Raw genomic sequence first — 144,179 nt, 5'->3', positions numbered from 1 at the left:
TTACGTTTTACACTCTAAGGCAGTTTTTACATGAAGAGGGACAAATTGAAAATTTAATCGCGGTCTTCAGCTTAGTCTAAATGCTATTTCAGTTTGCCTTCAAATTGTTCATGTAAAAATTTAGTTTGCACAATCCCTGGATGAAAACCTTTATGTAAACACAACGATATTGTAAGTAGTGCTGAGTTAAATAACATTTCAGGTCTTCGTATCAGACCCGACGGAGCAATTTTGAAAGTGAAGGGGCTAAATTATTCAGTGTCAAAGGAGGGGCTCCGCTCCGCCGGGCCTGCGTATAGCAAACCTTAAACAATGAATATATTGAAAATTGTTGTAAAGTAAATGACTAGATGAGTGCGTTAAGCAAAATGTGTACTGAAATGTCAATAGAAACGTGTCCAGTTTAACGCGTGATTCAACCTTTAGAAGTTTAATGGCTGGTCAGATCAGATAAAAAAAGTAATCCTGAAATTAAGCCCAAGAGGTCGTAGGTAACTCCTTCACAACAGCGAGTTATACTGTGTTTTAAAAAATATATATATTTAATTCGCCTGCTTTCAGTTTCAATTCATGGAATATTTCGTCCAACAAAATAATATTAGGTATGGTAATAATTGTCATCAACATACTGTGGTAAGCAAAGTAAATGGAGAATTTCATTTCAGAATCCTTTTCACTACTTCTTCAACATCTGAGCATATGAAAACCATGGTTTATGATGCATTTAGTGATGGGAAATTTATTTCCTCTCGCTTTCATTGTCAAATAAAATATTCAAGCAAATTCAAAGTAAAATATTCTTACTTTGGGTTAATTTTCGAAGTAATCTTACCCGATACAAAGACTTTAAGGGAACGTTGAAAAAACAGGTGAAAAGGACATAACTTACAGACAGACGTGTTCATGTTATGCAAGTTAATTTTATCTCCAAATATTTTGATACCGGAAAAAAAGTTGAAGGCTTCATTACATTGCTACCTGAATTTTGCCACAAAAAGTTTTTTCTGTAACAAAAAAATCAACGTTGTGACGTCACTAACATCTTTGGCATACCTCTGTTGTTCGCTGTGCCAAATTTTGTTGAAAACCGAATCCTTCCTCAGCAATCAGAATTAAGAAACACCAACAATCCTTGACTAAATATATTGGAATTTCTCATATATTGCGTTTTGCCACACGCTCTTCCTTAAATATCAATGATGCACTGTACCGTATAACCAGACGAGACGCTGCTATTAAGTACGATTTAAATAAAATTGTGAAATTTGACGAAGAAAAATATAGTACAGAAGAAAATGATAGCAAGTCAGACCGCCCTTAAAGTTTGGCTATAGGCAGCAGCACATAATACCAGAAAGGAGCGTGCGTCTAAGAAGAACGTGTTACTTTAAAAAGAAATATTTTTTGTTGATCTTGATGTTTAAAGCTTGCATTGCTTTATAAAGTTTACTTTGGCTCCAGTATTGGTAAAAACACGTAAGAAAAATCAGAAAACGAACTAGAACCAGAACTGGTAATCATAGTAACCAGTAACCATAACTACGCTGATTAAAGAACTTCTTAACATAAGTATAACGGGTTTCAGCAAGAAAAGGATTTTTGCGGCCTTTACTTGCCGACGAAGAAACGTGTAAAGCAGAGCCACAAAGGCTATTTTGATTTTAGAAGTGGCCGTGTTTAGTGTTAGGTTTGTAGGTCTATGTTGAACTTTTTTGCCTTCTAAAAGTTTTTTATTTATGTAATATTTGCTTTCTGTATGTTTTCACATGTTAAGGTAAACATATTGTTACGGATGTAAATTTTGAAGGAGCACCCTGAAGCCAGGTAACTAGCTATCCTTATTTATTCCCTTTCATTGAAGGGTGTTATTAAGATAAGTACTAGAGCTTTTTACCTCAGCCAATATTATTTTTTTTGTTATCTTCACGAAACTGATTTCTACTCAGCTGCGCCTTGGGTTGTGGCTGCTGTTAGCTAGTTAACTAGCTAGCTGCCTTTGGCTGGAAAGTTAAAGTAGCCAAATACAGTGGTTGCAACAAAATTTTTAAATAGTCTTCTTATGCTAAATGCGCCAGTAATAGGTAGCTAAAGATAGGTAGCTAGCTACACCTTTTGCTCTAATATAATACAGGCTTTTACACGTGTTATTTTTAAACTGACGATGAGTTTCGCCAAGTTATTCTAGTAAATAAAATCGTATTAGGTGGCAGGTGTAAGAACAGGCGGTAACTGAAGTTGCGATAAACTTTTTTTTGAAAAAGGTATTAGCTAGTATGTGTGACACTGTTTATCTGTACTAAGGGCTCAGTTCGGTGTTAACGACAGGCTATTTCTTTTGTTTTTACTTAAATCAAAGTTGCAATGAAGTTTTTTTGGACAATATTGGTACACCTAAACTGATGTGCGACATGGTTTACCTGTACTATGCGCTCAGTCCGGTGTCACGATTAATTTGTTAACTTTCACGGTAACATATTCCGCAAAGTGAAAAAAATGTTGGCTGACTCTTTTTGCTATGACTAGGTAACAAGAGATTGTAAAACCGTGTTTTTATTTTATCTTAAGTTGCGGGAATTTTTTTTAAATACCTTTTAAAATAAAATTCTTGAAGCATTATAATGCTGTATGCGCTATTCTAAATGTATGCATTCATGATATGCGAAATTTTGCGAGTATTTTGCTAAGTATTCCAACCTCCGAAATTTGCGAAAGTTTTTTCCGCGAAACTGCGTAAGAATTGTCTACCTGACAAGTTTCAACTTTAGCGGTTACTAATTTTTGCGAATAAAGCCATATTTTACATTTACTAGCGTTCCATTGGACCAAGCGTACGCGTGAGTTGACAGAGATAATGCTTTTTTATGGAGTTAATTATCTCCGTCATTCTTCGCCACTCATTTCAAAAATGGTAGACGTTTGCAGCGAGTCGAGATTTCAGTCCCTTCACCGCTGATGGGACCGACTTCAGGCGGTCGATTATTGGAAAAATGCATATTTTTGTACTCACACTACTTTTCTATTCTGATAACAAGTCTTCTAAACAACATGTGTTTACTCGCTAGATACTTGCAGCCATTAACTTTACAACGGTTTTTTAGACTTTTATCGTCCGGCCCACAACCACCTTCAAACTGGAGCAAATTTTCTTTGCCACAGTCATTATGACAAATATTTTGGATATTAAGTACTCAATTTGGCTCTCATCAACAGTCGATGTGGCTATTTTTCAGGTCCTTTTTGTCCTCCATTTTGTTTTGCAAATGTAAATGGTTTACTACGCATTTGTTTTGCGGTAGAAGAGTTGGATGTTTGTTTTTTGTTTGTAAAAAAATATATGCTCGTATCAAACATGTATTACCTTGTCTGGAGGACGGAAAAGAAGTAGCAAATGACCATAAAACACATTGGGAGAACCTAAATATGGTCGTCTTAAACAGGTGGCCATCTTATGCAGGTGTTCGTTTCAGCAGGTTTGACTGTAGGAAACTCTAGAGCATCTTCATCCATCAATTTGGGTCAGATTTCTTTTTGTTGCTAGGTGTTTCGTTGCTTCGAAAAAGAAACGATGGCAGTAATAATTGTACATTCCTGTTGAGTTCTTTCTTACTTATCAATTTCACACTCATACAAGTAATTTCCACGCAAGTCTCCGTTCTCTGTATGTCTTGACCCACTTCCTTATATCTGACTGCATATTCTTCCTTGGCCACATTTCTGCTTCTTTGCTTTGGTAGCATTTTAATCACGGAAATGAAGCAACCACATTGGTTTTGATTGTTGCTTCTCTACGATGTTTCTTTTCTACAGACAAATGAAAATTGACTCTGCGTCACTTTGATCTTGTTTGCATAAACCTTTTCCATAAAGGACACCAATATTTTTCATGTTGTCAAATGCATGTAAAAAATAGGCGTAATGTTCTTTATAATTCTTTGTTTTGCTGTTTTGAATTTTTTTAAAATATAGTTTATATATTTTATATAGTTTAAGTTTTCCTCTACAAAAATATTAGTCAACAAATCACAGCTAGTTGAAATATAATTATAAAAATAATGTATAAAACTGTTCTGTATCAAGAAAGTAGGGCAAATATGATTTTATTGGCTCAACACTGCTAAAACCTCTCGCCATCTGCACGTGCTAATTTCTATTTTAAGGAACGTCCCTCATATTTGTATAGAAACAAACTTATGATCGAAGTGTTCCAGTGTAGAGAAAGTATCAACAACACTATTGCGAACATGAGAAATACACACCCCACGCAAGGATAAAAACAAACAACGCATGGCTATGTTACAAAACCAAATCTATTTTAATCACAAGAAAATCTCGGGCAGATAGACTGTTGTGTAACGTTAATTAATATCCGTTTATCTAACGAGTTTTTTATAGATTTATTTAAATTATAAAAGAGTGTTAACCCAGTCTAAGTAAGAACCAAGTGTGAAGGAATATAATTACAAGAAAAATGGTAAGAACTAATTTGTGATTTTCGCGCCATTTCTTTTTTGTTTTGCTGGAAATGTAAGATAAAAAAAAATTGTATGTATTGCTTGTAGACGTGTATTAAAATTTCATGGGAAGACATGTAGAGGTTGCCTAACTGTATTTTAAAATTATGCGCACGAAAATGTACGGGCCTTAGGTGCTAACGATATGTAGCATTTTTCCTTAGAGTAGTTCTATTCAATCTGGAAATTAAAAAAATTATTTATTTATACAGCCATTTTTCATGCAGCATCTCTACCATTAAAAAGTTTGGATTGTAACATAAAATATGACAAACTTAACCTTAACTCCTTGAAACACTTACCTATATTGCTATCGCTTATCAGGGTAATATTAAAGACTAGTTGTTAGCCCGTGGAAAAATCCCCTGATTCGGCGTTCCTTACATTTTTCTCCTGTCGTGCATATTTATTATTTCTAAATAAAGCTTTGGAGGACTATTATGAACACAAAGACAAAATACGGCTATTCTTTCAAACCGAACCACTGTTGCTTTCTTAGCAAGAGATATTAAGGTGATTAAAGTGATTTACACAGGAATTATTTTATTAAATAATAAATATCTGAAAACAAAAATTCTTTATTTAGTATAACAGGCATTATAAATGCGACGAAGTCGTAAATATAATTTGCTGGCAAGCTAAACGACAAACAAAAGTGCAACCCTTAATTAAAACTTTCAATGATGTAATAATTTGGCAAACTTTTTTATTTAAACAAATTCCCTGCCTTTCACATTATGAATGCCAATCTTTTTTTTTTCCTTGTATAGTGAGTGATTTACGAATACGTCGAGGGCTAAAAACATCTAACTAACTATCTTTCTTTTCCTCCATTTTTCTTTTTCGTTTTGTTTCTATGTCATCCCGAGACACAAGAAAGTGCTTCGAACAGAATTTCATGATGGGATGCACATACAATCAATGGTGTTGCTAGTTAAAAAATGTTAATTGCTTAATTAAGTTATTTACAAACAAAGTTTTATTTTGATCGTAACATTGGATTGAAAATAAAATAGCTGAAATTACAAGCAATCCTAACGAATGAGGAATCATAACAAGACGAAAGCTTGATTCAATCCACTCAGTAATTGACTCCTATAAGAAAAAAAGTTATAGGAAACCACAAAACGTTAGCGGCATGGCAAATGCTGTTTCTTTATTAATGACAGTAAAACTGTCCGTTATAATCTGATGTTAATGTTTAATTCTTACTTCTGCGGTTAAGTAGATTATACACATGGTACACCATCATCACAGGCGGACCGATGCATGCTTTTTCTACCACCCTATAATTAAGAAAAACGTTTTTCAAAGCAAATTCCGCTAGTGGCCTTTGGCGGTGTCGGGCGTGCTTTTTATGAAGCTAATTATAAATTTTAATAATGGTGTTTCTAGGCGCAATAAACATAAGATTCTTACTCCGTTCAACACACGTTGCAATTCACTGGCTTAGTACACGTTATTATATAAGAAATGTTTGCTAGTTGCTTAGTACTTAGAAGTGGCAGTGAGTATATTTAGATACTTTCTAAACGGTTAACGTGAGTAATAAGATAAATAATAAAAAGCAAGAAAAATAATAATACCGGAATTCCGTGTTCAAAATGGTCGTCGCGCAGCTTTATTTCAGCCTTATTTCGGTACTCCTGCAAAGTAGTACATTATGATGACGGGCAAACCCGTGAATTATACCACGGATTGACGACTAGTCTATCGTAGGAGAATATAAATAGAGAACCTATGTGTATATAATCAACGGTATAAAAATAGCCGTATTTTTTAAATGGCTGCGCTCAAAAGGTTATACAATTATTCGTTCTACCCGAAATGACTCTACTGATGCTTTAAGCAAGAACCAAAATGCTCCTGTTATTGCTATTCTTTAAAGCTTTGACAACGCAATTGTAGACAGGCAAGCTAATGTGTAATAAACCAGCTAACATTTAGCTATCCCACTTATCTTCTATTTCACCTTTCTTTTAGTATTTTAAACTAATTTTACTGACGCTATTTTCTGCTGTTCTACACGTGGCAACAATTCCAACTGAAGAACCGATTAAAGTCTTGGAAGAAACTCAGCATTGTTTGGAAAATTTAATCAAAAATGCTAGTGAGGCCATTTATGAAAAAACAACAAAATATGAAGCATGCGGGCGAAATAAAACAAATATTGAATTAAACTTGGCTACCCAGCTGAAAAATCAAATGGTGAATACTCCAAGTTACAGAGCTTATATACAACAACATCAACAGTGCCCAGGTGAGTGAAGGCCTCTTAAATAATGACGTATAGAATTTGTGATAAATACAAAGTCTGAAATTAGAGTCTGAAAAGTTAAAGTCACGGCAATGTTCAAAAATTTTAGGTTATCTTTACCCTAAAAAGTCTGGATTTCTGCAATACCTAAATTTAGCTACTTAAATTACAGCCCGTTTTTGAAAAGATTTTTCGTTCTTCGGTCAACAAATAATCTACTTTCCGAAACTTGAGCTGGCTGACGACAAAGCCTATACGATTCATGTTTACTATCGTCGAGTAGCACAATTCGTCATTTTCTAAAACTTGCGAGTACTTTTCATATTAACTAGTACTTAGGAGTTATGGCAGTCTAACTCTGGGCCTATTCTGTCCGATTTTTACCCGCAGATGTCCAAGATCCATTCGTTAAGGGTCAACAGTGTATATCCACGAGAATTCACGATATTAAAACCCCCGCAAAAATGTCCATTTTAATTTAAAAATTTAGACTTGGTTAACATGTTTTCATTTTTTTAGGCCAAGGTGTTGTAACCGGCGCTAAGAGAAGAAGAAGAAGGTCAATAGAATTACCTGGTCTGCCTGCTGGAACTAAATCAAGAAAGCTTTTTTGCATTGGAAAGAAAAACGTTAATAAAAACACAAAGACGTTCAACATGTGTTCAGAATGCGTCCATTCTCTTACCTTACCGATATTGTGAGTATTTTCAACGAATATTTTCATGCAAACTAACGTTTTAAAATGTTGGAATAACTTTCCGTTCTGCTTTTCAATATCAATATCATACGAACATCATATCTTATGTATTATTTTTTAGATACTTTCCACGTTATCATAAAGCAGTGACTTGCGACAATGATGGCGATTATTCCTGCCTGTCGGGTGACGGTGTATGTATCGCGAATAAAGCCTTTACTACGGTATTATATGATTCGAAAGAAGTTGGATTTAAAAGGCTTAATCAATGGACACCAGTGCAACTGGAAATACCAAAATCCTGTTCATGCGAGTTGCTGCAAAATACGTTACTTTCTCTATTTTTGTGAGCGACAATTAAGCTAATTAATTAGTAGCTACGATTCAATTACCTTCCATGACGTCAATGGTATGTTGACATATTTGCCTGGCCGGTATGCATTAATAACCAGTCAACCAACCTTACCTGCTGATTAGACACACATTTCGACATTTAACTGACCCTATATACTTATGGGAAAAATCAACTGCTTTGGAATCAACAACTAACAAACATGCTGACCAGACATAAATTAACATTTTTCTGGCTATATCATTACGCTGTTATTTCCTTTGGCGTCGGAGACAACATTTTATAAATTTTGTAAGTACGAGAAAAATACATTTTTACTGTTATAATGATGTGTTTCTATCTTTTTTATTCTTTAAAATATATATATGTGCGGTTAATTACAAAAAAGGATTTAAGAATAGGTAGCGCCGGATAAAAACTCGTGAATAGTACCATCTGAACGCTCTGATTGGTCGAGAACGTCTAAAATTATTTCAAATAAAAGACAACAGTTGCCAACTCCAGACAAACTACACCACTAATTTAATTAGATTTCCTGGGCAAGTAGTTACCGACTGCTGGCCTTGTGGTAGAGCGTTCGCCTCCAGCGCGGAAGGTCTTGGGTTCAAACCCGACAGAGTCATGCCAGAGACTATAAAAGTGTAAACTGAGCCCTGCTGCTCAACGTTCAGCACAAGAATTGGATTGATATCTTAGGCGGGTTGTGTAGTTAAGCAGTTTTTGTGCATGCACGTCTTCCGTAGCTCAAATGGAAGCTTTAAATGCACTAGGACCCCCTTCGCAGGACCCTCATTGATGATAGTTCCTATAAAAACTTAAGAGTCTATCCTAGGTAAATAATAACAATAATAATGACCATGCGACGTGAAAATGAGGCTTGTGTTTCTTTGCTACTGACCCTATTTAAATGCTTATAGGACAAAAGAGATGATAATAAAAAAAGAAATATAATACTGAAACACGACAAAAATATTATTAACAGGTACAATTCTTTCTCTTTGAACTATGGTTAAATCAAAAAAAGCAATTCGATAATATCTGATTCTCTGTTCTAACTGTTTCGAATTTTTAAACACCACTTCTTCTTTAATGTCATTTATTAATATCAGAATAAAAATGTAGACACGGTTTAAATTTCTTTCTTTGAATCAACTTTATTTTAAACGTAACAAGAACCCCTGGGGGCTCTATAAATTTCCGCTCGCTACCAAAATATTTGATGACAACCTGCTAATTCGTTGTGTTATTATACCAAACATTCGAAGAGGTTTGGTGCATGAAGCTCTGAAGATAAAGCACACAAGTGACATTATATCTTACAACAAACGCAAACAAAACGAAACGTGTCATAATAAACTGACATTTTAAAAGAAAATGCTAACAAAAAATACAGCCTATCATTTATGGTTAAAAGTCTTGCGATTGAAACGTTTATGGTCTTAAGCAACATTCGGTTGACAAAAAATCAAAATTTTGCTGTGACCATCATTTTCAGCATACTTTTTTTATTAACTGTGCCAATTTTTGTCGAAATGAAGTAGTTTTAATTTTTGGACAAATTTTGGCCTGAATTGACATTTAAGTGACAAAAATTCAAACTTTTGTATCATCATCATTTTCAGCATACTTTATTTGTTAACTGTACCAAGTTTGGCCGAAAATGAAGTTGTTTTAATTTTTGGACCAACATTGGCCTAAAATGGCATTTAGGTGACAAAAATCAAAATTTTAATGTCACCATTATGTTCAGCATACTTTTTTTGTTAACTGTGCCAAATTTTGTTAAAAACAAATACCAATTTTGGCCTGAAACGTCATTTAGATGACTTCCCAGTACTTAAGGAGCTTGGGTACGAAGTTTCAATCTGTGACGTTGCAATTTTGCATCGAACTGCGCATGCTCAGATACAATTCGCCGTCGAATTCGCCGCTCAATTCGCTTCGTGAAAATCGCCCCACCAATACTATCCTCCTCTCAGAGGAACATAGAATCCCAGGGGCGATTTTTTCTCAAAAAATGCTCCGAAAGAAAAGAACGACGGTTCTAAAGAATTTTCTACGCCTTCAGGCGTGGAAATTCAACTATATTTTAAATACATCTTTATTCAAATCAAATGTTGCTTCGTAATGATAATACAAAAAAACATTCTCTGCTTCAAGCCGATATAACCAGAAACAACGACTTTTTGAAAATGAAGATTTACTAGTGAGTTTAGAATAGTTGAATCTTAACAACATAACTGACCTAACCTAACCGTAACTGACAACCTACGGAATTAAGACTCAAAGCTGATGACTAGTAAAAGGATACTTGAAAAAAGTACATGAAACATACCAGATTGCCCAAATAAAAGCAGTTGAGTCAACGACAATGATATTGATTGCATACTTAGAGCTAGTAATGTAGCATTTTTTGCCAAACCAAATACATCAACTTGTGTTGTCGTTGTTACAAACTTACTGTATTATATTTTACAAACCATAACTTATTTTACCGCCAAAAAGAATACCAAATGTTTCTATTTCAGAAGATAGCAACTTTTTGTCCAAGGAAAGTAATTGTTCATAAAGAGGTTGTCTCTACAGTTGTAAAGTGCGTATACTTTCGTGTACATGATCTTTTGCGTGGTCTGTTTATTACATATTGTTGTTCGGATTATTCGAGAGTGTAGAGTAACATCAATGACTGTTTAGTAACCCCTTAAGACTCTAAGTGTTCGAAACAAAGAGAATAGATTCTCTACATGACAGAAAAAGTCGTTCAAATAATGGAGGTGTTCGAACATAGACGTGCGTAAATAATGGAAGTGTTCAAATAAAAGAGGTGTTCGAACAATAGAGATGTTCGAACAATACAGGTTTTCGAATAACAGAGGTATTCGAACAACAGAGGTATTCGAATAATAAAGGTGTTTAACTAATAGAGGTGCTAGAACAATAGAGGCGCTCGAATAGTAGAGGTGTTCGAATAGCACAGGTGGTCGACTAATAGTGGTGTTCGACTAACAGAGATGTCCGAATAGTAGAGGTGTTCGAATAATAGAGGTTTTCAAATGATAGAGGTGCTCGAATAACAGAGGTAATCGAATAATAAAGGTGTTCGAATAATAGAGGTGTTCGAATAATAGAGGTGTTCGAATAGTAGAGGTGTTCGAATAATAGAGGTGTTTGAATAATAGAGGTGTTCGAATAGTAGAGGTGTTTGAATAGTACAGGTGTTCGAATAGTAGAGGTGTTTGAATAATAGAGGTGTTCAAATAGCACAGGTGGTCGACTAATAGTGGTGTTCGACTAACAGAGATGTCCGAATAGTAGAGGTGTTCGAATAATAGAGGTTTTCAAATGATAGAGGTGCTCGAATAACAGAGGTAATCGAATAATAAAGGTGTTCGAATAATAGAGGTGTTCGAATAATAGAGGTGTTCGAATAGTAGAGGTGTTCGAATAATAGAGGTGTTTGAATAATAGAGGTGTTCGAATAGTAGAGGTGTTTGAATAGTAGAGGTGTTTGAATAGTAGAGGTGTTTGAATAATAGAGGTGTTCGAATAATAGAGGTGTTCGAATAGTAGAGGTGTTCGAATAGCAGAGGTGTTTGAATAGTAGAGGTGTTTGAATAGTAGAGGTGTTTGAATAGTAGAGGTGTTTGAATAGTAGAGGTGTTTGAATAATAGAGGTGTTCGAATAATAGAGGTGTTCGAATAGTAGAGGTGTTTGAATAGTAGAGGTGTTCGAATAATAGAGGTAATCGAATAACAAAGGTGTTCGAATAATAGAGGTGTTCGAATAATAGAGGTGTTCGAATAGTAGAGGTGTTCGAATAATAGAGGTGTTTGAATAGTAGAGGTGTTCGAATAGTAGAGATGTTTGAATAGTAGAGGTGTTTGAATAGTAGAGGTGTTTGAATAATAGAGGTGTTCGAATAATAGAGGTGTTCGAATAGTAGAGGTGTTCGAATAGTAGAGGTGTTTGAATAGTAGAGGTGTTTGAATAGTAGAGGTGTTTGAATAGTAGAGGTGTTTGAATAGTAGAGGTGTTTGAATAATAGAGGTGTTCGAATAATAGAGGTGTTCGAATAGTAGAGGTGTTTGAATAGTAGAGGTGTTTGAATAGTAGAGGTGTTTGAATAATAGAGGTGTTCGAATAATAAAGGTGTTCGAATAATAGAGGTGTTCGAATAATAGAGGTGTTCGAATAGTAGAGGTGTTCGAATAATAGAGGTGTTTGAATAGTAGAGGTGTTCGAATAGTAGAGATGTTTGAATAGTAGAGGTGTTTGAATAGTAGAGGTGTTTGAATAATAGAGGTGTTCGAATAATAGAGGTGTTCGAATAGTAGAGGTGTTCAATAGTAGAGGTGTTTGAATAGTAGAGGTGTTTGAATAGTAGAGGTGTTTGAATAGTAGAGGTGTTTGAATAGTAGAGGTGTTTGAATAATAGAGGTGTTCGAATAATAGAGGTGTTCGAATAGTAGAGGTGTTTGAATAGTAGAGGTGTTTGAATAGTAGAGGTGTTTGAATAATAGAGGTGTTCGAATAATAAAGGTGTTCGAATAATAGAGGTGTTCGAATAATAGAGGTGTTCGAATAGTAGAGGTGTTCGAATAATAGAGGTGTTTGAATAATAGAGGTGTTCGAATAGTAGAGATGTTTGAATAGTAGAGGTGTTTGAATAGTAGAGGTGTTTGAATAATAGAGGTGTTCGAATAGTAGAGATGTTTGAATAGTAGAGGTGTTTGAATAGTAGAGGTGTTTGAATAATAGAGGTGTTCGAATAATAGAGGTGTTCGAATAGTAGAGGTGTTCGAATAGTAGAGGTGTTTGAATAGTAGAGGTGTTTGAATAGTAGAGGTGTTTGAATAGTAGAGGTGTTTGAATAGTAGAGGTGTTTGAATAATAGAGGTGTTCGAATAATAGAGGTGTTCGAATAGTAGAGGTGTTTGAATAGTAGAGGTGTTTGAATAATAGAGGTGTTTGAATAGTAGAGGTGTTTGAATAATAGAGGTGTTCGAATAATAGAGGTGTTCAAATAAAGGAGGTTTCAGAATAATAGAGCTTACGGAAGGTTACATATGAGAATTTTAAAAAGTGTGTTTTTGACATATTTTTTTCTTTAGCTAGCGTTCGGCTGTATGCTATAGCTATGATCACGTTTAACAACTACAATTCTGTTCTACAACTTTAAGGATCATTAAGAGAAAAACAAAAATTATAAAATAATCGTGAACGTGTGCAAAAGAAATTTAAATAAATAAATATAATGGAGAGCTCATTACGTTCTTGTTAAGAGGTAGCTTCTCCTTTTAATCACACTCCATCATATGGTCTCCTACGGCAGTGTCTTGTTGCTTCGCAACACGTTTTCCGGTGAGAGCTGAGATACCTATATGTTCGGACACCCTCACTTTCAGATGTCGTTTGGTTTTACCAACATAAGTAGCATTGCATCTACTACACGAAAATTTATAAATGACACTAGGGGCGAGTGTTAGGTATTTGATCCTTGAACCTGAAAAGTGTTCCCAACTTAAGACTTAAAAACTACACAAAGATGACAGAAAGGCAACGACTTGGAAAAAATTTTGACTAAGCAAGTACAGGCCTGTAGCAAAACACGGTAAATACGGTAGAACAACTAAGATATCCTTTTTGGGAACCGCGCCAACAATTTGTTTCTTACACAAGTGTATCCTATTTAAAAAGTTGTGAATACAAGAATCAATGAAATTACTAGGATATCCATTCCTTAACAATAAATACTTTAAAGTATTAACCTCGACATAAAATTTGGAAAAGTCCAATACTAAGGAAAAACATCTAAACAATAAGGTAAAAACCAAGACATACTTGTAAGTAGTAGAGATGAAGCTAGTGAAAACACCACTAAAAGTGGGTTTGCGGTACAAAGAAGTGACAAAATTACCATTCTCCTAACTTACTAAAACATCCAAAAATGCAAGGCTTCTCTCCTTAAGTTCTTAAGTTCAATACGATGATCCAAAGAATTGAACAATAGAAAAATATCATCTACAAAACGTTGGTAATATAAAAATTTAAATTGTGTAGGACAGACTGATCGCCATTGTTTCATATAAAAATAGAGAAAAATATTGGCCAATGTGGGTCCAAGTGGTGAACCCATGGCGACATCATCAGTCTGGCTATTATATTCACTATCAAACAAAAAACATATCTCTTTGGTGGCAAGTATAAGCAAAGCACGAAAATTTTCCTTATGTATACCATCAACAATATCATCGTGTATACAGCCGAAAGTTAGTTAAAGAAAACAATATTGCAAAAACACACTTTGTAATTGTTAATGAACATATATAACTACATTACTATATAAGACTTTGTTAAGTAATTTTCATAATGGCAGGAAAATTATTAAGATAAGTGACATGATAAGACGAGATTGGCTAAAAGCGTTCGAAATAATTATTATGCATAACTTCGAAATAATTACAAGCGCTTTGCCTTGGGAACAAATATGTTTTTTTCATCTAAACAACAACAACAACAACAACAACAACAACAACATGATACATGATGCATAAACACTGGCAACAAAATGATAGGAATCTAATAAACAGTCGTTAGCCCGTGGAAAAATCCACGGGGTCGCCCGTCCTTTAAATTTACCCGTCGCAACAAAGTGGATAAAAATATATCGCATTTGGTATTGGTGCACATTTTAAAAAATTCGTGTTTCCGCAACAGGACGCGGCTTTCGCGGACACACAGACAAAATACGGGTATTATTAAAGAGACTAGTCGTTGCCGCGTGGAAAAATCCACGGGTTCGCCCGTCCTTTATATTTACCCGTGGCAACAAAGTGGATAAAATATATCGCATTCGATATTCGTGTTTCCGTAGCACGATTAGCTAACTCAGCGGGGTGTCCGCGCAGAGACAGACAGACGACGGCTATTATTATAGAGACTAGTCGCTAGCCCGTGGAAAAATCCACGGGGTCGCCCGTCGCGTTCGCTCGTCCTTTAAATTTACCCGTCGCAACAAAGTGGATAAAAGTATATCGCATTTGATATTCGTGCGCATTATAAAAATTTCTATGAAGTTTCTGTTGTGACAGAGCGTAGGCGATTCTTTAATCTTATTAAGGGAGAAATTATAAAAATAAAAGACACTCGCTTCTACACTTTAGTTGTATTTTGACAAAGCTCTGATACAAATCAGTTGGCAATCAAGTTATTCAATCATGGTAGGTCATAATCGATTTAAATCGTTCGTTTTTGCTTTAAGTTACGACTGTTTTCTTAAACGTAAAAACTTTAATAGAACATAACCTGTACAAATTACACTTGACATTTGTGTAAAAACTGTGTTTCTCTTTATTGTAGAGAATTCAGTTGGTGATTTTATTTTTTATTCTTTGGGTAGCGTTGTCTGGCGGTAAGAAAACAAAAAGAACAGTGAAGATACCCGCTTTAAAAAAACTCGTCACACAGGTAAAGGAAGCCAAGAATATCATCAGGACATGGAATGCGGTAAAAAGAATTTTGCTTAGGCCACCAATAGTGAAGTTCAGTAAAGCTACCCAGTTTAAAGTATGTGCAAGACCATACTCAAAAGAGGAAGAAATTAAAAGAAATGAATTGAAAGCCTTGATTGATAAAAACAGACAGAGTTATATTAGAAATAAACAACAATGTCCAGGTAGAGATTTTCTTTGTTATAAATTTAATTTATCATTCACACTATATTTCCTTCGCTTCTTGAATATAAATCATCTTATGAGGGTGGTGTGTGTGTGTGTGGGGGGGGGGGGGGGGAGGAGGGGGGGGGGGGTTGTGAGATGGTAGTGAGACGGAAGATACAACCACATAAAGTAACAGGACCCGAACCTGGTAAACAAAATTTAGTAGGAATGTAATAAAAAATAAGGTCTGTTATATGTGAATTTTTTTTTGCTGAATTAGAAATTTTAGTTTGACGTCATCATTTTGTGTAATGTTTTTACTTTAAAACGATTCAATACGATGTGTTTGAACATAAATTATTGTGTTTTTACACAATGCCGGAGGTGAGTAATAACAATGGTTTAAAAAAACATTTGCTCAGCTTCGAATACTGATGCCAGGGCAACTTCCAAAGAAGGAGTTCAAAATTGTTTTAGTAAATAATTCACAAATAATATAACATTATATCACTTAGATGCTCCCTTTTTAAGCAGTATTTTCAGTTGTTTAAAAAAGGTGGTATATTGATTGAATAGACCAACACCAGTTCCCTTTGCTTCCAGTATAAATAGAGTTAATGCATGTGATATTTACACTTCATTTATCTTCTACACAGTCTCTCAGAAGAAACGCGACTTGCAAGATGTACAAAATCAATTTTCCAGTATTCCTGGAACATAGGTTACAGAGCTGTTCTGCAACGAAAGAAGGGCAGTACAAAGTAATACACTGAATATGTGCAATGAATGTGCTTACAGAATCACACTTCCACCGTCGTAAGTGTTACTCTTGTTACTTTTGTAGTACTTAAAGATAAAACTGTTCCTTACCTTTGATTGGCTCATGATATGTCAATTGAGACACTTTTTGTAATCGTAGATACTTTCCTCGCCATCACTTTCATTACACATGTGACGAAAATGGCGACCATTCCTGTTTTTTCGGAGAAGGTACGTGCATCAAAAATGTCGAAACAAAGACGTTAAAGCATGATTTAAATGAAGTTGGTCTTGGAAATATAAACCAGTGGGTGGATCGTGCTGTTGCATTTACTGGATCGTGCTCCTGTCAAATAATCCAAAACAGTGTCTTTGATGAATTGGTGTAATTTCTTGGTTCAGCCTGGTTTTTATAAGCAAGACGCTATTGACTTAAAGTGACATGTACAAAAACATGCACAGAAACAAATGCACGTATTATAAAACTTTATGTGAGGTAGCAAGTAATTCAGAACAGTTCATGGAACAGCATAAAAAGAGCTTTTAAAATCCTTAGTTATTATGTTCTTATTTTAGTCACCCAACTTGTAGTTAGCTAATAAAAAAAAACAAAAAAAAATACTCGGAAATCTACCTCTGCGAAAAGCAGCTACAATCGTTAGCTCACACATAAACAACGAGAAATTATGATATAGACTCGTCTTCAGACCGTGGGAAACCCACAGGAATCAATACAGAGATATCTTGTGATACCAAAACATGGGTAAAATACCTTAGAAAGCAAGAGGGTGGGTGGGTGGGGGTTGAGGGTTAGAAAGTGGTGTGTTAAAACTTAAAAAAGAAAATAATTAAAAAAAAAACACGAAAAAAGCGTAAAACGGATTTAGCTGGACGGGGTAATAACGGGCTGCTTTCTGTGTTTCCATTTACACCGCCGTTGCAATAAGGTTTTTCCAAACAGGGTATTATGCTTGCGTGCACTGATGTAAGCACTTCACACGGGTGGTCGACATGGATTACCTTTACTAAACACTTATTCAAATGTCACTCACAATTAATTAATTTCACTGGAACTTATTCCGCAATTTAATAAAAAAATGTTTGACTGTTTTTAATATGACGGGTTAGGCTACATTTATAACTTATATAAGAAATTTATATTTTGAAAAATACATTTAAAAAAGGCTGGGTTGGATTTCCGACATACCATATTTTTGTACTACAGCACTCCATCTGGTTGCGCGACACAGTTTACCCGCACTTACGCGCTTAACGTCGGGAAAGCTTTCTCACTGTAAGCGCTCCACTGGACTTGTGTCACACCGTAATTGTGCACTAAAAGTCAGACCTAGTTTTGTGAAACGGTTTACCCGCACTTAAGTTTGGCGTTCACCACCGATCAAACTTTTACTTGTCATTCAACCCGGCGCTTCGACACCGAGTCGCCGCGCCAGCTTAAAAAATAAATTCACATGAGAGTTTAAAAATTATTCAAAAGCGCTTTGTAAAAAGAAGCAATTTAACGAATCCGTGTGAAGTGCTTACAATAGCATTGCACCCCAAATAATTTTCTTTTTAAAGAACAATCTGAGAACTTCGTTATAGATAATACTGCAGTGAGAGCTCGATGTTTTTCACAGGAAGAATGATAACAAGAAGAAAAGACATTATAATGAGAAAATCATCAATGTTGAATTTGAATTGTTAACACCGCTTGTTAACTTGCCGCAATCGATTTAAATGTCAACAGTGAATAAACATTGTGGCGTCAACTGTTAGTGGCAACTTGTTATGCTTCCACGATTAACCTCCATGTTTTGATTGTCGTTTAATAGTTTTTAAGAGTTGTCATTTTTATAATGCTGACATTGTTTTTATATATTATTAGATAGAATCAGCAATCAGTTTTATTTTGTGAAAGTTTTAGGGAAATTTGCAACATTACCTGTCTATATATAGCTGTAAAACTTCACTTGAAAAAATGGTTATAGCCCGGGTCGTTACCCAGTTTAGCTAAAATAGCAACATAGAAATTTGTTTTGTGGAAATTCAATCTTACCTCATTTGGCTAAAACAGTGACACCGTAGTTTTATTTTGCGAAATAAAGTTTTGTGAGATTTCAAAAGTTATCACAAGTTTAACCAAAAACACAGCCTAGCTAGTTTTTGTTAGAATTGTAGTAGATACCAAACTTAATTAAGCATGCGAAATACAGCCAAGTGTGTTTGACTACTTTGACTGATGTAGCTACAATAACTTAGCTAGCCCAGCACAAGTTTCAGATCAAATTGGTAAATATGACACACACATAAAGAATAATGTTTGCAAGGATGCAAGAGTTAACATAATATTCAGAATATGCTATGCTTACTCATTATCTTCGTTTGTAGTCAAATCTAAATATTTATACATGGCTAAAAACGAGATTATAAAAAATAAATTAACCCTATTCCTGTTTGTCTATGTGTGGGCTCCTAAATGATAGAATTGTTGTTTAATTGACATAGTGTTGCCCAGACCTTAAAAAAAAATTTGGTCAAAAAAATAATGTCAACATTTTTTCGAATGATGTCATCAAATTTGCGGAAATGGTTAAAAATTGTCTTAAATTTTTGGGTTGCAACTTTCTTTCTTTTCATTACTTTTTGCAACTTTCGATATGTGATAAGTTAATTTGTACTTGAACGAGATTTTTATCTTCACATCAGACCATTTTAATGTTGCAAAGTTGATGGATCTAGTGGGACTTATGAGACAAAAAGCAAATTCAAAGACCTTACAATTTTTTTTCTCTAAAATTCACTTTTAAAAATGCCAGCATGTTTCTTGATATATGCCTCAGGTTTTTTAACCTATGGTCTATATCTTTTTAATTCTGTTCTACTCATATTTGTTTTTATAATATTTTCCCTTTTAAATGCGTTAAAATAATGTTACTTCTACAGGGTTAAGAGAGACTAATTTCCCCACCCACATACCTGATAATTTTCAAAACGTAAGCTAACCTTTCAACAAATAAATATCTGGAAGAAGTTGTTTCGTAGACGATTGGAAGAGCAATTTGTGTGACATTTTGCCATGCAAGGTCTCCCAGCTAGTTATCTAGTAATACAAATTTATTTTATTTCCTTTCTCACAAACAGTTTATTAGTTCTTTCTTTATAATTTTAATAACTTTTAAAATAGCTAGGATTCTTTTACTTGTGGCGCGTAGATTAGTTGTTATAGCTCTCGTACTGTCTGCGGGAGACCGGGTTGGATTCCTGTTGACGGCGATTCAACATGGGCGAGTGAATGTTACCATAGCTCCGGGTTAACCCAAACCATGTGAGGGAAATTGGGGAGATAGCACACTGTGTGGGCTGTTGGATGTTGCTAGGAGTTGTTTAGTAGACAATGGAAAGGGAGGCAATTTTATCACTGCAAAAGTCCGGCATACGTTTTTACAAAGCCTAATTCAATTTTAACATGAATAAACCAATAAAAACTGTAGAGATGATCTCGAGATTTACTTTGTATATATATATTAGATATATTATGTGTGTCAGGTTCAATAAAATACACGGTACTTTTGTACGACTTTAAGTTTCATGTTAAACAATCATCAGGTACAAGTTACCAAATATTTTGTTAAATCTATAAGATAGAACAAAACAAGCGTTAATACAAAATCATAAACATATCTTAAAATCTATAGATTTAACAAAATATTTGGTAACTTGTATCTGATGATTGTTTAACATGAAACTTAAAGTCGTACAAAAGTACCGTGTATTTTATTGAACCTGACACACATAATATATAGCTCTACCCGTCGAGCACTCTAGAAGCGCGATTCACCTTCACATACTATACATATATTAGATATATATATTATATCTCTAAGAACAACGCTATGCTAAAATAATGTAACGCTTTTTGGTAACTTCCGTACCATAAATTTGTACCTTCCTGGTACAAAAGGTTAAGAAGCTTATATGGCAGGAAACTGCTACTGCTTAAGTATGTGCGGATTAATGTTGAGGTAGAAAAAATATCAGACAAAGTCCAAAGGTTAAGATAGTTTCTATGGTTTTATAATTAGCTGTGATTTATTTCATTATTTTATGACAATTCTGCGTAATCTTTCAAATTTTATTTTGATTTCATTCAAAGCATCAACTGCCAAAAATATACTATATTATTTTGTACTATTATTGTAGGATAACAAAAGAAAATTGCCTTTAATCCAGATATATACTGTGTTTTTGAAGTTTTTAAAATACTGTAACCTCTGAATGGGTTTGTTTTGATGTTTACCATGGTAAAGAGAATTAAATTAGTTGGGTTTTAAATGTCCGTGTGAAAAAAAAAAAAAAAGAACGTGACTAAGGAAAATGGTTCATATTTGGAACCGTTGAGTAGGCCAACTCACACTTTTTCTGAAAAAAAGAAAATTATCCATGACGACCTAGGACATAGGCCTTATGGCAGCCCAAGTGTGAGGTACCACATTGAACGTCTATATTGTTAAAAACAACAAAATATATTCTTAGGCGTCGTTAAGAGTTAATCAATTCCCCTATTCACATTGTGAGATTGAAAAGATGAAAGAAATAATGTTATCACAGCAATGTTTACGTGTAGCCATTAGTTGAATTTTCTTATTGACAACATATTGCCGATACATTGTGTGTGGGTACACATTTTTGCTTGCGTAGGTATTTTTTTTCTGTCTTTTTACATTATTAATTTCGCTTTCGTATCCAACTCCACAGTTTTCTTTAACAATATAGTACAAAAGGTACGCATTCTGTCTATGAAGTTTCTGTTGTGACAGAGCGTAGGCGATTCTTTAATCTTATTAAGGGAGAAATTATAAAAATAAAAGACACTCGCTTCTACACTTTAGTTGTATTTTGACAAAGCTCTGATACAAATCAGTTGGCAATCAAGTTATTCAATCATGGTAGGTCATAATCGATTTAAATCGTTCGTTTTTGCTTTAACTTACGACTGTTTTCTTAAACGTAAAAACTTTAATAGAACATAACCTGTACAAATTACACTTGACATTTGTCTAAAAACTGTGTTTCTCTTTGTTGTAGAGAATTCAGTTGGTGATTTTATTTTTTATTCTTTGGGTAGCATTGTCTGGCGGTAAGAAAACAAAAAGAACAGTGAAGATATCCGCTTTAAAAAAACTCGTCAGACAGGTAAAGGAAGCCAAGAATATCATCAGGACATGGAATGCGGTAAAAAGAATTTTGCTTAGACCACCAATAGTGAAGTTTAATAAAGCTACCCAGTTTAAAGTATGTGCAAGACCATACTCAAAGGAGGAAGAAATTAAAAGAAATGAATTGAAAGCCTTGATTGATAAAAACAGACAGAGTTATATTAGAAATAAACAACAATGTCCAGGTAGAGATTTTTTTTGTTATAAATTTAATTTATCATTCACACTATATTTCCTTCGCTTCTTGACTATAAATCATCTTATGAGGGTGGTGTGTGTGTGTGTGGGGGGGGGGGGGGAGGGTGGGGGGGGGGGGTTGTGAGATGGTAGGGAGACGGAAGATACAACCACATAAAGTAACAGGACCCGAACCTGGTAAACAAAATTTAGTAGGAATGTAATAAAAAATAAGGTCTCTTATTCGTGAATTTTTTTTTGCTGAATTAGAAATTTTGGTTTGACGTCATCATTTTGTGTAATGTTTTTACTTTAAAACGATTCAACACGATGTGTTTGAACATAAATTACTGGGTTTTTAGACAATGCCGGAGGTGAGTAATAGCAATGGTTTAAAAAAACATTTGCTCAGCTTCGAATACTGAAGCCAGGGCAACTTCCAAAGAAGGAGTTCAAAATTGTTTTAGTAAATAATTCACAAATAATATAACATTATATCACTTAGATGCTCCCTTTTTTAGCAGTATTTTCAGTTGTTTAAAAAAGGTGGTATATTGATTGAATAGACCAACACCAGTTCCCTTTGCTTCCAGTATAAATAGAGTTAATGCGTGTGATATTTACACTTCATTTATCTTCTACACAGTCTCTCAGAAGAAACGCGACTTGCAAGATGTACAAAATCAATTTTCCAGTATTCCTGGAACACAGGTTACAGAGCTGTTCTGCAACGAAAGAAGGGCAGTACAAAGTAATACACTGAATATGTGCAATGAATGTGCTTACAGAATCACACTTCCACCGTCGTAAGTGTTACTCTTGTTACTTTTGTAGTACTTAAAGATAAAACTGTTCCTTACCTTTGATTGGCTCATGATATGTCAATTGAGACACTTTTTGTAATCGTAGATACTTTCCTCGCCATCACTTTCATTACACATGTGACGAAAATGGCGACCATTCCTGTTTTTTCGGAGAAGGTACGTGCATCAAAAATGTCGAAACAAAGACGTTAAAGCATGATTTAAATGAAGTTGGTCTTGGAAATATAAACCAGTGGGTGGATCGTGCTGTTGCATTTACTGGATCGTGCTCCTGTCAAATAATCCAAAACAGTGTCTTTGACGCATTGGTGTAATTTCTTGGTTCAGCCTGGTTTTTATAAGCAAGACGCTATTGACTTAAAGTGACATAAACAAAAACATGCACAGAAACAAATGCACGTATTATAAAACTTTATGTGAGGTAGCAAATAATTCAGAACAGTTCATGGAACAGCATAAAAAAAGCTCTTAAAATCCTTAGTTATTATGTTCTTATTTTAGTCACCCAACTTGTAGTTAGCTAATAAAAAAAAAAAAAAAAAATACTCGGAAATCTACCTCTGCGAAAAGCAGCTACAATCGTTAGCTCACACATAAACAACGAGAAATTATGATATAGAATCGTCTTCAGACCGTGGGAAACCCACAGGAATCAATACAGAGATATCTTGTGATACCAAAACATGGGTAAAATACCTTAGAAAGGAAGAGGGTGGGTGGGGGTTGAGGGTTAGAAAGTGGTGTGCCAAAACTTAAAAAAAAATAATTAAAAAAAAAACACTAAAAAAAAGCGTAAACGGATTTAGCAGGACGGGGTAATAACGGGCTGCTTTCTGTGTTTCCATTTACACCGCCGTTGCAATAAGGTTTCTCCAAACAGGGTATTATGCTTGCGTGCACTGATGTAAGCACTTCACACGGGTGGGCGACATGGATTACCTTTACTAAACACTTATTCAAATGTCACTCACAATTAATTAATTTCACTGGAACTTATTCCGCAATTTAATAAAAAAATGTTTGACTGTTTTTAATATGACGGGTTAGGCTACATTTCCCACAACTTTCAGCTAAAGTTGTGGGAAATTTATATTTTGAAAAATACATTTAAAAAAGGCTGGGTTGGATTTCCGACATACCATACTTTTGTACTACAGCACTCCATCTGTTTGCGCGACACAGTTTACCCGCACTTACGCGCTTAACGTCGGGAAAGCTTTCTCACTGTAAGCGCTCCACTGGATTTGTGTCACACCGTAATTGTGCACTAAAAGTCAGACCTAGTTTTGTGAAACGGTTTACCTGCACTTAAGTTTGGCGTTCACCACCGATCAAACTTTTACTTGTCATTCAACCCGGCGCTTCGACACCGAGTCGCCGCGCCAGCTTAAAAAATAACTTCACATGAGAGTTTAAAAATTATTCAAAAGCGCTTTGTAAAAAGAAGCAATTTAACAAATCCGTGTGAAGTGCTTACAATAGCATTGCACCCAAAATAATTTTCTTTTTAAAAAACAATCTGAGAACTTCGTTTTAGATAATGCTGCAGTGAGAGCTCGATGTTTTTCACAGGAAGAATAATAACAAGAAGAAAAGACATTATAATGAGAAAATCATCAATGTTGAATTTGAATTGTTAACACCGCTTGTTAACTCGCCGCAATCGATTTAAATGTCAACAGTGAATAAACATTGTGGCGTCAACTGTTAGTGGTAACTTGTTATGCTTCCACGATTAACCTCCATGTTTTGAATGGTGTTTAATAATTTTTTAGAGTATATTGTCATTTTTATAATGTTGAAATTGTTTTCAGATATTATTAGATAGAATCAGCAATCAATTTTATTTTGTGAAAGTTTTAGGGAAATTTGCAACATTACCTGTCTATATATAGCTGTTCAACTTCACTTGAAAAAATGGTTATAGCCCGGGTCTACCCAGTTTAGCTAAAATAGCAACATAGAAATTTGTTTTGTGGAAATTCAATCTTACCTCATTTGGCTAACACAGTGACACCGTAGTTTTATTTTGCGAAATAAAGTTTTGTGAGAATTCAAAAGTTATCACAAGTTTAACCAAAAACACAGCCTAGCTAGTTTTTGTTAGAATTGTAGTAGATACCAAACTTAATTAAGCATGCGAAATACAGCCAAGTGTGTTTGACTACTTTGACTGATGTAGCTACAATAGCTTAGCTAGCCCAGCACAAGTTTCAGATCAAATTGGTAAATATGACACACATATAGAATAATGTTTGCAAGGATGCAAGAGTTAACATAATATTCAGAATATGCTATGCTTACTCATTATCTTCGTTTGTAGTTAAATCTAAATATTTATACATGGCTAAAAACGAGATTATAAAAAATAAATTAACCCTATTCCTGTTTGTCTATGTGTGGGCTCCTAAATGATAGAATTGTTGTTTAATTGACATAGTGTTGCCGAGACCTTAAAAAAAAATTTGGTCAAAGAAATAATGTCAACATTTTTTCGAATGATGTCATCAAATTTGCGGAAATGGTTAAAAATTGTCTTAAATTTTTGGGTTGCCACTTTCTTTCTTTTCATTACTTTTTGTAACTTTCGATAAACCACAGACCTGTCATTACACTTTTTTGTTTATGCGATAAGTTAATTTGTATTTGAACGAGATTTTTATCTTCACATCAGACCATTTTAATGTTGCAAAGTTGATGGATCTAGTGGGACTTATGAGACAAAAAGCAAATTCAAAGACCTTACAATTTTTTTTTCTGTAAAATTCACTTTTAAAAATGCCAGCATGTTTCTTGATATATTCATCAGGTTTTTTAACCTATGGTCTATATCTTTTTAATTCTGTTCCACTCATATTTGTCTTTATAATATTTTCCCTTTTAAATGCGTTAAAATAATGTTACTTCTACAGGGTTAAGAGAGACTAATTTCCCCACCCACATACCTGATAATTTTCAAAAAAAGAGAGATTAAGTTTCTCTTCTTTAATCACCACAACCAACAATGGCACTTTACAATACATATGTTGCATTATGTTTGGGTGATGCAATTCATGTATGCATTTTGTATATGACTTTCTCCCTGCTCTTCTTCACAAGATTAGCAAACACGCCAAAGTAAATTATTTAAAATAAGTCATTTTCTTAATGTCCCAGTCTTGTTACCTCTCTTGATTCTCTCCATTATATCACCCTTGTAAGGAATACTTCATCTTTTGATCATTTCATCAAAATTGTAGTAGCACTATGCTTAACTTTACACTGGTATTCTGCAGATGAACACTCAACGATTTAGGATAGCGCTAACACTTTGTGCAAGTAACAGATTTGAAGGGGTTTTTTATTGCATAACTGTTGTATTTGGTGGCAACTGAAACGATACTTCACAGGTATTTCATGTAGGCATCATTATTTCTTATAATTACAACAAACTGTGGCTACAATGTGCAACTACTTCCAACAAACGTTTTCAAATGAAATCTTTCTAACAACCCTAAATAAATAACTTTGGAACGGTTTAAATTATGTTAATAAATCTTTGAGAAATACAGCCTGAAAAAAAAATAATTGACGAGCTGAGGCCAGAAATGTGGCTATGACGTCATCATTTTTTGATCAACTTTTAATGATGGTCACAATTTTGAACTCGAGAGGACTAGTTTGTGCTTGAATTTAGTTCCCTGATGGCTGCAACATTATTACCTTTTTACATTATTACCTTTGGAAACAATACACAAGGAGAGTAAGAACAGGGCTCAAAATCAGTTTCTTTCTTAAATCACGAAAATTTTAGCATGAAGTTTTACATTTTGTTTTCAAGTAAAGTTACCAAATAGGAAAGTTTAATATCTTTTTGAAAAACATATTCTGGAAGTTTTAATACAAAGAGTAAGTTTGTGGTAGAATTCAATCCCTTCCTCCATAGTAGATAGAGATAGAGTTACCTCCTAACTCAGACGTAATAAAAGATCTTTATAAAAACAACATGCAGGTTTGCTCTAAGGTAAGTGTTGTGGGGTGCTTTCCTTTCGTGAACGTCGTTGGACATTAAACGAATTCACTAAAGATGTCGTCATTTATTATTTGGCAGGAGCACGAACCAGTAAATTCAACTTGCTGATTCACCCATTGATTCAAGTCAGGACCGTGTTCATATAGATCGTGCTTCAAACTTTTTGTCAGTTTGTTCATGACGCACACTCCACCTCCGCTAAAGCACGAATGGTCGCCATTTTCGTCACATGTGAAATGCAAATGGTAGCGAGGGAAGTACCTACGAGAACAAAGAGCATCTGAATAGAGGTGCATTATTGCGAAAAGAGAACTTAAAAAATAAAACATAAAAGAAACAGTAGCTTCTGACCCTCCGTCCCCGCCTTGTCCATTTCCTCCTTCCACGGAAAAAATACCTTAAGGGAAGAATTTATTGCGCAAGAAAATATTGCAGAAGTAAAGATTGCAAATTTGGTCAAAAACCCTTAATTTTTTGCATCGAAAGAAATCTTTTAAAGAAATAAGTCATAATGACAAGATGAAAAAACACAGAGATTCAAAGGGAATTTGTAACATATTTCGAAATGTGCATGGTGAAAAACAATCAAGGGTTGTTTAAGCATGAATTAATACACCTTTCCCGAATTTATTTTCTTTGATGTGCTGCAGCATTTTTCTCAACTTCTTTAAAGAAAATGAATGTAATTTTCGAAATCCACACATAAAAATTAATAAATCGTTAAATTTTCTATTTATACATCAAACAAACAACCTGCTACAACACTTTCTACTAATTAACATTGCATTTGCTCGAAGATGAGGCTTATTAGTACAAGTCGAAAATTAAGAAAGCTTTGACCGTAACAATGATGCCACCAAAACAGCACTTTCCAATGTCGGATTAAGTTGAAAATTTATACATTAACCAATTTACTAATGCTGAAAATGATGTTAAGGTCAAAACATCAAAATTCCAACATTTTAAAAAACATGTAATTCGGGAAACGTGTACAGCATGTCTCAATCACGAAATGCGAGAACAAAAGAAAAGTTTGTGTGAGGGATTGAAAACGCATCAAGATGAATAATTTATCAAGTGATTTTGTGAAAAAATTTATTGATCATTGCTTCAAATGAAATTTTAAATTCCGCAATTTCTTGACCAAGTATCAGATTCGCAATCTTACCAATTCACAATCTTTAGTTCCGCAATTTTATCTTGCACAAACTTTTCTTTCCTGAAGGTAACAAAAAAATAACGACAAATGTTATCACTCACGATAATGGAAGAGTGATTCTGTATGCACATTCTTTACACATATTCAGTGTATTGCTTTGCATGTCTCTCCTTTCATTACAAAACAGGGGTTCAACCTGTGTGCCAGGAATGTGAGCAAATTCGTCTTGTATCGCTTCTTTCCATTTGCTGAGTGTACAAGAAAATCGTGTTACAAATAAGAATTACACGGATACGGTGTAAAAATAAATATGTTAAAATAAAGGAAGATTAAGACCTACCAGGACATTGTTGATGGTTTTTGATGTAACTATCTTTGCTTTTATCTATTAAGGCCTTCAGCTCATTCCGTTTAGTTGCTTCCATTGGTGTGTACGGTCTGGCGCAAACATTATATCTGGTAGATTTGCTAAACACCACCAATGGAGGTCGATGAAGATATCTTTTTGTGACGCTCAATTCTTTGACAATGTGCTTAGCCCTTTTTACCTGCCTGGCGAGTTTATTCAAGGTGGATATCTTCAGTGTTGTTGTTTTTTCCTTACCAACAGATAATGCTACCCATAGAACGACAAATAAAATCGCTAATTGCATTCTCTAAAAAAAACAGGACAAGTTTTTGCAGCTATTTTAAGTATATAAAGTGGACACCTGTAGATTATAATTTAAACTATGTAATCGACTCATCAACCTACCATGGTTGGAAGGCTTATTACCAAGTAATACGATCCAAATCTTCGTACCAGTAAAATTAAAATGCTTAAGATTGTCTGCTTTGCTATTTATACAATTCCCCGTATTAAGATGATTTTGCATTCGCCTACGCTTTGGTATATAAACAACTCTTGAGCCTGTATATATAACCTTTACATTACAATTTGAAAAAGACCTGTGGAGTTGGATAAGAATGCAGGATATTATAATATTAGAATGTTAAAAATACTGACACGATCAAAAATGCGTGGCCACACATCTTTGGCTATATATGCAACCGTGTCAGCATTTGCCAGATGGAAAAAATATTGACAATGTTAGAACTATCTTTCTAGGTTACTGTAATCTCACTAAAGCAGGTGCAAAAACTTAGTGCTGCCAAATAAGCATTATTTCTTACCTTGCCGAAGACTATTGGAATTATCTTCTTCGTAGGAAGTTCCTAACTCAATAAATCCTAAACATTATTCATCTTCTCTTTTCAAATGACATTGAAAAATTAAAAAAACGACAGAATCGTGGATATATCCTGTATTGTTTTTTTTTCTTAAGCGTTAAATGTTACGTGGAAGTATGAATCCTTTTAATTCATTGTGCAAAGAATAGTAAGCTCGAAAGTTGGCACAACACTTGATATCATCTAATAGTAATTTAAGAATGTTTTTAGGCAACATTAAGGCATTTTGCGTTAATCAGAAAGTATTCCAAATGTTCAGGACTTAGAAATGACCGAACACTACAATACCATTTGATTAGTTAAACTTCCAAAAATTAAAATAGTTAACATTTTGTTGCTAATAGAGAAAGTCAAAACAAAACGTGGGTTCTTTATTTCAGAACTTAAATAGCGAATTATTAATGTGGATTTAGAGATATCTTACTTAATTACACTTATAATGGTTTACAAAAATAAAGCAATCCCGGTTATTTATTTCGACGTACAGGTCGATAAGGAAGTCTGTTTCTTGCCGATTTTTTCTTTTAAACAAATCAAAAAAGAATGCAAGTCACACAGTTAGGGATACTCAAAACTAAGCATTCATATTTGCATATTACCGAAACCATAGAAACTACATTGACCTTTCGACTTCCTGTGACATTTTATTGACCGTTTACCATCTACTTTCTAAACGTGATAAAATCCAACAGTAATATGAGGTTCTGTTTTTTTTGCTTTTTTTGAGGCGACTAAATTATAAAAACTCTTTGTCTCTAAGCAGTAACGCGATTATTCACCCTATATTTCTAGTTCATATTAAAGCGTTTACCTTCTCTGTAATTTCTTTTTTTGTTATTTAATGGACATAAAATATACTGTTGTTGCCTAGACTTTAAGTAACACCTTAAGATTGGTGATGTTGCTACTTTTGCTAATGACGTTATCAAATTTGCTGAAAAAGTTAAATTTAAGATTTGTCAAATATTTGTATAATTGCTTTTATTTAGCGAGGTCGGCAGCGAAAAACCCCGTGGTACACACTGGTGAGTTCTGTAATGCGATTAGTTTACATTCGAGATAGATAATTTATTCATAGGCATAATATATGAAACGATTTGCTATATAGATGGCGGGTTTTGCAACAACAACACTGAACGATAAGAGTTTTTTTTAATATGTTAAATGTTCAAAAAAATTGACTAAAAAATGGTGAGCCGAGTAGTAAATATTTTTATGAAAGATGAAATCTTAAATGAAAATAAAGTTTCTTTCTAATGTTCTCTGTAAAACATGACTATTAGCAAGTTAGCTAGATAAGAAAAAACATGTAGCTAGCTAGCTATCTTGCCAACAGCAGGTATAATAAAACATTACTAAATCAAAATAAAACCGTATTTTGCAATAGTCTTTTTGTCTTAGAGAAGCAAGTACTTTTCTGAAAGTGTACTTTTAATCCGGCCATCCACATGCATCCTACAATTTTTCAACAACTGATTTGACTACTTCAACAAATTTACCATCTTGTTGGTCTGTCATGTATAGCTAGCATGCACATTACACTTGTGCAAAATTTATTCTGTTTATTCTGTTCTAACAGTCACAGGAATAAAATTGATAATAAAAAATAATGAGAACCTACGACACAAGCCACATGTAAGCTACAATCTTTTGAACTTTGAGGAAAATCCTCCTCTGGGCCCCCTTCCACCTATTTCAATGCTGGCGTTCTGTAGACTGGTCATTCAACATTGAAATAGGAAAATGAGGATGTGAGCAGGGTAAAAACATATATTTGTCCGGCATTGTAGCTAGAAAAATTTCATGTATCGAAACAAAATTTTGGTCTAAAAACACCACAAAGAGAATTTACAACTAAAATGTAATTATCCGAAAGACATATTTTGTTGAGGCTTCTGAAAGAGCATAAACAAAAGAAAATATGTATGTAGCTAGCTGTACAATTATGACACATTTAAGTGATAAACAAGTACAATTATCTCTAACTTCTTGGGTAAGGCATTAGATTGCATTGCCTTCGTGATCAGCTGGTCGTTTTAGCACTATAATTATTTTATCAACACAGTTCTGGAAATGTGAACCAGACCTTGGCCTTTTGCATCATGTTCATCAGAAGTGAATTTATCACACTAAAGCATACGTTTAAACGCAGTATATGTTCATTCTGGGAAGACTTTTTGGCATGTTTCAACAGGGAAAGTTGCTAGCTAAGTAAAGGGAGGGGATCATAGCATAGATATAAGGCCTAAAGATGCCTAAATTGCTTAATTTTTGTCCCAATTTTAAACTTAGTCTCAACAACTAGGTTGCTTTTGAAAAATTACTTAGCTAATATTTGTGAGACGTTGAAAACATTTTTATTTTATACTTAGCTAACTAGCTTTCTCAGCTATCTAAGATTTACTACCCAAAGAGATACTTAACTTATAAAATATAAAAGCTAGTCAGCTAACTAGCTAGCTAGCTAGTTATGTTATGTATCATTGTATCCCAACAAAAATCAGCTTTATGTAATTACGCGTTACCATATTACTTTAATAAATAATGCTTCTTAAAAGATATCATTACTATAAAATATAGTTTCAGGGCGAACAAATAATAACTTAGTTTGAAAAAGAATTTCTAAAGTCGAGCATTAAAAACATAAACAACCAAAAATCATCGCCTTCGCCATGTGCAAGTAAAGAACGAGGACTTGATCAAGTTGCTTTTAGAGAAATTGTTACAGGGAGACAACTTTATTAATTATGTGAAATTTCCCTGAACTCGAAACATTGGTTGTCATGACATAACATGATATGTCCGGAAAATTGAAGCTAATTAGCTAATTAAGGCTGTATACCTAAAGCCGCATCCACATCTACGAATTTTTGGACATAGGAAATTGTTAAATTTTTTTTCCATAAGCACTTTTTTCTTCGCTTTTGTTTACATTTATGTTTACCGTTGTTCACACGCATGAAAATATTTGCGTTTTAGAAAACAAATGGCGCCAATAAACAAGTTTTTTAGATATATAGGGCCACCTATACTATTTAGGATGATAAATGATAATGGCTATCATAGGGTCACGAGAAAGTTTTTTACGAAAAAAGAAATTGGTGAGAGCAAAATATGATGCATTTCACACATTTCAGCTGTAGATCAATTAATCGAAAAAGATTTTTAGACGTCATATTAATCACAAATAAAAGAAAGAGCACACATTTTGAGAAGCCGACATGTAACCTCCAGCAGCTTTGACATCAAGAGATAAAACGGATGGGGATAAGGAAGATATTTTGGAACGTAATTTATTGTATTTCAACCTCATTGCGCAAATTTTTCTTTCTTTTTTTCTTCTCCTTACTTATTTTTTATATATAACAAAAAAATTCGTAAGGAAAATGAACGACGTTGGCCACATCTATATAAATGTTCGACATAACATAACAGAATGAATGAAAAAACATTTAGCCCTTACGTAAAAAAAATGCATAGATGTGAATGCGACTTTACTCGAGATTGTTGTATAAAGTCCTAAAACTGCTTTCTTCTTGGATATTGTTTTTCGCCTGATAACAGAAAAAGAAGTTCATACAGCACGGTGGGGATAAAAGCCGTGTCATTACTTAAACGCTACGACGAATTTTAACCCAACGAATGCTATGTTTAACATTGAAACAAGCCTTATGTGGGTTCTTTGTTTCAAAACTTTAAAAGAAAATAATACATCAAGATTTGTAGACATTCTTATCTAATTGAGCTTGCTTGTTTACAAAAATAGAGTAATTTTAATAATTTATTTTGTCGTTCCATCAGAAGCTAAGTGATAGCAGTTTAATGGGCGGAAAACAAAAACCAGAGATTTCCGTGCTCTTCGGGACCGGCCGTCAGAAGTTTATTAATAAGGAAGAAAATATATGCCGCGAGGAAAATCACTTTACGTTCCAAATCGAAAAACAATACAATGAAAGAAGTAACACAGTTAGAAAACCTCAAAATAAAGGAATAAATTTTATTGAATTTCCGCGCCCGAAGGCGTAAGAAAATTCTTTAAAACCGTCGTTTTTTTTTCGGAGCATTTTTTGAGGAAAAATCGACCCTGGGATTTCACATTCCTCCGTCATAGATGTAAGCTTCGTACCGAAGCTCCTTAACTACTGGGAAGTCTCGTATTGACGTTTCAGGCCAAAATTGGTATTTGTTTTCGACAAAATTTGGCACAGTTAACAAAAAAAGTATGCTGAACATAATGGTGACATAATAATTTTGATTTTTGTCACCTAAATGTCATTTTAGGCCAAAATTGGTCCAAAAAGTAAAACTACTTTATTTTTACCAAAATTTGGCACAGTAAACAAATAAAGTATGCTGAACATGATGGTGACATCAAAATTTTGATTTCTTGTTACCTAAATGTCATTTTAGACCAAAATTGGTCCAAAAATTAAAACTACTTTATTTTTGACAAATTTTGGCACAAATTAACAAAAAAGTATGGTGAGTATGATGGTGACATCAAAATTTTGGTTTTTTGCCACCTTAAATGTCATTTTAGGCCAAAATTGGCCCAAAAATTAAAACTACTTTATTTTCAACAAAAATTGGCAAAGTTAACAAAAAAAGTATGCTGAACATAATGGTGACATCAAAATTTTGATTTTTGTCACCTAAATGCCATTTTAGGCCAAAATTGGTCCAAAAATTAAAACCATTTCATTTTCGTCTAAATCTGGCACAGTTAACAAATAAAGTATGCTAAAAATGATGATAGTACAAAAGTTTGATTTTTTGTCACCTAAATGTCATTTTAGGCCAAAATTTATCCAAAAATTAAAACTGCTTTATTTTCGACAAAATTGACACAGTTAATAAAAAAAGTATGCTGAAAATGATGGTCACATCAAAATTTTGAATGTTTGGCACAATAACACAACGAATTAGCAGGTTTTCATCAAATATTTTGGTAGCGCGCGGAAATTCTTAGAGCCCCCAGGGCTTCTTGTTTATTATCAAAACCACAGAAACGTTGACCTTGACTTTTATTTTCTGGACATGATAAAAATTAGGAGCTGTTGGATATAAGCGACTCTAGTCGTTATTCCGTGGGAGATTTCATGGAAGATCTCTCGTCGTACATATTTTCCGCATCACTATATCGTGCATCATTGTCTGCCTGTGAACATGAAGTAATTAGATTTACACGGACTGGGATTATTAATTATTTAAAAAAGCGTATTTAATTGCAAAGTCCCTGGTTTTCGAGTTGAATCAAAGACAGAGAGCATGAATTATCACATAGATGGAAAATGCTGTGATTTATTGGTGCAACGTGACTTAACTTAAATTCCCTACAATTTTCTCCAAAGGTAGCAATATTTAGATCATTTCCTTCACATCTGCTCATATGTGATTGCTAATAACTTTTTAAAAGTGCAAATAGGCTTTTATTGCATTTAGCCTCTAGAACGACCCTAATTACGACAATAATTCTACTAACATTTACGGCTATATAGTCAGTATTGTTTAAGCAAATCAAATTTATTGCAAAATTGGGAAAATAGTCTGTTTTAGGCATCTGTGACATCATCTCTTATAGACTTGACGTCATCCACAATAAGACTCTCTACAATGGTGAGTTTTATCACCTAAGCATAAGCATAATGTCAAAAAAAATTTTTAGAAACATTTGTTGAGTTTTTTACGCTTTCTTACGAACGAAGAAGCGAAAAAAATATAACGATATTTGTCAAAAGCAAGTGCAATAACAAGTTTATCATATAAACAGAGCACGAATTATTGTATTTGATATACTCGGCAGATTATTGTTCAAAATTGGGCAGACAAAAAAGTCAAGGAGGAAATGAAAAAACTTGCTGAAAAACACCCCAGTCCTTAAAACTATGAACTGGTCGTAGATAGAACATAGAACTCTAGCAAATGTTGCCCAGTATGCAAAAATGTTTACATTTCAAAATGGCTTAAAATCAGAGAAGCCTCACAGTGCTGTCTGTGCATCACTTTCCATAGCTAATGAGATTCTTAGTTCTGTAAATATAATTAGAAAAAGTCTGATAAAAAAATAATCACCTTATTGCCTTTTTCTAGGCCATGCGAATACATAATTGTGCCAAAAGCGAAAACTTTTTGTAAGATCTGAATTGAAAGATGAGTATAAGGACTTGATTACGGTGTCTACCGAGGTTACAAAATCCTGTTCGGTGCCAACTTTCCTTAGCACATTAAAGAGGACCAACATATACGAATCGTTACAAAAACAACAGGCTGTACTATGCAAATACCGGCTTGTAAAACGGATATAACTGAAATAGTGGTTCTTTCTTAGGAAAAGGCCGGAAAGAAAAGGCTGGAAGGAGATGTTTTCTCTCAACAGCAGCAGCAACAAGCACCAATACAAGAAATAAATCAGGAATGTAAAGATTTCTTAAAATATTGTGATCATTAAGTACGATGATTTCAAGGTGAACAGATCTCCACTAGATCCCCTCAGTGGAAATGTGACGAAGGTGACACTATAACATTTATTAGTGAACCACCGATTATGCATTTTGCAAATAATATTACCTAAAGATGAAGTTAAAGTTAAACTTAATATTGAAAAGCTTTTGAGAGAAGGTATCGTATAGAGATGCTCACACAAAAACACTCGTCGCACCAATATTTGTAAGCCATAAGGCTGATGGAACAATTAGATTAATCCTCAATCTTAAAAAAATGAAACAAGGTATTGAATTTATGCATTTTAAAATACATACTATTAAAGATGTGCTTCAACTTGTAACTAAAAACTGTTATATGGCATCAATTGATATAAAAGATGCATATTCCAGTGTGCCCATTAATAAAAAGGTCCAGTGTTTTTTAAAATTCCAGTTCCATAACAACTTTTAAAAATTTGTAACATTCCCAAAAGTGAACAGCTTTGCATCTTGCATGTTGTTAAATTCTTGGAAATAATTTTTTCCTACAATGCTGTTGTTGTACTGGAATTTAGCTTGTCTTCTTTATCGTTCGAACCTCGTGATAAGTTTACTCTGAGAGGACAAATAAGTGAGTAAATCTTTGTCTTGCTGATCATGTTGAGCTATCTACACCATATGACGCCACAAATCAACAAAATATGTACGAACCAAGTTGACTTTTAATCAACAAAATATGTACAAACCAAGTTGACTTTTGTTTGAAAATGGCGGCATCCGTTATTGTAATTATCGTTTCTGGGGAAATGATGATTTATTGTGAATACATTATCATTCCTATTTGAATACAAATGATGTAACTGTAATATTTGTCAATTTTAACAAAGTTTAGGACTAGAAGATAACACATACTGATCAATTCTCTGATGATAGGGATTTACTAGTAAGAGTTCCATCTACGAGGTATGTGAATCACGTGTGCTCATACGACGTTTGTGGTTTTATCGTAAACCCATCTGTCAACTTAATTTCATTCCAACAATATTTTGGACTTAATAAATTATAACAATTTTTTTGTTGTTTAGGAGATGAAAGGTTGCTGCATCTTACAGATAGCTCGGAAAGACTATTTTCTCAATTCTAGTACATTAAAGCCTTCTATTTTTCTAAAATATAATCTAGGGCAACACCAACTATGGTGGGGGGACCTTCTTTAATATATTGGACCTTCTACTTTCAAAAAATTTTATCGGTCCTGTGTTGTTTTTTTATTATTTGTTTGTTTCTTAAGGTTGCACAGTTGTAAACATAGCTACGACGAAACTGTTGACACGTTTCTGTTGTTACCTATTATTAAATTCTAAAACTTAAAGCATGCAAATGATGCAATTTGATATGCAGTGAAATACTTTCTTCATCAAAATAACAAAATTACAAACGATATGGAGTAACACAAGAAAAATCGTTGCGCATAAAAAATGCGGCATCCGACCAATGATTTTTGGAAATTCCTGATAGCGCGAAAGCAGGTCTTGAATAGATTGCGCAAGTGCTCCTTATCTATATTATAATAATACCCGTATACGTCTGTCTGTCTGTCACGCACAATGGTAACCTCAGTAGTAAGACACACGAAATGCGGTAAGTAAGGAACAGGTGAACCTGTGGATTTATCCACGGGCCAGCGACTAGTTTTAACATATTCACCAAGTTAAACGTCCGAAATAATCAAGTAGTTCTCTTTATTCGAAGTTCAACATCTAAAACACGAACTTTGGCATCCTTATTCCGCATGTGCGATTTTCAACCCACCGCAGGATATCGACTTCCTAAAAGTATCCTAAAAGTTTACACCTTATATAAGATTTACTAATACTACTTTTGTTTCAATGCATCTTGCTTTTAAAAACCAGACTTAACTAAAAAATTACACAAATGGATCAAAGAGACTGTTTTGGATTATTTGACAGGAGCACGATCCAGTAAAAGCAACAGCACGGTCCGCCCATTGATATAAATTTTCAAAACCGACTTCATTTAAATCATGCTTCAACGTCTTTGTTTCGACATTTTTGACGCACGTCCCTTCTCCGTAGAAACAGGAATGGTCGCCATTTTCGTCACATGTGTAATGAAAGTGATAGCGAGGAAAGTATCTACGATTACAAAAAGTATCTCAATTGACATATCATGCGCCAATCAAAGGTAAGGAACAGTTTTATCTTTAAAATACTACAAAAGAGAGAGTAACACTTACGACGGTGGAAATATAATTCTGTAAGCACACTCATTGCACATACTCAGTGTATTATTTTGTACTGCTCTTCTTTCGTTACAGAACAGCTCTATAACCTGTGTTCCAGGAATACTGGAAAATTGATTTTGTACATCTTGCAAGTCGCGTTTCTTTCTGAATGTTGCAACTACAGATCATACAAATGAGATAAAATCGTGTGATCATGGAAGACAAAGGCAGTAGAAAAAAGGACAATCACTCGCCTACCTGGGCATTGTTGCTTGTTTTTGATAAATGTAGCTTTGTTACTTCTATCTATTAAGACCTTCAGTTCATTCCTTTTGGTTTCTTCCTCTTTTGTGAACTGTCTTCCGCATACCTTATACTGTGTTGTCGTACTAAAGGTTACTTTTGGACGTTGAAATAAAATTCTTTTCGCCGCGTTCCATTGTTTTATAATATTCTTGGCCTCTTTCACTTGGATAACAAGGTTATTCAAGGTGGAGATTTTCACTTCTGTCGTGGGTGATTTTGTTGTTTTTATAATTCTTGGTGTTGATGTTGTTGTTGTTGTTGTTGTTATCGTTCTTACGCCGGCTAATAATGATATTCCAACAAATAAAATCGATAATTGCGTTCTCTAAAACAAATACTTTTTTTGAACTTTGATTGATTAATCTACATGAAATATATATGCTGTATTTTTATTTCATACCGAAACAGAAGTACAACTCTTAATTATTTTCAAATTCTATAGTACAGAGGTTGTTTGCATCAACCTCACTGCGTTCTGTCCATGACGTCACAATCCTTATGAACTAGCTAATTCACTTCGTTCAGTCGTTTACCACTTCATTTATTCTCTTTTTTTCTTAAGTTAAGTCGTTTGAGTTGTGTAGTAACAGTGCAGTAAGCTGCGTTATAAGATAAATATATAAACCGTCTGAAAATTTTATCAAAAATTACGGAAATAAATAAACATTTTATAGCTGTCAGATTTTACATTGTTTACGAATGTGTGATTGGATATAGTAGAAAGAAAACCTTTTCGTTGTTTTTGTTAGACTTTTCATTCTGAGACATTAAGTATACCCTACGCAACAGATCCAAACCTACTATTGTGTAATGCCCCTTGAGCTGACGAGATAAGTGTTTGAAGTGATCTCTCGCCTTTAAGCAGTTCGTTAATTGCACGAAATAATTTAAAATTTGTCAGAACAGAGATTAATAATAATCAGGAGTAACCCATCTTAGCCGTTTCGTAGCCCCCTTATTTCATCTCGAATTTAAAAAGTTCCTCTAAGTCGTCAATTAAAAAAAATATGTATAATAACATACCATTATTAAAGAGCTTCGTTGCTAACTGATTTGAAGTTTTTGTAGAAATAAAATTTAGAAAGCGAAGGTTATGTCTTTTATACAACTTCAGATTCGCCTACGCTTAGCTTTATCGGAAACTTGTGACCCTATGCATGCATCGTTATATGACCTTTTCAAGAAACCTGTGGTGTTGAATACAGCTGATTTGAATCAGCGCATTCAAAGTAAAACTAAATATCATGGTTTTTGTATTTTATTGATGTAATTTTCTATTTAATAAGGCTTTAAATTCTCCACCGTTTATCATAATTGTTTATATCTGATAAGGTTTGTTATGAAGTATTTAATTTTGACTTACTTTCTACAAAATTGTTTTTGGAACTTCTGTGTTTAAAAATCAATAAAAAAAACAATGACACTGTTTTGCGTTTTGTACAGTTATTAAAAGAATTTTCAACCAATAAATTTTGCAAAACCTGTACCCTTCTCTGAGTAAATATTACCTTACTAGTCGATAAAGCACGCGGAAAAATCCACTTAGGCAATAGGACATTGAAAAAGTTGGTTGTTTAAGACGTTTTACTGATGTCAGCATTGCAAATCCATTGCAAATCCAAAAAAAAATTTAGTTTATTCGTTGCCTGTAACGTGTAGAGGTTGAAACGCTGATCAAAATAATGTATAGGATCATATCTTTACTACAAACGACTAAGGACATATAAGGGTTTAAAAATTATGCTGACGTCAGCAAAGGCCCGTGAAAACACAAAACATTATTTTTAGAAAATTATATACCTGTTGCCTTCCTCTTATAGATCTTGAAACGCTGATCAAGAAAATGTATAGGATCATGTACTTTTGACAAACGGTTGCAGAGATATTGGGGTTTGAAGGTTTTTGGATGACGTCATCAACCCTTCCATTACGGAGCGGATTTCAGGACCTAGGTTTGGGAGACTTACCCAAATTGGTCCCAGGTGGTCCCTAGTTACCAACGCATTGAAAAATCATTGACGTCACCACCTCGTTTCCAAGTTATTTGGCCTCAAAGTTTTAAGTGCACTGTAATGGCTTCACTAATCTTAATTAACTTTCCTTTGACGTCAATACTATTTAAACGTTTAAGTTTGGTACATTACAGAACAATTTTATAGGCTGTGTTTTATAGAATTTGTTAAAGAAAATTGTAAAGAATATAATCCACTTTGCAAAAGTGACAGACAGACAGAACTGGCGTATTATTATATAGACTAGTCGATAAGGCCCGTGGAAAAATCCACTTAGGCAGGATAACAGAGAAAAACAACCGTCATTTAAATTTTGATGACGTCAGCAGAGACATGTCAGAACACAAAATATTTTTTTTCAGAAATGTGTATGCCTGTTGCCTTCATCGTATAGATCTTGAAACGCTGAGCAAGAAAATGTATAGGATCATGTACTTTTGACAAACGGTTGCAGAGATATTAGGGTTTAAAGATTTTTTAATGACGTCATCAACCCGTCTATTCCGAAACGACTTCGAGGACCCAGGTTTGGGAAAATAACCCAAATTTGCCCTAGGTGGTCCCTAGTTACCCACGCAGTGAAAAGTCATTGACATCACCACCTCGTTTCCAAGTTATTTTCCCTTAAAGTATTAGGTGCACTGTAATGGCTTCATTAATTTAATATAGGATATTGACGTTAAAGTAGTGTTATTGACGTCGCGCCGTAAAGTCACAAAATTTAGCATATTAGACATGCATTTTTCGGCAACATCAAAGGAAAATGAACACATCCACTTTGCCTGTCACAGACACACAGACAGACACACGGAATTAGCGTATTATTATAGAGATTGAAAGATTCTCTCCGGATACGAATCTACCTTCGCGAGACTGCAATAAAAATCAAAATGTTTTTGTTCTTTGAGGAATTATATTAGAGTTTCTGTGATTAATATCTAACCAAATATTCTGAAATTGCGTCAATATGTATTGTTTAGTATAATGATAAGATAAGCTAATTTTCGTACAGCAATCTTAATACTATAGTCCTCAAACGAGTGAAATGTTTTTCACATAAGCATACATTTGTAAGCATTTTTTGGCGATTCCTCACATTTTCCATTTTACTGCGCAAAATTTTTAAATTTTAATTGATTTTCTCCAAGTTATAGCTATATAGCTTTGCGATAATGCAAACACAAAATATTATTTTTACACTGCCATAATGTAAAAGTAAAGAACATTGAAGGTGCCCAACTGAGAAACGGCACAGATACACTGCCAGGTACGGTGCAGATATGTAAGGCAATGTGCCTGAGTGAAAATCGGTACGGATATTTAAAGCTGTATGCCTTAGGTGAACTATCGCACATGCGTGTGGCCAGACAGGCGAGAAAGACGCGTACAGCTATGTAACCAAGTGATGCACGACATAGATGTAGATATGTGTCAAATTCAGACACATATAGGTATTTGCAGAAGAAGGAAGAGGTTTGTAGACATTCGTGCAAGATCGTGTGCATGTATGAGATACGTTGCATGTTTTGAAAATTTATATGTATTAAAGTAAGACTAAAAAACCAGACAGAAATTTCAACTATGTTGTTGCAATCGATGTTGTGATTTTTATGACAAAAGAAAAGATGCAATCAGTATTGTAAATTTTGTTTGTGATGTTGAATCTTCATTGGCAACTAGTCTCAGTTATGACAATCGGCCGTCCTTCCCATAAAAAATCACTAAGCATGTTTTACAAGATATTTGCAGAATAAGTCAGTTTGGGCAAAGCTAACCAGCTTACTTCGTATATACCGTCCCCCACCCGCAAAAAAATAAAGAAAAAGCCAAAGAAAAAAGAAACTGAAATGTGGGATGAAGGATAATAAAATAACAAGGTTAACTCATGTGCTGAGGAAGCCTATTTCTTACTTTGATCAGGAGAGCTTTCTTCTCCCAGTGCTTAAGCTGTAGAACTTTTGAACAGAATACATCCGGTGCATTTAATAATATTTCAAAAGTGCGTAGGAATCGCTTTGCATCGGAAACAGAATTCCTGCTCAACGAAATTTTTGCATCTCCTTTCTTAAGGAAATAATACATCCTGGTCAAAGAAAATGGCATGCTTACGTGAATAATACGCGATAAAAGCAGTTTTAACTGATAAAGCTTTTAAAATTGATTTTAATTATCAAAGAAATGTCGGAAAAAGTTCTAAGATAAAAACAATTTTTTATAGTTTCCCATATAAGATAATAACTAGTATCTGTATACAAACTTTTGGCCCTTTAAAAGCGCAAACAATCTGCTCGTCTAATTTAAGGACGTTACCAAATTTCAATTTGTTTTTAAGAATAAGTTTTCAATAAAAATTTGTTTATCGACAGCACTAAAATTTTTGTATTTTACAAAATTTTCATCATTACTTTGTCGCAAAAGATTGGTTTAAAGATTGGTTGTGATGCAAAGATTGGGCGAAGAAAACAAAATCAGGTTCGTCCTGTTGCTGTTTGTATTCTTGGCCACTTCAGAAGTTGTTTCACATCTCTCCCCATTTAATTGCAGCAGCATGAATGCACAGTCATAAAATTTGTCCACTTTGTAACAGGCGTAAAGCGTAGTATCATCAGCATATTGTAAAGATGTTAAAAAAAGCCAGTTAAGAAGATATTAAAAACGTAACTTATGCAAAATGGGGTCAAGTATCCTTCCATATGGTACTCAAAACTATATAAATAGAGATCTGGAGATTACATCATGAATCTGTACATATTGTTTTTTTGTTCGAAATTTCTAAAGAAGCATTTAATGATCGACGGTATAGAATTTAATGATCGACAGTATAGAATTTGATGATCGACAGTATAGAATTTGATGATCGACAGTATAGAAATTGATGATCGACAGTATAGAATTTGATGATCGACAGTATAGAATTTGATGATCGACAGTATAGAATTTGATGATCGACAGTATAGAATTTGATGATCGACAGTATAGAATTTGATGATCGACAGTATAGAATTTGATGATCGACAGTATAGAATTTGATGATCGACAGTATAGAATTTGATGATCGACAGTATAGAATTTGATGATCGACAGTATAGAATTTGATGATCGACAGTATAGAATTTGATGATCGACAGTATAGAATTTAATGATCGACAGTATAGAATTTGATGATCGACAGTATAGAATTTAATGATCGACAGTATAGAATTTGATGATCGACAGTATAGAATTTAATGATCGACAGTATAGAATTTGATGATCGACAGTATAGAATTTGATGATCGACAGTATAGAATTTGATGATCGACAGTATAGAATTTGATGATCGACAGTATAGAATTTAATGATCGACAGTATAGAAATTGATGATCGACAGTATAGAATTTGATGATCGACAGTATAGAATTTAATGATCGACAGTATAGAATTTGATGATCGACAGTATAGAATTTGATGATCGACAGTATAGAATTTGATGATCGACAGTATAGAATTTGATGATCGACAGTATAGAATTTGATGATCGACAGTATAGAATTTAATGATCGACAGTATAGAAATTGATGATCGACAGTATAGAATTTGATGATCGACAGTATAGAATTTGATGATCGACAGTATAGAATTTGATGATCGACAGTATAGAATTTGATGATCGACTGTGACAAAGGGTTTCCAGTAAGCAATCTTGAAAGCATGATTACTTAATTTTGGTTTATCAATCAGTAGATATTATCTCCGAGTTTTGAAAACGTCTTTACTGTGGAATGTCGTTAACGAAGCTCACATCATGTTTAATTATAAAATCCAGATAATGTTGTATATTTAGTGCACACCAGTACATGCTTGCATAGTTGGTTCAGAAGATCTTTCTGAAATTGGTCTGTTTTCAGGATAATTTAGTCAATTATCAGTCTTAAGAATTGCACAAATGTAAGCTACCTTTCCATGATTACGAAAAACACAGCGAATAATGCTGTTGTTGATGATTTTGGCAAGTAAAGATGTCAGGTAAACTACTACTTGTTGGATGCATTTCACAGATATATTGTCGTACCCAGTGAAACAGTTATTTTTAGGTTCAATATAATTATTAGTACTTCGTCAAAAGAGTTCACCACTTTGAAAGTCTCTCTGCTGGACGGAAATGGTAGACTTCCTAAAAAAGATGTAGCTACTAGCGCTTTCTTCATTGTTCTTTTTTTCTGTCAAGCAAAATGCCAGTGTGCACAAATGACTATATGGGGTGAGTGTATCTTACTCATGTTTTTGTTATTGATAAACTTGTTGACAGTATTTTAAACAATTTTGGGTTGTGTACTAGAGTGCTTTACTTAATGCAGAACTTTTCTTTTAACTTCTTTGATTCTCTTCTTAAGTCGATGCTTCAATGCAATATAATTGTCGTATCGTTTTCCACCTTCAATTTCCCTTTTCCTTTTTTGGGTCTATAAAGCAGCATTTGATTTCCATTAACTATGTTTTATGACATTTTATTGGAAATCTTATTAAAGTGTTTCGCAAGAATCGTGCTTGAACTTATTATCCATAAAATTCAAGTAGTTTGAATCAATTTTGACGGACTTTTTAACACTAATAATTTTGTGTATGTCACAATACAATTGATTTAAGCCTGGTTCACACTAGTGACGCAAACGCGGGAAATGAATGGAAAGACGCAAGCATAAGTTCGACGCAACAATATCAAAAAGGTTTTGATAAGGTTTGTATTGTGAACCAGAGAATGTAGTAAATGAAAGCGGAATTCTTCAAAGAAAAGCTGGTAAATTTTTTTTTGAAATATTCGTTTTGTAATGATAAAAAGGATAATAAAAAAGTGATCTATAACTTTTTTAAAGCAGCTATTATATTGATTTTGTTTAATATCAATGCCGCTACAGCGTGTTAGATTTTCTTTTTATATTCTCCCGTTTTTCTTTTCTTTCTTCTCTTAAGTAATTATAACATATTATAATAGAATAAGTCAAATATAATTGTCTTTTAATGCATTATTTTGGTTTACGTTTTCCACGTTATAATGGTCTAGTGTGAATGTCTTGCGTTTGCGTCAGATTTTTAAAATTAACATTGCGCACGCGTGCGTTGCTTGCGTCGCAAATGTAAACGAGGCTAGGAAACTTCGAAAATTCTGCACTGGGAGTGCAGAGTATGAAACACTGGGACGGGCGTACAGAATCCTACGATTAAAGTGTTTTTATCTTATCATAAAGATCAGCAATCTTTTTTACCCTTTTGTCTTTTTTCTTGCAAATTTGATAAAGCAAGAAAAAAGGGGTTAAATTACTCACAATACAAAAAAGAACGTTAAAAACATTTAAGATCAATAAAATAGAATTGTTCAATGGTTCATTAAACCACAATTAAATGATTTTGTCTTTTTCAGAAGTTTATCAATAACAATAAAAAACGTCTTCGTCTGGTTCAAGTCATTTCTTCAAAATAATTTATTTCGGAGAAGGTTAATCTTACTATTATTTGTAACCTCTCGCCGATTAATTCAACACGAAGAATTGGGTGGAAGCAAATAGACACGATGGAATGATATTTTTTTTAAAGTGAAACAGTTCTCTTCAACTCTGAGAAAGCCCAAACTGAATGTGGCATTAAAATTTTAAACATTTTTCTTTTCGCAAGTAATCAAGTTTTTTAGGGTGCAGGCCTTAATTCAGAATAAAAATAAGCAACTTGCTTGAACACTTTTCCCTTACTTAGTAACTTTTTTTGCAAAAGTCAATTTTTTAGTGTACATTAAATGATAATAGGGTTGCTTATATTCATCTGGAAAAACGTGTTAAACATCCTCTCTCACTTTTCTTTCGTTTCTTTATTTAATGTGACGAAACCCATCACACATATTCGACTTTTTACAGGTAAAGGCTTCAGGTGGTGAAATCAACTCTGTTATTTTTAACCCGGAAATGCCATATTTCAAGGGAGTTATTATTAGCAGATACGCTGGCGCAAAAATGCTGGCCTGCAGCACAACTTTTCAAATGATACCACAAAATTAAGCCACAAATTTATCCACCCCAGATTATTCTGATTGAAGTGGTCACTGCAGCTGTTCAGATAGATTTACAACGAATAAAGATAAATAGATTAGTGGACATTTGTTTCAAAAATATTACCACTTATCTGTTCAGTCATCGTCATTGAATAATTTAAATATTATTATGTCATGAACAAGCGAGTTTATTCTAGGCTAGGTTTCGACAGCTACAGCTGTCATCGATGGTCAATGATCGTAATCATCTTTGCCTACTTATTATTTGAAGAGATAATAAGAGGATCGAAATTAACCAATCAGATCACAGCAATTAAAGTAATTAACTTTTTCACGGACCCAGATGGAAGCAATATATTGATTAAAATCTTTTCTTTTTTCTAAAAGTTCGCTTTATGTTACGTTTCTTTTTCTAAAAGTTCGCTTTTTTGTTACGTTTGTCCCGAACCATTTTTTTTACTTTTTCCTAAATGTTCGCTAAAGAAGTGCGGGTAACCATATTTCTGGAAGTTGATAGTAAATACTATTGATATGAGTATTTCTGTCTATACTATTTATAGTTTCTTTTACTTTTCTTGCTGTCCAACCAGACTCTCGGTCTATGATCTTTTTATTTTCCCAGTCTATAACATGACCATTCTTCCAGCTATGGTCCGCAATCTCATTTTTGTCTGTATCTGCGTTGCGTACGGCTCTTTTGTGCTCTTGCACACGTTGTTTAAACATTCGTTTTTGTTTTACCGACATAAACAGCATCACAATCCTTACACGGGATTTCGTAGATAATATTAAATTTTTTGTCTTTTGGATGCGGCAGTATCTACGTAGCGTGTTTTTAGATTGAAACACTGGCTTTATTTTATGATCTTTTAATACCCGACGAAGTATGTTACTTGTCCCTGGTACATATGTCATACACACTGTGGCTACTGGTTCATTTTCTGCATCTTCTCCGTCACTGTTCTTATCAGTTCTGTTTCATGATTTTCCTCTCAACTTTTTTAATGGTCTGTCTCGAGTACCCATTTGCAAGTAAGGCGTTGTTTATATGAGATAATTCTTTCTTTCGGTCATTCTCTCCACTGACTACATTGACTGCTCTGTCCAGTAATAAGGACACTACACTTTCTTTGCAGGACATTTGGTGATTAGATGTGTAGTTGAAATATTGATCAGTATGAGTTGGTTTGCGGTATACTGATACTGACAAGTTACCACCGTTGCGAGACACTACAGTGTCTAAGAAAGAAAGCGTACCGTTCTTCTCGTGTTCAATTGTAAGTTGAATATTCGAGTGCAAATTATTGATATGTTCATGAAATGCGTTTAGGTGTGCTCTTTTTATTATTAAAAAGACTTCATCCACAAATCTTTTCCAAAATATTGGAACGTGATCTGCAGTTGTTAAAGCTGTAGCTGTAGTCTCATAGAGCCTGCATATATATTTCAGCTACCACAGAGGATGTTGAGCCACCCATAGCCACACCGTCAGTTTGCTCAAAGAAGTTACCGTAAAAAAAATGCCATGTTTTTGTAAGTACAACTTGGACCAAGGACATTAGTTTGTCAATAGGGATGCGTGTTTTGTTCTCATGCTCATCATCATTTAACAGTAATTCCCTGATGATATATAACGTGTCCTTTATCGGTACATTTGTGTACAGTGAAGTAACGTCTATACACTTGTCGTCCTCGATCCGTATGTTTCTGATAAATTCCAAAAACTCTTTCGCGTGTTTACAGTGACCACTCTTTGTGTAATTGCTAAGAATGGAAGCTAGGTATTTCGATAAATTATACAAAAGCGATCCTGTACACGACACGATTGGGCGTATAGGAATTCCAGGTTTATGTATTCTTGGACTTTTTTTACTAAAAAAGAGGACATCAAACTTTACGGCCTTTTATTCAACTTTGTTAATAAAAAAGAGGCCACGTGGAGAATACATTTTTTTATCCGTTTACCACATCTCGTAGCACTGTTGGGCTAGTATGGTTTCACCGGTAAATCATCTCCTATACATCCTGTAGCACTGTTGGGCTAGAATGCTTTCACTGGTAAATCATATCCCATACGCTGTATTTCTTAAGAATCGAATAGTTTTCCGCTAAACCGCAAAAAAATTTTCATGTCTCGAATGCAAAATTTTTTAAGAAATACGAGTCTAGAAATGCAGCAACCCGGCGACGGCACAATAGGTTGAGCAGTTTTTACACAGCTTACTGTGTGTGTGGATAAGTCTGAAAGATTTAAAAAATACTAACTTTTATTTAGTAAAGTTATTCATCGAGTTATAAATTATTTATCGTATTAAAGTCATTAGAGCATAAATTAAAAGCTACCTATGTACCAGACCTTTTTAGCGTGTGATGAACACACTGATCTCAGGACAGAGGTAGTATACAGGATCATACATTTTATTAGTACTTACATATTTTACAAATATAGTATTTGCATATACAGAATAAACTTACTTTCCACTTTTCCCTAGTCACGTCGACGCATATTTATAACGAAGTGACAAGAGAAGAAAAGAAACGAAGTTGGTAGAAAAAATATGTGTAAAGAGCGTAAATGTGTGAAATATAAACATGAAAAATATATATATGCTGTGCATAAGATTGGCTATGTACATGCGTTCAACTAATTTTAAATTCGACTAACAATGTATACACAACAATGCTACATGCTACGACTGTCCTTATGCTGACAAATTCGTTCCCAGAATCGTCTGGTTTTTTTTAATTCTTTCTCTGGGAACGAGAGTGAGAACTACAAAGACAGTATTCTTGAGGATTAAATCTCTTACAAATATTAACTATATCTTTCTTGCTGTCAATCATACATACGTGTCTGTAGAAACATAGAAAAAAGGTCGTGGTTGATGGAGGGTGTGGGAGGGGCTGGTGAGTAATACAAAACAGTGAAAAGACAAAACATACCACATAACACTATAAAACACGATCGAAACACTTAAAAGTAAAAAATAGTAAGCCTCAACAATAAATCGAAGCTTTGTGGGACTTAATACTTGTCATCTTTTTTTTTGAAAATTTTACGATGTTTTTCATAACTTTTTACTGGCCACAGAAGCCATATGTCACCCACGGGGGTTGTACAGGGCACAGCCTGCGGCCAATAACGGTTCGTACTGGTAAGGTGCAAATTAAAAAAATCAGCTAACCTAATCAAAAGTAATAAAAAAATTCGTACTTACGAACAATAAGAAGACGGTAACCTTCAACTATTTAACTTTATTTACCTTAACGAAGTTAATTTTTGCGAAAGATATTTTTATTGATATCGCGAAGATGAATTTTTGCGAATCAATAGGCAATTTCGAAAAGAATCAAATAGTTGCAAACAGTAATATTGAAAATCTACAAGCCCGTATTATAGTTAATTCCAACGTAATTTTTTCCGTAATATTTTGCAAATGGTTCCTATTGTTATCTTTCTCGAAAATGGCCAAACGTTTCAAAATCGGCAAAACTTGATACCACTAAGGTAACTTCCAAATAGATATTAGTCGTAAATACTAACGTTCCAGTTTTGCTAGTTGCTACGAAGCTGTTGGATAATTTAAAACGAAACGAACATATCATCTGATGATATAACAAAAAATAGCACTGGAACATGATTCTACTTGTATGGCTTATAGGTTGGTGGAGGAGGCCATTTCTTTCCACTGGTTACATCAGCAGAGAAATTAAATTTGTTGTTATTTTCAATAGGTGGTAGCCTGGCAACCTTTGGACTTCTTCCTCCTATAGGCTGGAATTGTAGTTTGTTCTCTGTTTTACTTGATGATGAGGTTACTGGTGTTGTTCTGGGAGGAGGTGGAGCCGGAGAAGACTGCGGTGGTTTTAGCGAGGGCTTGGCCGCTGTCTTTTGAGGACGCGCATTAGGGTCAGAATAGGTCACGTATGGCGCTTCATATGTATTATCGATGCCAGCATCACGTGATGGTCGACCATGTCTAAGCTCTTTTGATGATGCGCTAAATATACAAAAACCGGATTTTAGAAGAATTAAAGATGTTAAAGATTCAGACTTAATCTGCGCAGATAAAATAAATACCAACATAAAGGTATTTGTTCTTTTCAACGTTATGGATGACGACAGTATCCAACCCAGTATATACATGTGGAGCCAATAAAACAAATTACCTTCTACCGCGATCAGATTTGGTACGGTAGGCTTGATATCGTTTGTGCATAACAACACGGTTGCGATAGCACAGGTAACCAATTAATGCACACAGGGGAATGACCAACAAGAATAATATTAACATTCCCTTTACAAGCGGTGTGAGACAGCCTAAAAAAATCGTGCGAATTTTTACATTTACAAGCATAGAAAAGTATTTAATGTGGCGAGAAAATAAATTGTTTACACTTGTCCACGGCAGGGATGAAGTAAAATTTCGCGGGTAAATTTACTTTAAATATTATCCCAACAAATAAAAGTATCTCGATGGTACTAATTTTCGCGTATTATTTTTTATGGTAATTTGTACAAATAACGTTATTAAAATTTTTGAAAGTAAATTCAATTTTCTCAAGAAACACAGCACAGCAAACACTTGACAACGTAAATAAATTTGACGTGTGAATTAAATTGACTTCCTATTTGATCTGGGGTTAAAATTTCACAAAGTTTTGACATTTCGTAATTTTTTGCTGGCATTAATTTTCTTCAAGTAATCTTGAAAAATACTTTGTGGCTATTTCATTTTGTGGATTGTGTCAAAATCCGCAAAAAACGCGAAAATTAATACCGCTAAAATTAGTAAAATTCAATAGGTGATTAAATAGGACGAATTCTTTCACCCACCACAATCCTCAAGTCCTTCCTTCTTATCGCCCTTATTACCGCCTCCTGATATACAACCTTGACCAGAATCTAAACTTCCACCAGGACCAGCAAATTGACACGTAGGGCACGCATATCCAGGGGGACAATGGCAGTGACCGTTATTGTTACAAACCTAAAAAATAAGCCCAAAAAAATTTACCTGATATTTTATATAGAAGAAGCCCATAGTAATTACGAAATTCGGCGTAAAAAACTTTAGAAATTTCAAGGTTTACGAACCGAAAAATCTGAGGCTGAACAAGTAAATTTATTAAAAAAAATAGGGTACCATAGGAGAACTTTAAACCTTTAAATTTTTACTTTTAAGAAATTGCAAAGCTGCTTGTGAATTTCCTTGAAAAAGTTTTTTCAATTATAAACGAGTACTCACTCCACCATTTAGACAAGTACCCACACTACAGCTTTTAATATGTTTGAGAGACGATATATTTACACATTTCTGGTCCATGCAAATCTAAAAAAAAAAATGAAAATAAAACATATCTAATATAATTTTAATTTGCATTAATTTGAAAACAAAACAAAAAAACAAATGTTAAATTTCATTTAACTGTAGAGTTTAACAAAATCTCACAGACAATAATGTTAACATGGCAAATAGTGGACTACATGAAATTGCACGTACAGCATTGTCTGCACATTTTGTTCCATCAGGTGTGATAGTTGGATCATCCAAATCATCTCCTAATGATGTCACGCCCATTCTAAAAAAGAAATTGCAGTTAGTAGTTACACATGCATGCAAACACTTAACGAAAACAAAGCTTGTAAAAACTAGTCTTTATTAATAATTTGGACTAGCTGGTGATGTGTGTCAGAAGTAGCGCGCTCACTGAGACGAATTAAACAGTGTGTTACAATCGTAGTTGAATGCTTAAGTCCAGGTAAACCGTGCAACGTAACCAGGTGGCACCTTGTAGTACGGGTACATAGCGTTTAGGGTGTAATGTTTTTTTAAAGAAATAACTTTGCTACAACTTCAGCTGAAATGAAAACAAAGGTTTCAACCTATGTTACCCAGTCCTAGCGCGGGGTTGCACATGGTTCTTTTGCGAAAAAAAGCTCCAGCAGAATTTTGTGTGTGACATCAAATTGAGCATGGATTACAGGTAAACTACGACGCACATGCTTATATCATTGCGCTCTCTTACTATCTTTCTTATCGTCTGTCAAACATCTCTCAATCAGCCGGAACGTTGTTTTCATAAACAGAATCGGTAGTTAATATTACGGGGTTACTATTTAATATGTCGTATGAATATGGTACAGTTTTCCATTTGATTATCTCCACCTTTTAAAGAATCGTAAAAAGATACAAGGGATAGAAAGGGACAAAATATAGCTATCATTATATAGACTAGTCGGTAGCATGTGGATAAATCCACGGGTACAACCATCCTTATTTATCTTATCTTGCTTGTTAGCACAGATTAACAAATTGCGTAGAGACAGAATACGAGTATTAATAGTTGACAAACAAAACCTGAACTGTCTGTGAATACAAATAGATATAGTGCAAAAGGTGGTTGCAGACAGGAAGTCAGACAAGGTACACAAGTTGAAAATACTTACATGCACACAATGGACCCTCCACCGTAGGTGAAAACAATTTTATTTCGCTTGCGACTACTTCCGATAATTGGGAACGTAGGTAATGGGTGATCCTTCGACTTTCCAGCACATTGCATTTTACCACATAATATATCCCTACAACGAAAAACAGCAGAAAGAGCTAAAGAGCAATTGTTTTTGTGACGAGAAATCTTCCTCTTCGAACCCTGATATACCCACCTCTTATATTTAAAGACATGCTGCTAAATATTTAGATATCTTTTCGTAGTGTATTGAGTCTTACCATGGGAAGTTAATACGCACCACTTCTGCACCAGTTTTTTTTTTACCCATCTCATAAAATAAAAAGCCTAATAAGGAAAATTCTTACGCTTCTGCACATGGTATAAATTCACCACGGTTATTTTTTCCACAATTTCCCCACTCATTCGCAGATTTAGCATTTTGTTTGAAACAAACATCGTGAGCTTTCACAGCATCTGAAAATACAAACTTGCAATGAAATGGTGGGTTGCTTCAGAGTTAAAACAGTGTGGTGTGTAGAGAGTATGAAAACAAAAAACAAACGACAACCAGGAATGGTTCACTATTAACAAAACTTACTTGGTCCCCACAACGTTTGACACTGTGTATCAAGACTTTCACATGTACCTTTGAAGCAATACGCCTAACAAAAAATAATGATACATAGACAATCGTACGAGCAAAGGAAATTTAACTTCGCGTACTCACCGTATTGCCGCTGCAAGAAACACCATCTTTTACATAAAAATTTTTTGGACACTAAAAATAATTGCAAGATTTGTATTAAAGTGACAATACCAAAACATGAAACAAATACAGATTGAAGCATGAATAAAGGTAAAGTAGCAAAATCGTGTACACATGCTCTTGAGGTGAATCACTGTACCAGTCTTTATCAAAAGTAAACACTCTACAAGCTAATGTTCAAATAATTAAATTTAAACTCTAAGGAATAAAAGCATTCTTGGGAACTTTTAAATTGCTGCGATATTTTCTTCACTTATACCAAAATAATGTGTTAGTCTTTCAGTTGCAGAACAGGAGCAAACAAAAAGTTTTTTTGAAATTAAAAAAACTCTTTCAAAATCCTTTTTGTATAATAGCCAGTGATTCTCCACAAAATGTAACCGCTTTAAAATACTCTCACGGGGGCTAAGCAAGCAATATGAGTCTGAAAAGCATTAAGAACGAAATTATTATCACCAATATGCTATTCTCACTAGATGTCTCTTATAAAACACAACAGGCCTTGTACACGACATTACCTCATTAGATTTCCCTGTGCAATATTCTTGTAAATCGCATTCTTTGTTAAATTTATCCCGACAAAGTGTTCCTTTACTTTTAAACTAGAGAAAGAATACATATACAATGACGAAAGAATTTCAGAAGGAAGGAAGCTCATTATAACAAACAAAAAAACACACACAGAAAAATACATATGTACTTTGCCTTTAATTGGTGACATTAACAACGAAACAACAAAAACAATTACCTTGCATTTTTCACAACAGGGTCCAGTTGCACATTGTGCTGTACTTTGTAATTTACAAGTTTTTGGTAAACAGCATGCATCTGCTCCAGATGCCTTACATTCCTGTCAAATAAAATTCATTGTATCATCTTAATGCCGTTACTAAGCACAGTGTCCAGGCTTGATGAATTCCTCAATGTGTTGTTCACATTATGGGTTTTTTAATCAGGCACAGATAAATCTTAATTAAGATCAGTAAACTGGCTGAGTGTAATTATACCTTTAGTTTTTCAGTCATATCCACATAACTCATATAAAGTAAGCAAACTCTAAGCATAATTGTGTTTTTGCATAGGCATATCCTAGCCTGATTTCGAATTTCATAAAAAATCTTGTTTAAGAAAAAGCATACCTCAGGTGTTCCACAATCACATGCTTCCCCTTCCTCGAGAAAACCATTTCCACATTTTGGGTCACCATACAACTAAGTAAATTATAATATAAACATAAAAGAAAGTCTGGTAAGAGTGAAAAAAAAAAGAAAAAGAAAACGAGTGCACGATTTTGGTTTTAAAAAAGGTTCATTTTGCCTTTTTGATACAGAAAGGATCCATTTGACCAACAGACAAGCTGTCTGTCCGTCAAATGTTAAGTTAAATACAAATGTTGAGCTGCCTGCTTAACTTTTGTACTTTTCATTTTATGTATTTATTTTCCTGAAACGAAGTTTTTAGTCCAAGAGACAATAAAAAACGCACTATGTACTAATTAATAATATGATAAGATACAAGAGCGCACAAAATAAATCTTCTTTTCTCCACCTAAATTTACTCAGGAATATTATCAACATAAAACCAATTCCCAATCTTTACCTTGTCTGACTCAAAACAATTTAAACAATTTGGAAATGCAGCTCACCTTTTCAGGATAATCAAATACACATGGTATACTGCCTTTATCCAATTTTTTGTCGTACGTTTCATGAACGCAGGATGAAAAGCCTTTTACTTGTGTTGACCTGCAAATAAAATATAACTGCATTTCATATAAAAAGCATTGGCGTTCTGTTATTTTCTTTTCACAGCAAAATAACACATTATAGCGGTCTTATGACAATTTAAAATCAATAGATCTTCAACAGTTTGTAAAAAAGACCCTAATTTCATTTCATCAACAAAGATAAAAAACTTACGGAGCATATGCACCCATTACACAGGGAGTCTTTGAACATTTACAATCACCTCCTAAATATAATGCAAAAACACTGTATTCAAAATTGCCGGAAATAGTCCAGGCCAATTTCAACAAATCCTCGACAAATGACTTGTAGAGGATATAATGTAATGGAAAAACACTGACATTAACAAAAGAAGACAAACTACTTTATTCGGAGAAACTTTCGCAAGAGAAACTTTTGCGAGTCCAAAAACTCTCGATTTTTTTTTGATAAATTTTCGCGAATCTACAAATTTAAAAATTTTCGCAAGATAAACTTTTGCGTAATCTGAAATTGATAAATTTTCGCGATTCGTGATTTTTTATGTTTTTATAAAAGTGGCCTATATTTCTTATGATAGAAAAGTGTATGTAATTTTCTTTCTAATGGTATTTAAAAACTTCTATTTACTAACTGGCTTTATTGTCAAAATCACAAAACAGATCAAACACATTTCTAGGCTCGTCTTCTTCCGGCTCCCACGCATCGTCGTCATCACCTTTTCACCAGTAACTCGGTTATAAGCCATACATATACATTTGAAACATCATCGCTTTTGTTTATTTTTAAGTTTATTCCAATCTGGTTCCCAACACCAGTTGTCTCTTATTTTTTTCGGGAGGGCGAGCCAAGTAAGGGGGATTCAAGAAATAACTTTTAAAACCAGCAAATTTCTTTTAAATTTTAGTGGATAAATATTCACGAATCGACAATTTAGAAAGTTTGTACTGAATAAACTTTCGCGAATGGCCATTTTGGAAAGTTTCGCGAGACAAAGTTTCGCGAAGAAGGCCAAAAATGCGAAATTCGCGAAAGTTTCTCTCGCGAAAGTTTCTCCGAATAAAGTATACACATACTTTTTTTTTATCTCTTATAAACTTCAAATTAAATTTTAAATGTTCGAATCAAACCCGTATATCATTGTAGTGCCTTCCTCTTAATAAATTTTAACGTAGCGCTTTCTATCATATAATTTATAGATAATATTTGCTGCACTTACCATTATGGTAAAATCCCAAATTATGACCCATCTCATGAGCGACCGTGTTAGCTAAAACTGCCGCAGAGTTTGCGTGATCCTAATTAAACACGTTGATGGAGATATAAATGCAACTTTTATAATCAAGACATTAAAGCATTTAAATTTGCAGATAAGAGTTATTGAAAGTTACTTACACAGTGCAGATAACATATTTTTGGTGCTCAGGCGTTGCACAAATCTTAAGTTTACACTGAAAAAGCAGATTTTCAATAAAGAAAACAACATCTCACCTGATTGACAGCACAAGATCCTTCTGAGCATATCACACCTATACCAGCCAATCCAACTAAAGATCCTTCAAAATCAATGCCACTAGAAGAACAAACATAATTATGACAAAAAGACAAGTTGTATCAGAGCAAAAAAAACATAATAACTTGTCATGACATGACGTGGCATGACTAAAAAACAAAAGAAAATAGAACATGAACATTTTTATCAATCAATTTGCCATTTATTTGATATGCCAGGAGAATGTGTCTTAAAAATGCTTAATCTATGCATCTGCAAATATCCGCTACAGACTAATGCTTTTGTCAACTTTGAAAATATTCCCTAAAATAGGCGTTGTCATGATATTTTCAAAGATTCTTGCAGATTGCAGTTTTTAATCTATACGTATTATGCATTTGCGTTTTTTTTTATATTAAAAATCATTGGTTAATACAAGTAAAAAAGAGACTAACAGTATACCTTAGTAATTGAATGTTATCCGGATTTAAATTTAAACTTCCGTGTATGACATCAACAGAATATTTACGAAACTCTCCTAACGTATCGCCTGCTTTCTCAGTTACATGAATTTTGTCAACGACGTTCCATACAATAACACCAGTAAGTGCAATGCGAGTATTCATTGTCTTATAGACCTGAAATGACAACAATATAAAAAACTCTTATTCTCAAAATTCAAGTACGTAAGACAAATAAATATAAACAGCTACTAACCAGATCGACGAAATTCATCACTTCCACACCTCTTGTTATCGTAGCTTGAACTGTTCCACGTTTGTTATACTAAAAAAATCAATATGTAAAAATCATCTTATTTTGAATGTCTCACACAAACTATGCCAAATTAAGGATCATATGGTGGAAATGCAAACCAAAATTTACATTACCGATCTTTTGTCAAGAACAACTATAACTTCAATGTATTTTTTGTTCTCTGTAGCTCTCCTTTTCTATGAAAAACATTCGTTGCCGTTAATTTTTTTTTCAAGATTTATATCCTTTGTTGACATTTTTCATTTACCAAGGAAAAAAAAGATATAGGCGCAGCCTAACAAAATGCAGGCTCGCCAAATAACAAATAATATGTGCCAGCAGGGAAATATTTACCCGGAAATGGTCGGAAAACAGGGGCGATTTCTTTTTGGAATTAAACAAAAAATTTAGTTCGTTATGGTATTCGTCACCAGTATGGTTATGCCCTAAAAATACACAGAAATAAAAAAATATAATCGCAGTAGATACATACAAAAATAAGAAGTGTAGAGATTTTATAATGAAGTGCAAAAATCTTACCACACATGCCCTGTTTTTTAATCTTTAGATCTTTTGTTTTATACAACACATGTTTATTGTGATACTCCTAATATAAGACAAGAGAAAAGTAACAAAATAAGATACGATAAAAGCAATAACAGTTAAACTTTCAACTGAAACTATTATTAGTAAGTATCGTTAACACCGCAACTTGTTTTTTCTTATGGATAACATATATGTTAAAGCCTTAATACAAACATTCTTTTTTGTTCACCACACCAATCAAGATTTACCACCACATTTTAAAGTGCACATCTCTCGAAGACACAAAAAATATTGTTTTTACGTTAACTCACATAATTCTTATTGTGAAGTACATGAGGCTCTATGAAATATTCCTCTCCAGTTTCATCTTGAATTATTCCCCTAAAATAAGATACACGAAAAGTTACTTCGCTTCAATGTTGTATAAATTGCAAAATCGCATCACTTGTTATTTCAAAAAAACCGTACTTTAAACCATTGCATGTGTCCACTGCTACTGCTGTTTCTTCAGGGTTGCCAAGGTGACCATGATAATAACAATGTTCAATTCCCTAAACAGATTTAATTAAACAGGGCCACACAATATACTAAGCTTGCGTTTTACATAAATGAAGATGTTGACCTCCTTTAACACAGATTTAAATCAGACACTGGCATTCATTGGTCAATTTTGCTAACGTTTTTATACCTTCTCAATATGATCGGTACCATCATCTAATTGACTAATCACCACAAATGAGGATGGTAGTAGATACCTGAACATGGCAAGAAAACAGTTTAACGAAGCACTTATACTAGGAGACAAAATTTTTGGTTGGAAATAACTTCAATAGACAAGACACTGCTGTATAGGACAAAATTTTTGGCTATTTAAGTAAAAATTTCAAAGTCACAATGTAAATAATGCTATAATTTATTTACTGCAATCTTTTTTCAATGCATTATTCATACATAACTGCTCTGACATTAGTGACTAACGTTAGTAACCACATAAAGAAAAAAGAACTGTTTCTTTTAAACACCAACACGCCACTTACATGCTAGCTATATAAACGTACTCATTAAGAAGCCAAAATATATTTCCCATATATTACATCATTATCAAAACAACAAAAACAGCAGCAGCAGAAAATTCTCAGACGTTATTAAAGGATTAAAATAAGCAACATTTTATATCAAACTGCTCGTGAGAGAAAAAATAAGTATTCCTAACCACACTTAAACAAAACTTTTAAGATAAAACCAGAATTCTTTAAGACAAAATAACTGCGCAGCAACATAAATTGGACGCAACATCATGGGAAGATCAATACACTGTACCTGTTTTTGTGCAAATGTAACGTGAAATGTTTGTGAAATCCATTGATTTCAAATTTGGTCGAGTCCAAGTGATTTTCCTGAGGAATAAAAAAAGTGTACATAATTTGCAAACAACTAGAGACGTGCCTAAAAAATCGACTAGTGGTTAACCCTAACCCTAGCTCAACCATAACCCTACCCATCTCTACAATAATAGTTATAATTCATCTGTTTGTCGGTCAAGACAAGGCCAAGCTAACCCACGCGCGAAACACTTAAGTGATAAATAGGGAATATACTTTTACAACGCTTCGACGGACAAATTTCAGTTTGTTTTTCACGGGTTAACGACTAGTATAATAATCTACCAATCTATAGGTTATTTTATACAAGATTTGTATGCATATAAACACAATTGTCAAATTTTTAGCTGCACTTCGGATCAAACATCTCATTAAGGTAGAAATTAGTACGCATCTTGGATGGGGTTGCACTTTTTACAATAAAAGCTTCAACATACATACTTTTTCACCAGTCCGCGTCGAAAGGTCTCGCCTATTTCTACTGAGTGATCCAAGATGAATTGGTTCTACAATCTCATACGTGGTTACTTCGTCTTCATAACTTAAAGCTAAAGCAGTATTATAAGGAATCGTTAGCATTTTTGTGTTGCATGTAATCTTTTGTATGGTATATTGTATAGCATGGTAGTTAGTGAAGAGAAAATGCTTAGATACGATGAAGAGAAAATGCTTAGATACGATGTTTTAAATAAAAACAAACAAATAAAACCAACAACATAATTTATAGTAAAAAAGTAATTGTTGAGTGATCATGTTATGTCGATCTTTTCCAAATTTTTAGAGCAACTGTCAGAAAAAAAATTCTTAAAAGTACACAATTAGTATTTAAACAAAGGGACTTACCTGCAACAATTTGTAATGAAATAAGAAAAGCATATACACATCTACAGATCAGCAACATATTTACAATCTCATCTTAATAGTCATGTATTTATACTTTTCTAATGGTAAAGACATTTTAAAAATGTATAATGTACTCATATTTCTAAAATGCTTTAGCATTTAAAACCGAGAAAAATCAAAGAAAAATGTTAAAACCACTTAATATCAGAGACATCGACACCATCATTTTAATAAAACCCTTAAAATTTTAACTTCTACTAATAAATTTTAAGTTTGTTCGTTTTTATAATACAAAATTAAAAAAAATAAACACAACTCAGCCAAACTCTTTTTTCCCACAGTCTTTTACAATTTTAAATCTATCTGAACGCATTTCAGTGCCTTAATAATTTTTTATCCTGAAGCATCACATTTAAAAATTTATAAATATGTATATCCATATATCAGCAATCGATTATCAATAAATCACATTTTAAACATGTACACAGACATTGATTTGAACTTAGTAAACAAAACATTACTGCATAAATAACAAATATAAAGGAACAAAAACTATACGTAATGACATTACTCTGTGAAAATGTTATATTCCCCTATTTATTATTTTTTGAGTAGCAATTAAACACTCATCATGAACAATTTAGGAATGTTATATGTCTGATATTCACTTCTGTTCAGCACAAAAAACCTTTATGAAGGATCTATATAACGTTCAGGATTATTCACCAGTCTTAAAAATTAAATTAATTCTATAATTCGTCTGTTCTAGCTATAAGTTGTCTTTATTCTGCAAACAAACAAAAAACATTATCAAATAAATTCTGTGCAGAACTATGTCTGAAGTTAACGAAATTCGGGACAAACCCTCAATTTGTGCTGATGTATTTCAAAGATTAACTTTTTGGACCTGAGTTCAAAAGATAATTTGTATTTTCGCTACATACTTTTAAAAGCATTCGCTATATGATTATCAAAAGTAGTAACAAGTTATTATTGATGATATATACTTCTATCTGATAATTTTATATACTTTTTATAAGTTCTTTTAATTTTCGAAATCACATTTTTTAAAAAACAAACAAATATATTACATAAAATAAACTGCATCAAAAAGTTATGTAAAAAGATGAACAAGCATAGATAGAATATAAAAATACTACACATTGTAACCGGCACAGCTATTAGGTGGTAAATAAAAATGCAAAGAAATATTAAAAATAGTTTTCAAATATAATTTAATACCATTAAAATTATCATTAATTAGCACAAAGTTTGATGTTCACCTAGTAACAGACGAAATATCATTCACACGTTCAAGCAATGTAAACCAAAAAAACATATTTAAAAACTAATCGAAACCATAAATGATTAAAACACACATAAAAGTAAATCAAAAAATCTGCTTAAAAAATAAAAGCAAGAAATAAAAATACTTAATTATAAAAAACACGTCACTAAAAACAGACTTATATAAAATCATGAAACAGATCCTGAGAATATCAACAAAGAGAATCGCAAATATAAATTTTTATATTGTACATCGGACATAATATGATGCAGTCTACTTAAGATACATCCGATAGCTACTACTATAATGTCTCCTAAAATGCTACTCTCTCGCGAGGAGGCTGACTCTTTACCTATTAAATAAAAAAATACCAAGGGAATTGCAATTACTCTTTGATGTGGATACAACTGCAAATACTTGACAATTTGAAAAGAAATGTTTTTAATCTAAAGTATTAAATTAAGAAATCAGTATTTAAATAGAAGAGCAAAGCAATTTTGATCAAAGAAATCTTAACCTGGGGGTAATTAGTACATATAATGACGGTTGATAACAATTAAGGATTAGACAATTATATATAGTTTCAAAAAACAAAACATGTGACAATCTGAATGGCCAAGCATGTGTGAAATGGAGCGTTTTATCTGCTATTACTGTTTGCACAATGGACATGAAATGTGGTTTTGCATGTGGAAATCCATCTGGTGACACATTTTTCCATATTTTATCTGAAACAATAAAAAAACCAATTTTTACTCACTCTAATAGCCACCTATGCAAACCTGACCGGAGTCTAAACTTCCACCAGGACCAACAAATAGACAGTTAGGACATGCATATCCAGGAGGACAATGGCAGTGACCGTTATTGTTGCAGACCTGAACAAAAAGGAATGTGTAGTTGAGGCTAAAGAAACACAAAATCAAGACTCAGTTTATAGAATGTAATGACTTTTAACTTTAGATTTTAATCTGAACCGGAAAAAAAGTTATTTATAAAAAAAATAATTTTAGGAAATTTTGAGTCTCTAATGTCTACAGCTTCAGATTTTTTTAAATTATAGCCGAGTACTCACCCCACCATTGAGACAAGTATCCTTTCGACAATTTTTAATATGTGTGAGAGACGATATATTTACACATTTCTGGTCCATGCAAATCTATAAAAAAAACATTTAACTTATGTTATTTTAAAAAGTTTAACTTTACTTAAATCAACTTCATTGAAACTAATAGGCTTGTGTTATGCGACAATCACCATTTTGAATGTTCAAAGCTCACATTTTTAGTTATAAACTGAACTTATCATCGCTTATCTATCTTGCTGATTGTCTACACTTTATGGAGGTGGTGTTTTTTCCCTCCCGCATATCCTTGATTTGTCCCTCATTTAGATATCCTAAGGTTTCGAATATCCTGCCACATTTACGATAACTGGTTATAATTGGACAACAGACACCAATTTAGCGTACTTATCTCAGACTTCGTTAATTTTTTTATTCTTCATCCTTCATTTGGAATGTATTAGAAAAAAAACTTTGACCATAATTTATGGACGAACAGTAATGGCTTGCAGCTGACGCTATATACTTCTTAAAAGATTATCAATTCATAACGTTTGCAACCATCACTTTACCGTTTTAACAGAAGTTAATTAAGACTCCATGGTTTTCTCCCACTGTGTTTCCTGTGTGAACTTCACAGTTGCAACATGTTTTCTTGCAAAGTGAAAATTATATATCCTAAGAGTTAGTGTTTAATATATAAAAAAGATTGTCATTAGCTAGAAGGTATTCTTTTTTAAAAAAAGGCATTCTCAAAAATCTGTCTTAAAGCTTGTTAGGCTAAGCCCTAGTTGACAATGTGTAGTAAAGAGTTCTAGTTGACAGATTTTTAAGTGGTCTTTAGTCTTTGCTGAGCTGGATTTAGTTTTAATACGTGGTAGACACTGATGCATGACCCATCCTTGAATTCCCCTTACAACCACCAAAATACCTGTACATATTTGTTTTCTTCCTTGCACGCTTGTACGCTTGTTGCAATCAACAGTCAAATTTTAGTTATGCTAATCAGCACAGAACATCAAGCAAAGGATAATATGAAATCACACATACTGCATTGTCTCCGCATTTTATGCCATCAGGAGTTAACGTTGGATTAAACAAATCATCTCCTAATGATGTCACGCCCATTCTAAAATAAAAAATGCACAGAAGTTAGTAGTTACACATAACATGTACGAAAAATATTACCTTTGCTAATTTGAAAACATGTTTAATTCTAATTTGAAATGAATTTTTCAGATCCTGGCTTTATAATTGCGTTGGTAATTGGTATACATTATTAAACAAAAAATTTGTACTATAGCATAGCTTCAAATATGTTAAACTTTGTAGGTATCCAGCATTTAAAATTTCTTAGAACGCAACATCCACCCATATATTATGCTTTACTTCTTGTAAAAAAATGTGTTAACAACATTTTATTCCCTCTCGTCAACGATTAAAATTTCTTCCAGTTTAGTATCGTTAGAAAGACAATTACATTCAACATTTACATCGATGGTGGTATTATAGCACTTAATACAAGAATCTTGGCCTCACCATGATTAAGCTATACCAGTCCATATACTAGCCCATATAAAAATGCACAAAAATGATTTCAATTTCATTTGGTCAAATTTAAAAGACTTGATACCACCTTTGTTTATTGTGCCTGTTTGTTGTCAGTAAAACTTTCTTTTTGGTTCAATTTACGGTTCGTAGATAGACATGTAAATGGAGAAAACTTACACACATTGAATGATCTTTTGACGGTAGGTGTAAATAATTTTATTTCGCTTGCGATTACTTCCGATAACTGGAAACGTAGGTAATGGGCGATCATTTGACTTTCCAGCACATTGAATTTCGCCACATAATATATCTCTAAAATAGACAACAGTGGAAAGAAAAAACACTAATAACTTATCTATAAGTTTAAATTAAAACATTGTAACAGATGGCAATTTATTTGGAAAGTCATGTTACATTTCAACGTTCCCTTGACAACGAAAAGAAAGAGTGATATACTTTGATAGTGATAGTGATAGTGATAGTGATATAGTGATAGTGATATACTTTTTTTTCCTACGAACACAGGATCAGAAATCAGTGAAAAGAATAAAGAAAAAAGAAACGATGTGCATAAATTCTGAAATATACTTGTGCCATAAAATTAGCACTTTTTATATTATGAAACTACAGAATTAACTTAGTATCAGCAATTTTTCTGTTATGTCATTAGCATTATAAAAATCGGTAAAAATACCAACAGCTATCAAAAGTGTGTTATTCTTATTTTGTCGTTCTATTTTGATTTTCTTTTAGCAATATAAATGGTTATAACAAATTTTCCAGTTTTTGCACGAAAAAATGATAAAATCCTGAAAAATAAAAATCCTGAATAACAGTAAAAACATACTTGACAAGTGTCAAGTATATGAAAACATAAAAAATAACAATATCAAAACATAAACACTTTGTGAAATTTTCATGCTTATATGATCATTAGATCAGAATTTGTAGTAGTGTCCATTTTGAATAGTTAACTGTGAGTTAGGGTGCTTGTAATCAATGCTCAATATGTTGTGATGTTGCAACAAGTACGGCCAAAATTTTTGAAAAAATGGGAGCCAAAAAATTGTAATGCGCAAAAGTATCATGACAGTAATGAAAGCAATTCAAAAGATATTAAATTATTCAAATTTGCATCAGGCCAGATTAAAAATTGAGACACTTTCACACTTCAGAACTTTGGGAATTTTCAATGTAAACATTTTGATGCTGTGACCAAAGTTAGCGTTATCATAACCACCATTGTAATTTTAAAATTCTTACGCTTTTGCACATGGTATAAATTCACCACGGTTATTTTTTCCACAATTTCCCCACTCATTCGCAGATTTTTCATTCTGTGTGAAACAAACATTGTGAGCTTTCACAGCATCTAAAAATAGAACCGTGAAATAGTTCAGTTGGTAAATTTAGAGTTAGACCAGCATTAAGTGGGTAGGTAGAAAGTTTACAATAGCGGATTATGGAACTTTTATGATGAAGTCTGGGTTAAGTGGTTGTAAAGTTGATCCATAAGATTGGGGTGAAGATTAATCTTAAGGTCTGTATATTGCACAGGCATTAAAAGCAACAACAAAAAAAACGGAATAATCTTTTTGACAAAACACTCACAGAGCAATGGTTAACGAGATTGTTGTTTTGGAGAGCGAATTAGTTTATAAGTATATCTGCTCATGCCTAGAGTATAATTTAAAACTCATTTCTGCGTAGAAATAGGATTTTTACGAGAAATCAGTGGGATAACCGATCAAATTGCAACATTACTTTTCTGACACATAAAGAAGTTTTTTATCTAAAACTTCGCAAATGGTGAACCTTGTGGATTAACTTGTATTAAGAAAAATGGCACAAAAGTTCTCAAATATTGGAAATACTTACTTGGTCCCCATAATATTTGACATTGTGTATCATGGCTTTTGCACGAACCTCTAAAGCAATATGCCTACAAACACAATAAACAATATATATTTCCGAAGTGTTACATGCCACCAGTATATGACACTTTTGTGTTTTGGTCTAGAGTTCAATAAACAAATGCATTACCTTATTGCCATGACAAGAAACACCATCCTTTACATAAAAATTTCTTGGACACTGCAAAAAGGGTTGTAACTCAGATATAGTTTTTATTTCATCCTTTTATTAAAGTCTAATATAAAATTTTATTAACAAGAATCGCGATATATTACATGAGAGCGGAAAAATGAATAGCTATAATGATTCTTTTGTAAACGTAAACATTAGAATCATCAGACAAAGAAAACCAAACTGTTGGAATTAGAAAATGCTCTTTTCATCAAAGCAATGTAAATTTACAAATATTTTACCTCGCTAGATTTGCCAGTACAATATTCTGGTAAATCACAATCTTTGTCAAGTTTATCCCGACAAAGTTTCCCTTGAGCTTTAAACTAAAAAAAATTGAATTTTTACACAAAATAAAGAAGCTGACAACGATGACAAAATTAATAACAACAACAGCAGGAGCAATAACAAAAAAAATAACCTTGCATTTGTCACAACAGGGTCCAGTTGCACATTGTGCTGTTTTGGTGAACAGCATGCATCTGCTCCAGACGCCTTACATTCCTAAGGTATAAAATTCATTGTATCAGTCTAAATATTAGTACAGTGACTACAAAGACAAGATATAAAGGTAAGCAAGCTTCGTTGCAATTCAACAATGCAAAACAACAATTTAAATTATTAACAATAAAACTAACTTAAATATTATTGAACGTTCAAAACAAAATGGAACCTTATTATGAAGACTAATGACTAGAAAGTTTGGCTATTTGTTTTAACTTATAACGTTTTCATTCAATGTGCCGTTTTTTAAGATATAAATAAATGCAAATAGTTATGTGTAAACAATTCAAATGAAGCCATGAAAGTTTCATTATAGCAAACCATACTTCAGGTGTTCCACAGTCACATGATTCTCCTCTCTCGATAAAACCATTTCCACATTTTGAGCCACCATGTAACTAAAAAAAAATTTAAAAATTTAAAATAAAAATAAATTAACTTCAACTGAGAAAAAAGTATCCTTTATTGTTCTCCCTTGCTTTTATTTCGTCATGTAGTGTAATTTTATATGCAGAGAAAAATTAATTGTAGTTTTCTTTCTACCACAAATGTCTGGATTTGGATTTTCTATTATGGCATTAAGGCGGACTTACACGTAAAAATATTCAAGGAGAATAGTAACTTTTTTTCTTGCATTATTCTTTCACGGACATAGTTAAAGAATTTAGAAAAAAAATATATATATACGGACTGTTTAAATATTATTATGGAGATAAATTGGTTTACACGAGTTTAAATTAAGAATATTTAACAACAATTTGTCGTCATTTCTTTTACTCCAATTAACAAGTTGTTTAAAAGTGATTACGTAAAATGTTTCATACGTAAACAAACATTGGAGGAAGGTCTTGATTTTAAAAACCTTCCATTCTGTTAATTTGTAGTATTACCAACTTGTATTATTGACCAAATGTAAGCTGAAAGATCCAGCAGGTATATAGCTAATAATTTTGCATCCACAAGCAATGAACATACAAAAAATTAGTTACATTAACAAACATGTGTTAATACAGTCGATAACCAGTTGCTGAATTTTTTGCATGACAGTAAGACAACCCAAGTGAAGTGATATTTAATGACTCAGAATGTTTTGCTTTGCTTATCAACGGACTAATAATTAATCATCGCTTAAAAGCACTATAGATTATGTTTAAAAATGTTAAAAGATTTAGAAAAACTTTTGTCATCATTTTCGTGACGGAAAATTAGATAAGTGTCATTTGCGTTATGCAGACAGAGTGTAATGAATTAGAACCAGTGCTGGTGTCATCACTTACTGTTTACAATTGTTGTATTTGAAACTTTATCAATTGTTTTTTTTAAGTTTAGTGAAATGTAATAAATGCCATTATTTAATTTTTCATTTTGCGAAAAACATCAACTTAGCTTGTAACAGATCTAAAGGGCAACCGAAGTCTAGACATAAAACTACCAAAAATTTAAAGATCTTAGAATTAACTTTTACAAAAATTATCGAAGCAAGTTTAAATACAACAAACCCTAATATAAAAGTAGAAGAAGAGGGGTTGCTCCTTTTAATCAGAGCATCGATCAAAAAATGAATGAATTAGAGAAGACATTAACTAAACATCACTTAACAGGAACATTATGAAAGCAAGGAACATTTAGCACAGCACTTAAAAATGTGCTAAAGTGATTTAGCACATTTCATGAAGAGTACTACGGACCATTAAAATGTTGTGTTAATGACCAACTAATGTGTTAATATTTAATTTGAATTTTATATTGGGATTGGGATGTATTACAGAAATACATCACAAGTAAAGAGTCTGTAATTTAACGGATCTTGTTTATTTTTATTTGTGGTAATTATTAATATTAATCTCTCGTAGTTGGGGTAAAAATTATGTAAAATTATTAAAGGTAGTAATCCAGTGTTAAAAAAATAGTTTTTTGTGTGTTAAATCAACCAAACTCATTTATAATGGTTTACACAGACACGAATTGTGAGTAAGTTAACTTACAAGTTAGTCACATATTTTTTAAACATAAAAGTAAATTTGCCTATTAACCTAAGCTTTTTTATCGATTTAAAAGACTTTGAAGATCCAACTAAAGCTGTTCATCACGAAAACGATAAAAAATGGCATTTGGTAATGACAGGTTTTAGTTTATTAACACTTTTAGTTAGAAGAGCTGTAAACATTTTAAAGAACCAAGTACTTTGACAAGGCTTATTTATCAAATATTCAAAAATATAAAAACGTTTTTTTAAACCATCTTACAATTATATCTTATTTTCATTCAAATCAACAGCTACAAACGAACGAACAAACGAACGAACGAAAAACAAACAAAAACATACGATCAAACAAAATAATTCTATCATGATGGGTTACCAGAAATGGAGTCATACCAAATTGATTTTGGAATGTAATTGAAATAGCTTACATGGTCAGGATAATTAAATACACAGGGTATCAATCCTTTCTGTAATCTTTCTCTGTATGTGTCATGAACACAGGATAAAAAGCCTTTTACTTGTGTTGACCTGTAAATAAAATAAAATATAACTGCATTTCATATAAAAAGCATTGGCGTTCTGTTATTTTCTTTTCACAGCAAAATAACACATTATAGCGGTCTTATGACAATTTAAAATCAATAGATCTTCAACAGTTTGCAAAAAAGACCCTAATTTCATTTCATCAACAAAGATAAAAAACTTACGGAGCATATGCACCCATTACACAGAGAGTCTTTGAACATTTACAATCACCTCCTAAATATAATGCAAAAATACTGTATTCAAAATTTATTGTCAAAATCACAAAACAGATCAAACACATTTCTAGGCTCGTCTTCTTCCGGCTCCTACGCATCGTCGTCATCACCATTTCACCAGTAACTCGGTTATAAGCCATACATATACATTTGAAACATCATCACTTTTGTTTATTTTTAAGTTTATTCCAATCTGGTTCCCAACACCAGTTGTCTCTTATTTTTTTCGGGAGGGCGAGCCAAGTGAGGGCGATTCAAGAAATAACTTTTAAAACCAGCAAATTTCTTTTAAATTTTAGTGGATAAATATTCGCGAATCACCTGATTGACAGCACAAGATCCCTCCGAGCATATCACACCTATACCAGCCATTCCAACTAAAGATCCTTCAAAATCAATGCCACTAGAAGAACAAACATAATCAAAAACAAAGCCATAAAATTATTACGCGGCAAAAAAAACCCGGAATACTTTACTAAAAAGGAAGCAGAGCAAAATCATGCAGAAGAATTTTCATTAAATCAACACGTTAGCAGGATACTTTTCGGGAACACACTTCCCAACAAGAATGCTGATAGACAAAGATTTACTGAAGAATAAATTTTTTTCAGAATTTTCCAAGAAACTAGCTGTGTGAATTAGTGGTCTATCAAAATGTACATGTTGATTAAAAAATCAAAAATCAATACACTTATTAAAGGGGAATGTAACCCAAATGTTTTTTTTTAATATTTGATCAAGGTAATTCATAAAATCTTGAAGAAATATGTAGTTCCTGAGTGTTTTTTTACGGAACCGGTTTGTACTGATGGGCTGGGACCGAACAACAATAATAACATGAAATTGTTCAAAAATAAAAATTTGAAGCTCCCGTTTTAGTGAAAGGTATACTGGAATAATCTTCTACTGTCATATTTATTATTTTTTCCAAAGTATTATACTAAGTTTTAAAAGTTATAAAACATACTCCAGATAAACAAAGCCATGTAACCTTGGACGAAACTCCAAGAATCAACCAAACTGAATGACAGTGGAACAATTCAAGAAAAATTAAGCCAAGTCAATTAACTAAAAAAAGGATGTCATTATGAAAATGTTTTTTCCTATGTATACAAATAGTGATACTTTCCTTCTAATTTTGTTTACTGCTAAATATTTAAAACTTTTGGAATCAAGATAGTGTTATTACACAACAAGACTTCTTTGTATATTTCTATTTGATTGACCTGGCATATGAGCAAAGAAATATTAAAAACAATCTGTTCCATACTATGGACACAGTGTACATGAGGAAACAAAAGAAAGGAAGATGATTTGGTTATACTAAAAATGTCAAAACACAAACTCACTCAATATCTTTTCAACTTATTAAAAGGACTCGCAAAAAAAATCAAGAATTTGCATTTATTTAGACTGAACCTTGTTTTCTTTTCATAGGAACAATTTTTTTAAACATATTACGTCATAAACTGCACTTGATCCAGCTTTTTTACTTTCAAAGAGGTTAAGATTTTGACTGAAAAATTCAAAGAGAAGGTGTGTTCTTTTTTTACTTTTTCCTGCTAAAAGTATGAAATCAAATCAAAAAAAAATTGAAGTTGTTGACTTTTGTTTTTGATATTACCAAGGAATAATTTCTAAAGAAGACAAAAGACATAATAACATTATACCTTAATAATTGCATGTTATCTGGACTTAAATTTAACCTTCCGTGTATAACATCAGCAGAATATTTTTGAAACTCTCTCAACGTATCACCTGAAATGATGAGAATCCAAAATTTACCTACAAAAAAGATCAAAAGTAAGTACACAAAAGGAGAAAATAATGTCAGAAGAAGACATTGCAGAAGAAAAAGATTTCAAGTTTGCAAGGACAGAGATTTGCAATTTTTTATTCCATATTTTACCTTGTTTTATATTTGTTAGCATTTTTTTGTAAATTCAGTATAAAATTTAATTAATATATTAGAAATATAGAATAGTTACTTGTGTTTACTATTTCGTATTTCTAAATTCCTCAATTTCTATATTACTGTGCCAATTGACGATTTCTAATTTTGCATAACACAATTCTCATGGTACCATTCAAAAGTTAATACCGCAATCTTTATTTCCATAAACTTCTTTCTTATAAGATATACGTTAAGAAAAAATAGTCAACTATACTGACCAAATCAACAAAATTCATCACTTCCACACCTCTGGCTGTCGCAGCTTGAACTGTTTTCCTTTTATCGAACTACAAGAAAATCAATATAGAAAATTTCATTTCTCTTTTAAAAGCGTCACAGATATCTAATTTTCTTTTTGTGACCTGGAAATGTAGAAGCAAAAGTTCATCATACCGATCTTTTGTCAAGAACAACTATAACTTCAATATATTTCTTGTCTCCAGTAGCTCTTCTCCTCTATAGAAACATAAAATAAAAATTGTGCATCTTCAAATTATTTTAAATATTACCAAACGACAGTATGAAAAGTTAACTCAAGCTGGTGACCAAAATGACTATGAAACTACACATTTAATCCAAAACTAAATCTTTTTCAAAGCATTATTAGTAAAAAATAATCAAACTTCAAAGATAATGCCAACAGGCAAATATTAATGCTCTTTTTTATTTATACACACAGACTTAGAACTTGCCATAGTGTTTAAAAATAGATTTAGGTCTTAGAAACGCAGGTTATTTGGTACATCCGAAACCTAAATTGATACTTTTGTTTATGCCAGCACAGATAATTTTTTTCTTTTTTAATGCTCTTTTTTATTTATACACACAGACTTAGAACTTGACATAGTGTTTAAAAACGGATTTAGGTCTTAGGAACGCAGGTTATTTGGTACATCCGAAACCTAAATTGATACTTTTGTTTATACCAGCACAGATAATTTTTTCCTTTTTTGGGCCATCTTGTTGATATAAGTTCCACAATGGGAATATTGCAGAAACTACCAAACTATTAAATTTTTGACAGACTATCAAGGAAGAATCAGTCAGACATTATTATTAGATAATTTTAAAAAAGGGCCAAAGAACTATGTACCCAAATGTGAGAAGACATTCGACTTTTTATCAAGTTGTTCTGTTATAGTTTCTAATTATTGCAATAGGCATTACATTTGAAACTTCAGGGGAAATATACTAATAACATTATTAATACTATTAATATACTGTTAATATTCACATTTTGCTTACATCTCACAAAATGTATTAATGTAAAAAAAAGCTTAATTTATACTTTAACATAAGGGACATAACAGCTTCCTCTTGGCCTTAATGAAACAGACAGACACAGTGCATTATAAATAAGAAGTATCATGGCATACTATTATCTAACCCTACTAAACATTCTGGAGCCTAATGATAGTATCTCTAATAAAAAAATTATATGAAATAAAAAAAAAGTTAGGTTAAAACAAAAAAATCATCTAGTGCCAAGATTTACCCTTAAATGGTCGGAAGATGAATGTAGTTTTTTGTGTTTATTTCTTTGAAGTATGCATCTGCAGTAAGGTTATTTCCTAAAAAATATTAAGTAATAAGAATCATTAATTGAATAGATGTGATGCTAAAATGTACATCATAAAATTGTGCTTGTACATCGTAATTTCTGTAATGTTTTAACCTGTGAAAATTTTCCTAAGGAATTTAATGCAAGTTTTACTTGTTGCACTATTTCATGGTGGAACCTTATTGTAGCCACAAATATTGTAAAGATTTTTACACATATACAAAAAATTGGTTTTAGATTATTTATTTTTAAAGATGTTATAAAAGATTTTTATTTTTATGTCTTCTTTGAAATGCTAGACTATATTTTTATATAGGACTGTAGATGTCATATATTAGTTAGGTTTATACTACCTTACCACACATGCCCTGTTTTTTAATCTTTAGATCTTTTGTTTTATACAGCACATGCTTATTGTGATACTCCTAAAATAAAACAAACAAAAAATAAAAAACAAAAAACATAGTAAAACCATTAGTAGAAAAGCTATAAATGAAACTAATTTTATCGATATTAGTGGTAAATATCATTAACATGACGGCTTGTTAAATTTGATATTAACAGTGACTGATGTCTGAAAAGCTTAAGTATTACGCAAGTAATAATATACAACCATTACTTAACCACCTATCAACATAAAGACACTTTAAAAAATTGCTTTACACTAACTTACAGAACTTGTCTTGTAAAGGACATGAGGCTCTATGAAATATTCCTCTCCATTGTCATCTTGAATTATTCCCCTAACATTATGACACAAGAAAGTATTTTGTATCACAAAATCAGAAATGCAAAGCTTTTTTTTACTTGTTGCTACAAAACCTTCCTTACTTTAAACCATTGCATGTGTCCACTGCTACTGCTGTTCTTTCAGGGTTGCCAAGGTGACCATGATAATAACATTGTTCAATGGCCTAAACAGACGTGATTTTTTACAACATTTTGAAAGAGCAATATGCAAGTTTGTGTTTTACATAAATAGAGATGCTGACCTCTTTTAATACAGCTTTTAAATCTGAACATTTGTTGGTTAATAACTCAAATGTTAAGCAGTTTTTATACCTTCTCGATATGATCGGTACCATTATCTAGTTGGCTTATCACCACAAATGCGGATGGAAGTAGATACCTAAACATGGAAAGGTACAAATATCACACAAGACCACATAAATTTATTATATTATCAAATTAAGTACCTTTCTATTTTGATCTTTAATGTTTTAAAATATCAATAAAAAGACAAAATTTGTTATAGTTATATTCAAGGTTTTCCTAATTTTGTCAAAACGCAAACCATTAAATTACAAAGTTTTTGTGGACATGCTTTATGAAAGACTACCCTGCTTGAAAGTATGCTTAAAAATAGTACACTTTTAGCCAACATCATTACCTTGATGATATTTACACTTCAAAACAAGACAGCAAAACTAAATTATCAGACAATTTATGACAAGAACTGAATAAAAAACTCTCTAACAAATTCCTCATAAGGCCACGATTCTTTTACATGGATAGAAATACAAAAGAAACACACAAGTATCATACAAAAAGGAAAATATAAGATACTGTACCTGTTTTTGTGTAAATGAAGTGTGAAATGTTTTCGAGATCCATTGATCTCAAACTTTGTTGAGTCTAAGTGATTTTTCTGAAAAAAAAGTAAAGATTGTACAGCAAGTAATTTATAAACACCTAAAAATAGCTTGCATCCATTGACATTCACTTTTTTTGCCGAAGTGCAAACTGTATGCTAACTAACTGCTCAAATGATTTATGCCGAAGGGTTTATAAATCAAGCCCTGGAAATTAGCAGAACTAAAATGTGTTTTAAACAGTCTTATAAAATACAATACAGCCTTTGTACTTCACGTCGGCACTCAGAAATTGCCAGGGTAAATGCCGACAGGTTAACAAAAATTCTTTGTTATCAAAATAAAGGCTGCATTAATTTAAATTCACATATGCAAATAATCTATATATTATTACATGTGGTTGTTTTTACAATTTAATCACTGAATGTATTGTAAGTACGTGTTGAAAGGTCTCGTCTATTTCGACTCAGTGCACCGAGGTGGATTGGTTCCACAATGTCATAAAAATTTACTTTATCTTCATAGCTTAAAGCTAAAATACAACAGAAATATAAGTAGGCAAGACTCTTTTTTTAAGTTTTAGTTCTAACTGGCATTATATAGTACCAGTCGATAAATCCCGTGGAAAAATCCACTGAGGCAGGATAAAATTGAAAAAAATGAATTTCATGACGTCAGCAACTCATCAGCAAAAAAAGAGAAAAACCTTGTTTTTACGTTGCCTCTATTGTGTAGAGATTGAAGCGCTGATCAAGAAAATTTATGTAATCACGTGCTTTTGATGAATGGATAATGAGATATAAGGATTTAAAAATTTTGCTGATGTCAGCAAAGTTCCTAAAATAATAATAAAGTATAAAAAATTTTGCCTTCATCTTATAGATCTTGAAACACTGATCAAGAAAATGTATAGGATCATGTACTTTTGACAAACGGTTGCAGAGAAATTAGGGTTTGAAGGTTATTTGATGATGTCATCAACTCATCCATTCCGAAACGGATTCAGGGACTCAGTTTTAGGAAACTTACCCAAATTGGTCCCAGGTGGTCCCTAGTTACTCACGAGGTGAAAAATCATTGACTTCACCACCTCGTTTCCAAGGTATTTGGCCTCAAAGTTTTAGGTGCACTGTGATGGCTTCATTAATTTAATATAGGATATTGACATTTTTCGTTGCGCCGTAACGTCAGAAAGTTTAACATAATAGACATGCATTATTCGGCAACATCAAAGGGAAATGAACATATCTATACTTTGGCTGTTACAGACACACACACACAGACACACTCTCCGTATTATTATATAGAGTTTAGTAAAAGGAACAACAGATACTGTGTCTTACAAGCGTAAAACAATGTAATTCCCAAGATTTGTTGATAGATACAGTTATGTTGTAATATCTGCTTTGTGGCTCAAAACTAACTCTAACATAATAGTTATGTTATAATCTTAAAAAGCCAGTGCTGATCCAGACCCAGAAGTAAGTCACTAGATCCAAAAACTTTTTCATAGTTTTAAGAAAGTTTTCAACATTACATCAAAATAAATAAAGATGATAGATAACATGCCTGGTTAATTTGGCATGGATTGACACCACTAAAAAAGAGGCATGCGAATCACGCTGCTAAAAATTCTGTGAAAGCATGACTAACTAACGTAAGAAATAACTTTGCCACAGTTCTTTGTTAGAATCCAAAACTACAATAGCGAAACATCGTCAACATGACTTACAAAGATGTCACAGAGCTTTAATAAGTGCAGAGATTGCATAAAAAATTTATTTGATGACAGTCAACATGCTGAATTACACAGGCTGCTATTCTCAAGCAATAATTAAAGTAAAAGGTATATAATGTCTATAATTTTTGTCACTATGATTAATTTTTCATGCAACAAAATAGAGAGTCATACCTGAAACAACTTGTAACAAAGTAATAAAAGCACATGCAACTTTATAGATCATTGCACTCTTATTTTTAAGCAGTGATAATTTTCTAAAAGAGATTTAAATAATGTAACAATGTTCTCGCACAAATTGTGATAAGCTTAAAATGCTTTAGCATTCAAAATTGATACCCAAGGTAAAGACGCATAATAGATAATTTATATTGAAGATGTGACCTTCTGATACCCTTAACACATTTTCAGAATTAACCCTTAACATAAAAGTTAAAAACACCAAAAGAAAAATCACAAGAAATTCCATTAGATGTTTCCGTTGACAACCTCACACAATTTTAGATCCAACATAAGCTTAGCTCAATGTTGATGTGTATATACATGCACATCATGATATAAAACGTTCAAAAAACCAAAAATTTTTCTGGCAAACCTAGACATTAGTGTGAACTTAGTGAACAAAATATTTATTACGTAAATAACAAAGAAAAAGAAACAAAAAACATTCATGATAACACTGTTCTGTGAAAAAGCTGATGTTTCCCTGTTTATTAAAAAACTTTAATACAATGTAAAACATAAACACAGAAAAAAATCAACTTGCACTCAGGTACAATAACTGAATGTTAATCAACTGAACATAAAAGTGGTAAAGGGAATTTTATAATATTATTCTTTAAACACTTTCTTACCATCATAACACTCACAAACAAACAAACATGTGGTTTTAATCAAGAGTACCCAAACACAGACAAAAAGAAGTAATTTAAATTCTGAAACAAAAAAATCTATGAAAATTAATGACAAAAACACAAACATAAATGTCGAAAAGATGCCATGATTCAGGAAACAAAGAACATCTTTAAAACAAAACTTGTCTTCTGATCTTCATAACAGTCACATCAAGTAATATTTTTTACATTCAAACATTTGAAGCATTATACTTCTATATATATAAATTGTCTTTTCTTGCCATAAATGAAGTTTAACGTGAATACGGGTAATAATATGCAACCTAGATACATAAAATTATCACACATAAACTGTTACAAATTGTGAACGAGTAGTAAACATGGGCTTAATTATACATTTTAATTCCACAGAAGTAAAAGTCAATTAGCACATGTGCTGATGCTGTTTGTGTTTCCTATAGCAACTTAAACACCATTAACAGATTTAAGCAATGCAAAATAAAAAACAAATTTTTTAAGAAAAATCAAAATCATGAACTATTAATTTAAACGTATAAAATAGAAAACAAAATCAAGAACTAAATTAAATGTAAAAAGAAAAAAATGTAAGACTTGAAAAAGTTTAGCTATTCAATCTCACATGTAGGATGCATTAATCCTACATAAAAATCAAACAAAATAAATGCAGTGCAGTTCGTGAAAATATTTTTTTACATAAAAGTACAGTTTACAGTGAACAAATATCAGGCTTTATACTTATATATCTAATATATGTTTATTGTTTACATAAGAAAAAAATATATAAACACAATGTTTAGTTCTTAATGTATTCACTAAATTGGTGTTTTCTCATGAGCAGGCTCAGCCTTACAAAATCGGATTTTTTAGAAACTGCTATCCATAAAAATAAAGAATAGCAGTTTTGACTAAAAAAATCTTTTATTCTGAAAATTTATGTGTTAATTAGCAATCTAACAATGAGTTAAAAAAGCTGTTAAAATTTTCCCTAGAATTGTTCTTAACACACATTATTCAGCTGTACACGAGTCTTGAAACTTTGAAACTTCACGAAAAACAATTAAAGACATGACAAAATAAATGTTGCACTTGATAAAAATTTTTTGTAAAAAAAGTTTTCAACGGATTTACACCACTAATCATGATGTTATACTAGCCCTACAATAATTGCTGACATTTTCTATTGTGATAATTTCAGACCTGTTAGAGAATGCACATTTTATTCTTTATATATATATCAGATGAGCTAAGAAGCAGGCTAAGTATCAGTAGAATTAAAGATGTTATCCAGATAAGAAGATTGAATTGGCTGGGGCACTTGGAAAGAATGGAGGGGGATAATTGGGTAAGAAAGTGTAGAGACTTGATAGTTCTTGGGGCAAAGCCCAGAGGCAGACCGAGAAAGACTTGGCAGGAGGTTATAAGGACAGACTTGATACAGAGAAAGTTGAGTTTAGATCTAACACAGTCTAGATCAGATTGGAAGAGGGTCATTAATATACTCCGTCCAACCCATGCTAGCATGGAAAATGGACGTTAAGCCGGGAATGATGATGATGATGATGATTTTTATTTATTTATTTTTATATGCATTATATTTCAACAATGCAAACGTGTTACAAACATTCTTAAAATAGCACTAGTTTACTTGTAAGAATTAGATATCATAATTTTGTTGGCTTCCCTGTACATTATAACATTAAGGTCAGTTTCCTGTGAAATATTACATCTTGACTTCAATATAGGTTTTATTATTACACTTACACAATCTTTCTGGTTATATTTATTTATTTTCTATATATATTTCTATATATATTTCTAAATTGATTTTCTATATAGTAACAAAATACCTGAATTGGTAAATGGATAATAATACGATTCATAAACACTTCTGTGTAAAATATGCACTAAAATATGTACTTGTCTTGCTAAAAACTTTATTTTTCTGTCTATATACTTTTTGTCAACAAATTAAAAAAGCAGTTTTGTTATAGGCATCACACAATAATAAAAGCTCACAAAAAATACTTGGCACAAAAACTCAGTTTCGCTGGATAAAAAAGTTTAGCTGGACAAACTATACTATACATATAGTTGGGTCAGAACATCCTTATTTTTAAAACAACATCCCTATTATTAGGAATCTTATTTTAAGAGTAACTCTTTTATGATTCGAGGTCAAGCTTTTTTTTCATTCTGTAATGGATATGTAAAGCAAACACCCTAATAACTTCAACTCATATTTAAAGAAATCAGAAGCACTTTTTTCATTGTTGCTGTTCAAAAAATATAATGGAACCTACTAAAAAATGATGTTAAATAGTTACAACAAATTAATTACTTTGTTTGCCTTTCATAGCCACCAATTAATGAATAAACTGGATGTAACTTTTAAAAGAAAGAAATAGAAACTGGCTGCAAACAATTACAGCGATAACAATGAGCAATTGCTGTTTTAGGGCTGAATTAAATGATCTGTCTCACGTGAAGTAGGTTCTAAGAAGCAATAATTTACTCTGGAAAATAGAGCAACCCTAGCCTTTTTTACAGCAACTCAACAACTTGCCACATTTACAACTCCATCCTCAACATCCTGCTGAATAAACAGAGCCTGTGGTCAAAAAGAGGAAAACACACTTTTTTCTAATTTATAATGGAGCTAAATGAACACTTAGCTCATGTTAATTGTGGTGATTGCAGTGGTGTCTCGGTCGCCTTGTACTTGCTAATGTTCTTAGGATCACATATAAGGAAACTTTACTTGAAACAATATTGGTCAATACAGGATAGGAGACTTGCCTCGCCTACTAGCTTTAAGATGCCTCGCTTATTGGGACAGCCCTACAAATACCTTGTTTATTTCAAGTTTGGCTTTGGAAAAACTGGTTGGAGCTAAATATTCCAACCCGCCCCCCCCCCTATACTATTCATAATGATGTGTAGGGTTTGCCAAACTAACAACATTTTTTGTTTTGTTTTTATGTGATGTCACTCTGGTCAATCAATACGAAGTATCATTGCGTCATCACCACATAGCGTTCGTCACCGCAAACATTGTTAAAGACAGAGTTAGCCAAGTTCAGTATATGACTGGGTTAAACTGGCTTATCCCTCACGCATCAACAAAGATGGAAACACTTGCTCTAGCTGCACGGCTTCCTTGAACAACTATTTGGCTAAAACTGTTGTCAAGATTTTAGTCCAGCAGTGGGAGCAAGAGTCCTGCCTAATTACACATCGCGCGTTTTAACTGATTGGGATGTCGGGCTTCCTAAGTCAGCCAAAAATTTGGACAGATACACGTGTGGAGCCTGTTGATTATATCATTACTTGATATTATTACTTTATGCTATTATTAATTTATAATATTATTATTATTTATATTGAAGAATAGAAGAGAATAATGCGACGTGAAGAAGAATTGCTGTGGGAGAAATTCACAATTGCAGTGCAGCCAAGATGTACATGTCATTGTGAGTGTGTCATACCATTAAAGTGCATTATGACGAAGAGAATAATGAGATATGCCTTGGTAGACATTCAAGCTTGTCATACCATTGAAGTGCATACGTAATGTCGTGGGAGACATTCAAGCTTGTCGTTCCATTGAAGTGCATTATGATGAAATGATGATAAAATGTCGTGGTAGACATTCAAGCTTGTCGTACCATTGAAGTGCATTATGACAAAGAGAATAATGAGATATGCCAGGGGGGACATTCAAGCTTGTCGTACCATTGAAGTGCGTATGATGAAATTAATGCCGTGGGGGACATTCAAGCTTGTCCTACCATTGAAGTGCATTATGATGAAGGGAGACACTCACAATGGAGTGCGGCCAAGATGTACATGTCATTGTGAGTGTCTCATACCATTTAAGTGCATATGATGGGGTTAGTACTGTTTTTGTATCTGCACATGTATCTGTCCTGCCTGGTAATGTTTAATCTTATTGTCTGGCATCCAAATCCATGTCCCAAATATACAATTGTGTTCCAATGCGAAGGATGTTGTATAAATTTATTTCATAATACAATGTTCTCTACTATTATGATGTGTTTTTACTGAGGAACCCGGACAATTAATTATATCTATAGTAATTTTAGAGCAATATTTTAAAAATAATTTTTTTTTAATCATTACTTTTTTATTTCAAACAGGACACATCTTTATCGCAGTTTTTTAAAACTGAAATGTACATATCCTGTATTAATATTCTAATAAATAAATAAAATAATAATAAAAAAACTTCGACAGCAATGGCTATATAGCTATAAAAAGGCTTTTTTACAAAGTGGCAATATTTTATGGAGCTTCATTACCTGGATATCTCTTTCAAAAGAACCTGTGTAGTACAACGAACAAATATAAAAATTTGATGGCTTATTAGATCACCTGCATGATGTATTTTGTTGAGACATTTTGTCTGAGGTCTTTCTTTTTCAAAGACAGGATTCTATGAACTGACTTCTTTTGAGGAACTCCTTGTTTGCTACTATAATAAGGCCTTGATTCAGCTTTCAGTCCTTGATCACATGTCATTGTTCAGCTACTTTTTGTTACTGGGCAAGTTATCCATTACTGTTTAGGCTTGGACCAGCTTACCCTAGGATTGATGTCAGATGTACTGTTTTTCCGTCAACCCACCTATGTTGTATCCACAAAAAGTACTTACCGTACGCATTATGCACATGGTAACTACTTTAAATCATCAATCTCATGTTGATGTCACTAGTACCGGCCTCTAATAGTTCTTTGTGTTTATACGTAGCCTATATTGCCAGGTTCTTGTTACCATAATCTGCCTGTCAGTATATCAATTTTGTTTGACTGTTGCATTGTGAGGTGGGTTTTCCCAATCCATTTTCCCACAACTGGATTTTATGAACAGTCCTCAAGGGTATTAAACGTACACTTGGTAACCTCTACAGCCCAAGTTGCCTATTTTGCTTGATTTGCTCATTCGTATGTGGACTCGTCTTAATTCAAATTGCAGTCGCCATGCCTTCTTTTGGACTATTTGCCTTGTGGCATTTTTGGGGTTGCTTCGGCACATTTACTTCCTCATTCCGATACCTCGTTTACTAGGTCAGACTTTGTGTATTCTAGTACAGGTAGTATTATATTACCAGTTCGATGGAGCAAAATTATTCAAGTTGATCAGTGTACAGTTGCTGTTCCATTGGTAGCTATCCCAGGCTCCTCTATGTCCTGTTACAGCTGTCCAACATGCATTTTCTTTTACCATGGCAGCCTTACCTAATAGCCAGGCTTTTTGCTGGAGAAACTCCTCTACCCCTAAATTCTGCATTCTTACTTATAAGTCATTTATGACCCACTCATTCCAGCATGGTGGTGCTACCTTTGCATTAAAAGCGGGGGTTTCTTTAGATGTCATCTCTCTTTTGGGTGATTGGAAGTCCAATGCCATGTATCTTTACCTACATATGCCCCTGGTACAGCGTGTACCCGTCCAACAGGTTATTGCATCACATTTAGCTTAGTTTTTATTTCTCTTTTTCACACCTATTCACTTTGGATTGGCACTTCAACTATTGCCTAGACTTATGCTATTTTTAGTCTTTTTATGCAGTTTTTGGTTTAGCCAGTCCTCAGCATTGTTGCCTTTTATCATTTAGCAGATTATACTCTTACTGTATAACATAGATGTTGTTACGTATTATATAGCCTTTACTTTGTTTTATGAGCCTTTGTTCTTGTATTTATCCAAGCTTGTAAGAGACCGTTTATTTTCATTTATATGTTTGTAGTTTGTATATATTATAGTCACTTTTGTAGAAGAACTGACACTATGCACACTTGACTTCTTATTGGTGGGGTTTAAATAAATATTGATACCAAAAGTGCATGCAAATATTTAAGATAATTCCTTAAATATATTTATAGTTTAGAAGTTATATATAAATTTCCATGGGAAATCTGATTTACAGGTTTGTATTTTCCGGGTAGCTAACTATGATTTGAGGAAAAACACGCCATTCACCAACAGGGGCTGAATTTTTCATAGAATCTTTGTTTTTTTTCAACTTTAAACCTAACATTATTGTGTAGTTTTAGGTGAGTGATTTGATTTAGATACTTGTGGTTTTTGTTTGACCAATTCTTGTTTAATCACTTATCAACAGGGTATATCCCTCGATATTTGTGAGGCTAGCCATGTAAATTATGCACATCTATCTATCTGGTGCCGTAGCTTAGTGGTTATAACTCTTGTACTTTGTGCGGGAGACCTGGGTTCTATTCCTCTTAGCGGCGAATCAATGCGAGCAAGTGATTATTACCATAGCCCTGAGTTAACCCAAGCCATGTGAGGGAAAACTGGAGAGATAGCACAATATGTGGGTTTGTTGGATGTTGTAGGGAGTTGTCGGGTAGAGTGCAGACCCTAATTAGGCCTGCGCGTAGCTCAAAATAAGGGGCTTAGACATGTAAAATATGCACATCTATTCATCTATTTTGTTTAATGTAATAGTTTGACTACCTATTATAGCATGTGAAATTTTGACTGGGAAAATATTCACAGCTAAAGCTCTGCACACCAGGCTTAAAAGCTTGACAAAAATGTACACATGCAAGACACACAGTACAGAAATTTCCTTAGGGTAAGCTAAAAACGTTTAACACCCTCCTTGTAACACAGCCAACTTCCTGCAAAATAACAAGTTTAATATCTTTAAGAAAAAGAATATAGAAAAAATTCCACTGTTGCTGAGCTGAGAATTAGCTAGCCAGCTGGCTCTAAAACTAATCATAATCAGCTAAAGCTAATTAGCTATGATCAATTAGATTTTACGCGTATTGCCAATCAGTGAGGACAAAAAGTAAGCTATGTAACAATTATGTAACAATTATAAATTGACAAACAAAAGGAATCAGAAAGATAGTTTTTGATCCTAAAAATTATGCTGCAATGCAAATTGTAAACACAAACCTGTTTTTACTCCCCGCGTCGGAGAGCAAAACTAAACACCCCCGTGTAACATTATCATGAAATGTACCGTTTCTTGTTATTGACAAACTGTTTGGGAATGACTTCATTTAGCACCGGGCTAAGTGGTCCCGACACACGACGTACAACATAACTAGTACCCTTCATACTTTATCGATATTAAAAGTCCGACAGACGTTCAGTCATACTTCTCCAACCAAATGGACCCGACAAATGCAACCGCATTATCCGACATCCTCTCTATATAACAAATACATATTTTTTCTGTCAATAATCCATAACCAACGTAATATCGCATAATACTGCATAATACCTTCATAATCCATAAAAGATACATAATTTCTCTGTCGATGGCCATAACAACGTAATATCGCATAATACTGCATAATACCTTCATAATACTCTCTGTCGTTACATAAAAAATACATATTTTTTCTGTCGATGGCCATACCAACGTAATATCGCATAATACTGCATAATGCCTTCATAATACTCTCTATCGTTACATAAAAAATACATATTTTTTCTGTCAATAATCCATAACCAACGTAATATCGCATAATACTGCATAATGCCTTCATAATACTCTCTATCGTTACATAAAAAATACATATTTTTTCTGTCGATGGCCATACCAACGTAATATCGCATAATACTGCATAATACCTTCATAATACTCTCTGTCGTTACATAAAAAATACATATTTTTTCTGTCGATGGCCATACCAACGTAATATCGCATAATACTGCATAATACTGCATAATACCTTCATAATTTATAAAAAATACATAAATTTTCTGTCGATGGCCATACCAACGTAATATCGCATAATACTGCATAATACTGCATAATACCTTCATAATTCATAAAAAATACATAAATTTTCTGTCGATGGCCATACCAACGTAATATCGCATAATACTGCATAAGACTGCATAATACCTTCATAATTCATAAAAAATACATAAATTTTCTGTCGATGGCCATACCAACGTAATATCGCATAATACTGCATAATACTGCATAATACCTTCATAATTCATATAAAATACATAAATTTTCTGTCGATGGCCATACCAACGTAATATCGCATAATACTGCATAATACCTTCATAATACTCTCTGTCGTTCCAAAAAAAATATATATTTTTTCTGTCGATGGCCATACCAAAGTAATATCGCATAATACTGCATAATACTGCATAATACCTTCATAATTCATAAAAAATACATAAATTTTCTGTCGATGGCCATACCAACGTAATATCGCATAATACTGCATAATACCTTCATAATACTCTCTATCGTTCCATAAAAAATACAAATTTTTTTGTCGATGGCCATACCAACGTAATATCGCATAATACTGCATAATACCTTCATAATACTCTCAATCGTTCCATTACAATATTATATTTTTCTGTCAATAATCCATAACCAACGTAATATCGCATAATACTGCATATTACCCTTATAATACTCTCTATCGCTACATAACAAATGCATTTTTTTGTAGATAGGCTATAACCAACGTAATATGCCAGATTATTCCGCAGTAGAAACAAGTGTTCTCCCTGGAAATGACGTATCAAAATTTCTAAAGTAGACCAATTAATGCAAAGTGATCACATATTGAAAAAAACAACAATTGAGGTTGAGTATACATCCATTTACCAATAGAAATGATATTATGGCAAAATACTCTTCTGCGAAATGATACATCAAAAGTCCTACATTAAAAGTCCTTAAGCACGCCAATCAAGAGAAGACTTTATACTTTAAACTAAACAAACACTGATGTTGGATACACGTCAATACACAAAGAGACACTATATTTTGGACAAGTACCTTGCTGCGATATAAAAAAATGAAAGTTCTAAAGCAGACTAATCAATGTGTACACTTTACACTGTAATTGAACAAATATTGAGGTTGGATACACATCCATCCACCAATAGAAGTCATATTTGACTAAATACCCTCCAAGAAAATGACACATCAAAAGTCCCAAAGCAGACCAATCGAAGGAAAAACTATTCACTATAAACCAAACCAACACTGATGTTGGATAACAATCCATTCACAAATAGACACTATACTTTGGACGAATACGCTTCCGCGAAAAAATGAAGCACGCCAATCAAGAGAAGACTTTACGCCTTAAATTAAACATTCAGTGAGGTTGGGTGCACATCTATGCACCAATAGAAACAATATTCTGGACAAATACCCCCTCGCAAATGACACAGTAAAAGTCTTAAGCTGTTAGATTTGAGGAAAGATGTATAGTATGCACTAAAAAGGCGGTTTTGTTCTATACCTATGCACATGCAATAGAGACGACAGTGGACACTTGGATAAAACTATTTAAAAAATGACCTAATAGATCTATTCAAATAAAGCCTCCCTAAACCAGTAAGTAAATGGGATATTCCACAATACATGGCTAAAAAACAACCTGGATGAAAGTAAAGGTCGAAATCCTAGCAGAAAAATTAAAAGAAGTCTGTAAATGTAAGACACATCCATACGTCATTTAAGGTAACACTTTTTAGAAGTTGAGGTATGTGCAAAATAAGATCTGAGATATTTTAAAAGACCAATCAAAGAGAAAATTTTATACTTTACCCTGCACAAACACTTATGTTATGGCCATCGACAGAAAAATATGTATTTTTTATGGAACCATAGAGAGTATTATGAAGGTATTATGCGGTATTATGCGATATTACGTTGGTATGGCCATCGACAGAAAATTTATGTACTTTTTTTAAATTATGAAGGTATTATGCAGTATTATGCAGTATTATGCGATATTACTTTGGTTATGGATTATTGACAGAAAAAATATGTATTTGTTATGTAGCGACAGAGAGTATTATGAAGGTATTATGCAGTATTATGCGATATTACGTTGGTATGGCCATCGACAGAGAAATTATGTATTTGTTATATAGAGAGGATGTCGGATAATGCGGTTGCATTTGTCGGGTCCATTTGGTTGGAGAAGTATGACTGAACGTCTGTCGGACTTTTAATATCGATAAAGTATGAAGGGTACTAGTTATGTTGTACGTCGTGTGTCGGGACCACTTAGCCCGGTGCTAAATGAAGTCATTCCCAACTGTTTGAACACTTTTAGTTTTGCTGACAAAGCGTAAATTTGTTTGTTTACATTTTCATAATTTTTTAGGTGGAGCACATGGCCAGTTTTTAGAATTTTCTTTTAGTTTGCTGTTAGTTTGCTGTCGTTAATATTTGCTTCACCTTCCAACTTCTACGCTAATATAACCTAAATTATGGTTACTTATATTTCTGCGGACAATGTTCGTGGCTAGCTAGCTACTGTACCTTTCTTGATATAATCAAATTACACACAGGCAAACCAAACGATCAATCAAGTTAATATGACTGAATCAAGACTTAAACTGTTTAGAAATGGTAGTAATACATCAGGAAAGGTAAGAAACATTTTTCTTGATATTGTTTATACAGAGATAGTGAGTCCTAAGGAAATTATACTCACATTTAGGTCATTGCTCTTCCTGTTTCCTATGACGAACTTTTGAAAATAGCAAGTGCTACATTCAAGGAACATATAACTACTATTTATCTCAAAGATGGATCCGTTATTTCTTCCATAAATTTGCTAAGGTATGTAGCTAACTGGCTATAATTTGTAGTATTTATTATAATAAATGAAAAAATGAATTTTCTATCTATGGCTGCATGGATACCAACCAAGTAGCAGAAACCAGTCTAAAAAAACCACATGCTTTTCAATGATCATAGACACATAGAACTTGATGAAAAATCATTTAGCAACATATTTTAAAATGCAGGTTAGAGGAAAGGAATCCTATATTCTTCTTCATTTTAAAAACCTAGATGTTTAAATCGTTAATTGAATCCTAAAAATTGTTCTTTCAAATCCCTAAAAAAATAACAACATCATTTGTCAACATATTTATAGGAATTTCTGCGAAAATTTATGTATAAATTTGTGTTTGAGTACCAATGTTTATATAAAACATTGGTACTTAACTGGGGAACCTACTTGGGTACCTTCATAAAAAACACAGACAACTCATTAAGAACAATGTACAGTGGACCTGATTTTCATTTTCATCAAAATGAGCATTTTTCTAATCAATTTTTTGATAATGTCCTCTACCGAAGATATTGCTTATTAGCTTAGTAGTTATAACTACCATACTTTGTGCGAGAGACTGGGGTTTGATTCAGCTTGGAAGTGATTTAATAGAGGCAAGTGAATGCTAACATAGCCTCAAGTTAACCAAGCCATGTGAGGGAAATTGGGGAGATGGCACAATGTGTGGGCCGTTGATGTTGCAGAAAGTTGTCTGATAGAGCATGGACTTTTATTGAGTCTGCGTAGCTCAAAATGAGCATTAAATACTCTAGAACTCCCCATCTAAGCTATGGCCCCTCTTGGAAAGAATAGGCAGGGTAGCTATATCCCTCAATAAATGTGAAGTCATGTAGAATATGCACATGTATCAATCTATCTATTTTCCACTAAGGGTCTCCTTAAGAGACAAGAGAGGAGTTGAACGTCCTCCACCATACCTTAGTTTAAAGGGGCGATTGTGGAAGTCCCATGAAATGCCACATAGTGATGGTGTCACTTTAAAAAACACCCAGTCCGGTCTGTAAACGGTTGGCGCTAGGAAGGGCATCCAGCTGTAAAACAATGCCAAAACTCTTTATTAATGGCCGTAAGAATAGTTAATCAGACAAACTGCGTAAACGGGGCTGGAACTCTAAGGAGTGAAGGTGTCGCGCACGGTAGGACAGATGTCAGATGTGAGCATCGTCAGACCGTTACCCAGCTATCACATCACAAGGTAGATAACACTAGGTTGAGGATGGCTAGTGTAAATGTTGGTACTCTGAGAGGTAGAGCAGGTGAAGTAGTTGAAATGTTGACATGTGTTGTGTTCAGGAAGTTAGGTGGCGAGGAGCTTCAGTGAGATTTGTGGAAGGTAGGAAGGCAAGGTATAAGCTTTTTTGGATTGGTAATAGTGATGGATATGGAGGAGTTGGCATATTCGTTGCAGAGAAGTGGGTAGAAAAAGTAATAGATGTTATGCGTGTTAATAGTCGTATTATAGTGATAAAGTTTTTGATAGGTAATAGGATTGTCACTTTTTTGTCAGTTTATGCTCCACAGTGTGGACTCAGTGAGGAAGATAAAGATAAGTTTTATGATGAGTTAATAGCAGTCACATCAAAGTTTGGAGACACTGAACTTGTCATGGTGGGCGGCGACTTTAATGGTCATGTTGGGAAGTCATCTGAAGGTTATAGAGGTGTGCATGGAGGCTATGGATTTGGGAGCAGAAATAAGGAAGGGGAGAGATTGCTTGAGTTTGGAATGGCAACGGACATGGTGGTTTGCAACACATCATTCAGTAAGAGACAGAGTAGGCTGATAACATATGAGTCAGGTGGTTGTAAAGACACAGATAGATTACTTTTTGGTTAGAAAGTCAGACAAGAAAGTGGTGAAGGACGTGAAAGTTATATCGGGGGAAGAGTGTGTTTCCCAGCATAGGTTGCTGGTTTGTGATATTATCTTGAAGAGTGTCAGAGAAGCCAAGGGAAAGTACAGGCCCCGTCGAAAAGTCTGGAAGCTGAAGGAAGAGATTGTAGCAAGACAATTTAGTGCAAAAGTTCAGCAGTTAGCCTACAATAGTCAATGTGATAGTGACAATGTTGAAAGTACTTGGACTACTTTGAAGAATTGTCTTCTAGAAGCTTCTGATGATACCTGTGGGTGGACGAAAGGACCAGCTAGACATAGACAGACCTGGTGGTGGAATAATGAGGTTGACCAGTGTATAAAGGAAAAGAGAAAACTTTGGAAAGAGTGGAAGTCAGGTGGTAGTAAAAATATTTACTTAAAAGCTAAGCGTCGAGCTCGTACAGCAGTGTATAAGGCAAAATCAGAAGCAGAGAGAAACAGATTTGCAGATGTGTTAAGAAGAGAAGACCAGCGCAATGATTGGGACGAGGGTAATTTGTCTGATGATGATGTCTTAGAAGGGCCAGCCATGCAGATCAAGACAGAATGGGTAGTGGAGGCTATTAGGAAAATGAAGATTGGCAAGGCTGCAGGAGTATCCGGTATTGTTGCAGAGATGGTAAAAGCATCTGGATATATTGGAGTTAAGCTTATTACAAGTCTTGCTAACCAGATTATAAAGGATGGTGCTATTCCGAGTGAGTGGCAGTCGAGTGTAATAGTGAATTGTTTCAAGGGCAAGGGTGATGCATTAGAAAGGGGTAACTATAGAGGTTTGAAGTTGGTTGATCAAGTAATGAAAGTTATTGAAAGAGTAATTGATAAGTTACTTAGAGAAAGAATTGATATAGATAAGATGCAATTTGGTTTTGTTCCAGGGCGTGGCACTACAGATGCAATATTTTTACTCAGACAGCTTCAGGAAAAGTATTTAGGAAAGAAAAAGAATCTCTATTTTGCCTTTGTAGATTTAGAGAAAGCTTTTGATAGAGTGCCACGTAAAGTTATTTGGTGGGCTATGAGAAAATTAGGTGTGGATGAGTGGCTAGTTACGATGGTTCAGTCTATGTACAGCAATGCTAGAAGTCGTGTCAGGATAAACGATTCACTTAGTGATGAATTTAGTGTAAATGTTGGTGTACATCAGGGTTCTGTACTTAGTCCTTTGTTGTTTATTCTAGTCTTAGAAGCGCTGTCGATGGAGTTCAGAACAGGTTGCCCATGGGAGTTATTGTATGCAGATGATTTGGTTCTCATAGCAGAGTCGATGGAAGCTTTAGTTGAAAAGTTTGAGAAGTGGAAGAAATGACTAGAAGAAAAAGGGCTGAAGGTAAACACAGCAAAGTCTAAAGTCATGATAAGTAGCATTGCAGCCAAGTGTGACCTTGTAGTTGGAAAGTGGCCTTGTGGAGTTTGCAGGAAAGGGGTTGGTAGTAACTCAATTTTTTGTCAGACTTGCAAGCATTGGGTACATAAGAAGTGCAGTAGTATTAGTGGAAGGTTAAGAGCTGGCATACAGTTTGTATGCAAGCGTTGCAAAGGTGAGATTATAGAGAATGAAGTATTTCCAGCTTTAATGATGTACAACAGTGGCTCGTTAGAGATAGTTAAGAACTTCTGTTACTTAGGTGATATGTTGGGCAGTGAAGGGGGTGTTGGAAGAAGTGTTACTTGCAGGATAGGTTCTGCTTGGAAAAAGTTTAGAGAGTTACTTCCTTTATTGACTAGCAGAGTCCTGTCAATTGAGGTAAAAGGTAGGTTGTATGAGGCCTGTGTAAGAAGTGTTATGTTGTACGGTAGTGAGACATGGGCAGTGAAGCAGGAAGATCTTGACCGTTTAGAAAGGAATGATATGAGAATGGTTAGGTGGATGTGTAATGCCAGTCTGAGAGACAGAAAGAGTTCAGATGAGCTAAGAAGCAGGCTAAGTCTCTGTAGAATTAAAGATGTTATCCAGATAAGAAGATTGAATTGGCTGGGGCACTTGGAAAGAATGGAGGAGGATAATTGGGTAAGAAAGTGTAGAGACTTGATAGCTCCTGGGGCAAAGCCCAGAGGCAGACCGAGAAAGACTTGGCAGGAGGTTATAAGGACAGACTTGATAGAGAGGAAGTTGAGTTTAGATCTAACACAGTCTAGATCAGATTGGAAGAGGGTCATTAATATACCCCGTCCAACCCATGCTAGCATGGAAAACGGACGTTAAGCCGAGAATGATGATGATGATGACTAAGTGGTGCCCAACTTTTATGCCACCAAAGTACCCATATGTCTATAATATATAACAAAGTTAGAAATTCTTTTCCAGTAGTGGAGTATGATTTATCATCATAAAATTAATTGCTGTAGTTCCCAATAAAAACACAAACTTGGAGTAAAAAATTTATTTCAATTTTGTAAGAATAAACTGAGGATAATTTGGCGGAATCGGGTGAGGATGCTAGGCTGAAGAGAAGATATTGTCTCAAGCTCACGTGCGTGTTCCCAATAAATTCGCTCTTCTCCACTACATCTGGAGCTCTTCTTCTAGTAGTGTTCGCTCTTCTCCACTACATCCGGAGCTCTTCTCCTAGTAGTGTTTTCTGACTTAACTAGTCTCTCAATTACATCTGGAGCTCCTCTCCTGTGATTCCATATCATACCTCACAAGAACCTACTCTTTATGAGCTCTAGCTTCTTTTGCATTTCACACCTGTTATTAACCTCTTGGTGCTCCACCTCTGACTGTCAGAATTATTTCAGTTAAGCAAGTTAAGCTAAATCAGAGTAACTCCCTCCTATTTATAGGCCCCCTGGATTGCTGATTGGCTAACTTAGAACCTCCTAATATGGACAGACTATACCCAAACCTCTAGTCCCCTACTCTAAAGTATCAACAACAAGAAAGTCACTTCAAGTTATGACACATAGCTTTGATTTGGTTGATTGAGACAAAGATGCCTTGGGTGAGCAAGACAACCTTGTGTACCCTTAATGATGCATCTGCATAGCAATTATCAAGTATTGGGAACTGCAATTAACATGAGCTAAACTGTGTTTAGCTCCATTAAAATCTAAAAAAACTCTAAAAGAACTAAGTTGTGGCTTACATTATGTTTGCCAGCAGGTGTATTTAATTGAAAAAAAGAAAATTAAAAAGGACATCTGTTTCAAAATGTAGATCAGCAAAAACAAACAATTGGGTACCTGGCATAGTCCTCTGGAAAAATAAGTGCTTAATCAAAACAATGCACTACATGATCTTGCATTGGTGCGTTAGCTAAGCAAAAGAATTCCATTAGAGGGATCTTCAATCTTTGAGAAGCAAAAAACTGAGAGGCCTCCCACATGCGGTAAATGATTGCAAAGAGAACCACTAAACTTATAATCTTATAATTTTTGGCATGTCATTCATCATTCATTCTCGGCTTAACGTCCGTTTTCCATGCTAGCATGGGTTGGACGGGGTATATTAATGACCGATCTTCCAATCTGATCTAGACTGTGTTAGATCTAAACTCAACTTCCTCTGTATCAAGTCTGTCCTTATAACCTCCTGCCAAGTCTTTCGCGGTCTGCCTCTGGGCTTTGCCCCAGGGACTATAAGTCTCTACACTTTCTTACCCAATTATCCCCCTCCATTCTTTCCAAGTGCCCCAGCCAATTCAATCTTTTTATCTGGATAACATCTTTAATTCTACGTATACTTAGCCTGCTTCTTAGCTCATCTGAACTCTTTCTGTCTGTAAGACTGGCATTCCACATCCACCTAACCATTCTCATATCATTCCTTTCTAAACGGTCAGGATCTTCCTCACTACCGTACAACATAACACTTCTTACACAGGCCTCATACAACCTACCTTTTAACTCAATTAACAAGAATCTGCTAGTCAACAAAGGAAATAACTCTCTAAACGTTTTCCAAGCAGAACCTATCCTGCAAGTAACACTTCTTTCAACACACCCTTCACTGCTAGCTGGGTAACCGTCTGCCGATACTCACACCTGACATCTGTCCTACCGTGCGCGACACCTTCACTCCATAGAGTTCCAGCCCTGTTTACGCAGTTTGTCTAATCAACTGTTCTTACGGCCATTATTAAAGATTTTTGGCATTGTTTTACAGCTGGATGCCCTTCCTAGCGCCAACCATTCACAGACCGGACTGGGTGTTTTTTTGACACCATCAGTATGTGGCATTTCATGGGACTTCCACAATCGCTCCTTTAAACTAAGGTATGGTGGAGGACGTTCAACTCCTCTCTTGTCTCTTAAGAGACCCTTCACCCAGAACATGCATGCATGCATGCATGCATGTCTCAAAAAAATTCTAATTTTTTTTCGACATGAGAGAGGCCTTTCATAAACGTAGTAGAGCTAGGAGTATTGTTTCATCAAAAAAGTTTAAAAAAAATAAACCAATGGAAGTGCGTTTCAGACATACAGTAACGTTTGGGTATTTTAAGGCTTTATATGAACAAACAAGTGGCCGTGAAAAATTACAAAATCTTCTGAAATATTGGATCACTCACGTCTTGCTTGAAAAACATAAATAAATTAATTATCGAAGAGTAAACAAACTACAATGCTGAGAAAAGTAATATTTTTCGAAACAAAGACTCTATGGATCTTTATTTGCTTGTTACGTTTTTCAGGAATTTTTGTCAAGTATCCTTTACCTGTACATAATTTTAAATACAGTAAAATGCAAAATGCCCTAGGTACAAGGTTGATGTAACTGCTTTTCGATGCTATACACCATAAATTAGCATTAAAGTTAATTCATAGTTCAAATCGAAAGAAATGGTTTCAAGTTTTTTAAATATTCTGATAATAGAAAATGTATTCTAAAAAAAATATTTTTTCCTTTACTATTTCCTTTATTTCCATTTTCTTCTTTCAACATGAAAAAGAATATCTTTGTTTTTACCTGTAAAAAGCTTTGTTTTTAATCTAGAAAGATCAAGCATGGCTGCTTTCATGTCCATAATTAACCTATTATTTGCATACTAGTTGATAAAGCCCGTGGAAAAATCCACTAAGGCAGTAGAACAATGGAAAAATATGTTGTTTAAGATTTTTTGCTGACGTCAGCAGTGCATATACAAAAAAGAAAATTGGTGAAATTTAGTCATTTGTTGTATGCAATGTGTCGAGGTTGAAACGCTGATCAAAATAATGTATAGTATCGTGTGTTTTTGACAAACGCTTAAGGAAATATATATAAGGGTTTAAGTCCCTACCAAAAGTTCCAAAATTTTTTTTTCACAAATTCGTACATCCGTTGCATTCATCGTATAGATCTTGAAATGCTGATCAAGAAAATGTATAGGAACATGAACTTTTGACAAATAGTTGCAGAGATATTGGGGTTTGTAGATTTTGTGATGACGTCATCAACCCGTCCATTCCGAAACGGATTCGGGGACCCAGGTTTGGGAAACTTACCCAAATTGGTCCCAGGTGGCCCCTAGTTACCCACGTGGTGAAAAATCATTGACGTCACCACCTCGTTTCCAAGTTATTTGGCCTCAAAGTTTTAAGTGCACTTTAACGGCTTCATTAATTTAATATAGGATATTGACTTTGAAGTAGTGTGATTGACGTTGCGCCGTAACGTCAGAAAATTTAACATATTGCACATGCCTTTTTATGGCTAGATCAAAGGAAAATGAAGACATCCACTTTGCCTGTGACAGAGACACGGAATTGGCGTATTATTATAGAAACTAGTCGATAAGGCCCTTGGAAAAATCCACTGAGGCAGATGGGCAATGAAAAAATAGGTTGCTTTAGATGTTTTGCTGATGTCAGCAGTGAAGATCCCCAAAAAATTAGAGAAATTTATTTTATTCTTTTTTTGTAATGTGTAGGGGTTGAAACGCTGATCAAAAAAATGTATAGGATGATATGTTTTTGAGGAACGCAAAAGCAGATATAAGGGTTTAAAATTTGTGCTGACGTCAGCGCAAAGGCCCGTGAAAACACACAAAAATATTTTTTTAAGAAGTTAATATACCTGTTGCCTTCTTCGTATAGATCTTGAAACGCTGATCAAGAAAATGTATAGGATCATGTACTTTTGACAAACGGTTGCAGAGATATTAGAGTTTGAAGGTTTTTGATGACGTCATCGACCCGCCCATTCCGAAACGGATTTGGGGACCTAGGTTTAGAAAACTTACCAAAATTGGTCCCAGTTCATCCCTAGTTACCCACGCAGTGAAAAATCATTGACGTCACCACCTCGTTTCCAAGTTATTTGACCTCAAAATTTTAAGTGCACTGTAATGGCTTTACTAATCTTATGTAACTTTCCTTTGAAGTCAATATTATCTTAACCTTAAAGTTTGGTAAATTACAGAACAATTTTATAGACGATGTTTTATAGAATTTGTTAAAGAAAATTGTAAAGAATATAATCCACTTTGCAAAAGTCACAGACAGACAGACAGAACTGGCGTATTATTATATAGACTAGTCGATAAGGCCCATGGAGAAATCCACTTAAGCAGAAGGACAATGAAAAATGGGTTGTTTTAGATGTTTGCTAACGTCAGCAGTGCAGAAAAAAAAATTAGCGAAATTTGTTTATTCTTTGTCTGTAATGTGTAGCGGTTGAAACGCTGGTCAAAATAATGTATAGGATCATATGTTTTCGTCGAACCTCTGAGGAGATATAAAGGTTTAAAAAATTTTGCCGACGTCAGCAGAGTTCCTGCAAAAGTACAAAAAATTTTTTTTAAGAAATCTGTATACCCGTTCCCTTTATCGTATAGATCTTGGAAAGGTGACGAAGAAAATGTAAAGGATGATGTACCTTTGGCCAACGGTTGCTGAAATATTGGGGTTTAAAGGTTTTTTGATGACGTCATCGACCCCTCCATTCCGAAATGGATTTGGGAACCCAGGTTTGGGAAAATTACCCAAATTGGTCCTAGGTGGCCCCTAGTTACCCGCGCGGTGAAAAATCATTGACGTCACTACCTCGTTTCCAAGTTAATTGCCCCAAAGTTTTAGGTGCATGGTAATGGCTTCCTTAATTTAATATATGATATTGACGTTAAAGTTGTGTTATTGACGTCGCGCCGTAACGTTACTGACGTGGCGCGGTAACGTCAGAAAATATAACATATTAGACATGCATTCTTCGGCAACTTCAAAGGAAAATGAGCACATCCACTTTGCCTGTCACAGAGACACGGAACTGGCGTATTATTATAGAGACTAGTCGAAAGACCCGTGGAAAAATCCACGTAGGCAGGATAACAGAGAAAAACAACCGTCATTTAAATTTTGCTGACATCAGCAGAGACCTGTGAAAACACTTTTCTTGCATATTAGAGAAACAGTCTATTTTTATTTTTAGAGACGATGATACTATATTTGCATCTGCAGGAGAATCTTTTAGTGGTAAGATTATGTTTTATAAAAAACTTTGATTTCACTGTTATATTTTAGTTAACATATTCCTATTATTTTTTTATTTTGTAGATATCAAAAGTTGCATTTCGCATAAAGCTACACTGAGTTTGAATGGTATATTACTTTATTATGTTACACTAGTTTTAAGTCTGTGAAAAATCCACAGGAATTCACCGCTGGAAAACTTTACAGAAATTTGACTATCAATACCAACAGCTAGCGCCTTTGGCTCAGAAACGGACAGCATTTGTTATAATATAGACTAGTCAGTAGGCTAAGGATAAATCCACGAGTTTGTATGTTTTCTTTATTGCAGCAACCAAGGCTGGTTACCTTTTCGTGTGCTATGCAACAATGCAATCCATGTCCGATTTGTCTATAGATATATACTAGCTTTTATTACCAAAATCTTCACAGTGTAAGAAAAATGATATAACTTTATGATAATATCTCGAGAATGCATTGTGGCTTTTGTGAATATTTTGAGATAAAACTTTTCTAAATATCTGTGCAAAAAAATTCTAGGTAGCATCTGGATGCTGGCATAGATTACCAAATGCATTGTGGTTGTACGTCAAAACCACCACTAGATGAAATATCTCTTTGTATAAACCCTTATTTCAGTATTGGGACAAGAAAGTTAGACTGAGAGTGTTGCTAGTTCAGACGCCTAGTCCTCATGTTTGGGTTTTGCGAATGTTTCTCCACTTGTCAACATAAAGATGAATGTATCGTGACATCGCGATCTAACACAAACATCAAGAACCCCCATTACTATCTCATAATTATAATCAAAATACTATTTTTGACCACACAAAGCATCGTGGACCGTGTGCGTTGCGTATTATACGCGCTTACGATGTTTAGTGTCCTGATTTCAGTATTGTATACATTACACTTGTTACTAAACATAAAACACTAGCACATAACATTCAGCACATAACATTCAGCACATAACATTGAGCACATAGTTTTTCTGGATATTATTAGGGTATTTTTATTTTAAGGGAGCGGAGGTTTAATCATAGAAAAATGCGGAAAAATCAGGGAATATTTTTCCTGAAAAAGAACGATATATAATATATATATTTTTTTGATTTTGAATTACATTAAACACTTTCGAGGCGTTGTCAATGTCAACTATCATCATTCAAATATTCGAATAAAAACTTATGAAGTACGAGTTTTCAATTTGCAACGTTGATTCTAATATTTCTTTTTGTTTGTTAATTTTTAAATTTACTTTTGTAGATAATGTTAGCTCTTCTGATTGGATAACTTTAAATGTCGGTGGGAAATGCTTCACTACTACCAGGTAAGCAAACAACAAACAAACAAACAAACAAACAAATCTAATTATTACCAATCAAAACCATCTAGGTTTTTTCAAAAAGAACTTATTTTCTAAACTGAAGACCTTTTTATTCTAAACCCAACTAATTTTAGTTCGGGAAGTTGAGAAAATAAGAAAATGCGTGAGTATACTTGATTTTTTTATAGAAAAACACTGACAAAATATCCGGAAACAATGCTTTGTCGATTGTTTTGCGATACAGGTATGTCGAAAGAGAGTGCCATTTTTCCCGATTTCTAAGATTTCAGGAAATAAAGTTTCTTTTCGGATTTTGCACTGCAAGCAATGGTGCAAATTACTCGCATACGCTATTAGTAGCGCGTCTAGACTACACCATGCTTGCCTGCTTTGTGTAATAAAAGTTTATCAGCTCAATCATGATCATAATCTATAGCTTAGTGGTGTAGGCGTGTTACTTAAAAATGAGCCTTCTTCATATTTTAGAAAATTGGAGAAGTGCTGTTGATAGACATGGTTCATACCTCATCGATCGTAGCCCAGAATATTTTGAACCAATCCTTAACTATTTACGACATGGAGTACTCATCTTGAACGATGGAGTTAACCCAAGAGGTATGAAGTAAGGGAAAAGGTAGTTATCTTCTGAACCTTTGTTAAACTGTGGAGGAGAAAATACTGGGTTTAATTTAATTTGGCAACATTGTCAAGTTTACTAAAATTTCTAATAAATTTCGTTTGTTTTATCGTAACTTGGATACTTAAACAGAATGAAAAATGACGATAGCTGTCGTATATATTATTTTTAACTGCTCTGTACTGTAAAGTTTTTTACCTTAAATCTGTCGTACCTGCAATTACAGATCACGTTGATATTTATTATTTTAGGTGTTTTAGAAGAAGCAAGGTTTTTTGGATTAAAGCCAGTAATTGAAGAAATCGAATCTAATGTTATGGTAAATGTGAATCTTGTCACGTGCTTTTTTTTGCGTTATCATGCCAACATAACCACAATGCTATTCGCATAGTAATGGATATTTAGTCAACATGTAATGGAGCTATTATTTTCATGAGCTTTTATCTTGTCGAGAAAATGAGATTCGCTTTCCATTTAGAGGCACGAGAAAGAACAGAGTTCAGTTAGTCGATCAGAATTTATGCGTCTTCTGATGACAACATCTTCTGCTGCAGACCTTAGATGCCAGGTAAACTTTGCCTCCTTTCAAGAGAATGTTACACAAACAGTCTTAAGCAGCATGATGGTTTTTTTTCTTTTTTTTTGCAAAACAGTCACGATTTTAGTTTAGAGTAGACTTAATCAGGAAACGCTGAATATTATTTCATTGTTTGTTCCATTTACATGTATAGAAATCTATGATTACTAAATAACTTCTTCTAAATAACCTTTGTTTATGATACAAAACTTAAAAATGCGATAAAAGATTGGATCCAGGTAAAGTTTTTAGAAATCTGTGTCTAAACAAGCGGATCAAAGAAAGTTTTAACCTCGATATAAAACAAAAAACGTGTGCTCAAATTTTTAATGTACCTCCCTAAAAATTTCACAATTAAGACTTTCAGTACAACTGTTCTTAATCTACAGGTGTTTATATTTAGGGTGTTAATTTGTCTGGTGCCGATCTCTCGTATTTAGACCTCCGCTCGATAAATTTCAGACATGCCAACCTATCTAATGCAAATTTGCAAGGCGCGTCTATGGGTGGTTGTGAGTTGTTACTTGCAGATTTGTCGGGTGCATGTTTAGATGTAAGTTATCAATAGAGTGTAGCAATAACAATAGAGTGAAGAATTCAAAGAATTTTACTGATTTTGATCTATACTCCGTAATGATAAATGCAAGTAACCTTTTACTTAGCTACCTGTATAGAAACTTTAAAAAATTGAAAAAATCTGACACTGGTTGCGGTATTACCGAGTCTATGAACGAAGCATGTTTTTGTTTGTGTTGTGACATGGCAACCACTGAAAATATAAATGATACATTGCCAACTTGGGCGTCATAACTATTTAATACCGTCCCGAGATTCTCTCCTCATGTCGAACTCTTAGCCAATCAACAAGGAAACTAAAGAAATTTATCAATTTTGATATCGTAAAATTTTGTTTTAGGATGCGTCATTGGAAGGTGTGCAAATGAAAAGAGCGAATCTCGAAGGGGCTTCCTTGAAAAATTGTAAATTTGAAACAGTATCCAGCAGTGCTAGTTTTGGTGCTAATTTAGAAGGTACAATTTTTTTTTTGGTATTGAATTATAATTAATTAATTATAATTAAAATACTATATTCTATCTGTAACGTATCTATAGTTGGATATTGAAGAAAACTCGAACAATATCTCTATAGTAATAGCCCTCGTCCGTCTGTTCGTGCGTCTGTTTGTCTTTTTGTTACGGAAACACGAAATGCGATATATAAAGTACGGGCGACCCCGTGGATTTTTCCACGGGCTAACTTCTAGTCTTCTTATATTTTGTGCTAAAGTGCAAAAGTTATTTTTGACTTTTCGGTTTACAAGTCTTGCTATGGTTCATTATTAAAAGGCATGCTACATGTTCCAACCATCACCTATATAAACATATATTTTCTTCAAATATTACGTTGTTGTAATGTGTAGTAAAAAGAGGTATCATTTAAATACTAACATTTAGGAGCAAATCTGAAAGGTGCTAATCTTGAAGGTAGTCAGATGAGCAATGTCAATATTCGATTGGCTATTCTCAAGGGTGCTAACATGCAGAACTGTGTTCTAAGAGATGCAACTTTAGCAGGAGCTGACCTTGAGGTAAATTTTCTAAAACTTTTTTATTTTCGAGGATGTATGAAATGTTTCACATCTATTTATTTCAATATTATATTAACTTTTGGGTTTATATTTATTTTCAGAATTGTAACCTCACTGGTGCAGATCTTCAAGGTGCAAATTTGAGAGGAGCGAACGTTGTTGGGACTGTTTTCTTGGATATTGTTGCCCCTCTTCATATGGTGCATCTGATGTAATAACTGATTTTGTAGCCTCGATATCACGAAGTGACATTGACCAGAAAGTTTACTACATTCTTTTTCTTGATCACCTCAGTTTTACGTCTTCTCATAGTTTTGAATGTCATTAAATTCAGAACGTGTAAAAGGTGTTTATTGGAACTTGCAGCTTGATCAAACAGTTATAGACATAGCTCTTTAAGTGTGAGATAAAAGAAACCAAATTTCATAGATTTTACGAATAAATAAGATAGGGATTATTTTTGTAAAAAATCCATCCTGAATAAAAATCCACTGAAGGTAAACGTATTTATTCGAAATCCAAATGGATATTAGATATAAATTTTTGACCCCTTTGACAAAGTTCACTTCATAAAAATTTTACTTATTGAATGTCGGTCGGATCCATTAACAACCTGCTCTAAAAACTCTGTTTAAAATTCTTATTAATCCTATTCGGTCCGAGGGGGGGGGTGGGGAGCGGATTCCGCCCCCCCTGACGGTTTTTTTTTAATAACTCCTGATTGCTTTGTTATATGGCCATGATACTTACTGAGTTTCAACATTTATCTATGAGACACCTGCATGCTAATTTTTTAGGTCCCATACCTTTCAGAGGATTTGATATTGGCCATTACTCGAAATTACCCCTAAAAATCTCTATGAAATCCTTATAATGGGGAAAATATAATAACTCCTGTTAGGATTATCCTTAGAACTTGAAACTTGCAACACAACTTTGTTTCATCAAGAAAAATCATTGTGAATAATTTGAACACGTGACTAATCCGATTTCCCGATTTTGTCGGATTTCACCCGAAAATCGGAAAAAAACGGATTTTCGGGCAATTTTTGGCAATTTTTTATCCGATCCATGTAAAAACCGGAAGATATCTTAAATAACTTTTATTTAGCTTTCAGAAACTTCAAACAGAATGAAAAAATTCGCTCTAGAACAAAAGTAATTATATTTTAAGCAGATAGTGGCATTTTTGACAATTTTCAAGCTTCTGATGACGTCACAGAAAATGTGCTGACGCAAGCAAAAGTTTATTGGCGTCATTTTGTTCCTTTTATGACGTACTATAAGTGTGCCAAGTTTGATTCAATTTGATCAATCCTATGAAAAGTTATTAAAGGGGGCCGGAATCCGCCCCCCCCCCCCCCCCGGTCATAGTATGTAAACCCCGGACCGAATAGGGTTAAATGCGTATTTCTGTATTTCTTTTATATAGATTTCTAATTTTCTTATATAGATTCTTATGAGATTTGTAATATTACACATTACCATATAAAACAATATTAGTTAAAAGAATGCATAATTATCCAAATACACGTTTGTCTAGTGTTACCGTACACATTAAAAAAAAGTGACGGAAAAATGGTTTTATGGGAATTCTAAGAAAAAAAACGTACGATGTTAAACTATTTTTTTAAAAGGCCCTAAGGATACCTTTCCTGTTCTACTTTATTTCGCTAAATTATTTGTACAAGTATTATGAAATTTGTATACATCTTTAAAAATTTTATTTCAATTTCTACCGAAGCAGCTATCTGTTATTTTTTTGTTACATATTTTGTATGCTCATTTTTTGTTACGCTTTAGCTGTTTGCTTGTTTCAAAATCCGGATTTGTTGCACAACTGATTCAAGAAAAGAGTCGAGATTACCAGCCACTCTATCGTCTAAATAACAAAAATAAATAATTTAAATTTCCAAAATAGATTATTTTCATTTCTTGTCCGCATGTATACAACAAAAATATCTTCACAAGAAAACATTTTTACATAGTTGGTGCTGGAAAGGGTAAAGTAATTGTGTCCGAAACAAATGCAAGCAAATTTGCGTCACATAACGAATAATTTTACCAGTTTACACATATTTTCACGACTTGCTCCATACATACTGTCTGTTAAACTAGCTGTTTGAATTTAAAACTTGCACGATTTAAGATTATTGTGCGAACTTGCAACTTGCAACTTACAGCTTATGTTTTGCAAATCGAAAAGTAACTCTCAACTCGCAAAGTTTAGTGTAACAACACGTAAAGGGAAACTGATAATTCGTGATTTACTTAAAGTACCATGACTTCTAAATCAGTGTCTAGATTGCTCAATCTGTTTGTTTAATAATCGCAACCTCGTCCATTAATTTAAAAGAGCAATTATATATTCGATAGAGTAGGTATTATTCTGTTTTGCTATTTGATTAAAGTAATTACAGATTCCCATAAAATTTGGTAAATAAAACAATACGTACTGAGTGTCATATGGATTTTTTTCAATAAATAGTTGGAATCGTTTTTGCTGACGACTGCCATTTTGTTGTAGCGTTTAGTTTTCTCGATGTAATAATTTAACCGATCTAAAAATACACAATTTTCGAAAAGAAATCAATTTAATTTATTATACCGTATTTGGTTAAATAAACACGCCCCCCTCCCCCCACCTTCCAGTCAAATATCCCACATTAAACCAGGTAAGGCTTCGACCACCAATTATGGTATAAGAATATTCAAGATAAAATTAGATAAAATAAAAAAATTAAGAATATGCTCATCTTCAAATTTTTCTTGTATCCTAAGTTTTTATTCTTTGTTAACTCATATAAACTTGTATCCTATCATTGTATAAAAATTTCTTTATGGTTTGTTTGAGGTAATCCCCTCCCACAGATTATCCCTCCCACTTGACTGTCGTTTCAGTTAGTTGTAAATTTTTGAGCAAAACTGCAATAGCGTTTTAGAAATATTAGCGCACTTAACTGATATTATCATTAACGCTAGGATCATGAGTTGGTGAAAAACCTTACTTTGTTCCATCACTAAGCCACGAAGCTTGATTTTATTTTCTTCAAACTTCACTTCATCTTTAAGATATTCCAATCTGCACAAGAATAGTACACACCAAAGTTATTTTTTTCGCTGTAAGGTAAATGACTTACCTTAACTGAGGGTAAGTCATTTACCATAAGTTACCAAACAACACAAATCACTGTTGCATACTTGATATTTTTTTACCTGTCTTTTGTAGCTATGAATTTCAAGTCTTATTGTTCTTCAAAATGACTCTTATAAAAGTTGTATATTAATTTTAAAACTTAACCCTTTCATTACGTGCCACCCAGAGGGAGGATGGTCATGGTTTCCATTTTAGACAGGCTACATCTTAAAATCTAATGATTTTTAGACACTCTAAAATGTATTTTCTGAAAGTAAATTGACTTCCATATAATATCAAGTGGTTTCGGAAACGCCCTAGGCCAGGATGATCGCTGTTGCATACTTGATTAGTAGCTATACCGTAAGTTTCCAGTTTTAGTTCTTTAAAATTACTCTTATAAAAATTTCAATCATAATCTTAAAACCTTTTCTGAAAGTAAACTGAATTTAAGATCATGTGGTTTCAAAAAGGCCAAAGCCGTCTAATGCGGCGCTTTGCCGCGCGAGGCGACGTAATGAAACTTGTGAATTACTTTGTTTTTGAAAGTGCATGACTTTCCTGTGAGGAAAGAGTTAAAACGAGTTCCACTGTATTGCAGCCAACGCTTATTTTTTCTGCGGATTTGAGCATCGTGTTTCCAACGACTTCAAAGTTTGAACATCTGATCTAAAAAGTGACTGATCCAAGAAAAAATAAATACGTGAAGTAAAAAGTAAATAGTGTTGATACCTTGTTTCCTCTCGATTTATCTTTACGGTATTTTTCCGAATCGATTCTTCGCTGTTACGGAATACAAGTAACCTCGCTTCTAAGTCTATAATTTGTTGCCTTAATACTAGCAACTGCCGTGGGTTGGGAAGTAAACATTTCGAATCAACTGTATTAAAATCAGTTGTCTGCGAATTTTTATTCAGTAGTTCATCATTCTCTTTCGAGTGTCTGTTTTTTTTCACGGTCAAGTTGATTGATTCCTCTTTGGAATGTTCGAAGCCATTCGAATGACCATTAGTGTACGTTTTAGTGTCTTGCGGAGTTATTATTTCACTGTTCTTTGTGTCACTCTGAATTTCATGTTTATGATCGACTCGTTTATCAACCGGCGGCTGACATAACGGCGGATCTGTAATATTTTTATTAGAATGTTTTTTCCTGCGGCCTGGGATAAACTTGCTAGTCTCTCCTTTCCGCTTTCTCTTCCCGTTATTCCCGTTAGTAACAATGTCTTTTCCTTTATTTTTGCGGCATTTTTTTCCATTTTTTGCGATATTTTCGTCCGAATACGACATTAAAAGTAAGTTTAATGGAGCCCTCTTTCTCCTACTTTTCTTAATTTCTATTTTATCGAAATACAAAATTCGAACTTCTGGAGTTCGCCACATTTTAAATTTTTCAAATAAATCTGGTTCCGCCATACTGTTGATTGTCTTGATAGTCACTTCCTCTATCTGTTTTCTTTGTTTCTTTGATTCTGTATGTTTTTCTAGCTCTTTTCGCTTCCAGGCTCTTGTTACAGGCCTTTGGTCGAAAGGTAGCATAGCTTTGTGTCACCAAGTTTCATTACTACAACGTCATGCGCTAAAAAACACCGGAAAGGAATATTTATCAACTTACAGAAAGATTCAGAAAGAGGGTATTGTTATTCCTGGTTGTTAGTCAATTCTATTTCATCAGCAGTTGTTATTGCATTTAGATTTTTTAAAAACCTGGCAGTTCTGAAAATTATTGGCATGATTTATGGAAAAATGCATTTTTAATGAAGTCAACCATTAGGAACGAGAATAAGACGATGTGTCAAATGCAGTTGTAATTTTACATTAAGAGATTCCTCATTTGAAGGAAAAACTTTCACAAAGTTCATCAGAAAACTGAAAATTGATGCTAGGAAAATATTCAGGAATATATTTTGTATAGCTAATAACCAGAATTAAAAATGTGGAATGCCTATCCAAGTATTAGCTAGCTGACTTGTTTCAAAAATTATACCTCTATTCTTAATCAATTAACCAAAGTTTGTCAGTGTACTGCAATTTGTTCTATCATTAAAGTAAGGTAGCTTATATAGAAAAAAAGAACATTTGCAATTGAAAACACCAGCTGAAGATACTCAACTTTTACCAAAATACGCGTACATAGTGGAAACAATTACAGCGCCATATATGCTATCCTAATTCTGCCCTAATAAGCTCATCCAGTCTAGAAACCAAATAACCTGACGATATATTATCCTCAAAGATTTCTTTCAATGTTTACCGAGTAAGTTTTTTAAAGAACTTGGAAACGTATCGAACAGCGTAAAAACACATACCTTCCGTATTTCAATTTATTTCAAAGTCGACAGAAACTAAGCTGAACTTGGTTATGTTTATATTTTTTATATATATTTTTATTTTCTTTGTTTTAATTTGAACCTTAGATGATTCTTAAGGACAACCTTCCTTTACAATCAATTGTTTTTGCCAGAATGCTTTCATCACCTCTTTTATAAAAAAAATTGGAGAGAAATTATTAAAAAAATTTTACTCATGTATTTATGTGAGCAATAATTCTATTTTCTTCACATTTTGTTATATCATTTATAATATTTCTGCAAATTTTTTGTTTTGCTTTTTAAATTTAAAAATTAGGGCATTTTTGGCCACAGAAATGATAGTTGTTGAACATAATCGTTTAGTTAAACTTTATCAATACCTACCGCAAAAAAACAAGTTGATTTCATATGAAAAAGGTTGAAAAGTTGTCTATGATTTTTTTATTCTTTTAAAAATATCTTTGTTAGTTTCCAAAATATAATTCTTGGAAGGCTTTTATGCGGAATTATGACATCAATAATTAGATGCTCAGAGACAATTGTTGATATTACTGACAATCAGGGTAACTAAGTATTAATGTTTATATATGAATATGTTCAACATATCAAACTGGATAGGTGAAAACATATTTATGCTCTTAAAACAGCACCTCATTTTTTCTAATACATAATGTATGCATTAAGTAGCATCAAGATTTACAGACAACTTTTCAATCGCATTCATATGAAGCCAACTTGTTTTTTTTTCAGGAGGAAAGCTTTGGAACTCGTAACCAAAGAAGGATCAATTTGTTTTTACAAGAACACACAAGAACGACGACTCAGCGGAGAAACAGGGGGTAACTAGCTAAACTTGCTAGCATCTAAACTCGCAATATACTTCTTCAAATCAGGGAAGTTGAATTAAGTTAGTAATGCGACACATTCTTGTTTTTGTGGATTTTAAGCGAAGCCTTCTTTTGCACTGTTTCTGACGTTCTTTGTTTACAACAGGAAGCTGCCATCTTGTTTTTTGCACAATCAGATCACGTGACAACGCAATTTGTGTCAGCTGATGAACTCTAACTGCTGATATAAGCAAAAAATTAAGTGCTGCAAAATTTTACTTAACAAGTTTGTTGTTCATTGAGTTGTTTTTTTCATCACTATACAACATTCAAAGATAATGTAAGAACAATCTTAAGATTCACGCGATTTGGTATGTATGAGATAGTTAGATGTACATATTTTTTTGCCTCGATAATTCAGGCCCAAAACGTTATGGGCCTGAATTAGAAAAGGTAAATAATAATAGTTTTTATAAAAATAAGCACAAGCCTATAGATAAACTTGTGAGAGGAAATAATTGAAAAAACTTGTGTCTACAAACAAGGAACTGTACGCATAAATTTCTGTATGAAATATTTCGGTATCGCAGACAGGGATGCGAAAAAGCTTTGCGCATATAGATAGGTAATGGGTTTATTCTGAACAAATGCTTTGAAATAAAATCAATCTTGAAAAGGGTTTCTCCACCCTAAATCACCCATAAAAAATAATTACAAGGACTTAAGGTACAAATTCCGTTATCAGAATCAAATGTTGTTTTAACTCATTCTGACAAGAAGAAACATTTTTTCTCGTCGTCCGAGATTACCAGAAATAGTGCGATAGTCCTGGAAACGAGGTTGTTTTAAACTGTCCAACATCTGGCACATTCTTGCGTCATTTGTTTTGATATGAAACACTGGGGTAACAGATTTTCAATTAAACTGTCGCAAAGCTGCTTTTTTGTTGATTTAGTGAAAAAAATACAAACTAAATTTTTTTACTACACGTTTATTACACACACATTGAACTTTAAAGATAGATTTAAAAAAAAGATAGATGATTTTAGTTTTCGCACACAAAATCAATGATGTTCTCAAAACGTTCTTAGTTTGAAAATAAATGTGTAACAGTATGTATATACATTTTTCTATTATTTTTATTTATTTATTAATATTCTTAGATAATAAGACATGTGAAATTTAAATATTTCCATATTAATCTTTGACAAAATTAGAGGCTCGTGTTTTTATAAAATTATTCTTATAAAACCAAAAGCGTGTACAAAACATAGACCACACTGACCTAAGACTGTTTTTTGAGTCTTTTTCAGCCTGATTTGTTCTTTTTGTTAACTTTAGAATCCAGCCTTATTTTTTTTTTTTTTTTTTATATTTTAATATAAAAAAACAAAAAAAAAGAAATTTTTTTGTTTTTTTATATTAAAAAATACAGAAGAATGAAAAGACCAAAAGCAATCGTAATTAGGAAACAGAATTAAAGGATTGTTTTAAATATAAAAACAAAAACATTTAATAACAAAGTATCTACTATCAAACATAAGTTGTTTTTATGTTTAAAACCAACTCATGAGTTATTAAGATTCAATTTTGAGTCTCGAAATAGCAAATTGTAGCATTATCAGCGTGACTACAGATCGTAGGTCTGTCCTGCCTAAAATTTAATGTTATGCTGTTTAGGTTTTGTTTATATTTATATGAGTCAAGTGTAAATACAGTTTTATAGAGCAACACAGAGAGTTCAAAAGCTGTAAAAAATGCAAATAAATATTCAGTAGTTATGTCATATAGTTGGGTATGCTAATTTCTAATCTCTAATAAATATATTGACAAAAACTGGACTTCACGCTTTAATTAACCTCGTCCCCGCAGTTTTTGTTTTCGCCGCTACGGTAAAAGGTGCTGGGGTCGGGCATTCTTGCTTCCAATTAAGTGTTCCTCAACAAAAGGCGTGTATTTTGAGAAGAGAATCTGCAGTTATAATTTTAGTATAACTGCTTGTTTGGAAAAGAAGTGTCAAAACAGCCAGTTATTTCAAATTTGACAAAAATAAAATATCTTATTTTTCAAGCAATTCTTCCTTTAAAATTGATTTCATATAAAAATAAATACAAAAAAGACGAAGTCAAGAATAAATTGATGATTTCACATGAAAATTGTCTAGAAATCTTTTTCATTTTACATTTATTGCTTTTTAAGGTATTAGCCTTCGTTAATTATGCGAAATGCAGGAGAAAAAATTCAATTTGCTTGTTTTTTTTGAAGGAGAAAAAAGGAAAAAAAGCAAAAAAATGATAACAGATTGTTTTTTAGGAGAAAGATTATAGACCAATGCTTTTTACAACTTGGTACAAAATTTGAAAATAATAATAAGAAAAAAATAATAATAAAAATAACAACCTGAAAGGAATATTTTTTTTATTTTTTTTTATTATTATTATTTTTATTTCAGCAGCAGTTTCAAATTATTTGGATTGCGTTTTTGCTAGAAATAATAATGACTTTCAAGTTTAACCTCCCATACTTCTCTAGCTCTACTTCTTAAGAATTTTCAATTTTCTTTTTTTGTCTTGAAAGCAAAAAACATTAACATTGTGTTTGCATAGGAATACACCCAACAAAATTCAAGGTAAAAGTATAAAAAAAATCTGTGTATAAAATTCACCCAAAAGCAAAATCGGAAAACTGGTATGATTGTATCATGTACCTTTTTCTTTTTCTTTTGCAACAACTTTGATATTCTCATCCAATTAGCTAACCCATTATAACTTGACACTAAACAGTATTCCCACTCCTGTAGCCAATCACTCGAATGAGTTACAAAATAAAATTGCATCTTTTATAGGTGAGCTTGTTCTAAGGCCATGTCTCAAAACACTACCAAACTTAATGCGCATGCTCAATTTTAAGTAGATCATGCATCGTTACATGCGTTCAATTTTAACAAATCTTTAACTTTGTTTAAATATTTTTGTGAATAAATACAGTTATGCTCAATTCATGTTTTCATCTCTGCAGCCTCATTCAACTTCAATGCTGAAGGAGCAATAGTCTGAGCAAAATTTGCTTCGAACTATGTGCATTGAATCATGTAGCAAAGAATGTAAATTACTTTAGAGCAATGGCTTTTAATGTTTCTTGAAACAGTGCTCCTTATAAATTAGTCACCATTCCGCATTTTTTGTGGTGTTTTTTTTTAACTTATTAACTGATTTATTTTAGATAAATCATAGCAATTAAAAATTAAAATTTATTTAAATAACTCTATGCAGCCTATATACTGTTGTTTGAATATTATTTATTAATCTTTATTCATCTGGTTTGATTCTTCAATGTAAATAATCGCCAACAAACACCAAATACTTTCTTCTGTATGCATTTTTACATAAATTTCAGCATAATTTGTAATGTATTTAGTCTGATCCAGGGAAATGCTAAAACAAAACACATTCAAAACGCTGTAGAGCTTTCTCAAACTTTTTTCCCCGCGTTTTAAAGCCTGAAAATAAAGTCATGTATAGTTATGCAGCTAAACTGGCATTTCATATTATATTTTCACTCATCTTCATGCTTTTTTAAGTCTGCCTTTAGTCAAAGTTAAGTAGTAGAAAATTAGTATTTAGAATCGTATATAGTCGCAAAGATTATCTTATCTGTAAATCCTTCGATGCTCTGGTACTAGAAATATTATTTGTGATAAGTATTCGCGCTGTCAGAAGATAATCTTGATTTGATAACACATGCTCCATAGCGGCTCCCTTGTTTTACGTTTATCTCGAAAAGGTCTTAAAACGAACAAAAATAACTTTCGCGTTTAACATAGTGATCAATCTGAATCATTTTGCATCAATTAGTAATTTTATGAAATATGTATTCTGAGGAAAATAAAAAAAGCGCGAAAATGCACTATCTCGGTAACAACCATGGAATGTGTTTTTTATGCATTTGGCATCCTTATTTTTTACCTAACAGCTCTGCTGAAAACCCTTTTCTCGTCTGACATGGAGTTTTTTCATTTTCAGATATTAGAGCGTAATTGGGGGTTGTTGTATTAAGGCGACATTAGAATTATCAGCTCCAAAAACACCTATATATTTTCCTCCAAAATTAAGGTAAGTTCGGGCACGCTGTAAGATTTTATATTCTCATACGAATTATCACTCTATCTGTCTTGTTTTCTGTGTTTCAGAGGATTAATTTAATAACATGCTCACTAGAGTTACTAGTAGGTTTACACCAGAAGAATGTTTCCTGTGAAAATTTTAATAATTTTCTTATTAAAGGAAAGATATATAGCACATTTTGATTCATTGGAAGCTGTCAAAAAATATCTTCCGCCGAGAAATGGCAATTAAAAGTTTGTTTCCTACAAGTAAATTTGGATAAAGGGACAATAAAACCATTTAATTACATTGTTTGATAACCGCTCGTAATATTTGCAATTGGAAAGCAATACACAAAACCACAATAGTTTCGCGATAGCTATGCATTATTCTAGATTGCGATTTAAAATAATTGTTTCAGTCAAAAATGGTTGTTAGTCTCAATTGTCTCTTTTAATTTCGAAACATATTTGTGGTGCTTGGTATTATTACTGTGACGAAATGCAACTTATATCATTTTTGCAGCTGAGACTATGCATACGAGTACCGTAAAATTTAAATTAAGCTTCTTGTATGCTACTATTTGCTTCAGCGTTTTGATTGGTGTGTATTTTCTATAAAAAATATAAGACTATTTTCGAAGGCTTTTCCATTCCAAGTAACAGTACGAAGAAGAATATCGAATATATATTCAATGCCATAATCAAATCGAGCATAGTTGATATTTTTCCAAATTTGTGTCTGTACACGTTTTTCTTTTATAAGAAACATGTTTATAAGAAACCTACACGTAGAATCTTCAAAAATTAAGAAACTTTTACTACTACATTCTATGTCTATTTCTGAAATAAGAAACTTGTTTCTAACTAATTCTTACAATTAATTGAAGAAGATGTTACAATCGTCACTATTATGTTGTTGAGAAAAGAAAAATGCTTTAATTTTTATTTTTAAAGCAACTAGTCCAAAAATTAAAGGAACTTTTAGAACTAACTATTTATTTCATATAAGAAACCCTTATTTTACTAGGAAAATTGAGAAACTAAAAACATGGAATTATAGCCTATAAATAAGAAACTTTTAGAGCTTGACCCTTCGCCAGGATTCTTATAAAAACAAACAAAAAAGTGTATGCTGTTTGTTTGTTTGTTTTTTATTTGCTTATGCCTTTTATACACTTGAATAAATAATTTTTAATGGATAGAACAGAAATTAGTGGAAACGATGTTTGTTATCCAATTTTGACCATGTTAGAATCCTTAAAAAATTACGTTCGAAAGGTTCCACAAGTCCACGAATAAAACTCTGACCGCTTACTTACTAGCTGTAAAATATTGACCACTAATGGGTGCCCATTAAAGTAGCTACACATAATCACAATGTTCCCAGATAATTTTTAATTTCCGTACTGTTAAGATAAGTTCGGCACACAATAAAGTTAAAAAAGTAATGGAAAATTATTTTCTTCACAACAAAACGAGAATAAGTAGCTGTAGAATGTGAAGTACTAAGAATTAACATTGAATGATTCTCTAAACATCATAGGCCTAAGGCATGGACGAATGACGTGGAATTGACAACGCTTTTCGTACGAGATAAACTTAAGGTCGAACTTGATAACGTGTTAATACCGTATTTTCGTTCAAATAAACAACTATTCTTGAAATGTTATTTTTATTATTGTCCGATTTTTAATGACCTGTTTGGGAAATTGTTGTCATACTCGTGTGCATTTTAGACTGCTTTGTGTAATGAGAAAATGTGCTATGGGGAGGTGTTGACTGGCAACAGAATAAATATATATTTAATGCATGTTAATATTTATTTGAATCACTTTTGTAAACGTTTTTAACGTGAGGAGTCTGCCCTTGGAATGAGCTAAGTGTTCTCTCGTAGATACACCAATTTTCTTCTTCTGATTTTCCTAGAACTATATAATTATGCATCTATGAATTTTAAATTAGGGTGTCTTTGTTTAATGTCTCCTTGTTTTAAATACCGGTATTAATTGAGAAACAAAATGTCTTCAACTTCTTTTTTTTTGCAAAATTTGCGAAATGTAATTCTCGCAAAATATTAGTATATGCCAACTTCGCGAAATTAGTTCTTGTGAACATTAATTCTCTTAAGGTAGTACAGACCTCACACCCAACATTTTTTCTAATTGTATTTGTTTTTTTCACAACTTTTATATTTGTCAAGAAAACGTAAGGATGGAGAAGCATTAAATTGCGAGGCTTGGGTGAGAAAATTTGAAAAGTTGGTTAATTTGAAGAATTTTTAAATTCTTAGATTACCTTCTAAAATGTTCTTTACTAAATAATTTGTTACAACGGTTTATTCAGTTCTGTAGTTTTTGACCTTTTTTGAAATCGAGGCGAGAATTTAAAAGTAATAAAAATTCGACTGTAAAAATAAGGCTCTCCTAGAAAACAGAACTTACTAAAGTTATAAGCAGAGCTCTACATAGAAAACAAAGGATTCTAGTGACTTAAAAATCTATATATTAATACGCCTTGTGTGTGTGTGCGCACGGTGAGGCCATGTCACACAAATCACGGGTCACTTTCTTACGATGTGGCGTTATGCTAAAATTTACCAAGTTAAAAAAAGCAAATCAGGGGGTTACTATATAAATATTTAATGCTCTTTTCTTATTTCTTTAAAAAATAAAACTCTTTTTCCTTATTTTATTAAAGCTAATTTTTATTGTATTTTTATTTGTTTTTTTGTTGTAAAAGCCCCGGCTGGGCGTTATAGATAGAATTATTTAATTTTACCCCCGGTTTACCATGTGCGCGCCGTATCTCACGGAAACAAAGTTTATCAACTGAAAAATGAAAACCGAAACGAAGAAGGTTGTCTCTTTTTCAAATCAATCCTGAAAAAAGTGTAACAAACCAACTTGGTATGTTTGTTGATATTTTACTTCAGTTTAACTGACCAACTGTGTGCTAATCTAGAAATAGTGAGCTTTGCGTAGCTGCGTTGCTGCTGCTATATTTGTTAGTTTATTTTTTTAATTATTGCGTTGCTGCGTTCTCAATTTTTTTACGGGGGTTTTCTATAGTTTAGCCAGAAATATTTGTAAAGAGAACTGATTGGAAATGTATCAGACAATTGTAGCTAGCTATACATTTTCAATTTGTTTTCTTTGGGATGAAGCGAAGCTTATTAATCGAAGTAAAAAACTGATTGGACTTTTATCCAGAGAACGTTAGCTGCAACTGAGAAATCGAAAGAAAACCATGTGTGTTGTTTAGATTATCTGGTAGGGAAATAAATTTAGGTGAATAACGTTTTTAAGTTGTTTACACGCCTGCAACTGAACTTTCCTTGAAATATGAAGTTAAATATGCTTGTCTTCAGCCTGATCATATTTTTTTTTTGTAAGAATAAACTCAGGGTCAGTTAAAGATATCTTAAAATATGTCTAACCTCGATTGTTTTAAGTAAATATAAAAGAATTTGCCAATAGCTATAGCAACTTATAGCAAGCCTTATTTTATTAAGGCATTATATATTTTCAGGACATAGACATGTTAAGAATATAATTAAGAATAACGAGGACAGTGTTTGTCAAGAAAGTTAAGAACATTTTTTGTAAGACTATATATACTTTAAACAATGGGTAAGAAATTGTCTAATCTTGATTGTTTGTTCTAAATATAAAAAAATTGCCAATAGCTATAGCAAGATATAAAAATTTTTATGATGCACAAATTTAATTAGAAGTTTACTTTTTTATTGCGTATATATCTCACAAACTAAACCTTTTTCTCTCCAAAGCAATGGGCAAGTACATCATGGAAAGTTAAGAACATGAAGGCTGAAATGAAAAAAAAAAAACACTTGGTAACTTTAATGTTTGCTATTGTTTACATAATTTCAAAAACTGCAGGACCATTATTCTTATACAATACAGTGTGTATATCGTAGAGAAGAATTTATATATAATGTAAAAAGTAATTTTTCCGTTGTTACTGTTTTTAACGCTACGAAGTGGTTGATGTCGTTATAACAACCCTAATGTAAACAAAGTTAAATCAATGTTTACCTCTCTTACGTTACCGTTTGAAATATATTCGATTCTTAAATTCGAAAACATTGCAATGGGAGGATTGCTGTATGCAATAGACTAAATAGCTAATTTGGTATAATGCATTAGAAACTGTACGTTGTGAAAATTTTGCAATACCCTTTTTTGTGTGACTTAACGATTTTTCCTAATGTCTGGTATACTATTTTTCCTGGTGTACTTCTGGCATGGCAGAGCAAGTATATAGTTTTAGCAGATTTAACTTTTTACATAACCGTTGTTAGACACCTTCGATTGTGTTAGACCTTCTGCATTTTTATTTTAATTTATTTTTATTTTGTTGTTAAACCTGCTTATATTTTTACACGTTTTGTTTCAGCGGGTATAAATATAATAATGGAGATTGTGAGCAACCTCAATCCCTGGGCTTCTTTTCTCTTTTATTTTTATTTTTTTTATTGCCGCACATGCTTATTTTTTAGACGTTTTGTTTCAGCGGTTATAGATATAGAATAATGCAAATTGTGACTTTTAAAAAATTCAAATTACTGTGTTCAATGTTTTTATTTTGCACCCATCATATGGACTCTATGAGAGATTCAGTGGATTCCTCCGCGGGACTTTGGCTAGCATAAAATAATCTTCTAGGCGGCATATCCATCGTTCCATGAACATGGGTATAAGCATAATAGCGTTAACAAGTAACTTTCCCATTCCTTAACTTTTCTCGCTTCTCCATTTTTTAAAAAAACGTGTCCTTGTAAGTTAAAAATTTAAACCCACGGCAAGTAAGCTAAACCGAATATTAAATCAAAGGATACCAAAAAAAAAATAATCACAAATCAGAAATTTAAAAAAAAGCAACATCATAAAGTTGAGTAAAGATCTATCACCAACACCATTAATACCAAGTGTGTGATTCCAAAAGGCAAATCCACAACGTTATACAGAGTACACCCTTGAATTTTGTTTCACCACAAAGCTGTTGTTTACACATTGTTACGGCAAATTAAAAAATCGCAAAAGCGTGGAGATAACTCCACTATACCCATTAGATTTGATTATTCCATTACAATAAAAAACATAATTACTTTTTTCCTGAAAGAAAATTTATTAATTAAGATATGTTCAGATTGGAATATTTATAGAGTGGGTAAATTAGAGATGCTTACCACCCTGAAAGTAAAATCTAGCTTCTGAAACTCGTGATTTGTCTTTTTTGTAATACTATTCTTGCAAACCAACCATTTAGTAAAATGAGCTAAAATGTGTTTTTAAGTTTGAAGTTCTTGTTGAAGTGAGCACCTCTTGTACTTTTGAAAAGTCTTGTTCATTTATTGCCTACAAAGCACTTTTAATAGGAAATCTTATTAACCGGCTCTCAATGACCTGCATGTTAGATTTATTTTTTTTTGCTGACACTAATAGTTTCCATTTTGACGTTTTTATAACCACACTGGGTACAGCAATCTTTTTCCACAATCAACAATGAAATCTAAAATTATTCCTATGCGACTTGGTGCAAAAAAAAATTATGAAAATGTGTGATGTCGGCGTTTTTAACAATTTTTAAGCATGCAGGGTACTTTTTTGTTCTAATTAGACAAAAATACAGAGAAGACAGTTCTTTTCTTTTTATTAGAGGTATTTATATTTTTTCTATTTTACTTCAAGCAGTAACATCAGTAACAATCACATTGTTTAAGAATGCTTAAAACGAGTCAGTTGGACAAAATTTTAACCGAATATCGCATTCAAATGTTTAAAAGAGCACTTTCTAAAATATAGACTTGTTGTTTGCATTTACGTTTCCTATTTTTGGTTAGCTATAAAAAAGTGAAAAAACAAAACAAAACAATATAATCGAACACAATTGACACGCAAAATTTTGCTCTTTTTATTTCAATGTTCAAATCTTAGCGTTAATCATGAGATTTTTATTTTTAGAATTTTAGGCTGAAATCATGCTTAATGGATACTATTACCCCTGTTCCCTCTTTTTCTCAAAGCAGTTATATAACAAATGTAATTGGCATGTTTCTCGTAGGGATAACTCAGGTGTGAAGTGATACATTCCTTCTCCATGAAAAGTTTTTTACATAATAACAGTGTTATTAATATTAATAGTCTGGACGAAGGGAAAAATTAGAATACTAGTACATTAGTTTTTGGTTGCTCTTTTTAAGAAGAAACTAATTCATAATATGCTTCGCACCACTCAAAGTTTAAGGAGCATCTACAGCTAATGTAATAAAATAAAATCATTTACACGACCTTTTTAAACAAAATACAACAAATTTATGACTCGTCATTAGTCTCAATTATTCCTGAATCTTAGAAGTTTTAAACTTTGATGTTTTTATCAACTAGTAAACGTATATTATTGTGCATTTCATAGTTTAGTGGGTGTCATGACTTCTTCTTGTGCATGTGCACAAGAGCCCTCTGCAATATCACCTACCTGCTATAGTTACACAACACAGAAAACCAAATCTACCAAAACTTCTTACCCAAGTTACTTTTAAAACTTTTATAAAACTTACATGCTTCTTACAATGAAGTTCATTTGTTTTACCAGTTACAAAATAAAACAAAGGGGTGGATAATTTGAACACTTGCACAACAGTCAGTGTTACCAATTATTTGAAATTAGTGTGTAATGGATTTAAAAGATCTGAAATAGCTCTTGGTATAAATACATCCACTTTGTGGGGTGAGTATGGAACATACATACACGTGACCTGCTATCAGTATTACTTAGATTAAGAAGTTCTAAAAACTAGTTCTAATGCTTCTGAACACAGATTTAACGTAGACGTTATAACAAAATAAAAACAAACATTTAAAATGGCTGCCTAAGAAAATCACAAAAACCTAATAAATGTTTGATATATTTAATGTTAGTAGGAATTACATATGCCATATGTGTGAACACACAGTCTACGAGTAACAGTGTTTGATTACAAATCTGGAGATAAAGGCAGTCCTGCAAACTTTGCAAGTATTTTGGCCACTGACCAAATTGTTGTGATTCTTTCTTATTTGTACCTAAGATTCTTGATTATTTTATGCTTGATCAATTACTTTGTGTTCTGTCAGTTACCTTGTGTTTTGCCTCCACAACACATTGACTGAGTGGCGTTAACACAAAAAATAAAGTCTTTTAGCTAACAACAACAACAAAAAATAAAATAGATATAGATATACCAACATAGGTAAGTCATAGGAATGATCATTTGAATATCAAAATGTATTAACAATTAGAGCACCCACTGAAAGCATCTTTAGGGAATGAAGAAAGCCTCTGCTTTCGTAGCTTCATGAATTTTGTCAGAGTTTCCATAAAGCAAGAAGGCTCTTGGTTAATTCCTGTGATAGTGTTTCATTCTTTCTTGTAACATTCTAATTTAAAATAAAGGAGCAAGTCTTAAATTAAGGATTATTATCCTACCTTCTTGTCGTATGTTGCCTTTAGACAAGAGATAAATAAAATTTCAAAGATGGCGGCATGTAAACAAAAGACGTGCAAAACATGTATAAATTGAACCTTCATTAAAAAATTGACAAAAAGATATTTACAGTGTATTTGTGTGATTGATATCACTGCCACTTGATTTCATGTGTGTAACTTAGGTGTATCTGTATTTTTTTGGAGGTGTGCATAGCTATAGTTGAGAAGCTTCAGATGCATAGAAAGTGTATGGTCGATTGAAACACTTGCATTTTTTAACGCGCACTCAAACATGTTGTCCATATGTCAATAAAGTTTACTTACGAATATATAAAGCGTTGTTTGTCGAACTTTGTATTTCTTTATATCAGAGCTAGCTAGTAAATCGCCGCAGTATTTTTTCATATGTCTACCATTTTGTTTTGTTTTTGACAGACATGCAACACGGTCCAAAAAGAAGAAAAAACCCACTTGATTCTTTCTTGTTGTTGTCATGAGAACACGCATGGTTAATGAGCAATCCTAATGCTGACATAAGCAAAGAAGATATCCGTTCAATATATGTTCGGTCATATGTTTGCAATATAGAAACTATCAGTATTGTGTAAAACTGTAACACGCTTTATCCTTTATGCTCACTTCAAAGCTCAGTCTACAGTTAGTATAACAAGGATATATTTAAGGTGGAATAGGTACCCCATCTAATTATGTGGGAATATATTAAAAAATTTAAAAATGTGTGAACTCATAGTAATAATAAAACAATAATAATAATTTTAGTAGTGATAAACAAATAAAAATACACAAACTTACAAAATATATAGCTCAAACCATGATAACTTGCATGTTACTCCTCTAAGGGGTTACTCGCATTTAACTGCCCCAGATTTATTTTTTGCTTAAGTACAAGAACCAGACGTGCCAAGCTGCTCGCACGCGTTATGTTTACATTCCGAACGCTCTTTAAATTATTTTAATGTACCACTTTTCAAAATTGATTATCATAATTTATGTCAGCTAGAGTTGTAAATTAAAAAAACAACTGTAATGAGCTTTGTGACGTAATGTGATTGGTTTCTATTGTTTCTTAGTATATTGATTAGCATAGTATATATTTTCATAAATTCAATCGTGCACTTTACTACGTTGTAGAAACCACCTATAATAACAAAAGAAGATTGTGATAACAAGCAAAGTAAAAGGCTTGAAAAACATTTGTACTTCTGTAATTATATGCTCTACATACCGTTAGCACCCGCGGCGATCTGAAAGGGCGCAGGCAAAGCTAACAAAAACACGATGATAATAATACGGTAGCTATCTTGTTATAAAATCTACACTGTTTAGTTAAAAGTAATAATACGTATCTTTCGTTTTGATACCGTATAATTATACGTTTATACCTTAATTATTGAAAATATTTTCTCATTATTTTGAAAACAACCACCAAAATGTATACGATATCCTATTAATTAAAATCTAACCACTATTAGATTCATTAAGCTATAATATTTTTTTTCTTATTGCGGTATATGTTTTTTAAAATGTCATCTTTTACCTAATGATGAGACTAAGTTGCTGTGGTATGTCTGTCCATCTGATCTGCTTAATAAATTAACAACCTCGATTCAAAGCTTCTTCTTTCTCTCTGCACTTTGCTCTCGCCGTAGGATATATAGAAAAAGACAACAGGTCTTGGGATGGAGGCTGATAAGTTTATTCTAGTTGGGCTAAATTTAGTGTAGTTATGTAGAATTATAGCTATTTTGTTATTTTTTACTAGGTCATTAACCTTTATCCGCCATCTTATCTCACCACAATTACGTATTCATCATACTTCTAAAAATGGAAGCAAAATAGCGTGTAGTTTGCTCGTTTTAGATATTTTAATATCGTTAATGGGAGTTTTATAATTTCATTTTTATGGAACAACACAACTTTTATTTTTATTGTACGTAGACATTAAAGCTTCAGAAAATACAGCCCATAGCCAATACTTACTAATTAATCTGCAATCGGTGTTGCTAGGTTACAGCCTCGTTCGGACGGTTAATAAGAGAAAATTAAAAGACTACTTCACCATAGCAATCATTGAATAATAACAAAATGTGAAATTATACTGTAATCTACAGCGAGTAGGAAGATATAATCCAGCTACATGAGAACAAAATTTTTTGCACTAAGCAGTTGCTTTATAATCAGCATGCAAAGTGGAATCTCAGAATATTATTCCCGTTGTTACAATGTTTAAGTGTTGAGTTTAAATTTAATTGTGCTGGCTGTAAAACATTTTTTACATATAACTTCTTAGGTTCTACCTTTGGACTTAAAAACAGGTAATGTCGAAAATGTAGACTCAATATTAGTGCACAGTTGGTTTGTTAAAATCAGGAAATTTCACTTCAGTTTGATGTGTTTTTATTTCTCTTATTTGTTCATCCTGTCATTGTTCTTAAGTTGTGTTATATTTTGATCATTTTTTGATGTAATTGACAGTACGTTGATTCTATGCATAAAAGTTTTGCTTTAAGATTGTTTTCCCCATGTTTATTCTATTTTTATAGTAAAAAAAATCTGTTTGGTCTACGTTTTGGTCTCTGTTTTTGTGTAATAAGAACAATTTCATAAGAACAAGAGCCTCAAATAATTGTTTTCAAAACTAAGAACAACATAAACTAAGAACAACCTTCATTGATTGCGGTCCTTTCATTTCATTATCTCGATAATTCGTCGATAAAATTGAAGAGCTTTATTACCAATAAACCAATTTTTTTTCTTATGAAAAAAAATCCATAAAATAATAAAAAATATATAACATAAGATAAATAAGAGCAGAATAAGTCTGGATTATGAAGTCGTGTTCTTAAGAATACAATAAGAACAAATGAGGATTAAGAAGACTGAAAAAAAACAGCATTGAGTCAGAGTTTAGTATTTGTCATTTAAACGAGAGTTAAAGAATGCAGAACATCATTAAACAAGAAAGAATGCAGAACATCATTAACATAAATAGAATGCAAAACAAAATTAAACAAGAGAGACAAGGAGGGTATGAACGCCTGCATGTACAAAGAATATTAAATTTGTGACGTAGCACAAATAGTAAGTTACATAACAATACATTTGTTATGAAGGTAATTTTGTGAATGATTTGCTGTGACGATATAATTAAAAATAATATATCTGTTATTTTGTATATAAAAACACGAACTTAACTGATAACGTTTACGTGTCAATTGATATTTTATAAATATTTTAATAAAATGAAGGATTTGAAACTTTTCCACAAGGATTCCTGATTAGGCACGCAGTGTTTATTATAAAAGGCCATGCTGATCTCAGCAATAGTTAGCACACTTCAAGGTTTGGAATCGAACAAGTAACCTGATTCCTAAGTCCACCCTGAACATTAACAAGGTCAAAATTCATGGATCTAAAATAGAAATAGCTGATGCAATTACTTGTGGTTAGCTATTTTGCGAGTTTTACGTTGAAAGTTTATTTTTTATAAACAAAGCTTTTTATTTGATTTAGAAATTTAGGTAATATAATATTTATTTTAGACTAGCTGTTCTTATTTTGTACTAAGTAATAAAAAAACAACAACATCAGATTACAGCCTCGTTTTGTTCTTATTTATGGGCAATGAAGCCATAATTTCGCAGTTTTTGTAAGCGAGAAAGAAAAAAAACACAAGCTGAAATAAAGAATTTACATACTGGATTGCAACTTATCAGATTATATATACATGTTCTTCATTTTTGTCTATAAAAAATTTAAGTTGGTCAAGCTCTAATTTTTTTAAAAAAAATTACAAGCTGAGCTTTAAAATATTTCTTAATCTTTCCAATTTAAAGAAAATATTTGATTTACAAAAAAATCAATGCTCTTTGTCTTTTGTCTTAAGCGATTAAAATAAAATTTCACATTATCATACGAATATTCCTTCAATGTAAGTGATTATTGCTTGTTTGTACATTTACAACTTTAAACAAAAAAACATTTTTCCTTCAGTGTTCTCTCCTCTGTTGTTTTAGCCACATAATCTTCCAAATTTAAATAAAAATATTAGCTATGCATTTTTCGCCCGTCAACACAGAAAATCACTACCTAACCGCATTACATATGTAAGGCTAATCTTGCAGAGTTCCTCTTTCAACTTTCTCACGAAAGAAGTGGTCGTAAACAATAGGATGGAAAGAATTTTTTAGCGTAATTTATCGTATTAATCCAGTATAAATTGAACTCAGCCATATTAATAAAGAGTATTAGAGTATCTTTTACCTATATAAGTAAATATTTCGGAAAGAACATTAGTGGCTCTTTGAAAACCCCTAATCTTCGGAAGCTTAAGAACATTAAATCTCACTCAGCAACATTGCTAGAGAGTAGCTTTGAGTATAGCCTGTGTTATTGGACAATATATTCAGAGAAGCATATAGCAGGTCCCTAGAAATTCTTGATCCTGTGGTGACATTATTCCACGTACAACCTCATGTTCAAATTAGAGGAGCATGATGGTTTTCAAAATAATTAAAGTACATTTTTCTATTCTTTGTAGATGGTAGGCATACTAATCGACCTTAATAGTGACCAATCAACATTTGGTTGTGAATATATTGACAATGAGCCACATGATTAGGGGGACAATTTGCCTGAAGCAGGCTATAATAATGAGGAAAATGTACAGAAAAGCCCTGGACTAACCCACACCCGCACAAGGAAATACATCGAAGTTGGAGAGGAAGGAAAATCATGATGTACAAAGTTTCAGCCCTATCGATTGAAAAATAGTTTAAGATATTGCTTGGCTAGGAAATCTATAAAAGCTTTACTTTAGGGATATTCAGAAAACTGATAAAAATCCATTTCTCTTCCCGAAGGATCAACATCAGGTTGATAGTGTATTTGGACGACATGCTTTTGTTGGAATGGGATCAAATATCTCTGATACAGGTACGGGACTTTGATCTTTCTTCTTCAGAACTTTAGAACCATTTCAACAGATAGAATTCATAGTCCTTTACGTGGACTGAACAAAAATGAATTTCTATCTTTCTTACAAGATGCTTTCTTGTCTCTTCAAATCTCCCACAGTAACAATTATGGCACTGAAAGTTATTTAATCTATGGGAGTACTAGACTTTGTTAAATTGACGCTTTAACACATGAGCTAATTGTAGAGCATTTGACATTTTAATCGATTTGCACACATAACTAGCCTTTTACAAAATAAAAGAAATGTGAGAATTACACAAGCAACAGAAAATCATACCTTACTCTTGTTAGCTAACATCTTGTAATCTTCCGGAAAACTCCCACCCCAGCTTATTCTATTTTTAAAAGTAAGATTTCCGAAATTTGCATGTACGAATAACGTTTATAGCATGTGACGTATAAAGTTAAAATATGTCATGCAAAATTAATAATTAATAAAAATAATATGCATAATTTATTTAAGTCACTATGTCTATTGTGACGAAATACTTAAAATAATTTTCGTCCTGCTAAACTTTGTAAACAAATACAACTGAAAGTCCTGTGAAAATATCTACCGACAAACACTCACATGACCTATAACTTTAAACATCTATTAAGGATGAAATTTTGTTATTGGAGAGAAAGTTTAAGAACCGTCACAAAATCAGAAGAACCTTTCTGAGCACGGAATTTCATTCCGAAACAAAGAGTGTATCAGGTGTTTGAATGAGATAAAAAGCCATTTTAGGATAGCTACCATCAACAGAGAAACACGCTCATATTTTTTTTAATTATGCGTGTCTACTAACTTTCATTCTAACTAAGTTTCTTTAATTATGTTTTCAAAATTAAAGAAATGTAAAGGAGGCGTACAGTTACTTCTTAAGTTTCAGACCTTACAAGGGGCTCGTCTTTTAAACCACGCTTACTAGATTCACGAGTCATTCTCCATCTTTTTGTCTACATATATTGCCATGAATTTAAATAGCTACCCATTGTCTGCGTTGTTACTGAATGTTGAAGTTGCATCGACAGTTTGTTTGGCATGAATATAAATTGCTTCAGCATTCATGTTCGTGCATGTTTTCATGTTAATAACATACAGGGATCATATTACATAACAAACGCAGGAATTTTTATAATTGAATACTTCCATACTAGGACAGTATAACAGAAACTAGATGAACAAAAAATGCATAAAATTAAATTTGTTCTTAAAAGCTTACAAAAAATACTGAGATATTTTTTAAAAAATAGCTTAACCGCGTAAAAAAAGACTATTATGTAGCTATAAGCATTGGCTAAAAATGACGCCAGGAAAGTATCTAAAAGCAATAAAGATTTTCTCATCTCTATACAAAATGTATTTTATCTCCATAATAATCTCCACATTTTCAGCCATGCAAAAATGGTACCGCGGTTGCGAGATTTCAGATCAATTTGTGGTTTTCAGGCGGTAGATCAAAATTAGGTCAACAAAACTTAATTAAACAAAATTAAAACAGAACCGAATGGATGTATTGTTTCTTCATGTGAAAACCAGTTGACTGTTTGTTGCAGTGCTGTTATGACCTTTCGAATTCATTTTTTATCCTTACTACAATCTTTATGAAAACACTAAACTAAACCAAAATGGTGTTTTTCAAGGTCTTCTGACTCTCAAATACAAGGTCATACAAAATCCAGAGTCGATCCGTTCAAAATTTTTTAAAAAAAATTTCTTTGTTTTGAAGTACCGAACTCTTACTTTTGTATTGTAATTGTTGTTTTGTCTTGGCAACGAAATACATTCTAACTATTAAGTTAATCAAAGTGTTAAAATACTAATTTAATTAGTGTGTCCACTTTGACGTTGAGTCATGTGCGGTGTGCAATTAACACGAATCTGTCGTGTAGGTATGTCAAAAAGAACTTGACATGAGTTGTAAAGAACTATGAATTATTTGAAAAAGCCAGCAGCTCCTCTGCCAATCAAGTAATTTGTTTGAATTAACAAGCGTTTAAGAAATCAAGCATTGACTGTACAGTTAATAAGTTTTAAGATTTAGTTTGCAAATACAGTGAACTCTCTATAACTCGAATCCCTATTACTCGAATCTCTCCCTAACTCGAACGATTTCGCTGGCACGATGGGAATTTCCTAAAAAAATCTCATAAAAAAAATCTCTATTACTCAAACCCCTATAACACTAATTCGTCTTTGTATTGAAGTTTTACAATCATTGCTGGGACAGAACGTAAAGCAGAAAACAAGTCCTGCAAAATAAAATACAGAGTGTTAAAGGAGTTGGAGAAAGGAACTGCTCCAAAAGGTGTTGCTGCCCGATTCGGTGAACCTACCAGTACATTGTAAACATGAAAAAAAACAAGGACAAATTATTCAATCAATATAACAGCGGGCCGTTATCAAAACGAGTCACGCCATAAAAATATGAGCAAGTGAACAAAGCTGTCTACAAGTGGTTGCTTATGATATGAAGGCGAGAATATTCCTATCAGTGGACCGATACCCAAAGGTGAAGCTCTGATTTGAAAATGTGGTTTCCGATAGTGGGGACAAAAACAATTTTTTTTGGAAATTTTAAATTGTTGATCGACAAACACCTTAGACGTGAAGTGGTTGGAAAGCTACTTAAAGTCGTTAAGAGTGGTTGCTATGGGCGTTGCTATACAGCGTTTCTGACGATTGGTTGTGAAAAGTGTGGCATTGCACATTGTAAATTAAAATGTTCTAATGAGCACTACTTTCTACAGTATTCTAACACAAATTTGGGTGTCTAAAAATGCAGTCATTCTTTCCAGGGTTATCAATTTTATCAAAAATATGAATAAAAGATCTCGTTTATGCGTTGTTTTTAAAAATGTTATTAATCAAATATTTTTTTTGATACTTGTTTTAGATTTTGCTAAAGAAGGTTCTTCAAAAATATTTTTTAAGCTAAATAAGGTTTATAGTAGTTGGTGGCCAAGTAATTTCCTGCTTAGCAAGCAAAGAGGTCCTGCTTTGAACTCTGTGGTTGACATTTTTTTTCCAAATTTCCGTTTCTTCTCCCCGACAATCTTTCGACCTTTCATTCGATTAATGGCCACTTGCTAAACGTTGGTGAAACTGAGCACTGCCAGGTGGAAAATTTAATTCTCTTTTATATTTTAAAGATAAGTGATCTTGATTTATCATACCGCATCTCATTTATAGCTTATAAAAATTATTACTTTAATCGAAGAAATTAATGCAACAGAAAGTCCTTGCTTTTATTTTCACGAATCGGTAGACATATTTGTCGTTACAAAACGACAATTAAAAAAAACTAGGCCAAAAATTATATATATATATATATATATATATATATATTTATATATATATATATATATATATATATATATATATATATATATATATATATATATATATATATATATATATATATATATATATATATATATATATATATATATATATATATATATATATATATATATATATATATATATATATATATATATATATATATATATATATATATATATATATATATATATATATATATATATATATATATATATATATATATATATATATAATTTTGTCTTTTACAACTTTTTACTCCTTTTTACTTCTTTTTACTCCTTTTCTAATATATATTTTATATTTTCTAGGTATATCATCCACAAATGTTGATACCCAAATTATCATCCAGAATCTAATATTTTATTTGTTGTGCAAATGATTTAAACAGACACGAAATGGAAAAAGATATAGTCAATTATCGGTTGACATTATATTTCTTGGTAGCAAGAAGTTACTGATTGACATAGCATAACAAGAAAGTGTAATATAAAGTGTAATTCAAAGATAATGCTTCACGTTAGGGAGAGGTTAGGTTACCAGTCTGCAGAGCAACATTGGCCTGGTGTTAATTCGCCTGATTAACCTTCTCTTTCTGAATATCACGCATATTTTTGATAAAAAGTAAAAAAGGTTCGTCCAGTACAGTTCCAAGGAGAATATTAACATGGTGAAATATGAAAGACAATGAAATAAAAACTTGACCAAAGCTAAAAAAATTGAAATGGAGAATACAAGTATTATACGGATGAAATTAAGAAAACTTAAGAAAATTTAAGCAAAAGGATGTATTGGTGTTTGTCAACAGTTGTCAACTTACGTCTAATAAAAGTTATGGACGGTAATAATATATATACGAAAAACCGAATACGGCTAACAGCTGCTGATTAAAATTATCAGAAGAACCAGAGTTTATTAGCTGCCTTAGAGAAAAAAAAATTAAAGTGAATTTTACTTCTGAGATTGTGTAAAAGGGAATTTTTTGCGAATCAAAACGTGATGTTAAATGGCATTGCAGTCTTATTTAGTACAGTTCATTCATCATCGATTATTTCTATAACAAGGCTACTCTCTGGTAACCTTGTGGTAGAGCGTTCGCTTCCAGTGCGGGAGAACTTGGGTTGTAGCCCCAACCAAGACTATAAAAGTGTGAATAAATCCTTTCTGCTTAGCCTTCATAATAGGAATATCATTGATTGACAGGACCTTCGTTTATAGCAGTAGCAAAGGGAACTGAAGAGGCTATACGGGGTCAATTTCAATAATAATAATAATAAAATAAAATATCGTCCTTAAAATTCACTTGATCAAATTCGTTTTCAATTTTTCAATTCAACTTTTGAAGGTTGAATGAACTGATGAATTTTGTTTTAGATTTGGCATGGATTTGTTTTGGTGAATAGATTAAATTTAAGTTTGAAGTCGATTTAATTTGGCTTTTTTTACACAATTTGCCGCTTTCACCAAATTTTCTAGGGACAGTTAGTGTACAAAAACTTCGAGCGTCTTCGGGAATCTCTCTATACTCTCTAGGGGTAACAACCGGTATTTTCTAGAGATTAAATAGAGTTTGTTCATAATGCGGGATAGTCCCCAGTTGAATAACAACATTAGATCTGCTCCATTGTATTTATACAATTAGTATTTAATCTGTAACTATGGTTACTGTTAAACTTGTGTATATTTAGGAGAACTTTGTACTTTTTTGATTGCTTGAAAATGGGTGTGTGAAACACCCGAAGCGTCGCAAATAATGTAGTTTTTTTTTGTTTTCAACGTTGGTTCGCAACATTGATGTGACCGACGGAAATCCAACGTCTTTTCAACGTTGCTCCCGGTGTAACCGTAAATAATTACTCCCTGAAAAAAATTACCCCCCCAAGTAATAATTTCCTGGGAAATTATTACTCCTGGAGTGGTAATTTCCCAGGAGATTTTTACTCCCTTTTAATCACTCTTTTATGAATGGAGTAGTACTTTTTTCCCAGTAAAACTAACTCTCATGAAAACATTCCATTTCAAATTCGAATGCGCGAGCTTCCTTTATTTATAATTCGATATTTATTATTACAATGATTTATATGTTTTCATTCAAACACAAACAATCAATAACCAACAAAAAAATGGCGGCGGAACAACACACTGACTAAAAAATTGTTGAAGAATTTTTTAGAAACAAAACTTATCCGAAAGATATAGCAAAGAATGAAGGCAAAAAGTCAAATTTTAGAAGAACATGCGGAAACTTCTCACTGAAGAATGGAGAGCTTTTTTTCAAAGACTCAGGGAAGGTTGTTTTTGAAGAAGAGCAAAAGATGACAATTTTTCATAACATTCACAAAGAAATCCGTGAAAGTGCAAGTGCGAAGACTATGGCCAGTCATTGAGGCGTGAGTCTACATATCAAAATTTAATTAAAACATTTTTTTGGTTTGGAATTGTGGATGATGTTAAAAATTACATCAAGAATTGTAAAAAATTGTCAACAGCAAACAAATATATAAAAAAGGAACCGTATATTCGTACGCACTTTAATATGACGTGAAGTGCGTATTAATTGTGCGTAGCGCTATTCATACGCATTATATGACAGATTTACGCGGGAAAAAAGGAAAAATAAATCCTAACCCTAAAGCACTTTGCGTACGAATAGCGGATGAACATATACGTACGCAAAAGTTGGCAAAAGTGCGTACGAATATACACTACGTAAAAAAAAATTGCTCAAGAACTTCATAGTATACCAGTTTCAAGTGAAGTTATGAAACAAATTGGTGTCGATATATGTAACCTACCAGACGTGGATGGATACCTCATTGTTTGTATGGACTATTTTTTAAATAGTCGGAAGCAAAGCTTATCAAAGACAGTAGCACAGTTTTTATACGAGATTATCTGTCACCATGGCAGTGTAAAAATTTAAATCAATGATCAAGGCAAGGAGTTTGTAAATGAAGTCTCGACGACCCTACATCAAATGACAGGCACAGGCCAGCGAATTACATCTGCATACCATCCTTAAAGCAAAGTTCTTTGTGAGCGTCAAAATCGGACAATAAAAGACTCTTTGGTGAAAGTTCTCGAAGAAAATCCGAAAGAATGGCCTATTATCGACGGTATACAGGGACGGATCTAGGGTTGGGCAGCCTAGGTAATTGCCTAAGCCTAATTTTGTGACCTACTAGAGAAAAAAAATTCTATAGATAGAATAATCTATAAAAAAAAATTAAATTATTTTTATAAATTTATTTTTAGCATCCGCCGATTTCGACTTCATAACGATGTGGCGTTTTATCGATTTTTATTTATTTTACTCAAATAAGCAAACCCGGGACGATCTTAGGCAAAGTGTCGATTCGCCTAAAACGTCCGCGGGTTTTAAAGTTCCGAATGAACGAAAATCACAGATGGAATAAAAAACGCCTAAAACTTCCGCGGGTTTTCAAGTTCCAATGAATGAAATTCTGGAATGTGAAGAAAAAACGCCTATAGCGTCCGTGGGTTTTAAGTTTAAACGCCTAAACCGACCACGGCTATGGTTACATGGACAAGTGGATGTTTCTTTTTCAATATGGTTTACTTGGGTCAGGTCCAATTGCAGGGAGCACTTCAAATGTCTAGAATATCAAAGTAATTGTACGCTACCTAAGTTAAATGAAGAAGTTTTGAATTTGGAAACCCTTTTAGATATTGAAAGGATTGGAAATGCTGGAGGGAAATATTTTAGCCACGTGTGGCATGTTGTTTTCTCAAACCAAACCTTCGTCTGCCTCTGCAAGAGACAATAAATTCATTGCTTTAAAGTAAGTAATACTTGAAATATTTTAGTTTTAGCTGTTCCTGAATTTTAGGCACTTTTGTGTCAAGAACTATTCTTAAAAGTGACAAACCACCAGATGTTCTTACAAAACATGTGATTAAAATCTTTTTCTTATCAAAACAAAAGGTTTTAACTTGACCTCGATCAAATGTATTGTTTGTTTATAAAAGTACAATGCTAAACGAGATAACTGAGGCAATTTATGTAAACACTGTCTTGGCGGTCAAAAGATGTTTTGGTGTGTATGTTAAATTTGGTATAGAGTGTATTACTAGCTATCTACCTGTATGTGTATTAGTTTGAATTTTGTTAGTTTTTTTGTTTAACGTCTTAAGGTCACAGGCTTCGTGTAGGCTTCGTGTAGACGTTTATGCAACTGTGTGTCTTTGTTGCTGTTTGGGAGAGAAAACATTCTTGTAAGATAACTAAGAGACGTCAGCATTTTCGGTGATGACGTCATCACATTAGGTGACATATGGAAAAAACGCTCTAACTTTGAATTTTGTTAATTTAATTGCGATGAATTTAGTAACAATAATAATAAAAACACAAAATAATATAACAATATAAACTAAGAATTGACATAAAGCTTTTAAAAACATGTAAAAAAAAATTTTATTAAAAAAATTTATTTAAAATTTTTACTCAACATAAAAAAAGTGTTGTTGTGGCAACACTTCGGCATAATTCCCCAAAAATTTTTTTTGGAAAATAAAGTTCAATAAAAGTTAGGAAAAGTCACAAAATTTGAAGGTGTAACTATAAACACATAAAAAGTTATTAAAAAAAGGTTAGGAGGGGGGGGGGGGGGGGGGGGGCTGAATCACCCCTCCAGCACGAATAGGGTTAATTCTTATTCTGTGGCGGTGTGGATGCTTTTTTAAGAAAGTGGCTTATTGATTGTATATATTGCTGATGTAAATGCTAAAAGAAATCGTATACAGTGCAAATGAGATTATTTTTATTCGAAATAGTCATGTACAAAAACTTCCTGATCATACTGATTTTACCAAATCGCCGAATCAGTTTCTTAAACGTTAAAAGGAAGTTGGATAACGGTTGCTAAACAACATAAAAACGACGTTGATTAAACGTCACAAGACGTTGTTTCAACGTTGAAAAGAAGTTAAATAACGGTTGCGAGAACATTTCTAAAAACCATAAAAACAACGTTGATTAGACGTTGTTTCAACGTTAAAAGGACGTCGGAAAAAGACGTCAAAAAAACTTTCATTTTCAACGCAAAATCAACGTCTACTTTAAAGGAAGAAACTTTCGCTGGAAGAAAGTTTCGTGGTTTCCGCGAAAGTTTTTTCCCGAGAAATGCGAAATTTTTGCGGTTCTTCTGAACCGCGAAACTTTCTTCCAGGGAAATTTTCTTCCTTTAAAGTATTCAATGTAACATGCAACGTCTTTTTAACGTTGAAGTGCCTACTGGGTAAAATGTAAAAAAATCGGGAAATCGGAATAGTCATGGTCCAAAACATGCAAAAGAATTTAACTTGATGAAACAAAGATGTGTAAGTTTTAAGTTCTAAGGATAATCCTAACAAAATTCATTATAATTTTCCGATCATAAGGATTTCATAGAGGCTTTTAGGGGTAGTTTAGAGTAAAAGCCAATATCAAAGCCTCTGAAAGGAATGGGGCCTAAAAATTCGGCATGCAGGTGTTTAATAGATAAATATTGAAACTCAGTAAGTATCATAGCATGCAACATAGCATAAAGGAGTTATTAAAACAACAAAAATATCGGCAGAATCCCCCCCCCCCCCTCCTCCCCCAAATATTTTGAAACTTCTCCGGTTTTTCATTCGCAAAAGTACTTTATTGCTTTGAATAATCTAAAAGGGTTAGAATTTCGGAGAGAAACGAATGCTTTGAAATATGCTAAAGTATATTAAAATTTATGTGTTTTTAAATAAATTCGACGAAGTATTCAATCTTCAAGATGGTTGCTGGAACAGAGATTTAATTCGACAAATCAGATATCGAAATTATTCAGTCTCACTTTGATGGTATTAAACTTCTAATATCACAAGCTTGACTGAATAATTTTTTATATCTGATTTAAAATCTGAATATCTGTTTATTATAGTTGATAGTGTGGGTTGTTGGATGAATGAGAAGTAGAAAAAATGACTAATTATCGAAATAACACCCATAAAAAAACATGTTATGGTGTCAAACCTTTTTGTGAGCACGTTTTCTGAAGCCTTTCCAAATGTTTGCACATCGTTTGTCTAAAGACTCGACTGCTTGGAATTTTTAAAAATCTTTGTTAGTTCTATAGAAAAATGACTTAAAGGTTTTGCTCGGTATGCAAAGTTGTGACATTATCAAATAACGCTAAAATATTTCATTGCTGTTATCGAACATAATTATAAGTAACTAAAAATTTGTGTAAATTTATGTAAAATGCTCAAAACATTAAAAAGTGTAGCAATCTAACTGCATTTAGCATAAGAATTATTAAGGATTTTGGTGTAGCTAGCCAAACTGTTTTTGACTTTTTTAATGTCAGAGGTACCAAAAGCTGTCTAGATAGCCACAACCCAAAATACAATTATATCAAACTGAATGAAAACTTCCAAATACCAGGAATAAATAAAGATAGCCAGCTTTTGAGCAGAATTTTAACTTAAAATCTACGTTTGTAGCCAAAAATCTTAAAATTAGTTTGTTTAAGATTTATACATGGCTAGAAACCGTGATGATATTTTAATCTTAACATGTGAAAACATACAGAGAATAAATATTCCTATAGTTACAAAGTAGTTAGAAGAAAAAAGGTGAAAAGGAGACCTAAAAAATTGACAACATCACTTTCAACTCAATATAGCCTTCGGAGCATGTTCATGTTTTTTTTTTCGGGTTCCACCGTGATGTGAAAATTAGGCTGCGTGCAATCAAAACGAAATCCGTAAAAATCGGGTTTTGCGGAAATTTTCCGAAATGAAGCTGCTAAACTCTTTTTAACGGAATACGGCTATTGTAAAAGAGATATGGGCGTGGCTTAAATGTAGTTTTTTAAAGAAAAAATGCGATGATATATACGCTGGTAACATCAATTTCTTAGAAATGGAACATATTGTGCGCTGACGTTTAAACGCTGGGAGATTAGAATCCAGCCTTTAGTATTTTATTTTCACATTAGCACGTGCATTTGAACCCACATCTATTACACATACTATTTTTGTTCTATCGCAAAGAGTTTTAAATGTGCTTTTTGTCAAAAGGTCGTTGTGATAAACCTTTGCAGCATGTGGGCGCCTTAAGCCATTCTGCATATTTGTGAAAGAACTTTTTACGTGGAGGGATTCACTAAAGGAGACGATCGATTTAGAAATTGATTCAGCCTCCTTACTCTTGGATATAATTGACTAATCTTTTTTATTGCTTTTATTCTACACGTTTGTTAATACCTTGCTGTGTGTTATAATACTCAGGAAATTTCATTTAATTCAACTCAATACAGAGTAAGGCTAAGCTTATAGAGGAAATAGAGATGCAAATTCTTAGATGATCTTTAATCACAATGCATTGACCGTGTTTCTACACACCCACTTTCTCTTTTATTTAAACAAAACTTAACACAATCACGGCATCGCAAAAATATCATTTTTATATCCTATGCAGAGTAATAATATAGAAACCATGATACTTTAGAAAGGAGTGAGGAAAACTACTGCGGTGGTAAATTTATTTTGTCGCTATTGAGAAATTATTATTCATAGGAATAAATAGATTATCACCGAATGCGTAGGTGAATTATTTAAATGCTGGGGAATTAATTTTTGAGCATCAGATAAAAATCCGAACAGACTCGCGATTCTGCAGTTAGTAGCTATAGACGCTTAGCAATAGAAATATGGAAGCAAAATACCTCGATAAAATGGTAAGAAAATGATAAACCTTTCTTAGGATTTTCTGTTTTTAACAAGTAGGATAGAAGATATGCTTTTTTTTATATAAGAATATGCTTTATAAGAATATGAGGCTGGTATTCAGTCAACAATTAAGAATATTTACACAATCTGCAGACTAATTTTGCATAGGGAGTAAAATGAAACGACTTTTTATTATTAAGCAAATTTTTATCCAACTGTATAATCACCAAACGCATCACCTTTTTTAATATGTCAATGTCTATACTGAATTCTAATTTTAGCCTGAAAATTGATGTTGTTCTTATAAAAAAAAACGTGTACTGTCTTGAAAGTTTAATTTGTTTGATACTGGAAAAAGGATTATTTGTATTAAAAGTTTATTTTTCCATAAACTGATGAATATCGCACATTTTTCTGATACAAATACCAGATGAAGCGATTAACGTAACTAATTTTACATTGCTATTTCATTTCAATTTAAGATATGGTTTTCAGTTATACTTGGTGCTGTCATGAACCTATCATGTGGCTATACTAATATTCTTGGTGAAGTAAGAGAGGTTGAAAAAGATGTAAAAAATATTAAACAGGAATTGAAAAGTTTACATGCTAGGAAGGACGTTGAAAGCTCAGGCTACTTATCGAAAAAAGACATAGACGAGGAAATCAGAAAAAAGAATGAAGAGATTCTGCATAATTATTTGGACGTTTTGCCAGAACTTGTTCCAGATTTGTTTGCAGTGAATTATACCAATTCGAAACGGAAGATGTTGCGTTTAGTACGAAGAAAATTGAAACGACGAAAACATCACTTTCACAAAACTTGTGGTAGAAGATACACTGTGCTGGAGAAATGGTTAGAGGCACAGCTGCAAAATGTCCAAAAAAGAGCTGCTAAAAAATATATAAATAACTGTACGAAGATAGATGCAAAGAATCGCAAAACAGGTAACGCAAGTTTCACTTATTCTCACTTTCACATCGAGGCTACATTACGTAATTTAGTTTATGAGTAGGTCTATTCTTATCGACATTAAAATAAATTTAATATTTAGTACTTGCCAAAAATATTTTCTGGATTTTAAAATTTTAAATCTTTATAATAATATCTAAATTCTCAAGCGCAGCTCTATTTCAGACCGCGCAATCAGGAGGATAAGAATGCAAAAATAAATAAAATCTGCAAAACTTTGATCAATTTGTCCTAGCTTTTACTTCTCGATAATATACAAAGTGCTAAGCAAGCAGCCAACCAGATAATTTAAGCATAGGTCACCTAAATTTTTTAAATGGAAAATGAACATGTATTATGTTCTCCGACCCCATGACTCGATTCTGGTAACTTTTAGTACTAAACCTACCTAAAGTTTGTTATGTAATGAGGCAACTTATGAGTTTTACTTCGTTTCATACAAAAATGTTTTTTATTACTCACTTAATATGAACATTTACCATTGGGTTTCATACCAATCCCTTAGAGAAGAGTGCTGTGACTTATATAGACAGTTACTTCACAATAATTACTTTTCTATTAAAAAAAGACCTAAATAACCGTACTATAATTTCACAGGACGTGACGATATTGGCAAAAGAGGAGAGAATCATAGATATCCATCAACTACGACATTGTTTTGCAGTGATAAAGGTGATTATGAGAGTGATGGTTCGGTGACAATGTGCAAAGAATGTTTAGTACGAACTGACTTAAGCGAAAGGTAAAAATAAATTTGTCCATACAAGCACCTGTCATGATTCTTTTTTTCAACTTCCCATTGCTTTATATTTATATTACAGGGTATTTCCGCGATATATTCATGAAGTAACGTGTGGAGATGCTTTCAACGACAACTTTTGTTTTTCTGGCGAGGGGATGTGCGTCGAAAATTACATATATGTGACATTTTTAATTGATGATAATGAAGTAGGAATGGACAGATTGTGTGAATGGAAGAAATACAAACAAGCAATAAGGACTTCATGTTCTTGTCAAATTATGAGTACCTCATTTTTTAGAGACTTTCTTTAAAACGTTACACACACTTTTAGACTTTATAAATATTTCGTCACTGTTTATAATACACATCTTTTTATTTATAAAATTATATTTTTTTGTAGTTTTTTTTATTAAAATTTAAAACGCGTTTTAGTAAGATCATTGTCCATCCTTCAATTTCTCAATATTTCATAAGTTTAAAGTTAAACTAAAATCGAAGTCTAACGTTTCGTCTAACTATGTTTTTTTCAAAAAAGGTTCTGGTAATATTTTACGATTCTACAAAGCATGGTGGTTTGAGCCTGCTGTATAAAAGCATCAGAAACTTTGAACAGAAAATACGATTCTTCCTGGAACTAAAGTAATTAGATCTTAAGCAGATCGTTATTTGGAGAAATTTCGAGGTTCTAGTGACGTCACTGAGAGCTGACATAAGCAAAAAGTTATTTGAATCATTTCGTTTTTTTATGACATACTTTATATGCCCTAAGTTTGATTTTATTTTAGTAAGCCTAAAAATAGGAATCCGTCTCCCAATCATAATATGTTAAAAAAAATATGGACCAAATGGGGCTAGGTTCAAATGGTGTAGCCTTTGTTTGATTAAGCGTAGCGATAGCGCAAAATGCCCTGACAAAAAAGGCCAGGAATATAAAGATCATATAGAATAACATGACCGTTTAAGAATTACATAATCTAACAGAAGTATCTGTTGTGAAAAAGAAAGAACTTAATCTATTTGGCGTTAATTAATGAAAAAAGAAATTGCGCCACCTGCAGGTGGCCAATTATGCTAAAAGCTTCAAAGTGGCCAATTATGCTAATAGCTTCAAAGTGGCCAATTATGTCAATATCTTCAAAGTAGGAAAAATGAACTTTTTTTTCAATAACATTTGATATAATTCTGAATATCTTAACACAAAATGATCTATGGATGTTATTCCTTTTAATTAACGTCCTTCTTACGTCCTTAACCTTCTCACGAATAATTAGAAATAAATAAAAGATATGTAGAAAGGAGGTCTATTTATACAATTTGAATATTACTTCTCGCGAGCGTCTCTATGAAGAACTTGGTCTTGAGAGCCTTAGCGACAGGCGTTGGTATCGCAGACTTGTTTTCTTTTTCATTATTGTATCAGGTACCTCACCTGGCTATTTAGGTTCATTGCTTCCCTTGAAGCAAAGTTCTTATGACCAGGCTAGAAGCAGTTTGTTTAGGAATTTCAAAACCAATACTGAATAGCTTAAGAATTCTTTTTTCCCGTACACATTGAATGAGTGGAATAAACTTGGGCCCGATTTGAAAATTTTACTATCAATCTCAAAATTTAAAACAAGTCTTCTTAATTTTATTAGGCCAAAAATGCGTCCTGTGTATGTGACCTTAGAGAGCATAAATTCAGAAATAATTTTCGCGATACCTTAAATCCTCTTTGCTGTTGTGGTCTTGAAATCGAGTCTACTAATCACTATCTCTTGCGGTGTTCTTTTTACACGCATATAAGAAAAACACTCATTGACAATATTAAAAATAGCATAGGTCCAATATCAGACCTCTCGGATGATAAACTAGTCAATTTACTTCTCTATGGCAATGATATTTATAATCAGAACAAAATTGTTTTATACTAAAGACCACTATTGTTTTTCTAAAGTCATCTGAAAGATTTGATGTTCCATTATTATAAACCCCCTTAACCTCGTCACCAGTATTTTCTTTTAATTTTCTTTATCTATTGTCTAATTTATGTGCAGTCACCCACAGATAGGTTTTTCTATCGTGGGGTATGAAGAGTTTTGTATTCGTCCTCTTTTTGTTTTGTAATTTTGTGTTTGAATATATATATATAAAAAAAAAATTTGAATAATTACAGTACTATGAATAAAAATCCACCCACTTGAATTAACACACTTCCCAACTAACGATTCACAGATAATTACCAAGCTCTTCCCCCATTTTCCCTCCTAAATAACCCCCTTTACAATTATGTTACCGAGAGAATTCTACACCCGACAAGTGACGCAGGGACTTCGGGTCGGTATTTCTTATTTTTGTTGCGGTATGGAAAAAAATAATAGTTACGTCTTTCAAGTGGAATTTAAGCAGAGAATGTTTTTAGAAGTTTAAGCAACCCAAAATTACTGAAACATTTGACATAACATTAATGCTTCACGCCATTGAAGAAAAAGCTAATTATATTAGCCGATATTTTTATTAAAAAGTTATCATAAAATATGCGATCCTTGGACAGATCTTTAAACACTAAAGAAATATATGTGATTTAAAACAAGGCTAAACATACTTTAAAATACATCGCAGCGTTATTATTCAAAGACTAACCGTTTCTTTAATCACGTTTGAAGTTTTAATCATTACAACTTGTAAATAGATGGCAGAATGTTGAATTCTGTTGCAAAACCTTCTTTTGTTTTCCCTAAACTTAATGCATCCATTGTCGTTCCATTGCTGCCAGTATGAATAGACTTTCAATGTTATTTATGCTAATTAATGCTAATAGTGGTTTTTTGTTAACAATAGACCTTTCCGAATTTCCTAATTATGCCAAACTCAATTAAAGCAGTCGATATTAAAAATGTTTCTTACCCTAAGTTCCTAAGGCAGAACAAATTACCTAATTTCGTAAATATTTTTGTTTGTTAAGTGCCTCAATTTGGAGCTTAAGTTCCGGTCAAACCCTTTATATAGCCTAGCCTTTTAAGCATAGCCTCGTTTTCAAAATCTAAATAAAATCCGACCATAATATTATATTGCTTTAAGAACTTTATTCGTGTCATGATAATTTAATGTTCTATCTGAATACCCTTATTTGAAGAGCACAAAACCAATATAAAATTTCGCATAACGTCATAATTATTGTAACTTATGAAATTCAGGAAAGGTATGTTGGAAGCATTGTTCAGACACAACATAAGGCGTAATATAAAGTTTACTGATATATAAAAGGAACATGTATTTAGATAAACAGTTATTGGCCACCAACCTGCCAGCATAGATTGAATTTTAAGGAGTAAGTTGTTTTATGGCAGGGTTTGTTTTGGTTTTAGAGGTGAGAAATATTACCGGAAATAAAAACGACGAAATGATTAATGTGTTCTGATAACATAAACTATTCTATATTGCAGTCATATAGTGCAATCTAATTTACCTTAGTTAGGTAGAAAAACATTTTGCATCTATGATATTTTACCCATGATAACTGTTATTTGTTATTGTTAGTATAGCTATCAATTAAAGGGTATTTAAAGCTCCCATTTAAACTGAAAAAGCTGTGCAAGCAAAACAACCGTTCAACTAGATATCCAGCTTATTCTTGTGCTTAGCACCTAACAGAAAGGATCGATTTCTTTTATAGTTATCAACAGAACATGCAACTCACAATCATTTGCATTGAGTAAAAAACCAAAAAGTTACTGGCCCGTTGATACCAGATGGGGCTTGCTCAAAGATATTAAAGTTACCACTGGATTTTTTGAATCATTAAATTAATATAAATAAATACGTACAAAAAAATTAGAAAAAATGGCTTTGAAAATGTCTTGTTCTCAGGCAAGATCTGAGAACTCTCTATTCATCTTGTCCAGCATCCAACGCAGACAAAATGTGACTGTTACTCGTTTGATTCTTGGTTGGTATAAACAAGAAGAAGATTTTTCCTCAGCATTTCCAATAAGATCTTCAATTAACTCTTTCTTTTGTAAATGTTGTTTTCGAATTGCTTTGTTTTCGTTTTGTTTAATATTGCTCTCTTTAAATAACTTCGTAATTTGGTTTTCTTTCTGACAAATTTTCTGCTCTTCTTGTAACTTTGAAAGAGATATTTTCACAGCTAGTTCCGTCATTAATTTTGCAAACGTGATTGTGTTTGCTTCGAAAGCCGCTTTCTCGTTTTCCTTCATTAGAAGTAGTTGTTGGCTATTTTTCTTAGTACGCTCTTCGCTTTTTAATCTTTCTAAACGTAAATCACAAATATGTTTGGTCTGTCTGGTGTTTTGGGCTTTCAGAAATATGATCTCATTTTCCAATCGTATACATTCATCTTCGTGTTCTCTTTCTTTTTCATTCGCCTTCACAAGCTTTGATTTAAGCAGCTCGTCTTCTGTTTCAGCCGTTTCAATTCTTTTTTTTGCATTTTTGAACAATTTCACCTAAGCATTGGTTTTGTTTTTTCATATTGTGTAACTTTCCGTCAAGCGTACCATTTTTTAGCTTTGTTTTAGAAAGCTCCTTCTGAAGAATTGTATTCTGTTCTGATGTGGCATTAAAAGCTGATTTTAATCTTTCTTCATGAATTTTCATGGACACAATAGCATTTTCTTTGCTATCAATGATGGAAGTTTGGGCTTCAATATCTTTGTTTAAGGATTGAATTAACTTTGTATTTGAATGCAATTGCTCTTCCATCATAGCGATTGCAATGTCTGCTTCTTCTTTCTAGGAAATAAAACACAGAGTTTGCTAACTATTTGGAAAATTCCGACTTACTGCAATCTATACCTTGAGGGAAGAAAATTAACCAGACAAATACCAGTTTGACATATCATTTGTCAACTCACAGATATTGGATAAGTAATCTCTAAGATTCATGTCTTGTTATCTAATTTTGTTGTGTTCTTTATTTCGTTTTTTCTTATTCCCTTTCTATTTCACGTAGAATACGCATTAAATAGAGTTTGAACCCTGATAAGCAAATCTCCATATTTTGAACACAGTTACAAAGAGAGTGTTGGTACTGACTAAAAAAGTTGTAATATTGTAGATTTTTGGTATCTTTAGGTGTGTTAGCTAGCTAAACTTATTCTAGAATTTAGATTTAGAATGACGTGAAAATATTTTTATTTTTCTGTTTGCAAAAGTAAATTTAGTAAATTTAGGTGGATTATTTCGTGGGGAGCGTAGCGGGCATTGTTCCTCCTGTCAAAATTCCGCCAAGGGCGGTCCGCTCCGTGCAGAAGAAAAAGTTTAACTAACTTAAACTCCTCCCATTAGAAATCAACAGGCGGAGCGGAAAAAATAAGCGGACATTGTTAAAAACAATAGCCACTCAGTTCTGCGTGTTTTTAGTCCACCTAGTGAAAAACCAGCTTAAGACTAAATGTACAGTTTAATAACATTCAGTGGAACGTTATATTACTCTGACCAGTTCAGAAAAGTAAAACTAGCTTGCTAATAGCCAGCATAGCTACAAATATTTGAAGAGTTCATTTCAAGCACTTCCTTCCCCAAAAGTCAATGTCAAAAATGAAATATGTTTAGTTGACACTAAAAGAAGTACTCCAGGAATCTTAAAGCTTAAAAATGCACGTAAAGTTTAAACGGACCGTCTAAATGTAAGATAAAAAAACTTACTGGGTAAACAGGAAAGATGTACAACTTTTTTCAGTTTCATAAGTTTTTTTAAAAGTTGGACATGTTCAACTTTTGCTAAGTTTTTTCTATTGAAATTAATAGAAGAACAAGAAGCCCGATGGCTTGAAGATTTCCGCCATCAGCAGAAATAATAAGTATGGAATTAAAATATGTCATATAGTGTGAGATTATCCTCAGAGAACAAAAACGCAATGCACGTTATCTGCACCAAAGTTTAACAAGTTTAAAAACAAAGAAGCCCAGCGTAAATATCTTTTGTTCTGGGGACAAAACAAAGTATATAAGAACAAAGTCTCAAAATTTAAGAACATGCTAAGACTACAAATTCTTTTAATAAAAATATAAAAAATATATAAAAAATCCAAGTGCTACACTTTGTAGCAATTACCATCAAATTAGGGTAATACCATAAATTACAGAATAACCGTCCCCTGCTGAATAAGCACTTCTACATAATTAACCGCCCTGCCAATAAAGCGCCCCTTTTAATGGGTGAAATTAAATAAGCCCTGCCCATCCCAGGAATATTTATAGGCTGCATTTCAAAAATGTTAAAAACATTGCAAGGGCTTTTTACCATATTCATGTTCTTATAAAAAAAGAATGTGTACATATAAATAAAAAAATAAAATATTTTACATATAGTATTCTCTAAAAAAATAAAAGCTTTAATTGATGTCTTTGAAATTGATCTAGAAAATTGTGGATATTTTTTTATATATGCAAATTCTTTTACGTAACATTGAACTTCTGAATGTCTCAGTATTTAGGCGTTACTCTAACTCTCTCGCTCAGTTTGAAAATGCCGACAGTGGATGTTTTGATAAGGGCTAATCTAAAAAAAAAAAAATTAAAAAATTAGGAACAATAATACAATTGGATACTTGTCCATACACAACATATCTATCTCTCATTTATTCCTCCATCCAATTTTAAAAGCCATCAGGACAGAAAACGTATATACGAGACAGGTAAAGTATATATACATGATTTTATTCACAGTGTTCACAACACATGTAAGAAAGACTAATATAAAAATTATTATTAATTGTGAAAATATTTGATTATGCTTCTTTAAAATTGTGTACAACATCGTTGAAACACAATTTCAGTGTAATATCACAAGACAGACGACGAAAAAACCTATTTTCTTCCAAGTTTAAATCTTCCTAATTTTAATAGGGTTAGGTTGTTTTATAATAACTTTTTACTTTTTATGCTTTTTTAGCGTTTTACACTCATAATTTTGTTCTTATATATAGTCTATGAAGGTGTTCAAACATCAGCCTTTCTAATTTCATTTATTTCTTGTTCGTAAAAAACTCCCAACATGAACTACTCTTTGCCTGATGTAAGTTGGAAAGTTCGGTTTCATGTGGGCAATTTATATTTTGTTTGTGATTGTATGCTCCTATACACAAATTGCAGTTACCTTTAAAGAGAAATTTATAAGAAAATGAGAACAAAATTTATATATGTGACAGTCACATCTAACTGCAATACAAACCATGTCAGCGAATACATGCCAACGTGAATCGAGAATTCTTGTTAACACCTGGGCATTCGCCTCGGCCAATTGCAGTGTCAAAGATGTTGTAAATTATAAAGGCCAAACGTGTATAATGTGGTCTGGATTTTCAGCTTACGGAATAAAATATATGTCTCAGTTATAATATAGATGTAAAAAACTATTAAAAGATAATAAGTATATATATATAAGTGAGCAATGCGCTAATCTTGGAAATAACGTTTTAAAAATAATAGTCTATGGCTTATCACCTGGATTTTTTACTCTGTCAATTGGTGTTTTGTGGGGTATGGAAATATAAACACCATTGTGTCACAATGAAACATGTCTAGCTAGCTACAATATAGGGTTAACTGTAGCAGTGGAAAAGTGATTTTACAAAATTCAAGTAAAATTTTATCTAATTGAAGCTTAAAAAAATATTTTGTAAATGCTTCTGCTGGTTGGTTAGGGAGTTTACAAAGCAAGTTCAACAAAGTGCCCAAGCTTTCCGTTAAAAAATCTTAAAGTTACCGAAATAGTTAATTAGAACCCTTGTAAAAAAA

The 144,179-nt window shown here is 33.0% G+C and overlaps 9 protein-coding genes and 1 long non-coding RNA gene across 14 annotated transcripts; 5 read left to right on the top strand and 5 right to left on the bottom strand.

Annotated features, from left to right (window-relative positions):
• Nucleotides 1-14,902: 14,902 nt before the first annotated feature.
• LOC130646252 (uncharacterized) lies at nucleotides 14,903-17,022 on the top strand. Its single transcript, XM_057452428.1, has 4 exons — nucleotides 14,903-15,038; nucleotides 15,178-15,493; nucleotides 16,133-16,292; nucleotides 16,396-17,022. The coding sequence occupies exons 1-3, from the start codon at nucleotides 15,036-15,038 to the stop codon at nucleotides 16,195-16,197; spliced, it is 384 nt and encodes a 127-aa protein (XP_057308411.1). The 5' UTR covers nucleotides 14,903-15,035; the 3' UTR covers nucleotides 16,198-16,292; nucleotides 16,396-17,022.
• Nucleotides 17,023-21,023: 4,001 nt separating this feature from the next.
• Nucleotides 21,024-23,126, top strand: LOC130646251 (uncharacterized). The gene is made up of 4 exons (XM_057452425.1): nucleotides 21,024-21,184; nucleotides 21,324-21,639; nucleotides 22,278-22,437; nucleotides 22,541-23,126. Exons 1-4 carry the CDS (start codon nucleotides 21,182-21,184, stop codon nucleotides 22,767-22,769), a joined length of 708 nt encoding a protein of 235 aa, XP_057308408.1. The 5' UTR covers nucleotides 21,024-21,181; the 3' UTR covers nucleotides 22,770-23,126.
• Nucleotides 23,127-37,114: 13,988 nt separating this feature from the next.
• LOC130646344 (uncharacterized) lies at nucleotides 37,115-38,763 on the bottom strand. Its single transcript, XM_057452512.1, has 5 exons — nucleotides 38,760-38,763; nucleotides 38,612-38,684; nucleotides 37,782-38,062; nucleotides 37,536-37,701; nucleotides 37,115-37,434 (listed from the first exon to the last, which is right to left on the bottom strand). Exons 1-5 carry the CDS (start codon nucleotides 38,761-38,763, stop codon nucleotides 37,206-37,208), a joined length of 753 nt encoding a protein of 250 aa, XP_057308495.1. The 3' UTR covers nucleotides 37,115-37,205.
• A 9,362-nt stretch (nucleotides 38,764-48,125) lies between these two features.
• Nucleotides 48,126-114,602, bottom strand: LOC130644167 (zinc metalloproteinase-disintegrin-like EoMP06). The gene is made up of 28 exons (XM_057449663.1): nucleotides 114,592-114,602; nucleotides 59,826-59,925; nucleotides 59,424-59,530; nucleotides 58,921-58,997; nucleotides 58,289-58,355; nucleotides 58,069-58,151; nucleotides 57,912-57,981; nucleotides 57,595-57,661; nucleotides 57,409-57,500; nucleotides 57,189-57,251; nucleotides 57,016-57,084; nucleotides 56,761-56,936; nucleotides 56,298-56,379; nucleotides 56,026-56,104; nucleotides 55,002-55,053; nucleotides 54,728-54,827; nucleotides 54,222-54,293; nucleotides 53,831-53,932; nucleotides 53,601-53,684; nucleotides 53,044-53,094; nucleotides 52,915-52,978; nucleotides 52,682-52,790; nucleotides 52,312-52,446; nucleotides 51,365-51,443; nucleotides 51,110-51,193; nucleotides 50,698-50,851; nucleotides 50,031-50,181; nucleotides 48,126-49,861 (listed from the first exon to the last, which is right to left on the bottom strand). The coding sequence occupies exons 2-28, from the start codon at nucleotides 59,881-59,883 to the stop codon at nucleotides 49,504-49,506; spliced, it is 2,685 nt and encodes an 894-aa protein (XP_057305646.1). The 5' UTR covers nucleotides 59,884-59,925; nucleotides 114,592-114,602; the 3' UTR covers nucleotides 48,126-49,503.
• LOC130644170 (disintegrin and metalloproteinase domain-containing protein 19-like) lies at nucleotides 60,142-68,998 on the bottom strand. Of its 2 annotated transcripts, XM_057449670.1 has the most exons (12): nucleotides 68,729-68,997; nucleotides 66,643-66,714; nucleotides 66,234-66,316; nucleotides 66,055-66,138; nucleotides 65,771-65,821; nucleotides 65,606-65,669; nucleotides 64,991-65,099; nucleotides 63,905-64,039; nucleotides 63,227-63,305; nucleotides 62,189-62,272; nucleotides 61,874-61,991; nucleotides 60,142-61,465 (listed from the first exon to the last, which is right to left on the bottom strand). In XM_057449670.1, exons 3-11 carry the CDS (start codon nucleotides 66,288-66,290, stop codon nucleotides 61,875-61,877), a joined length of 780 nt encoding a protein of 259 aa, XP_057305653.1. In that variant the 5' UTR covers nucleotides 66,291-66,316; nucleotides 66,643-66,714; nucleotides 68,729-68,997; the 3' UTR covers nucleotides 60,142-61,465; nucleotide 61,874. The 2 variants fall into 2 exon arrangements, with proteins under 2 accessions (XP_057305653.1, XP_057305654.1); XM_057449671.1 differs by lacking the exon at nucleotides 61,874-61,991 and having other exon boundaries at nucleotides 60,142-61,841; nucleotides 68,729-68,998.
• On the bottom strand, nucleotides 69,471-76,509 carry LOC130646343 (disintegrin and metalloproteinase domain-containing protein 23-like). The gene is made up of 15 exons (XM_057452511.1): nucleotides 76,502-76,509; nucleotides 76,081-76,163; nucleotides 75,738-75,765; nucleotides 75,502-75,593; nucleotides 74,681-74,700; nucleotides 74,148-74,224; nucleotides 73,639-73,705; nucleotides 73,408-73,490; nucleotides 73,250-73,319; nucleotides 72,935-73,001; nucleotides 72,511-72,586; nucleotides 71,409-71,471; nucleotides 71,234-71,302; nucleotides 70,732-70,846; nucleotides 69,471-70,129 (listed from the first exon to the last, which is right to left on the bottom strand). Exons 1-11 carry the CDS (start codon nucleotides 76,507-76,509, stop codon nucleotides 72,513-72,515), a joined length of 669 nt encoding a protein of 222 aa, XP_057308494.1. The 3' UTR covers nucleotides 69,471-70,129; nucleotides 70,732-70,846; nucleotides 71,234-71,302; nucleotides 71,409-71,471; nucleotides 72,511-72,512.
• Nucleotides 86,723-102,346, top strand: LOC130644168 (BTB/POZ domain-containing protein KCTD9-like). Of its 2 annotated transcripts, XM_057449666.1 has the most exons (14): nucleotides 86,723-86,797; nucleotides 87,130-87,210; nucleotides 87,282-87,403; nucleotides 96,649-96,692; nucleotides 96,774-96,818; nucleotides 97,956-98,019; nucleotides 98,205-98,260; nucleotides 98,503-98,631; nucleotides 98,905-98,972; nucleotides 99,132-99,221; nucleotides 99,634-99,783; nucleotides 100,147-100,261; nucleotides 100,685-100,818; nucleotides 100,920-102,346. In XM_057449666.1, exons 2-14 carry the CDS (start codon nucleotides 87,157-87,159, stop codon nucleotides 101,031-101,033), a joined length of 1,185 nt encoding a protein of 394 aa, XP_057305649.1. In that variant the 5' UTR covers nucleotides 86,723-86,797; nucleotides 87,130-87,156; the 3' UTR covers nucleotides 101,034-102,346. The 2 variants fall into 2 exon arrangements, with proteins under 2 accessions (XP_057305649.1, XP_057305648.1); XM_057449665.1 differs by lacking the exon at nucleotides 86,723-86,797 and having other exon boundaries at nucleotides 86,904-87,210.
• On the bottom strand, nucleotides 102,434-119,116 carry LOC130644169 (uncharacterized). Of its 3 annotated transcripts, none has more exons than XM_057449668.1 (5): nucleotides 119,010-119,116; nucleotides 104,687-105,532; nucleotides 103,827-103,900; nucleotides 103,275-103,379; nucleotides 102,434-102,700 (listed from the first exon to the last, which is right to left on the bottom strand). In XM_057449668.1, exons 2-5 carry the CDS (start codon nucleotides 105,490-105,492, stop codon nucleotides 102,618-102,620), a joined length of 1,068 nt encoding a protein of 355 aa, XP_057305651.1. In that variant the 5' UTR covers nucleotides 105,493-105,532; nucleotides 119,010-119,116; the 3' UTR covers nucleotides 102,434-102,617. The 3 variants fall into 3 exon arrangements, with proteins under 3 accessions (XP_057305651.1, XP_057305652.1, XP_057305650.1); XM_057449669.1 differs by lacking the exon at nucleotides 119,010-119,116 and adding an exon at nucleotides 109,800-111,465; XM_057449667.1 differs by lacking the exon at nucleotides 119,010-119,116 and having other exon boundaries at nucleotides 104,687-108,290.
• Nucleotides 107,365-128,765, top strand: LOC130644171 (uncharacterized). Its single transcript, XR_008982587.1, has 2 exons — nucleotides 107,365-107,463; nucleotides 127,323-128,765. It is a non-coding gene; the product is annotated as an uncharacterized LOC130644171 (long non-coding RNA).
• Nucleotides 128,766-134,310: 5,545 nt separating this feature from the next.
• Nucleotides 134,311-136,878, top strand: LOC130646250 (uncharacterized). Its single transcript, XM_057452424.1, has 4 exons — nucleotides 134,311-134,729; nucleotides 135,204-135,669; nucleotides 136,292-136,436; nucleotides 136,516-136,878. Exons 1-4 carry the CDS (start codon nucleotides 134,703-134,705, stop codon nucleotides 136,745-136,747), a joined length of 870 nt encoding a protein of 289 aa, XP_057308407.1. The 5' UTR covers nucleotides 134,311-134,702; the 3' UTR covers nucleotides 136,748-136,878.
• Nucleotides 136,879-144,179: the final 7,301 nt, after the last annotated feature.

Source organism: Hydractinia symbiolongicarpus, chromosome 5 (genome assembly GCF_029227915.1).
Source record: "Hydractinia symbiolongicarpus strain clone_291-10 chromosome 5, HSymV2.1, whole genome shotgun sequence".
In the NCBI taxonomy this organism is placed as follows: Eukaryota; Metazoa; Cnidaria; class Hydrozoa; order Anthoathecata; family Hydractiniidae; genus Hydractinia; species Hydractinia symbiolongicarpus.
Note: the sequence above shows the minus strand (reverse complement) of the source record. Positions and strands in the feature narration are given on the sequence as shown.

Excerpts from the sequence above, each read along its gene's own strand:
- LOC130646251 (XM_057452425.1), top strand. Across the intron at positions 21,640-22,277 it reads AAATAAACAACAATGTCCAG|TCTCTCAGAAGAAACGCGAC; the intron begins GTAGAGATTTTT and ends TCTTCTACACAG. Across the intron at positions 22,438-22,540 it reads AGAATCACACTTCCACCGTC|ATACTTTCCTCGCCATCACT; the intron begins GTAAGTGTTACT and ends TTGTAATCGTAG.
- LOC130646250 (XM_057452424.1), top strand. The coding sequence starts at position 134,703 with ATGGAAGCAAAATACCTCGATAAAATG. Across the intron at positions 134,730-135,203 it reads CAAAATACCTCGATAAAATG|ATATGGTTTTCAGTTATACT; the intron begins GTAAGAAAATGA and ends TTTCAATTTAAG. Across the intron at positions 135,670-136,291 it reads TGCAAAGAATCGCAAAACAG|GACGTGACGATATTGGCAAA; the intron begins GTAACGCAAGTT and ends ATAATTTCACAG.
- LOC130644167 (XM_057449663.1), bottom strand. The coding sequence starts at position 59,883 with ATGTTGCTGATCTGTAGATGTGTATATGCTTTTCTTATTTCATTACAA. Across the intron at positions 51,444-52,311 it reads GGAGGGTCCATTGTGTGCAT|AATGGGCGTGACATCATTAG; the intron begins GTAAGTATTTTC and ends TTTCTTTTTTAG. Across the intron at positions 49,862-50,030 it reads AAATCTGATCGCGGTAGAAG|CGCATCATCAAAAGAGCTTA; the intron begins GTAATTTGTTTT and ends TTGTATATTTAG.
- LOC130644168 (XM_057449666.1), top strand. The coding sequence starts at position 87,157 with ATGACTGAATCAAGACTTAAACTGTTTAGAAATGGTAGTAATACATCA. Across the intron at positions 98,020-98,204 it reads AAATGCTTCACTACTACCAG|AAAAACACTGACAAAATATC; the intron begins GTAAGCAAACAA and ends ATTTTTTTATAG. Across the intron at positions 99,784-100,146 it reads TGTCGGGTGCATGTTTAGAT|GATGCGTCATTGGAAGGTGT; the intron begins GTAAGTTATCAA and ends ATTTTGTTTTAG.
- LOC130646344 (XM_057452512.1), bottom strand. Across the intron at positions 38,063-38,611 it reads AGTAGGTTTGGATCTGTTGC|AATTATAAAAACAACAAAAT; the intron begins GTAGGGTATACT and ends ATCAACACCAAG. Across the intron at positions 37,702-37,781 it reads AAACAAGCAACAATGCCCAG|TTGCAACATTCAGAAAGAAA; the intron begins GTAGGCGAGTGA and ends TATGATCTGTAG.
- LOC130646343 (XM_057452511.1), bottom strand. Across the intron at positions 75,594-75,737 it reads ATCCATGCCAAATTAACCAG|AGTTAGTTTTGAGCCACAAA; the intron begins GCATGTTATCTA and ends CTATTATGTTAG. Across the intron at positions 73,002-73,249 it reads TCCTTTACAAGACAAGTTCT|GAGTATCACAATAAGCATGT; the intron begins GTAAGTTAGTGT and ends GTTTTATTTTAG.
- LOC130644170 (XM_057449670.1), bottom strand. The coding sequence starts at position 66,290 with ATGCTGTTCACCAAAACAGCACAATGTGCAACTGGACCCTGTTGTGAC. Across the intron at positions 64,040-64,990 it reads TTTATACCATGTGCAAAAGC|AGATATATTATGTGGCGAAA; the intron begins GTAAGAATTTTA and ends TGTCTATTTTAG. Across the intron at positions 61,992-62,188 it reads ATACTTGTCTCAATGGTGGG|GTCTGCAACAATAACGGTCA; the intron begins GTGAGTACTCGG and ends CTTTTTGTTCAG.
- LOC130644169 (XM_057449668.1), bottom strand. The coding sequence starts at position 105,492 with ATGCTACCTTTCGACCAAAGGCCTGTAACAAGAGCCTGGAAGCGAAAA. Across the intron at positions 103,901-104,686 it reads ATAAATCGAGAGGAAACAAG|ATTGGAATATCTTAAAGATG; the intron begins GTATCAACACTA and ends ATTCTTGTGCAG. Across the intron at positions 103,380-103,826 it reads TGGCTTAGTGATGGAACAAA|ATCGGTTAAATTATTACATC; the intron begins GTAAGGTTTTTC and ends GTGTATTTTTAG.
- LOC130646252 (XM_057452428.1), top strand. Across the intron at positions 15,494-16,132 it reads AAATAAACAACAATGTCCAG|TCTCTCAGAAGAAACGCGAC; the intron begins GTAGAGATTTTC and ends TCTTCTACACAG.